Source organism: Oncorhynchus nerka, linkage group LG23 (genome assembly GCF_034236695.1).
Source record: "Oncorhynchus nerka isolate Pitt River linkage group LG23, Oner_Uvic_2.0, whole genome shotgun sequence".
Classification (NCBI taxonomy): domain Eukaryota; kingdom Metazoa; phylum Chordata; class Actinopteri; order Salmoniformes; family Salmonidae; genus Oncorhynchus; species Oncorhynchus nerka.
The window spans coordinates 18,592,150-18,705,299 of NC_088418.1; the positions used below are offsets into that span (position 1 = coordinate 18,592,150).

Here is a 113,150-nt window from a genome sequence, read left to right on the forward strand (position 1 = left end):
AATGAAGCAGCCTACTGTCACCTCGTGTGTAAAAGATCTCGGGCTGCCGGCTTGCTGCGGGCGGTTCTAATAATAAATCAAGATCATCCCAGGGGCCGTAAAAAACCTTCTTGCGGGTTCGGAGATGGCCTTGACTCTGACATATGTGCAATACACAATACACTTGCATCCCAACACACAATACACTTGCATCCCAATACAGATCTAACACTGACTGGAGGAAGAGATTGTCCTGCACAACAGCGGAGAACGATGGGTCAGAAAATTTAGGGCACACAAACTACTGTATTGAATCAGGGAAGGAAGCGGAATCCTACCATCACTATGACAGTAATGGAGTGTTACCGAAACCAACTTGTTAGATTCCGCCAAACGTTGAACAACAAATTGGTGCCTACTGTGGAGTCCCAATCATATCCCTTATCAGTGGCGGCCCACCCATTAGGGCGTTATCCTAAAGGTGCGATAAATGTATACATTTTCCTGTTTCAAAAATATATTGTTCAAAATAAGTGGTTCAGTTACTATTCTGCCAGCAGCAGCTCCGCTGGCACATAGGCCATGCACACATTGCTTGGATTGTTTTGTCAGCTATTTGCTATGGGGGGGACTGCATAAATTATAACAGCACCAAGTAAATGGACAGTCCTGGGGCGCTCAAATGTGCATCGGTTCATTCAGAACGTCTGGGTCTGTTCTAGTCTCCATCCCAATCAGTCTCTCGGCGCCAGACGGTTTACTTCCTCACGTGAGACTAGATCTGCTCTGTCAGGTACAGAGGGCACTAAAGCAAAAAGCTGATTGTCATTAACTTGTAAATGAATAATCCTGAAAGTCATGGGAGCCTGGGACCCGATAAACCGAACAAATACATCCAACAAGAGTCCAAGGACAGATGGTAGGATAAAAAAAGCATGACAGTGACTGGCCAATTTGATTGTTTCCATTCATGGTAATCATCATGTTCTACTGTAGGTGGGGGGCATGTTGTGTGGATTAAAACAGCATAAAATTGTATATATCACAAAGCATGATCAAATTAATTAGCCAGCTACAGTAATTTTGAGAAACATTGAGAAACAGTGTGGATGATTTTTTTTCGTCAAATGAACCAGTCATCTACCTTTTATAAGCAGCTAACTATAGCTAGCTGGTAGCTTGCTAGCTAGTTAACGCCCATCCCAATCTCAAGTCCTTCTAAACTAACATCTGACTAAGTCGGAAATATGAAGTTATTTCAGAATGAAAGTTAACTGGCTAGGGAATCATGCTTTGTGACATTATGTTAACTAGCTATCCCGTTAGATTGTGTTTTCACTTACTGCATCTGCAGTGGCCACCACTGTCCCTTATAACTGGAGCCAGGAATCTTTCCTGATCATGCAACCTGACCAAGGGCCTTAGTTTTTATTTTTTTATTTTATGTTATTTAACCTTTATTTAACTAGGCAAGTCAGAGTTAGAGTGTGGTATAATGCTATTCAGGTCACGTGGCTAGGAAACATTCCTGACCCTTTCTACTTGCTACCTGCACAACACACTGACTGCAGCACAACAGCCTTTGCATCTGAAACCCACATAGAGAGGCTGAGGCTCCCTCCTCCCACTCCAGCCTGCAGCACTCAGCCAGCCTCAGCCTGCAAGCTGCACTGAGACACCCCCCCCCCTCCTCCCCTCTCCCCCCTCCTCATTCTTTCATCAAACCTGCCAACTTCTCTCTCTGTCTCTCTGAAGAAAGCCAGTGGAGTGGGCCCACTGCTCCGCTCTGCTCCGCTCAGATCCTTTCCAATGGAGATATTAGCATTCATGCACTTTGAAAAGACACTTTATATAATTCTGTTATCAAAATGAATCATGCTGTATTTGTAATGTCCCCCCTCCCCCTCCACCACGCCAAAGTATCGCTGTTTTAGCAGAAGGTCAACGGCATCCTCTTGATCTCCTTACCAAAACACTATTTCCTCTTCCTCTTTTCACTGAAGCAGTATCTTCTCTTTTAACCACATGCAGCAGTAGATTATTCCAAACCTCTGGGACTTCTTTATCAACCTGCTAGCCCAGGGGAAGAGAGGAAGATAAGAGAACAACAGAGGGAGGGGAGAGAAAAGAGAGGGAGGGGAGAGGAAAAAGTTGTGGTGCAGAGTGACAAAGAATTACAGCGCTAAAAGAAATCAAGAGAAAGGAGATTAAGGACGTGACCACAGAGCTTGCCTAGATGACTAGGTTGACTCCCCACGGCACAGTGTGTGTGTGTGTGTGTGTGTGTGTGTGTGTGTGTGTGTGTGTGTGTGTGTGTGTGTGTGTGTGTGTGTGTGTGTGTGTGTGTGCACATGCATCTGCATACATGCACTACTGCGTGTGTGTGCAAGTGTAAGTGTGTTCATGTGTGTCTCCTTGATCCTCCAGTTCACTGGGGGCGCCGCCACACTGGACCTGAGCTCATAACCCTTATATCTATGGTTCAGAGTGCACAGTGACAGTCCCACAGCGCACATAAAGCTGAGGGCACTGGACTATAGGCTCATAGAGCTGGGGGTCAGAGAGCCTAACACACAATTTAGTTATCATTACTTCTGCCCTGTGCCTAGCTGGGCCAGACAGATAAAGCTGTGGCTGTCATGACATTTTGTCAGCCGGTTAATGTCATGCAAATGACTGCCGGTCTCACGGTAATTGACCGTTAACTAACATAAACATGATTGACATCTCCAGGCTTCCACACATACAAGCCGCTGCTGCTCGCGTTTGGAACATCTACATTTAAGAAAGTTTAAGAAATCGATTTAAAATACACCATCACAATAAATCCCAAATCTAAAGAAACATTATGACATGAAGAAAATGTATTTCAGGAGAACAGAATAGGAGTTGGCCTACTGTATGTTATCTGGCTATGCACCATGCCATAGGCTGTAGGCTCATTTATTTAGCAGACAAGATATGCTTATAAGTCCCGTGCTATTATTTTATATTATATGATTATATAGTAAGAAGAATATAATTGAACTGAATAAAATAGAAATTATGTTTTTCCCATTCTGGAGAGAGTGTGCAGATGACGTGGCTATGTTGAGCATAAAAGTGATAATTTGAAATAGATCCTATATGCTAGATTTAGAGTTGTTTGGTAACTTTAGTTGTGAACGACACCCAACCCATGTCTTAGAAATCAAAACATATATGGACTGCATGATGTCACTATGGGATTTGAAAAAGTTGCAAAAAAAGTCTGCTCTGTTCCTTCCCTCAGGCTGCACACAAGCTGTTCAACATATTTTCATCCATCAGACTATTCTCAATTCAAGGCAAAACCCCAGACTTAGAAATGACTGGAGAGCTTGCTTCAGTGCAGTCAATGAAGAGCACAACCACATGGAACGATTTATTGGAAGAGGTTGGTTAATAAGTGTGTGGCAAAGCTGGGACTGAGTTTTTAAAAGTTATCCAGTGTGACCACTGATGGATGCCCAATCTTGACAGGAAAAAACATTGGCCTTTTGAAACGGATAAAGTAGCTGAGCTGAACCCAGATCAGAAAATGATTTTCCTGCATTGCATTATTCATCAAGAGGTGCTCTGTAAATGTGTTCTGAAAATGAGCCATGTTGTGGAGACAGTCACTAATGTGGTAAACTTTTTAAGAGCAAAATATTTAAACCACAGGTAGTTGTCTCACTGTTGGAAGAGACAGAGTCGGGTCATGCAGATCTCCCCCTTGGGGAAGGTGCTTAAAAGGGTGTGGGACCTGAAGTCGGAGATTGCTGAGTTTTTGCAAATTAAAGGAAATAGTGCATTTGCTTCGACTGCAAGATAAATAATAGTTGGCTGATATTGCCTTCACCGTGGACATCATGGCCCTCATGAATGAACTGAATTCCAAACTACAAGGGAAGGGACTTTTTTCACATCAGATGTACATCCTTTTCAAAGCCTTCAAGGGAAAATGACTCCTCCTGACCTGCCAAGTAGAAGCCAACAATCTGACCCACCTTCTGACACTACTAGTCTGTTCCCTATCAGATGACCAGCGGGAGAAGTATACATCTCTGCTGAGTGCTTTGAGTGGTGAGTTTTCTCGTTGTTTTGAGGATTTCAAAGTGTTGGGAAATGACATGCTGTGGTTTCCTCTCCTTTCACCGTCAATGTGGATAACGCTCCCACTGACCTGCAACTTGAGCTTATCGATCTTCTGTGTGATGCAGTGATTGGAGAACTATTCAAAACAATGTCACCGACGAGGTTCTATGCAACTCTCGACGAACAAAACTTTCCAAAGATTAGGAGTTATGCTCAGAAGATGTTTGTACTGTTTTGGTCAACCTATGTATGTGAACAGACATTTTCAGTGATGAAATATAACAAGTCAAGGCACAGATCATCTCTCACCTCTCAGCAATCCTGCTCATAGCGACATCAGAAACTATACCTGACTTCACTGCTCTAGTCAATACCCGACAGAGACTTCACTCCTCACACTGATTGAGTAGTTTAAATGTAATGTTGAGCTCTCCTTTTTTCTTGCGTTTTTGTGCATGCCCGTTAACAAGAGTTCTGTCCGTGGTGCTGAATGCACAGTGTACTTTTCCCTCCATGTGGTTCATTGTGTTCATCATGTTTAATAATGAAAATACCTACCAAAAGGAGAACATGGATGTGGTTTATGTCTGTGCATTTTTAAAAAGTAAAATAAGTAGCATATCTGGACATGATTTACAGTCGATATATCTGTCAACACAGTCATACACATGATGTATAATCCTGTAATATGATTCTGGCCCTAGATATATTCTGGCCCTAGATATATCCTAATGTTCCCCTCCATGGGAAGTAATTGCCCAGGCCTGGGTTAGAGAGACAACAGAGCCCTGAGTACCAGGCCATTAGCAACCTGACGGTTATTAGCCAATTGGGTGCTACCAACACATGTCCAGAGTGCATAAAAGAAGATTACCATGACTCAACGGTCATGTGGAATTTGACTGCGGTCATGACTTATGAATGCCGGTGTGGCAATAATACAGTCACCACAACAGCCATGCAGGCTTCTAAACAGCTTCTGCCTTCAAGCGCTAAGACTCCTGAACATCTAGTCAAAGACTAGACGTCCAGACTATTCGCACTGCCCCCTCCCCTCTCCGCACCACTGCCACTCACTCTCTGTTGTCATCTATGCATAGTCACTTTAATTAACTCTACCTACATGTACATACTACCTCAACTAACCGGTGCCCCCGCACATTGACTCTGTACCGGCACCCCCCTGTATATATTATGTGATTCTTTTACTGCTGCTCTTTAATTACTTGTTACTTTTATCTTTTATTCTTATCCGTATTTTTTTAAACTGCACTGTTGGTTAGGGGCTCATAAGTTAGCATTTCACTGTAAGGTTGTATTCGGCGCATGTGACTAATACAATTTTATTTGATTTTAAATGTGCTTGGGATGGTTGTTAGATAAAACAGCTTGGTGATGTGTTGACAGTGAGGATGAGAACTAATGGTTTTTTGAGCCGCAGGGAATGCAAGCTCCAGAGGGTCTCGAAGCTAAGCAATTCCTGTTGAACATTCAAAGTCCCCCCCCCCCACACACACACACACACACTGTCAATGCTGGGTATAACAAACGACTATTAAACAACCTTTTGATTGCTTTTGTTTTTGCGTCTGTGCATGTTTGTGTGTGCGCGTCTTCGAGCCATGAGTCAATCTGTGCTTCCAGGTTTGAAGGCAACTGAATTAATTAATTTGCATCTGTACATCCCTCTCGCTCCCGTCTCTCTCTCTCTCCCCATCTATCTTGTTCTCTCTCTCAGAAATAAAAGTGTTTTTGTGCCTCCTGCCTGTCATTATGCCTGAGTGGGTACATTGGGACAACACTAACTGACGGAATATGTCACAGGCTGTCTGAATACGGCGAGATTGAAACGGCGTCTACCACATTGAGTGCTTAGGTGATTATGCCTTACTGAAATGTATGAAAGGTTATTGCACTAGCTGGTTATATATTCTCCTCAGGCTAATACAAGCAGATAAGCAAGCAGCCAGCAGCACAGCCCTAGAGCTTGTTGTTGTGTCTTTACTTCGTGAGGTGTTTGCTATGTCTCCACACATGGAAGAAATCAACGCCAATACATCCTTATTTAGCAGAGAGGTTTGCACAGCCTGTCTGGGAATCCTAGATCCCCACCTTATTCTAGAACGGAAATAAGGATTTTGGCTTGTCGGCACCTCAAAATCCTCTCACGCTCAAAGTTTTCATCGCTCTGTCTAGACAAACTTAAGCAGTTTTCAGCACCCCAAAACATTTAGATTCCACACCTTGTGTGTGGCTGTCTGCCCTGGGATTCCCTATGGAGAGACAGTGGCACAGCTGTGTGATGCCTAGAGATTCCCTGTGGAGGGCGAGGCAGGGAGCTGCATGTTAAGCCTGCCTAGAGCGCCTCATCTATACTGCTGGCTGCTAATGCTTGAAATGGTGAAAGGATTTATTGGACATTTTAAGAATAGACACTTTAGTTTGTACAGTGCCTTCAGAAAGTATTCATACCTCGACTTATTCCACATTTTGTTGTGTTACAGCCTGAATTCAAAACGGATTAAGATTTTTTTTCTCACCCATCTACACACAATACCACATAATGACAAAGTGAAAACATGTTTTTACAAACGTATTGAAAATGAAATACAGAAATATCTCGTTTACATAAGTACTCACACGCCTGAGTTAGAATCACCTTTGGCAGCGATTACAGCTGTGAGTCTTTCAGGGTAAGTCTAAGGGCTTTGCACACCTGGATTGTACAATATTTGCAAATTATTATTTTTTTTAATTCTTCCAGCCCTGTCAAATTGTTTGTTGAACATTGCTAGACAGCCATTTTCAAGTCTTGCCATAGATTTTCAAGCCAATTTGAAGTCAAAACTGCCACTCAGGAACATTCAATATCGTCTTGGTAAGCAACTCTAGTGTGTATTAGGCCTTGTGTTTTAGGTTATTGTTCTGCTGAAAGGTGAATTTGTCTCCCAGTGTCTGTTGGAAAGCAGCCTGAGCCAGGTTTTCCTCTAGGACTTTGCCAGTGCTTAGCTCTACTCCATTTCTTTCTTTCCTAAAAAAAATCTCCCTTGTCCTTGCTGATGACAAGCATACCCATAACATGATGAAGCAGCCAGCACCATACTTAAAAATATGAAGAGTGGTACTCAGTGATGTGTTGTGTTGGATTTGCCCCAAACGTAACACTTTCACACCGATACAACAGCACAGGCACTCATAGGACCAACGGACATGGTAACAATAACCGACAAGGACAATGGGGAACAGAGGGCACATATATACACACATACTAACCAGGTGGAATGGGAACCAGGTGTGCATAATAAGACAAGACAATCCGGAGTTGGTGGTAATGAATCCAGGGCAGTGACGTAGACCTCTGGAGCTGGTGAATGGAATGAGCAGACGGTGGAAATCCCTGGTCAGCGAAGTGTCCAGGATGTCCACCGCAGGCACCCGGCACCGCTCCTCTGGGCTGTACCCTTCCCGGTCGATGAGGTACTGGAGAAGCCCCTCCGACGCCTCGAATCCAGGACTTCACGGATCTAGTACGCAGGGCCTCCCTCGATGTGCAGAGGAGGAGGTGGGGCGTCACTGGGTCCAGCCTCAGTGAGGGGACCAGGCACCACTGGCCTGAGGAGAGACACATGAAAAGTCAGGTTAATGTGGTAATCAGCAGGGAGTTAAACGGTAGGTTACCTCATTAACCCTCCTCAGGACTTAAAACGTCCCCACAAACCGCGGGGACAGATTTCGGCAGGGCAGGTGGAGGGTCAGGTTCCTTGTGGAGAGCCAGACCCGGTTGCCTGGAGAGAAGACAGGCGCCTCACTGCGGTGGCATTTGGCCTGTTCCTTGTGCCAATGCACAGCCGGCTGGAGACGAGTGTGCTCAGTGTTCCAGGTCTCCTCAGTGCGCCAAAATCACTCATCCACCGCAGGGGCCTCGGGCTGGATCGGATGCCAAGGTGCCAGGGCCGGTTGATACCCCAACACACACTGGAAAGGAGTGAGGTTAGTGGAGAAGTGGCAGAGGGAATTCTGTGCGTACACAGCCCAAGGTAGAAAATCCGCCCACTACCCCGGCCAGTCCTGATAGTAACACCTCTGGAACCTGCCCACTTCCTGATTGACCCTCTCCACCTGCCCATTAGCTTGAGGGCGGTACCCGGAGATGAGACTGACCGTGACCCCCAGGCATTCCATGAATGCTTTCCATATGTGTGAGGTGAACTGAGGGCCACGATCTGACACAATGTTCTCCGGGATCCCGTAATGCCGAAAGACATGCGTAAAAAGAGCCTCCATGGTTTGAATGGCCGACGGGAGCCAAGGCAGAGGAAGGAGGTGACAAGCTTTGGAAAACCGGTCCACAAACTACGAGAACAGTGGTGTTCCCCCGGGAGGGGCGAAGGTCAGTAACAAAGTCCAGCAAGAGGTGAGACCAGGGTCATTGTGGAACTGGCAGGGGAAGGTGTGTGGTTTCTTAAACTGGGCACAGATGGAGCAGGAAGAGACGTAAACCCTGACGTCCCTCTCGAAGGTACGGCCTATCACAGGATGACCCGACACAGGCACCGTGTGCACCCAGGTAAGAAGGCGGTCCCGCACACCCGTGGGCACGTAGGAGCGGTTCTCCGGGCATTGTGCAGGTGCAGGTTCTGAACGGATGGCCTGCCGTATGTCGGCGTCCACGTCCCACACCACTGGCGCGATGTTACAGGATGGAGGGATGATGGGGGTCTCCTCTCCCTCCATCTCCTCTGTGTCATAGAGACAAGACAGGGTGTACGCCTTCACGTTCTTTGAGCCTGGCCTATAAGAAAGCGTGAATTGGAACCTGGCGAAGAATAGAGCCCACCTGGCCTGTCTCGAGTTTAGCCTCTTCGCTGCCCTAATGCACTCCATGTTACGGTGTTCCATCCACACCAGGAAAGGGTTTTTGGACCCCTCCAGCCAGTGCCTCCACGCCTTCCAAGCCTTCTTGACCACCAAGAGTTCCCGGTCCCCTACTTAGTAGTTTCTCTGGGCGGGTCTCAGCTGCTTGGAGTAAAAGGCGCAGGGCCGCAGCTTTGGAGGGGTTCTGGTGCGCTGGTACAGCACTACGCTGACACCTACTTAAGGAGGTATCCACATCGACGATGAAGGGAAGTGAGGGTTCAGAATGTGCCAGCACGGGAGCAGTGTTGAAGTGTGCCTTCAGTGTCTCAAACTCGCTCTACGCCTCCGCCGTCCAACGAAGCCGCTCAGCAGGGAGTTAAAGGAGCACGACCACAGTGCTGAAGCCCTGGACGAACCTCCGGAAATAGTTTGACGAACCCCAGGAATCACTGGACTACTTTCACAGAGTTGGGGATGGGCAATGACCTGACTGCGCCGACGCGCTGCTCCTCCATCTCCACTCCCTCTGTGGATATGAGGTATCCCAAAAAGGACACGGACCGTTGGAAAAACAAACATTTCTCTTGTTTAACGTATAGATCATGCTCCAAAAGTCTTCCCAGCACAGACCTGACTAACGAGACATGCTGGGCTCAGTCAGTAGAATATACCAAAATGTTGTCTACATAAAGCACTACGCCCTGTCCCAGCATGTCCCGAAACCATACGTTAATAAAGGCCTGGAAGACTGAAGGAGCATTAGACAGGCCAAAAGCCATCATGAGGTACACAAATGTGCACCAGATTGTAGGTGCTCCTCATGTCCAGTTTCATGAAGTACTGTGCCCCATGCATTTGTTTGATGATGGTTGGGATGAGGGGTAAAGGATAGCTGAACTTAACAGTGGCTGTATTCAGAGTTCGATAATCAATGCAGGGGCGCAGTCCCTCATCTTTCTTTTAACAAAAAAAGGAGCTTGAGAAGGCTGGTGACGTAGAGGGGCGGATAAAACCCTGCTGGAGGCTCTCTTGTACGTAGGTCTCCATGGCCTCGGTCTCCGCATAGGAGTGGGGATAGACGTGTCCTCTCGGGAGGGCTGTGTCAGACAGCAGGTCAATGGCACAGTGCCAGGGGCGATGAGGAGGCAGGCATGTAGCCTGGGTCTTAGAGAAAACCCGGTGCAGATCCTGGTGTTCCTCCGGTAACTCCATTTGAGAGGCGTGGTCTGGACTTTCCACCGTAGTGGTGTTGACAGACACGCTCGACACCTCCTCTGACAGTCCTGCGACCAACCCAGCAGTCTCCCCTCGGACTAGGAAATAACAAGGTTATGCCAACTCAACCAGGGGAGACCTACAACAATGGGGTGCGTGGGGGTGATCAAAAAGGTGATCTATTCTAAATAAGTGTCATGGGTTAGCAGAAAAACGGGAACAGTGATGTGATGTACGAGCCATGTCTCTATTGGACGATTATCCAGGGCTCAAACCGAAATGGGTGACTGTAGGGGAACCAAAGGAATGCGTAATGCAGTGGCAGCTCTGGAAATTCCCGGCAGCTCCGGAAATCAATCAGAGCTAACGGGAGTGAGGGGCTAGGGGTTTCAGGGAATTTTATGGGAAAAGACACTGGTTGAGTTGACAGAAAAGGAGTGGAGATCTTGCATCCTACCTGGGTTGGAGCAGGGGAATTCCCTGGCTTGTCACCTCCTCGCCTGTTAGTGGATGGAGGGCAGGTCGGAGAGAAATGACCCCTTTCTCCACAATATGAGCAGGTGCCCAGATTCCTCCTTTTCCTACGCTCTGCCTCGGGCAAACGTGCAGAGCCCACCTCCATCCTCTGGCCACTGAGCAGGTGTAGCCATGGGCTCCGGATTCTCTGCAGGTCTTCGTCGGGACCGCAGGAGGTTGTCCAAACGAATCGCCATGCTGATGAGCTGGTTGAGTGACAGGTAGTCATCATGGCAGGCTAACTCCAACTGTACCTCCTCCCTCATTCCGCTGCGGAACGCCAGTAGAACAAGTGCACAATAACACGTAGCATGGAAGGACAATGAGGAACAGAGGGCACATACTAATCAGTGGGAATGGGAACAAGGTGTGCGTAATGAATCCGGGGTTGGTGGTAATGATCCAGTGATGCCTAAAAAGCCGGTGACGTAGACCTCTGGAACTTGTGAACGGAATGAGCAGCAGAACAGGGGGAACTGTCATTTGGGTTAGTATTGAGGAGTAACTACAATGTTGTTGATCCATCCTCAGTTTTCTCCTATCAGAGCCATTAAACTCTGTAACTGTTTTAAAGTCACCATGGTCCTCAAGGTGAAATCCCTGAGCGGTTTCCTTCCTCTCCGGCAACTGAGATAGGAAGGACGCCTGTATCTTTGTATTGACTGGGTGTATTGATACACCATCCAAAGTATAATTAATAACCTCACCGTGCTCAAAGGGATATTCAATGTATGTTAATGTATCTACCAGTAGGTGCCCGTATTTGCGAGGCATTGGAAAACCTCTCTCGTCTATGTGGTTGACTCTGTGTTTGAAATTCACTGCTCGACTGAGGAACCTAACAGATAATTGTATGTCTGGGGAACAGAGATGAGGTAGTCATTCCAAATCATGTTAAACACTATTATTGCACACATTCAATTTATGTGACTTGTTAAGCAAATGTTTAATGCTGAATTTATTTAAGTTTGCCATAACAAATATGTTGAATACTTATTGACTCAAGACATTTAACATTTAAATGTTTTATTCATTTGTAAGAATTTCTAAAAACATAATTCCGTTGTGAAATGATGGGGTATTGTGTGTAGGCCGGTGAAACAATCTCAATTGAATCTATTTTAAATTCAGGCTGTAACACAACAAAATGTGGAAAAAGCCAAGGGATGTGAATAATTTCTGACGCAGCTGTATGTGTGCTTTCCCTCTTTCCCAATTCGACAAGAATTATATCGCCGTTTTATATGTTATTATATGGATTAACATCTACTTTCTTGTAGTTTGAATAGTGCAGAACGGATGGATGGAGCTTTGGGAGTTCTGTCTGTCAACAGACAAGACTTAAGGCAGCAGGGCCGGCAGATAGCTTCTGGTATCAACTGCCCAAAGGGGGGGGGAGAGAAAAGGGATGAATAAAAGACAGGAGACCATGTTAGCCTTCAAGGCTGCAGGAGGTTCAGTCAGCGCTGTTTAGGGCCAATGTGATTCGTCAGGGGTAGGGAGCAGAATCCTTGCTGCTGTTATGTTGGCCCCTCCTGTCTGTCACGTCACCCTGAGAAAGACAATCTCTTTTCATTAGCGCCATTCTCACACTGCCATCTGAGGTGCTCCAACACACACACACATACACACACACACACACACACACAGACACACACACTCACACACACACACACACACACACACACACACACACACACACACACACACACCGGCTTCAGCCGAGACTTGAGGCAATAGGACTCCTGACAGTTGGAGACATGTACACGTATTGTATGTAGACAGATTTGCTCTTCACATACAATATTCATAAGAATACCCATGTTCTCTCCTCTCACATTTTGTCTTTCCCTCGTGCTCTGCTTCACACGCATGCGCACACGTGTAATGAACTGTGGTCTCCCAAAGGAGCAACCAACGTCTTAGACCACTAGACCAAGAGGAAATTGTCCCTTGGGCTGAGGGCAGACACTAGTTTTGGAGGTTTCACGCAGACCATGACCGACTCATGTCTGCTACATGCACACACGCACACTCACGCACGCACGCACGCGCACGCGCACGCGCACACGCACACACACACACACACACACACACACACACACACACACACACACACACACACACACACACACACACACACACACACACCACTCAGAGGAGTGCTTTGCTCCTAGACATACTTATCTGGGCTGATTTTCCATGCTATCAATGTCAACATCACAGCTTGGTGTTCAGAAGGGCAGAGACTGAGCCTGGAGGCTAGGCTAGCACATCCCAGTCCCCTGAGGGGACCCCACAACCCCATACTCAGGATTCATTAGAACCCAGGCTACAGAGTTAGGTCTGTGTATACAAACACTGGTAAAGGCTGGAGTTTCTAGTGCATCCACCACCAACATTAATTGAATTTCACACATGAGCTGCTGCAGACACGACCTGCCTTAATGTAGAGAATACGCTGTCCAGTAAGGTAAACAAGCATCATTGCTGCATGAATGAATGCACACACACACACACACACACACACACACACACACACACACACACACACACACACACACACACACACACACTGTAGATACAGTATACAGTACATGCAGAGACGAGGTGGAGGTGCAGCATTTAATCACGATGATTGGACCTCAATTGCAAAGGTCAGCCAGTTGGCAATTGTCGCTATCATAGCTGCACGTAGGCCACACACAGGAGCTCTCCCTCTCTATCATAGCTGCACGTAGGCCACACACAGGAGCTCTCCCTCTCTATCATAGCTGCACGTAGACCACACACAGGAGCTCTCCCTCTCTATCATAGCTGCACTTAGACCACACAGCTGAGCTCTCCCTCTCTATCGTAGCTGCACGTAGATCACACACAGGAGCTCTCCCTCTCTATCATAGCTGCACGTAGGCCACACACAGGAGCTCTCCCTCTCTATCATAGCTGCACGTAGACCACACAGCTGAGCTCTCCCTCTCTATCGTAGCTGCACGTAGGCCACACACAGGAGCTCTCCCTCTCTATCATAGCTGCACTTAGACCACACAGCTGAGCTCTCCCTCTCTATCGTAGCTGCACGTAGGCCACACACAGGAGCTCTCCCTCTCTATCATAGCTGCACGTAGGCCACACACAGGAGCTCTCCCTCTCTATCATAGCTGCACGTAGACCACACACAGGAGCTCTCCCTCTCTATCATAGCTGCACTTAGACCACACAGCTGAGCTCTCCCTCTCTATCGTAGCTGCACTTAGACCACACAGCTGAGCTCTCCCTCTCTATCGTAGCTGCACTTAGACCACACAGCTGAGCTCTCCCTCTCTATCGTAGCTGCACTTAGACCACACAGCTGAGCTCTCCCTCTCTATCGTAGCTGCACTTAGACCACACAGCTGAGCTCTCCCTCTCTCCTTTTCTCTTCTCTCTCCACACCCTCCCTGTCCTCACGATTCTCTCTCTCGCTCTCTCTCGCTCTCCCCGCTCCACTGAATCATATTCCAAAGCCTGCCACCCCTACCACTCTGCCCAAACAGGCTCCCTCCACTCTGCCCACCTCTTGCCACCCACCACATGACCAACCGGGAACACTGCAGCAGATAATTACGGAGACTTCTGGGCAGACTCCCACTGTGAGCCCAGGTTTCCCAAATAGGCAGGCAGAAAAAGCTGGCAGGGAGGCAGTATGCCAAGACTCTGGAAAGCCAATCTCTGGTCCATGTGGATCCAGGTCTAATGAGTCAATTAGCTTCAGAATTAGCATGATTAATTACCAGAGCAGCTAACCAAGCTGGTAGCACCTTGCAGGCCTGGCTTAGTGTAGAATAGTGAACCCAGAGTAGCGAAGGGAGGTGATAGGTGGGAATGAGGAACGCCCATGGTTGTAAAAAAAACTGTACCCATATTTATTGCAGATTAAGAATTTCAGGATACATGGCTTGTCTCAAACATTTGTCCATAGAAGCAACATTCAAGGAAGTCACAACATCAACTGGTAAGAATCCCACAGTTTCACAGAGACATTATCAGTGTGCCTTCGGCTCAGTCTGGCGTCAAACTTGAACTATAAGAGTCAACACTGGCAGACATTTGATACTGGCAGTCAAACAGGTCAAAAGGTAGAAGATCATTACTTAGTTACAAGAGATAACTGTAGACTCAAACATAGGAAAATAAGTTAGCAAATCATTTCTCATTACAAGTTCCTACTGCAGCTAAGACTAGGCCTAAATGCTAAACAGCATAATTAGGGATTACCCGTTTTCCAGCTCTGAACAGAGCCTAACTCTCCCCCTTACTTAGCAATTTAAAATGTCGCCTAATCAGACCTTTACTCTGTTCCAGCTGTTTGATAGGTGTTATTAACAAGTGTAGCACAGAGGATTTAGCATACCTTAACTTGTCTATACTTCCATCCCCGACTTGCAAGACAACCAATGTCTTCTAAATGCCCATGTCTAGTTGCAGGGGCTTCATTTGAATTTACAAAATGCTCCGTTATTAAATTAAAAGAAACGTTTTGATCCAACTAGTAATCCGACAATGCGTGCTCTGCCATCTTGGCTCTTTCAAATCTTCTCTCATTGATTGAGACAGATAGTTGTCCACCCCGAAGGGCCGCATGTCATGATGACACTCACCTATCTCAATCAATGAGAGAACATTTGAAATAGATAAGATGGCAGCGTACACATTGTTGGATTACTTCATGGAGCAAAACCAGGGCTGGAATACCGAACGGGCATGCAGAGCACGTGCCCTGGGGCCCACAACCTCCAGAGAGCCCCCACCCCCCCCCGTTACAATCTGCAAGCTACAACTTAGCAGGACTAAAGGGAGTCACCCAGGACAGTGAACACCAAGGATGCAACAAACAAACTACTATGGAGTATATCTGATGCCTATATGATCTTATCTCCAATGTGTAAACGGCAACAATAAAATAAAAACACATGGAATCTGATCTTTTGACTCCCGATGTATGCCACCTCTATATGTGGATCTGAATCCTCATACAAACCCCATCCTCCATATGTGACCTCTGTCTGGACACCATTTGGTGTTGCTCTGAAGTGCATTTTATTTCATCTTTTTTCCCCACATGCCGTTACCATGACAACCCCCCAAAATCTAAAGGAAGAGTGACAGGAAGTGAGCATTGCATATGTGTGCTACTTCAGAGGCTATGTCAGTGTGAGTGTTCAAATCTGATGTGGGTCAAATGCATAGCAGCGGGAAGCAGGCGTGCTGAAGGGTGCTGAAGGGGCTGCTGCAAGACATGTGTGAACTAGGCCGTTATTGCTCCTGTTTGTGCGGAGAAAAGATTGTATATAAAAATAAAATCAGTTTTGGGTTCTTAGGGTGGCTGTTTAAATGCAGCCATAAACAGCTACATTAAAAGAACCTGATTAGAGCTACTCAGGGAGATTGAAAACACAGGTGAGCTGAGTGCTAATTATTTATCTCACCACACCTGGCTTAACCTAAGCAATCAATTTGGTAGCAAACAATTAAGGTCGGGGACACCAGAACCAGAGGATAACTATGCATGGCAATGAACATGTGCACTTTGTCAAAACCACATAGATAGATACTTATACGCATTTTAGATTATCGTATTGTTAGAAAGTAAATGTTAAACATATATTAAAATGGTAAAGAGGCCAGGCTCAGGCTGAAAGAAAATGGGTCTGGATGGAAGAGGAATCACAGTGGTACAATCCAGTAGCAGAGCTGTTGAATACTGAGTGGGACATCATCATCACAGAGCCTGTGCCATTGAATGCTCGCTCGCTTGTCAAATATTCGGAGTGCACTGCCTTTCAAATAGCCTGCCTGCCCCAAGTGTAATGCTAATAATGATAGCATCCCTGTCTGAATGGATGGAGAGAGATATGAATATTGCTCTCTCCTGTGAGGACAGCTCATCTCCTCCCCCTGTGCTGTACCGTTCCTTTGACACACACACAGTATCCATCACACGTTAGTGGCAGTATGGAGGTGAAAGGAATTATGGGTCTGACGTGTGACAGAGCCTCCACACACTCACACACCTTAACAGCAACACTTCAAACAACTACACATGCATGCACAAACACACGAAAAAACAAACACACACACACCTGAAACAACACACACACACACCTGAAACACACACACCTGAAACAACACACACACAACACAAACACACACACACACACAACCGAAACAACATACACACACACCTGAAGCAAAACACAAACATGGACCTAAAACTACTTTAAACCTCACCAACTCAAGACATGTTAGTTCTGAATGCAGAACTGAAAAATAAATCCTGCAAAAACATCTTCACAGACATGCATTTTGTCGTGAGAGGATCCCCATGAGGTGTAGTCGATAATTTTCACATGGAATATTATAGTGCTGTAATCTATCTCTCCATCATCCTGGCCTGATTGAGGATTTTTATTTTACCTTTATTTAACTAGGCAAGTCAGTTAAGAACAAATTGTTATTACAAATACGGCCTACCCTGGCCAAACCTGTGTGCCGCCCTATGGGACTTCCAATCACAGCCGGATGTGTTACAGCCTGAATTCAAACCAGGGCCTGTAGTGACACCTCTTGCACTGAGATGCTGCGCCACTCGGGAGCCCAATGTACAGGAAGTAAATGTTTAAGAGGACGTATTTAAGTATTATCAGACATAGATCAAACAATGAATTTGTGAGTGAGGAGCCAACATCACTTCCAAAAGAGAGGACTCCTCCTTCTGCGGCTAAGAATTCCTGCCAACAGTGCTGGAACAGTGGAGCACTACTGTCTGTGTGCGTTTGTCGAGGGGATATAGTGCCCACTACTGGCCCCAAAGAGCAATTCGGGAACAACTGGTTCATACCCATAGGTTTCCAGACTGAGAGAATGGCAAGAGGGTGCACTGTATACCCCTTTTCATGAATTTAATAGGATTGATGTAAGCATTGGTTTCCATCTTTGTTACATCCATGCGAGAAAGAGTGCAAGAGCACAATGTGGGAGAAGGGTGGACAATCGGTGCGCAGACCAAGAGAGAGGTCTGTTGTTGTTGAAAAGTATTGAATGTACACAACAGGATAGTGGTATGTATTCTTGGGTCCACACCAATGCCTCCTACTGAATATCTTCCTTGAGGGAAACCAGTACGCACACATCATAGGGTGACTAGAACTTGAAATGCGTTGATGGTTTGGGCAGAGCATTTCTAATGTCTTCACATCACAGATGTATAAGGAACATTAAGACAATGACAATTAATGTTGAAGAGGAACACTGTCTGATCAGCATATTGTTAGTAAATTGCTTATGAGTCTATCTTGAATGATGGTGGGATTTTGGCATGGCATTTTGGGAAAAACAGACTTTTTCAAAATGGCCTACAGGCCCTTTTTAATAGTTGTGCAATACTTAGGGAATAATGTGTGGTTTGGGATGCAGGCTTGGTTTGAATGGCCCCTGTCCCCCTCTCCGTGGCGGACCCAGCCTCTCCCGACGTTTACGTGATTGTATGCAGTTTCCCAGGGACACAGCACCATCCAATGGCAAATTGATGAAATCATCTTAAAGATCCCCAAAATGGAGTCTGTCTGGCCTGGGTGTACACCACTCCATACAACACGTGCCATCACAGCTCGTGGTCCAGGGACACGCTGGGGCTATGCCTGGTGGCCACCCACTGGGATGTCCAGGGAGTCCAGGACCAGGCCCAAGGATGATGGAGAGGGTGATTAAAACACAAAGAAGCCCTGTTAATACTGGATGAGCGAGAGAGAGAGAGGGAGTGTAAGGTGGAGCGTGGCTCTAAATTGGACCGTATATCTCTGGTGCAGCCCAGTCCTGCGTCACCCCACTGGTGACGGATGAGGGAAGCACTGTAACTTCTTCAGCACGGGCAGTTCCCACTGAAGGAAAATCCCTTGTCCTATATATAGTGAGAGACTAAATACTCATAAAAATGCTGTAGAGCAATCCTTTAAAATCTTCCAGTAATGTCAGCTTTAGGTCATTCAGAGGCAGAGTTGGGGAAGCTACTCTGAAAATGTAGTTTACCAAGCTACCAATTACTTCACACTGGAAGAAGTTAAGCTGCACTAGAGCTGCCCTTAAGAAAAATGCAGTTTAGTTAACTAAAGTTACTTTGAAAAAGTAGTTCACTACCTCTAAATTATCATATCTAAATCTCAAATGTCATAGACTACAAATTGCAAGACAGATCACTATGGAATCAGATGTTAACAGACTGTGCATTGTAGCCTATAACACAGATGCTATGTTTCAAGTGAGAATTAGGCAGGTCTGATGCCGAAAATGAATGAAATTCTTACCCACTTCACCCGTATTTTATTTTTTCTAAAAAAGTAGTGTGTAGTTCCAGTAGTTAGCTACACCACTGCATGGTAAACAAAAGTAATTAACTACTGAAAACACTCCCAATATTGTAATTTAGTTCAATTACCACCAAGCTGCTGCAAAATGTATTTAAATGACCAGTTACTAACTACATGTAGTCTACTCCCCAACACTGTTCAGAGGTTGGAATAAAATGCTAGTCTGGGGCTGGTATAAAAATGCTACTATTTGACACATTTTCTATGTCAAAAGATTCACAGATAAACAGGAAAGCTTTGGAAATCTGACTGACTGAATGGTTGACATTCAGACAATAATATTGGTTTTCTCCAATGTCTGAACATTTTTGGTCGACACCCTGAACAGCAAAGAGTGATGAACACATTTGAAAACATGTTTTATGAGAGAGAAAAAGATGGAGATGCACGTCAAATGAGCCATAAGTTAATTGGAGAATAGTCGGTGAGATCAACAAGAAAACCAGAGAATGAGGCCAGACGGGACAGTTTTGTTTGTTTTTCGTCATTTTGCAGACGCTCTAGTCCGGAGTGACTAGGGTTAAGTGCCTAGCTCGAGGGCACATCAACAGATTGTTCACCTAGTAGGGACGGGGATTCAAACCAGCAGCCTTGAGAGCATGCTTCCTGCTGTTTGACAGTCAGTGTGCCCTGTCTCCCTGATAGGAGTGGTCGAGGCCTCCTCTCACACCAGACAAGGTTGATAATAGGATCTGACATATATGAGACACCAGCTCTGAACTCTCTCCCATCCATCCTGGCTTTATCCATAATTAACAGATCAGAAAAGGTGCTACACGTTCATTCTGGAAACGCAGTGAGACACAGATGAAAGGGTCACGTTATAAAACCTTTCCCCCAAAAAATGCTGTCAAACTATGTGATATTTTATGCAACAGCTCACTGCATATAGATAGAGGAATTAACCAGCAGAAAAATGTACTCTCTGTTTCTACCATCTTACATCCCTTCAGTAGAGTTCTTCCACTATATCTGTTCCACCACCCAACCATAACTTAGTATGGTGCATCCATCTATTCAACGCTATGTATGTAAATACCATACATCTACCCAAAGCACAAGCCATCTAGTCATTCTGAATGGCTCATCCATCTGGCCTAAACAACACAGCACACTGTAGATATTCAGAATATGGCCTATCTATCTACCAATACTACAAATCATCCATCGACGTGGTGTAGTATCCATCTATCCATTGATTCATCCACACCGTGTAGTGGAGGAGCACATCTGTCTGGCACCCTAAATATGGCCCATCTCTGTTACAGACACACAGTGCTCGAGGGTATGAGGGGAACACTCCTCAAAACATTTCTCAGAGTCAATTATACAGGGGGATGCAAATAGGGGTCCTTGGGGTCCGGCCTCATTTTGGAAATAGTTTGTGGTTGGGGAAGATGCAGAGGGCCTTGGTTTTGCTCTGAAATGAATTGTCCTCCTGTGTGAATATGCGAGAGATGTGACGCTGATGACATGTGGGGTGGAACAGTGTGTTGTTCCTCCATGTCAAACCAAGATGAAGATTTCACAGCTTTTCCAATTCATTTCCATGACATTGCTGGAGGAATCCTCTAAATAGGAGGGGGTTCTGAAAGCAGAATTTGGTAACCAGGTAGGTGTTGATTCTACTCCATGTCTGAAGTCCATATATACGATTTGAAGCTAGAAGTTTGAAATGAATTACAAAATGGAATGTACTGTACAGTATGGCCTCCCAACACTGAATTGCACATGAAAAACATGAAAATGCATAATTCAAGGAAAAGTCTGTGGGTGAATTGGAGGGAAAATCATGTTCTGTGCGCTTCACTCCTACTTCGTGCTAGTCCTATTAGCTGCCATGGAAATCAACGTCTCTGCACATTTTCTGAAGGGTTCACATTTACTCCTGCAGATGTATTAAGTTGTTCTGACTATGACCTGCTTTCCTCTGCTCTCCTGCCTGTCTAAATGGCGAGCCTGCCTTGCTAATTGTAATAATATGGCTAATGTCAGTAGTTGTTCTGCTTGTCTGGAGGTCTAGGCTCCCTGCTAATGTCAGTAGTTTTCCTACTGCCTGTCTGAAGGGGTGGTGAGTGAGTGAGTGAGTGAGTGAGTGAGTGAGTGAGTGAGTGAGTGAGTGAGTGAGTGAGTGAGTGAGTGAGTGAGTGAGAGAGAGAGAGAGAGAGAGAGAGAGAGAGAGAGAGAGAGAGAGAGAGAGAGAGAGAGAGTGAGAGAGAGAGAGAGAGAGAGAGAGAGAGAGAGAGAGAGAGAGAGAGAGAGAGAGAGAGAGTATAAAGGGACAGGGGGCATAGCTAGAGAGAGAGGAGGAGAGAGAGAGAGAGAGAGAGAGAGAGAGAGAGGGAGGGAGGGAAAAGGGGAGAGATAAACAGAAGCGCCGGTGCATTCAGAGATGCATCAGAGGATCCGCACCAGGCTGTGGGCATCTTTCCCCATAATGGATTTAATGACACATAAAAACACACACACACACAAACTAAAACACAACTCCAGCCCCACACCTCACACTCAAAAGAAGAGTGGGATTGTGATTTTACACATTAGCATTTGTACAGAACACATGCTATGAAGAGGAGAGAGGTGGGCAGTTAATGTAATCTCTAGGATTAGTCATCCTCTATGTGCTCTTTGATGGGAAAAGACTGGCTATCCTGATGTGTTGTTAACATCGTGGGCCAACACTGCGGGACACAGACCCACACCGTGCACCACAGTCCATGGGCACCAAAGAGCGGGGGTGTCCCCGCCCCTTTTCACGCACACGGATGTTAGATTTGTTAGTGAGCAGAGCAGAGCAGGGTTAAGGTTAGGGGAAATGGGACTGGGAATGGGAATTAATTGTGTGTGTGTGAGAGTGTGTGAGAGAGAGAGAGAGAGAGAGAGAGAGAGAGAGAGAGAGAGAGAGAGAGAGAGAGAGAGAGAGAGAATGTGTCTTTAAGGGTGGATGAGTGAGAGGAGACTGTGTGTCTGTGTATGATTCTGTGATTAAATATTGGAGAGAGAGAGAGAGAGAGAGAGAGAAATATGGAGAGAGAAAAGAGAGAGAAAGAGAGAGAGACAAAATGACTCTTCATTAATTTTTCAACATTTATCTGCACAAGACAAATTCACAAACCTTACTGGGGACGCCAGCACATTACTTATACATTTCCAGGAATAGCGTTGACCAATTTCACAAGATTCAGCTCAGCCCAGTACCCAGCACACTAGTTGGTGAAAGTAATGTGATTCTTATACTCCAGTGCCAGGCTTCAACCCAACACGTGAATACTGAAGTGTGACAATAACAATATATTCCAAGCGGTGGAGGCATGTTTGATGTAGTTGATACCTTTCCACCTATTCCGCTCCAGCTCCATTACCATGAGCCTGTCCTCCCCAATTAAGGTGCCACCAACCTCCTGTGATTCCAAGATATTGTTTTTCTATCCATTTTGTGCTAACTCACTGACTGAGCTGCCTAACAGGTTTCCTAAGATGGCTGCATCTTCTTCACTCAGAAAAACGACAAGCAGAAAGCCATATTCACACCGTCCGGATACGCACAAACATACATAATGCTGTGTTCATAACCAAGCGGGAAGGTGGTAATTAAAAGTGGTGAAGTCGTAAATACCAGCTGGATGCATTCACGTACTTTGAACTCATTGAGAAACGCTAATAGCCAACCAGCTGCGTAAACCAAAAACTAAAGGTACAGCTGTCATTCTTGTAAACAAATTATAGTGTTTAAAAAAACATGTTTTTTTTTGGTAAAAAATAAATGTAACTGCCAAAGACACTGTCAATGAGGTCATTTCCTTAGTAGGGTCCGTCAGAGGTCTGCATGTGGGAGAACTCAGAGCTCAGAGATGATAGACAAGTTTCACACTAGTAATTACCAGTTATAGGGCTGTTCAAGACTATTTTTCCCAGTCGTGTGTGGTAAATATCACCTTCCCACTTGAATGCAGCATAAATAAGGCTACAAATACATACACATACAGAGCCTTCAGAAAGTATTTATACCCCTTGACTTATTCCACCATTTGTTGTTGCTTTTTTCTCACCCTCTTACACACATTACCCTGTAATGAAAAAGTGCAAACATGTTTCTTAAAAAAAAGCTAATTTATTGAAAATGAAATACTGAAATATATTATTTACATGAGTATTCACACCCATTTGCTATGACCCTCAAACCCTCAAAACCCCAAATTGAGCTCAGGTGCATCCAATTTCCTTTGATCATCCTTAAAATGTTGGTACATCTTGATTGAAGTCCATCTGTGGCCAATTCAATGATTTGGACATGTTTTAGAAAGAAACACACCTGTCTATATAAGGTCCAACGGTTGACATTGCAGGTCAGAGCAGAAACTATACCATGAAGTCCAAGGAACCGTCCGTAAATCTCCGAGACATAATTGTGATGAGGCGTATATCTGAGGAAGGGTATAAATCTATTTCTAGAGTGTTGAAAGTTTCCAAGAGCACAGTGGTCTCCATGATTGGGAAACTCTGACTAGAGTTGACCGTCCGACCAAACTGAGCAACAATGCTAGAAGGACCTTGGTCAGGGAGGTGACTAAGAACCCAATGGCAACTCTGACAGAACTACAGAGTTCCTTCGCTGAGATGGGAGAACCTGCCAGCAGTAAAGTTTCTACAGCACTTCACCAAGTTGAGCTTGAGTGGCCAGACGGAAGCCACTCCTGAGAAAAAGGCACATCACAGCATGCCTGAAGTTTGCAAAAAGGCACGTGAAAGACTCTGACATCAAACAAATGTGAATTTGGCCTGAATGCAAAACGCTATGGTTTGGAGAAACCAGGCACCCATCTAACACCATCCCTACCGTGAAGCATGGTGGTGGCAGCATCATGCTATGGGAATGCTTTTCAGTGGCAGGGACTGGAAGACTGGTAAGGATAGAGAGAACAATGAATGGAGCCAAACACAGGTGAATCCTTGATGAGAACCTGCTTCAGAGTGCAAACAACCTTAGGCTGGGGGGCGAAGATTTACGTTCCAACAGTACAATGACCCCAAGCATACAGCCAAAGCAATGCTGGAATGGCTTCATAACAAGAATGTGAAAGTGCTTGAGTTGCCCAGCCAAAGCCCAGACTTCAATCCCATTGAAAATCTGTGAAAGGACTTGAAGATTGCTGAGAAAACCTGCAAGAAAATATTTGAAAAGATTTCCAAAACCAGATGTGCAAAACTGATGCAGACATACCCAAGATGACTCATCGCCGCCAAAGGTGCTTCTGCAAAGTATTGACTCAAGGGTGGAAATCCTTATGTAAATGAGATATTTCTGTATTTCATTTTCAATAAATGTTCAAATATTTCTAAAAACATCTTTTCACTTTGTCATTATGGGGTATTGTGTGTAGATGGGTGAGAAAAAATATATAAATGTAATCCATTTTGAATTCAGGCTGTAACATAACGGAATATGGAATAAGTCAAGTGATATGAATACTTTCTGAAGGCACTTAGGCTGTTAGGCGCCGTTAGGTATCAATTGCTTCATAATACCATTAATCCACATTGTTAATAATACATGGTCACTGCCATAATAATCATTTGAAAGCAAGCAGAAATTTGATCCCAGTGGATGATGTACAGACTTGAAAATTGCTTTTGCAAATGAACGACTCCTTGATGCAGCCTAAAGTAGATACAATACAGTAATCCTATATGTTTCTCAGGAGTAGGCAGAGAGGAAGAGAGGCAGAGAGAGAGAAAGTCAAAGAAAATAGTTAGGTGGAAAGAGAGAAGGGAAAGGAAGAGAGAGAGGTGGGAAGAGAGAGAGAGAAACCAGTGCACGCAGCAGAGAGAAAGAAGCAGAGCTCTGGTGGAAAGAGAAAACATTGATCCCCAATTTAATTGGCTTCACACCACCAGTGTGTCTTATGCCCACAGGCTAATAAATAAACCCTCCAATCTGGCAACCGCTGGCTCTCAGTATGCAGTGTTCCCCATTTATAATACATAATGTTATTTTTTATTTTAAATACAGATCTCTTCTATAAACTAGAAATAGAAATGTGTTTTCAAACTAGCCTTGACTTCTTTGTGCATAAAAATATCAAAGTCTGGTTTTCAAACGTGAAATGTCTCTTAATCTTCTTCATTTGGTTTTCAAAGAAAACCTATTGTAGTATCAATAAAAGGTATTTGATAAAGGCATGGAAGTGAAAACAAGAGCTAGTAACATAAGCATTTCTCTGCACCTGTGATAAAATCTGCTAAATATCTGTACCTGACAAACATTTTTTTATTTGATTTGTGAAGTCTCTACTGTGTAAGTAAGACCTTCAACTGGCAATGTCATTTGTATTTCTCTCTCTCTCTCTCTCTGAATTGTTCTCTCTTTCCCCAAAGGTTGTCATAACAGTTGAGGTTCATGATGTTCTGAGAGAGAACCGAGGTGCTTTTCTACCTTCAGAGTATTCTCATCCTCACCTCTACTGTTAAAATGATTATGCCCTTTCGAAAAGTGCATAAATAAAAATGTTTTCATGTAGGCCTACCAGATCTTGGAATTTTAACAGCAATACTGAGAAAAAATGTCCAGTATTCTGATTTGAAACCCTGTATCCAAGCCATTGGTTGCATCCCAAATGGTACTCCATTCCCTATTTAGTGCACTACGTTTGACCAGGGCCATTGGAACTGGTTAAAAGCAGTGAACTATATGGGGAATAGGGTCCCATTTGTGGCTAATCCATCTTTTAGAATATTCATGAGAGTCATCCCATTCAATCCCTATTTCTTTGGCACACTGATAGCTCAGTAGTTGATATTTGTTAGAAGCGTGTTTCACACATCAAGCTCACAGATAGCAACAGGAGGGAATCAGTGGAGGCCGCTGAGGGAAGGACGGCTCATAGTAATCGCTGGACTGGAGTCACTGAAATGGTATCAACCACATATAAACCACAAGTCCATTGACTAAATTCCAGACATCATTATGAGCTGTCCTCTCCTCACCAGCCTCCACAGGAGGGAATGCTGTGCATGTGTGTCCTCTGCTTAGCCTAATGCCCTAAAATTCAACTCTGGACATCAAAGCTAGTTCCACTGTTTTTTTGTATCCTTCCCCCCTAACCAGGGACTGATTTAGACCTGGGGCACCAGGTGGGTGCAATTAATTATCAGGTAGAACAGAAAACCAACAGGCTCTGGACCTCGTAGGGTCAGAGTTGAATACCACTGGTCTATATATTCTAGTCACCCAAACCCTTCTGGCCTGCTATATTGAACACGGTAATGATAGAAAGAGATATTGACAAAATTTAGAGAGAGGGAACTGTTAGATGTAATAAAAGGCTTCAGTACAAAATGCATTTGCTTGGATCGCCTCCCATCTGTACCAGTCTGATTGGGCTTCATTCACTGCGGTGAAGATGGATAAAAGCACATCTCATTTCCCAGCGCGGAGGACTTGGCCAAGGCCAGCCAAACTGTTTCTTAGAAGCTGTTTCAAAGTGTAAGTCCTGGCCTCTGCACACAATTTAGCGTAATTTAACTTTGATTTAGTTAGTTCAATGGATGGGCTTTGCCAAAACAGAGTCAGATACTGTATGTTCAAATATACTGGATGGAGGGATGCAGTGATATGGACTGGTAAAAAAGGAAGATTGCACATTAGATTGAACCTACTGACTGTGCAGTGCAGTTATAAAACACATGAACTCTGTAGCCAATATATAAACACTATTATAAACTGGATGGTTTGAGCCCTGAATGCTGATTGACTGACAGCCGTGGTATATCAGACCATATACCACAGGTATGACAAATAATATTCATTTTATTATGTTGGTAATCAATTTATAATAGCAATAAGGCACCTTGGGGTTTGTGGTATATGGCCAATATACCACGGCTAAGGGCTGTATCCAGGTACTCTGCGTTGCGTTGTGCATGTGAACAATCCTTAGCCGTGGTATATTGGCCATATACCACACACCTCTGGCCTTATTGCTTAATTATAGTGTACCATAGACTCCACACAGACAGAGCACTGATTACTTGACATTACACATTCACTTGTTAAGAGGCTAACCTATTACCACTATTTTGGGGGCTTTTGTGGGATGTTGTGTCATGGTCCCCTGGAGAATTTTGTCTAGTTACTGGTTTGTCCCGGGAACACCACCTGATGGTTGTGCTTGTCTTTATTTTCTAAAAGGTTACATGGTGGAGAAATGTGGCTGCAACAAAAAAAAGAGGATCTGAAAATCTGTGGAGGCTCCTCAGAGGAGGAAGGAAAGGACCATCCTCCTCAGTGAATTTAGGGGGGGAAATAGTGAAACATTTAAAAAATGATGTTACTGAAACACATGGCTCAAACAGAGAGGAATGCTATGTTAGCTAGCTGGCTATGGCTACCCAACATTGGAACTCTTCCAAGTCAAGTGTGAGTGCTAAACTGCTTGCTGACTGTACAATGTACTGCATGATTATAGCAGGTTTACTAACACGTTAGTTCTATTAGCTACTGTATGTTGACTATGATGTTAGCTAATATGGTGACAACGGTGTAGGCTGTGTGTAGTGGTTAGCAGTTCTGATATGAAGGTTTGGCTTGGGAAGGTTTTTTCACCTGGTCACAGACAGCTTATGTGTTTTCCACAAGAGAAGGGAAATGGTGAGAGGAGGAGAGCGTGTAGATGCGAGAAGGAATTATACAATGACCAAAGTGATCAGAGGTGTTTGTATGTGGCTGCTATGAAAGTGTGTTTGCGTGTGTTCAGGGGTGTATTCATTCTGCCGATTCTGTTGAAAAACGTTTCTTAAACGGAAGCAAACAGAACGAAAGGGGGATAACCATATCTGAATATGTCCAATAGAAACTCTTGTTTACAGCTGTTGGACTAATGATTAAACCCTAGATTAGCTAAATGCAGGCAAGGGTGTACATGGCTGTATTGAATGTGTCACTGTCTGTCATTTTGATTACAATTTGTCTCTCAACCTGTGCACCTTTGTTGTAAACTTGCATTCATAGACTGTAGAAACCCCATTCATAGGTTGTAGCAACCTCATGATGGGTAAAAGGAAATGTTTGTATCATGTAGTAGCCTACACCTACCAATGTTACATTGAGCTGGGTGAATGGAATATGAATGACACTCATTCAATATGCTGTAATAGAAATGAGGCCATGCTCATAAAGACTAAATATATCCTCCTCCCTCATCTTAAACAGCACCGTCCGCCACTGCTGAAGATACGTCAAAACTGAATGAAGACAAGGCCTCAAAGGGATTAACAAAAAAGTGCAAATATGTCATTTAATATGCCATTAATAACACATTTTTAAAAATGCAATTACTTTTGTATTAGCGTATTATTTGTTTGATTATATAACTACAGTTAGAAACTTGAGGAAATAACATGTTGACTAGTCTAGTAGTGACGCAGTAGTGGAACAAGATGTTAATAGTGATTTTGGTAACACTTTATTTGGATAGTCCATCTGTAGAACCTTTACAGACTATCAGTAACATTTAAACGGGGGCCTCCCGAGTGGAGCAGTGGTCTAAAGCACTGCATCGCAGTCCTAGACGCATTACTACAGATCCGGGTTCGCAATCGGGATACCCATGAGGCTACGCACAATTGGCCCAGCATCGTCCAGGTTAGGGGAGGTTTTGGCCGGCTGGGATGTCCTTGTCCCATTGCGCTCTAGCGACTACTTGTGGCAGCTGGGCACATGCACGCTGACTTCGATCACCAGCTGTACGGTGTTTCCGCTGACACATTGGTGCGGCTGGCTTCCGGGTTAAGCGAGCAGTGTGTCAAGTAGCAGTGCAGCTTGGCAGGGTCGTGTTTTGGAGGACGCATTGTGACGGCCCTGAATTTTTCTGAACGGTCTCAGTGCAGCTCCTTCCAATAGGGCGCTTTAGGGCCCTTTAATTCCCAATTAAATAGCCAGCATCAGCTGCGCGAAAGTGGGGTTGTGATGGAGACGTGAATGAGGATGTGTTCAACCCTCAGTTCCGAAGCTTCTCTATTCCGTTTGTTTTGTAGCCTAAGAGAGTTTACCCAGGATCGGATCCACTCTTTGCGTCCCTGGACTACACCTCTCCGTTCTTCGTGGCCTTTCTCCGCTGGAGATCTATTGGCGGATTGGATTGTCTGACTGACCGACTGACTACCACCTTTTTGTATACGGTATTTCATTTGTTTGGATGTGATGTATACTGTGATTTATGTAGTTAGTTGTAGTTGAGGACTTAGTAAGAGTTGACACGCTTTATTAAAGTTCTGTGGTAAAATAATTGTTATATTGATGGTATGTTTAATACTGGGTTTACGCTACACGGAATGAACGGACAAACATTGCGTGACAAAAGTCACTTGAGTTCACTGAACTCCTTTACCGGGCTGGACTCTTTTTAGGCCCGAGGTACAGGACATTTCTGGAGGAACCAGAACTCATTGTGTTATATTATTATATGTGTGTGTAATCATTGATGATGTTAATACAACCCACGCAAAATAATATAGTTGTTTTGGAAGTTCTTTCCAATGTTTTATGGGTTTATGAAAAGTTTATTTCCATCCTGACTTTTACATAAGTCCTTTGTATTGGTGTAGACTTGATGGACCAGATGGGACTCGTTCCCTCCCAAACCAAAAGGAGAAACCAATGTTTTCTCTGGTAGGCACAACCTACCTGGCACCCCTATAAATAATAACCTCAAGTCAAAACCGTTACAGCATGGCTCTCGACTTTCGCTTCTCCCGAGTCCGTACAGGGGTTGCAGCGATGGGACAAAACTGTAACTACCAATTGAGGAGAAAAAGAGGTAAAAAGTCCCACACAAAAAAAAATACATTTAAACAAACTATCTCCTAGCCCTAACCTTAAATTCAATAGAAAGGAGAACCACTTACAATGTAACACACAGCAATTGTATGTTCTTATGGAAAAGTTAATCAAATAGTTACAAGTGACAGAAGTGAGAAACTGTAAAGCAATTCAAATAGCACCCTAAAGTGGTTATGCACTAAGTGGAAAAACCATGTTAATTAACTCATTTAATTTCCATGTAACTTGAAAATGAGACAGAATGTCCACAGTCCATTGATTAGGATAACATTTGAAGGATTGGAAAGGTAAACGTTTTATGATAGCCAGACATTCTTGGTACCCACATAGCCTATGCACCATCTCTCCCTCAGTGACTGTAGACTAATTTGATAACATTTTTAGGAAGGTACATTTTTGTTTTTATTGTTGTCGATTTAATAAATAAAATAAAAATACAAAGTTTGGACACACCTACTCATTCAAGTGTTTTTCTTTATGTCAATATTTACCAGGGTGATTGAGCTTTATGGATAAGAGCCAATTTATGCTTGATCCAAAAATGTGGTAGAGGCGCGGTACGGATAGTGTGACGGAATATTGTGTAGCCTCTGGAGGCACGCAAAGGCTCAATTGAGCATCACTGTGCTTCTCTTAAATTGTGTAACAATGTGGAGGGCTCCATATAGCTTGTATTGACATGACTGGTTGACGGTAGGTGGGGGCGGGAGGTCCTGTATAAACACAAATTCACTTCCTTGACAACAGCTCTGCACAACTAAGCGCAAGCATGAATGATTGCCCTGACGGCTGCAGAGGCCATATCACAGTAAATGCCGCACGGCCAATGCTTAGACGTCGGAATGACCATGCAGAGCCTTTTTTGGTGGTGCACATCTGTCTGTGCCTAGATGATGGTTTTGACTAGATGGGATGCTGCTAATGTCACAAGTGACTTTTCCTAGCATGTTTGGATAATTTACGCAGTAGGTTAGAGAATTAACGTAGCAGGTTAGAATAATTAGGTTAAGGTTAGGACAAGGGTTAAGGTTTGCTAAAATTATAGGTGACGTCTAGAAGGGTTGTTGCTAATGTGAAAGTGACGAGACCCTAGATGATGGTGAGGGCTTGCTACCGCAGCCAGCACGGTAGCCTCAAACAGGTGCAAGGTTAGAAATCAACTCGGCGCCGGATTATAGACGGAATGTAGTTTACAATATTTTGACACTATTTTATACAAAATTATCAATCAATAGCCTGGCTAGCCAATATTTTAGGAATATACTATATAATGACCAGTGGTGGAAGAAGTACCCAATTGTCATACTTGAGTAAAAGTATAGATACGTTAATAGAAAATTACTCAAGTAAAAGTGAGTTACCCAGTAAAATACTACTTGAAGTAAAAGTTTTAAAGTATTTGGTTTTAAATATACTTAAGTATCAAATGGAAATGGAATTGATCAAATGTACTTAAGTATCAAAAGTAAAAGTATAAATAATTTCAAATTACTTATATTAAGCAAACCAGACGGCACCATTTCTTGTTTTTTTAAATGTATGGATAACCAGGGGCACACTCCAACAGTCAGACATTATTTACAAACAAAGCATTTGTGTTTAGTGAGTCCGCCAGATCCGAGGCAGGGATGTACTCTTTACATGTGCTTGAATTTGACAATTTTCCTGACCTTCTAAGCATTCAAAATGTAAGGGGTACTTTAAGGTGTCAGGGGAAATGTATGAAAAATGTACAGTATTTTCTTTGGGAATGTAGTAAAGTAAGTTGTCATTAAAAAAAATAGTAAAGTAAAGTACAGATACCAAAAAAAACTTAAGTAGTACTTGAAAGAATTTTTTTACTTAAGTACTTTACATCACTGATGATGACCATGGGGTCTGTTTCCTCTGGTGTTATGAACTAAGTGTATTTCCAATAGGCCTAGATGAATGCCCTCTTTTTCTTCTCCCAGTAAAATGATAATTAGGTTTAAGATTAGGCTAATTTGTGAAAATAACGGATATAGTGATGTTTTACTTCTTCGCTAAAAGCAATGGTTTATTAGCAATCTACCATGATTAATCAAATAAACATGCCGGAATTATTTTCCGTCTTAAATCAGATAGGCCTACTAATTTCATCAAGTAAATTGTTTTAGGCCTATTAAAATCCGCATATTAGGAATAACTCGAATAGTTTGATCATAATTTCCAGGTAAATCCCTTTTCATTAGAATGCGCTGGTTATATTACTTTACTCGATGCGCAGCCGAATTTAATGACTTCTGACAAGTGTGTGCCTCTCTCCAACACTTGGCTCGTGCGTCCGGTTTGCGTCTTTTGTTGGTGATGGCAAACACTGAAAAGAAGGCGCTTTTCCCCTTTTACCCTCCACCGCTAATCCCGTCAGTGAAATTTGGTCTCATTAATTCTTGTCTTGCTCTGACAGGCATGTATGCACTCCAATTTACCCTCGTCATGGAGGGGGGGGGGCTCTAATCTACTCGTCCGGCGGGGTTTGATCGCAGGCCTGCCTCCTCGGTTCAATGAGACGCTTCATTAAGTTTAATATGAGGAGTGTGCCAACAACTGTCAGGACCTCCTACCACGTGTTGCTGGAGCTCGCCAACTATCCAACTCTGAGACCACTCTACAATATGTGTGTATTATTCATTTACAGATTTTTGAAGAGGCAGTTGCCAGAGTAAGGAAGGCGTGGGTTACCGCAGAGAGAAAATAGGGCCCACATCGCTTTACTGGACAGCGCTAAATCGGATGAGATTATACACATTGCGTTTGTGGCCTGCCTGTCCGTTATCCTACTGTTCATTTAGCTTTTTACATAAATAAGTATAAATACATGTGACCCAAGGTTTTCCTCTCTCTCTTTTGTGAGCATAAGGCTACACCCTTGAATTAAATGATCCAGCCTACAAATCCATTTGTGACTATGTAAATGAAGGCCTATGATTTCTCCCAAAAGTCTACTATTTCATAAAATCTATATTTTCCCATGGTTGCAATTATGAAAACGTTGATTTTGGCATTTGGGGGGGAAGAAGATATTAGCATATAGGATAAATCTTAATAAAACTTCTAGACAACGAGCTCTAAAAAAGTGGCCTGATCGCTCTTCTGCCCAGAGCCCAGCCAAGCCCCATGCGCACAGCGATCACTCAGATGGACCTAATCCACTTTTGATGACCTTGGTTAATAAGACTTCCTGCTGACATTATCAAAGGGATCTAACTCTATTCATTACGCGCACACGACCCTTGCCACGCCCATAGCATCCTCACAAGCTCTGGCGTTTGTCAATAAATTCTCCCCTCACACCAGAAACTTTTTTTAAACCACGGGTCTAGAAGTTCAGTTACGTCTGCACTGTTGAATCTATACCCTAGTCAGGACAATGCAACGCCGCAAAAGTCTATTTGCGCCATACATCTCCAGAAACGCAGACACTGTTGCGGATTTGAAAGTGCATCCTATAGACCTGCCACATGGAGCTCTTGTGCAGACCAGTTGGATAGAGGAGAGAGTAGAGCGCAGGAGCGAATGTGACACGTGCGCTATTGGGGAACTCAGGTTGCCAGGGCTCGGATACATCGAACAGGACAAGAGCACCATCGACAGAGCGCAAAGGCGGCGGCGCATGGCTGCAAACGCCCGGGAGAGGAGGAGGATGCTCGGCCTCAATGTTGCCTTCGACCGGCTCAGGAGCGTTATCCCTAACCTGGAGAGCGACAAGAAGCTGTCCAAATCAGAGACTCTTCAGATGGCGCAGATATACATATCGACGCTCAGCGACTTGTTGCAGGACAGGCCCCCCGTAGCGGAATTCAGCACCACTGAACTTGAGAGCACGGCGAAAGTGGACACGGCCCCAACGGGAAGGCCAACAATGAACTCCACAGAAGACGCAACTGTAAAGCTACCTGGGCCAGGTACATACAATATATGTAGAGACAGTGGAAACGTGATGCGCGCGCCTTTCGAAGAACAGAAGACAGAGCTGCGAGGGTTTATGAACCTGTGGGAGAGAACTAGTGGCACAAAATAACTGATTGTATTTGTGTTGTTTTTATACAAAACATGTTGATTCTTGTTTGAAACCTTATGTAGATTATCTGGCTGAAGTAAAAACATATTTACGCATCAATTTGAGCTTTATCTAAAGGCTTCGGATTCTTTCGCATGTCTGAAAGTTATAGGGGCAGTTTATGCTCTGTAAAAACGGGCAATAGATTAGATTCCAAAACATGATACAAACGTACAGAAGTGTACAAAAATACAAAAAATATCAGACACGGTATACTGAAAGTAGCAATTTTTATTCTAGTTAAAATTATATACAGGTAACCAAAGACATTCTTGAAATTGGTACAAAGATCATGTCCCTGCATTTGGCTTTGTATACCTTTTTAATCTGACTTTCAAATAACTGAGAAATGCTGTATAAAATAAAAAAGGATTGAATTCAGAAAAGTAGTCTACAGTTTCTAATTTCCAATAGGCAATATTTACAAATGTATTTACATTATTCCATTCATTTCCAGATTTGTGAATAAAGCTCTTGTAAACTTTAGAAGTGTTGAAATAGCTTAGAAAGTACTGATGAGGGTGTGTGTCTTAGCACAGCCATGAGAAACAAAACGACACAGAAATACACACCAAATGAGAATAAATGAAACTTTAGAAAATTTAAATCTTAGCCTCAACAACCACAACATCCAAGGTAGGATAAAATTATATTAGTTTTATGGGAAAAATCTATGGGAAACAGCATATGACCAATGCAACAGCTGACACTGTTCTAAAGCCGATAGCAGTCCTAATCTAGCCTGAAATTAACACAACTGAGAGCACCGGTTATGAAACTTAGATGGAGTATGGGTACAGCAACCACTAGAGGCTCAGTTCATGAATAGTCATCTTATCAGTTCTAGTGCTTAATTTAAAACGTTTGAAATGCTACAAATATGGTAGGCTTCCAGTCCCGTTGATTTATTATGTTGAAATTAACAGAGAAAACCTCAATAAAGCAATTGAAACATTGCAGAGAAAAGGGGACTGGTTTTTTATTTATTCAAAGACAGAAGTGTTGCTGGCGAGATTGGAAACCAACCATTTGTGAAGTGTTCTACAGCCTTCAATTGGTAGGTGAAGCACTGTGGTCATTCAGACTAACAGAGGCTCTCCCGTCCAAATTCAAAGACACAAACATCCATACTTTCTACAGCCTTCAATTGGTAGGTGAAGCACTGTGGTCATTCAGACTAACAGAGGCTCTCCCGTCCAAATTCAAAGACACAAACATCCATACTTTCTACAGCCTTCAATTGGTAGGTGAAGCACTGTGGTCATTCAGACTAACAGGCTCTCCCGTCCAAATTCAAAGACACAAACATCCATACTTTCTACAGCCTTCAATTGGTAGGTGAAGCACTGTGGTCATTCAGACTAACCGAGGCTCTCCCGTCCAAATTCAAAGACACAAACACCTATACTTTCCTGTTGGCCATAACTAATAATGATGGGGGTAAGAATAAGCTAAATTATGTAGTTCTCGTACGTTAGTGAACACTACAGATGGGGACCATTTCAGATCTGTCCTTGAAGAGCTAGAATCTCTGATAATATTGACTTGGACAGACCGAGAGGTGAGGGACTGACCAAACTAACAATTCTGTCTCACCCTCACCTCTTTGTGCACCTTGAAAGAGAACTCAAATCTATTCGAACTGGACAAAACACTGGTTGAATAAACGTCGTTGCCACATCATTTCAACAACAACAAAATGTATGTGATGACGATGAATCAACATGGGAAACTGATTGGATTTGCAAAAACTCATCAACGTATTTAATCTATTGTTCATCCAACTTTGAACCTAAATCCAATGACCTAGTGAAATCTTTTTGATTTCACATTAGTTGATAACTCAACCAAATGTAACAGATATCCGTTAACGTCTGTGCCTGGTGGGTTCGACACCCCCCACTCAACTACAAAGAGGTTTTTAGAACACAAAAAAGCAGAACAGTCGTGAAAGCAATACAATGGCATCGGTGCAGCGGGTCAATGGGGCTCTGGAGGCTTTCAGCATTTCAAAGAAGGCTGAGAGCTCTGGCTCCTATTCCAGTTCTGTGGGTCACTGCCCAACTCTTTCTATGGATTCAGAGGGAGGAATTCAGGCACTTCGATGACAATTGAAAGTTGGCAGGGAAAGAGCCATCTTTTACAGCAGACAGAAAACAAAACCCAAAACAAAGGAGGAAGTTATGTCACAGTCTGGCACTTCCAAAAAAACATGTCCAGGCAGATAGCTGTAATAAGGAGGGGAAATATTGATTTGGAATACAAGGAGTTTTTATATAAATGTACAACCTGAATAGCACAAGTGGGGAAATCAATTAAAGAAAAAAAATCATATTGAATGAATATCAATGAGTCAATCATAAATTATATTTTCACGAGGGAACAGAAAAACCCAACATTGAGAACAAAGTCAAGAATTTAACGGGAGTTTTTTATTTATTTACTTCTCTGGTTATTCCAAGCAGACGTCATAATAATAGGAGAGGTGGAATGCTGAAACAGTGCTTCAGGCCTCACGTGTGTGTGTGTGTGGGGAGACCATCACAGTCTGTATAGTGAACGTAGGGATGACAATGATGGGTGGTCGTTATTAGCAGGCTGTGTGGGTGGTCTCTGGAGTAGGGTCCACCCAACTGTCCTGGTCTCTGTGTGAGGCGAGCAGTAAGTCCCCAGTGTGAGCCCTTTCTGCAGAGCCAGGCCTCTAACAGTGCTCTAGATAGTCAATGACCCGAGAGATGGACTTCTGCCCTGCGGTGCCCACATCACACTATGGAGAGAGGAGGGGGGTGAAAGTGAGAGGGTGAGTGAAAGGGAGAGAGCAGAGGTCAGTTACCACACACTGAAGCACTCTCCACACAACATCCCTATTTAAACATAAGGCTACAGGAACCAGAGAGGGATACTACTCATGAGCCTGTACAAGCTCAATGACACAATGAAGAAGCCACAATAAAGACATTTAAAAACAGACATTTTGCCTCCCGAGTGGCACTGCATCGCAGTGCTTGAGGCATCACTACAGACCCGTTACGTCCAGGTTAGGGGAGGGTTTGGCTGGCCGAGATTTCCTTGTCCCATCGCACTCTAGCGGCTCCTTGTGGCAAGCCGGGCACCTGCAAGTCGACTTCGGTCACCAGCTGGATGGCGTTTCCTCCGACACATTGGTGCGGCTGGCTTCCGGGTGAAACAAGCAGTGTGTCAAGAAGCAGTGTGGCTTGGCAGGGTCGTGTTTCGGAGAATACATGGCTCTCGATCTTCGCATCTTCCGAGTGCGTAGGGGAGTTGTAGCAATGGGACAAGACTAACTACAAATTGGATATCACGAAATTGGGGAGAAAAAGGAGTTTTAAAAAAGTTATAAAAACTGACATTTTTTTATGTGAGAGAACTTACTGTAAGATTCATGAAATTGAGGAACTTCTTGAGCATTTCTGTCATTATTGAGAAATCTCCTTTGGGCAGGCTTTCCCTCACAGTAGTCACATTCATCTGAAAGAGAAGACTATGAATCAGCATTGAAACCTTTGTTCTACTCATGTCCAATCTCTGATGATATTCAATCACAACAGGCAGATATAGAATGTCAGCGAACAGTAATTCTAGTGATAAACTAATCTCCATGTCCAAATAATTTCTTCGAGGGAAGACGCACCAGAACCGTAGCCACCATAACCAAGGTTAGGCATGCGCAGTGGATTACATGCTGGGTGTCAACGAATGGTGGTGATACAACATGTAGAATCGTTGAGAAAAGAAAATGGCCATTTTCAATTGTTCTGCCTTATTATTATTCGACCATGCTGGTCATTTATGAACATCTTGGCCATGTTCTGTTATAATCTCCACCCGGCACAGCCAGAAGAGGACTGGCCACCCCACATAGCCTGGTTCCTCTCTAGGTTTCTTCCTAGGTTTTGGCCTTTCTAGGGAGTTTTTCCTAGCCACCGTGCTTCTACACCTGCATTGCTTGCTGTTTGGGGTTTTAGGCTGGGTTTCTGTACAGCACTTTGAGATATCAGCTGATGTACGAAGGGCTATATAAATACATTTGATTTGATGTTCTGTGGTCAGAGGCGCTAGAATGGCCGTTCCACTCAGCCATCCATCTGATGCGGTTCCTCCATTAAAAGCCCTATTCAGTTAGTTTAGGCTAAAACTTAGGAATTCAGTCATTGGAACTTGTCCAGTCCTTCTAGTGTACCCAACTAGTTATTTTGTTTGATATATGTTTTTTTTTTGACAGAGTTAGCGAGTAAAAGTTGGAGGGCGCTGAAAGAACAATGAGCCGGGATTGGACCCATTCTGGCAGCAGTATGTATTCTACAGGCAGTGCCTTGGACCACTAGACCAGCCAGGCCACAGTCATTTTGTTTTAAGACTAAAGTCTTGTTTAAAGTCTGAGGCGTGACCTTTACGAGATAGAACACAGAGCCCTGTCCAGATAAAAGCTACAGCCTGGGACTGGTACAGGTTTATCAGAGAGGGATAACGTCCATGGCACATCAATCACAACCTAACTGCCCTATGGGAGACTCAGCGAGAGAGAGTCCATTACTGCAGATGTACTGAGCTCTCAAGGCATCATTGGATCGCTAATAACATCTTCAAAAGAGAAATAGCCATTAAAGCCAGAATAACATTATCACAGCTTTTATTTTCCTTTTCCACAGTCGGGCCGTGAAACTTTTAAGATGGCAATTTTGAAGGAAACCATTGATGGTCCCTGAGAGAGGCTTTAAAATTAAAATGACACAGATGACGGATGTTTATTGCAGACGTTCGAACGAGCCATCGCAGACGAGTCAACTTGTCTAAATGGTGATGTGGGTATTTGAAGTGAACGTTGGGTACATGAGGAAACGACAGTCTAGTTTAACATGCATAATGGGGTGACCTCGGCACTAGCTATGCTGTACACAATGGATTAGTTCGCCTTACCTACGTTAAGATAAATGGCCAAAATGTCATTCAGAAAGTGTTCAGACCCCTTGACTTTTTCTTTTCCACATTTCGTGACATTACAGCATTATTCTAAAATGGATTATTTCCACCCTCAATCTACACAATACCCCATAATGACAAAACAAAAACCGGTTTTAGAATTTTTGGCTAATGTATTAGAAGAAAAAAAATATCACAAGTATTCAGACCCTTTACTCAGTACTTTGTTTAAGCACCTGGCAGCGATTATAGCATTGTAGCAAGTCTTTTTGGGTATGACGCTACAAGCTTGGCACACCTGTATTTGGGGAGTTGGTCCCATTCTTCTCTGCAAATCCTCTCAGGCTCTGTCAGGTTGGATGGGGAGCATCGCTGCACAGCTATTTTCAGGTCTCTCCAGAGATGTTCAATCGGGTTCAAGTCCAGGACACTCTAGGACCTTGAGACTCGTCCTGAAGCCACTCCTGCGTTGTCTTAGCTGTGTGCTCAGGGTCGTTGTCCTGTTGAAAGGTGAACCTTCGCCTTAGTCTGAGGTCCTGAGCAGTCTCAAGCAGGTTTTCATCAAGGATATCTGTACTTTGCTCCGTTCATCTTTCCCTCAATCCTGACAAGTCTCCCAGTCCCTGCCACTAAAAAATATCCCCACAGCATGATGCCGCCACCACCATGCTTCACTTTAGGGATGGTGCCAGGTTTCCTCCAGACATGACATTTGGCATTCAGGCCAAAGAGTTCAATCTTGGTTTCATTGGACCAGAGAACCTTGTTTCTTATGGTCTGAGTCCTTTAGGTGCCTTTTGGAAAACTCCAAGCGGGCTTGTCATGTGCTTTTTACTGAGGAGTGGCTTCCATCTGGTCACTCTACCATAAAGGCCTGGTTGGTGGAGTGCTGCAGAGATGGTTGTCCTTCTGGAAGGTTCTCCCATCTCCACAAAGGAACTCTGGAGCTCTGTCAGTGACCACCGGGTTCTTGGTCACCTCCCTGACCAAGGCCCTTCTCCCCCGATTGCTCAGTTTAGCCGGGTGGCCAGCTCTAAGAATAGTCTTGGTGGTTCCAAACTTCTTCCATTTAAGAATGATAGAGACCACTATGTTCTTGGGGACCTTTAATGCTGCAGACATGTCTTGGTACCCTTCCCCAGATCTGTGTCCAATCAATAGAATTTATCACTGGTGGACTCCAATCAAGTTGTATAAACATCAGAAGGATGATCACCAGAAACAGGATGCTCAGTCATAGCAAAGGGTCTGAATACTTATGTAATTAAGTTTTGTTTTTAATTTTTTATAAATGTATAAACATTTATACAAACCTGTTTTCAATGTCATTATGGGGTATTGTGTGTAGATTGATGAGGAAAACAAATCATTTAATCCATTTTAGAATAAGGCTCTAAACTTAAAATGTGCAAAAAGGGAAGGGGTCTGAATACTTCCCGAATGTAAACTGTAGCCTAAAGTCCGCATGTCTAATGAACAAGACCAAACTAGGTCTATACAACCCATTATGTGATGTGACCTTGTCTCACTGCTTCAACATGAAGTTGCTGCATCGGTTCAGGGTTAGACAGTTGTGTCGAGAACGGATCAATGATTTCACTGTTATTATCGACATTCGTTATGTTTCTTTATTCATCTCGCCTATTGCTTGTGTTTTTATCATTTAAATGATTTTCTGTAAAGTGTGTTCCCAATTTGAACTGCAATTTAAATAACAGTTTATTTGATTTTGTAAAGCAGCCATGCCACTCAGAGCTGGCAGTGAGTGTCAGGAGTGCAAGGAGAGTGTCCTTACCGGACTCCCCTGACAGAGACAGCCCAGTAGCAGTGCTGTGTAGGAGGCCACTATGCTGTCCTCCATGTGCTTCCCAGCATGCTGAAGAGCTGCAGCAGGAAGGGATGGAGGGAGAAGGGAGAACGTGTCAGTCACCAAAATATTAATAGAATAACCAATACAGCTCATAACCTGTAATCCAAACATGGGTTCCTCTGAATCTCTTTTCAGAGTTACCTAGATGCCATTATGCATCTATTACATTACACTCAGTTATATTTTATTGATTTATTTTGCGTTTATTTAACCAAGTAGGTCATTACCTTTGGTAAGGTCTATCTCCTCGTTCTCTTCCTCTTTCTTGGCCTTCTCTTTCTCGCTGACGGCATTGGCGTTGTTGTTCTCTGAGGCCACCCATTGGATCTCGCCACCAGACTCCTGCCACTCGCCGCTCTGGTCCAGCTTGGGCTTGGGCACATCATTGATGAAGTCATCCGTCTCCGCCTCTGCCGCTATGGCCGCTTGCTCCCGCTGGAGGAAGAGCTGAGGGCACAAACACAAATCGGGTCAGAAAAGGTCACACGTACATGTAAACCAGTAATCAACCCACCCATAAAAAAAATCCAATCAAATGTTATTTGTCACATGCACCAAATACAACAGGTGTAGACTTCACCACAAAATACTTACTTACGAGCACTTTCCCAACAATGCAGAGTTAAAGTTTTAAAAAATATAGAAAAGGGAAATTGTAACAATAATGAGGCTATATACAGTGGGGCAAAAAAGTATTTAGTCAGCCACCAATTGTGCAAGTTCTCCCACATAAAAATATGAGATGCCTGTAATTTTCATCACAGGTACACTTCAACCATGACAGACAAAATGAGAAAAAAAAATCCAGAAAATCACATTGTAGGATTTTTAATGAATTTATTTGCAAATTATGGTGGAAAATAAGTATTTGGTTACCTACAAACAAGCAAGATTTCTGGCTCTCACAGACCTGTAACAACTTCTTTAAGAGGCTCCTCTGTCCTCCATTCATTACCTGTATTAATGGCACCTGTTTGAACTTGTTATCAGTATAAAAGACATCTGTCCACAATCTCAAACAGTCACACTCCAAACTCTACTATGGCCAAGACCAAAGAGCTGTCAAAGGACACCAGAAACAAAATTGTAGACCTGTACCAGGCTGGGAAGACTGAATCTGCAATAGGTAAGCAGCTTGGTTTGAAGAAATCAACTGTGGGAGCAATTATTAGGAAATGGAAGACATAAGACCACTGATAATCTCCCTCGATCTGGGGCTCCATGCAAGATCTCACCCCGTGGGGTCAAAATTATCACAAGAACGGTGAGCAAAAATCCCAGAACCACACAGGGGGACCTAGTGAATGACCTGCAGAGAGCTGGGACCAAAGTAACAAAGCCTACCATCAGTAACACACTACGCCGCCAGGGACTCAAATCCTGCAGTGCCAGACGTGTCCCCCTGCTTAAGCCAGAACATGTCCAGGCCCGTCTGAAGTTTGCTAGAGAGCATTTGGATGATCCAGAAGAAGATTGGGAGAATGTCATATGGTCAGATGAAACAAAAATATTACTTTTTGGTAAAAACTCAACTTGTCGTGTTTGGAGGACAAAGAATGCTGAATTGCATCCAAAGAACACCATACCTACTGTGAAGCATGGGGGTGGAAACATCATGCTTTGGGGCTGTTTTTCTGCAAAGGGACCAGGACGACTGATCCGTGTAAAGGAAAGAATGAATGGGGCCATGTATCGTGAGATTTTGAGTGAAAACCTCCTTCCATCAGCAAGGGCATTGAAGATGAAACGTGGCTGGGTCTTTCAGCATGACAATGATCCCAAACACACCTCCCGGTCAACGAAGGAGTGGCTTCGTAAGAAGCATTTCAAGGTCCTGGAGTGGCCTAGCCTGTCTCCAGATCTCAACCCCATAGAAAATCTTTGGAGGGAGTTGAAAGTCCGTGTTGCCCAGCAACAGCCCCAAAACATCACTGCTCTAGAGGAGATCTGCATAGAGGAATGGGCCAAAATACCAGCAAGTGTGTGAAAACCTTGTGAAGACTTACAGAAAACGTTTGACCTCTGTCATTGCCAACAAAGGGTATATAAACATAGTATTGAGATTAAGTATTTGGTCAATAAAAGTTTTTTCCCACCATAATTTGCAAATAAATTCATAAAAAATCCTACAATGTGATTTTCTGGATTTTTTCCCTTCTCATCTTGTCTGTCATAGTTGAAGTGTACCTATGATGAAAATTACAGGCCTCATCTTTTTAAGTGGGAGAACTTGCACAATTGGTGGCTGACTAAATACTTTTTTTATTTTACCTTTATTTAAAATAAAGGCAAGTCAGTTATTTAACTAGGCAAGTCAGTTAAGAACAAATTCTTATTTTCAATGACGGCCTAGGAACAGTGGGTTAACTGCCTGTTCAGGGGCAGAACGACAGATTTGTACCTTGTCAGCTCTGGGGTTTGAACTTACAACCTTCCGGTTACTAGTCCAATGCTCTAACCACTAGGCTACCCTGCCGCAGCAGTGTAGTATCTGAGCGTGGGTAGAGTTCAGTGAGTGTGCATAGAGCCATTGCAAGAAAGATAAAAAGGGGGTCAAAGCAAATAGTCTATGTAAGGGATAATCAAGGAGGGGCTAGGAGTTCTCTGGAAAATAATGAACGGCGTGGAAGGTGTGTTCCACAACGAGCTAGCGGAGTGGAACTGACCTCCCACAGAGATGCATCATTTTCCAGACAACGCAGAGCCCCAAGCTGATTATCCCTTTTATACCATGGCTATAATTTAACACATTTACTGCTGTTAATGTGGTTTTTTTTGCAGGTAGACAGACGGGTTCAACATCCACTGAAGTAGCTAGCAAGTTTACTAGATAGCGACAGTAGTTGCCTAGACAACCAAAACCAGCAATTTTTGCTATTATGAAAAATCCAATTCAACAATGTTTTCAATTTGACTTTTGCTTTTCAAAAGCATCTCAAACAGAGCATAGCCATTGAATTTTACCATGCAAATAAACCATGTGTTATAGGGAAATAATGCACGCTCTAGAATGCACATCAAGCCAATCAATATTCAACAATGCCATGGTATAAATCCATTTATAAACTGGGTGGTTCGAGCCCTGAAGGCTGATTGGCTTACAGCCGTGGTATATCAGGGGTATAACAAAACAATATTTGCGTATGTAACCAGTGTATAATAGTAATAAGGCACTCTGGATCTTCCTGTGGCGGTCCTCATGAGAGCCAGTTTCATCGTAGCACAGTTGGTTTTGGCGACTGCACTTAAAGACGCTTGAAATGTTCCGGATTGACTGACCATGTCTTAAAGTAATGATGAACCGTCGTTTCGCTTTGCTTATTTGAGCTATTCTTGCCCTAATATGGACTTGGTCTTTTACCAAATAGGGCTATCTATTGTATACCACTCCTACCTTGTCACAACACAACTGATTGGCTCAAATGTATTAAGGAAAGAAATTCCACAAATTAACTTTTAACAATCCCAACTGTTAATTGAAAAGCATTCCAGTTGACTAACGCATGATGCTGGTTGAGAGTGTGCAAAGCTGTCATCAAGGCCAAGGGTGGCTACTTTGAAGAATCTCAAATATAAAATATATTTTGACTTGTTTAACACATTTTTGGTTACTACATAATTCCAAATGTGTTATTTCATAGTTGTCATGTCTTCACTATTATTCTACAATGTAAGAAAACAGTACAAATAAAGAAAAACCCTTGAATGAGTAGGTGTGTCCAAACTTGATTGGTACTGAATATATAACTCCAATAAAATATATTATTCTATATCTATGCCTATGAGATCGCATTATTGCTCATTGAAGTGTATGAGATCTCAATACGACCTATGAGCCCACAAACACCCTTCAGTTCTCTAACCCACCTGCACCAGGGCAGCGATGGCAGTGAGCGATCCTTCTGTCTTGAGCTCCTCTTTGTCAGCCACCAGGACAGAGTTGAAGGGAGCGCCTCCATCCATCGCCATCTCCACCAGGCAGTAGCGGTTCCTGGCACTGTACTCCACCAGGTTGATCAGCAGGCCCAGCCCCTGGAGAATCATCACACGTCAAACTGAAGAAATACACACATACCTACACACACACACACCCCCTACACGCAAACCCACACTACACCCCCCCCCTCACCAGTACTCGGATGTCGAACCTCCTCTCCTGAGGAAGGTACTGTGGGACCCGGAGCACACAGTTCAACGATGTCATCATCATGTCCTCCTGCTCGCCTGTCTTCGTGCTTCCCCATTCTACACAAACGGGGTAGGACACAGTCACTATGGGGCCTCATCAACAGTTATGTGCATAACACATTTTGGAAGCCGAATTTCTTTAGGGGTCAAATTAAAAACCATTAACGCACTTCTGTGAATGAGAGGCGAGTGCTGCCCAGTGCCCAAGATGGTGTGGGTATGCTTATGTCCTCAATAACCATAATCATATACGACCACCACAGTGGCATTGGCACCGTCTGCTCATTCTGTGTCCAGATGATACTGTGTGAGCCACGGAGTGTGTGTGTCTCTATATTCAAGTGTGTGTGTGCGCACGCCTCACCATTGTCGTGGGTGAGGTTTAGCAGCACGCCGATGATGGCCCTCATGCAGTCCTCCACGGCTTTGCCCACATTGCTGTGGCTGGCGTAGGGCAGGGCGGTGCCCGCCAAACACAAGGCGCTGTTCACTCCCATCTCCCGGCTATAGCGCTGGATCATCTCCTCACAGTGCCACAGAGCCCTGTCAATACCCCCACACAGGGAAAATGGATTATTCATTAGTTTATGTACCAAGGACCAAGGAAGCACAACAGTATTGAACCAGAGGTAGTCAGCTATATAGCGCACTTCCATTTACGGCCCCTTACGTCCACTCAAGTTTGAAGATTCTCATATTTCAGCATTGAACTTTTAGCCTTCTGATGTTGTGCTGGGAGATAATAGCCTTAATATTTGATGGGAGGATTGTTTGGCTGACAGACTGGACTGAAAGGGTCTGGAAGACAGCTCTGGAGGGACTTGATACTGAATTAAACACTACCACAACGGCAGTGTGTGTCTGGCAAATAAGCTTCAAAGATTTCTTCAGGGCAACAATTCTTCCTATTGGGTTTCTGTATTATTCAGACAACTCGGGAAAAGCTAGTGCTTGTAAACCAATGAAAAACTAGTGCTTGTAAACCAATGAAAAACTGGTATGAAATTATTTGAATGCAGTAACACACGTTTACATTGTGTCTCTTTACATATATAGTGGGGTCCAAAATGATAGACTACCTTGATTAAGATGAGCCATAATAACTGTATAAAATACACAATTCAAATACTGAGCTATATTACATGCAAAAAAGGGGGAAATTTTGTATACTAATACAATTGCCTAGATAGAGATGAGAGAATTTATAAAAACATTTTTTTTAAAGGTATTGGGTCAAAATTAGACACCCCTACAGATTCTCATCAACTAGTCAAATGTTTTGTATTTGATGTCATATTCCTAGCACCCAATGACTGCATCAAGCTTGTGACTCCACAAACTTGTTGGATGCATTTGCAGTTAGTTTTGGTTGTGTTTCAGATTATTTTGTGCCAAATAGAAATGGTAAATGTCATTTTTGAGTAACTTATTGTAAATAAGAATAGAATGTTTCTAAATCCTACATTCATGTGGATGCTACCATGATTACAGATAATCCTGAACGATTGGTGAATAATGATGAGTGAGCAAGTTAAGAGGGTCAAAGACCATTACCCGCCAGAAACGCTAACCTCTCACCATTACCAATAACGGGAGGGTTAGCATGTCTTGGTGGTATTATCTTTGACCCTCTAATTTCCTCATGCATAATTCTTCACGATTCATTCAGGATTATCCGTAATGGTAGCATTCACATTAAATGTAGAAGAGTTTAGAAACATTCCATTCTTATTTACAATAAAAGTGACTACAAAATGACAATACATGATTTACCATTCATTTTGACAGAGCACAAAATGTATGACTAAAATTAACTGCAAACGCATCCAACAAGTTTGTAGAGTCACAAGATTGATGTATACAATGCATGCTAGGAATATGGCATCAAATCCTAAAAATGTTTGAGAACTTTAAAAAATCTGAGCAATTGTATTAGTCTTAAATAATATACTTCCCAATTTTTGGGAGCATACAATATAGCTCAGTATATTGGGGGTATATACTTATTTTAAATACAGTCATTATTGCTCATCTTTATTAAGGGTGTCAATTTCGGACTCCACTTTAGACATACGCCTACACCATTAGGAAGACAGCATCCCCAACAATACATTTAAAAAAAGACAGTGCGAAGCGGGAGAGAACGAAGGGTGAATTTAACCATAACAAAAGGTTAGCAACAGAGGTGCATGACTGCAGCATGGCTAACCAGCAGCAAAACAGCTTCATGCAAAATAAAAACAATAATGAGATTTGAAATAATGGGGGATCATCCGTTAAGGCAGAGAGGAGAGCAGAGGCAGAGTTCATATATTATTTGGGGGGGGCTGTTAATGAGGGCCTCTGCGCTGCTGTGTACTGCTGTGTGGCTCGACCCCTCCGATTTCTCCCCCCGTAATCGAATTAGCGCGGCCGGCTGAATGCGGCTAATGAAGCTGCTGTGTGCGATGTCAGAGCGGCTCTTTGTTGACCCAGTCAGAGAGACCTCCTGAATGGGGGTGCAAGGATATTTCACCAGGGGTGACGCAGGGGTTAGCAACCTGAGCAGAGCGACCAAGGCCCTGGCTGCAGGCAGCCAACCCTGCCTGGGACAGGGCTAATTCAGTTATAAAGACGGAGAACAGTGGCTGTGGTGGGACGAGGGATGGAGGGGTTGGGGCACTGGAACGATTGGGGTGTGGCTGAACCATACGAGGGGAGAGGCGGGGTATTGAAAGGGAGATGGTAGGTAAGGCAAACGTATACAGGGCGGAGTTAGCTTTACAGACCGGCATAGGAGCAGGACGAGGGGGGAATGCCGTGATTGATAATGTCAAAACAGAACCCAACACACAGCATAATGAAAACTGACATTTCCAATACAGCTGCATACAGACACTTTTGCACATTAATTACTCTTGTAACACAATGTAGTGTTGGTGAGGAGTCCGGTACATTTCTGTAGCCAAAGAAGACTGAATTGTGTGGGTGTTAGTGGCCCACTATATGGCATGCATCCAAAATGGCACCGTATTCTTATAAAGCGCACAACTTTTGACCAGGGCCCCTATGTAGGGAACAGGATGACCCCTCAACCTCATCTATTTATTTTTTATTTTGCCTTTATTTAACTAGGCAAGTCAGTTAAGAACAAATTCTTATTTTCAATGACGGCCTAGGAACAGTGGGTTAACTGCCTTGTTCAGGGGCAGAACGACAGATTTGTACCTTGTCAGCTCGGGGATTTAAACTTGCAACCTTCCGGTTACTAGTCCAACGCTCTAACCACTAGGCTACCCTGCCACCCTCATGACCAGGGCCCCTATGTAGGGAACAGGATGACCCCTCAACCTCATGACCAGGGCCCCTATGTAGGGAACAGAATGACCCCTCAACCTCATGACCAGGGCCCCTATGTAGGGAACAGGATGACCCCTCAACCTCAATGAGATGCTGTCTGGCGATACAGGTGATAAATGCAATACACAGTCTGGAACTTAATGCACAACACACAATGTGTGTGTGTGCGTGCATCCATACAGACCACTTACTTGGCTGAAGAGCAGATAAGCTGGGAGTCCTTATAAGCGATCAGGTAGCCCTGGTTCTCTGGGTTGTGAACAGTTACCTGCACAGAGCAACAACAGAGTTAGAGGAAATACAACACTTTATCTCAAATCAAGTGAACGCATTACTGCACACAGAGCCCCTTCTAGAAGACTCCCACTGGATTCACGGACTGAGTTGATCAATAAGCGCAGGCTTAGTGCCAGGTTTGCGCACACACACACACTAATCTACCCTCAGCAGACCTGCAATCTAAACCTTCACTCTGTACTCTGACTGAGATTGAAACCGAGCACAACTGTAGGCTTAGGAGGCATGAGCAGCTGTTACTAAGATCAATATTTTCCATGGATACTTTATAAATGACATTAAATAAGATCTATGAAGCGCTATGAGCGGGGCCCCGATTAGGAATCCAGCCTTCTGGTGGCCAGAAGTGTTGTTCAAGACATTAGTATGTGTACTCACGCTCTCCAACACCCGTAGACACCTCTCAGCTCCCCACAGTGACGCCATCAGCTTCTCCTCATCATCCTCGTGGCGCAGGTTCTCCACACATTCTTTTACTGCAGAAACAAGGAAAGTCGGTTCAACCACAACCACCTAAGAGTTCGACCAAAACAATGGAAACGCCACGTCCGCCCTTGGAGGATAGATCCAACATCTCATTGCCTGCCATCAAAAGTTGCCTACATTTAGGCTATTCTTTATTAGTGATTTAAAAAAAACATAATATTATTTTGGACGATATCATAGCAATACTGTAACTCAATGTAAAAAAACGAATTGCTAGGTAGCGTTAGCTAGTGCTAGTCGGTTGTGCCTGCACCAAAACACTGGTATTTATCATCCTATAGCTTGTTCTCAATCTTTTAAAATAGTGAGCCAACATGTTTTCAGCACTTTTATTTCCATGACTGACCAAAATGAAATTTCTCCTGCCCTCATCTCTGCAGCATACATAGTGAGCAATATGTTTGGAACATCAAATCGTAGTATCGAATCGCAAAACATATAGAATCGTGTGAATCTCAATACATATCGGCATCGAAGTATGGTAATAATATATTGTGAAGTCCCTGGCAACTCCCGGCTCCATTGTTTATATGTGTATTTCACATTACGTTGGGGTAAAAATCTGACTATAATGCTGGTATGGATGGCTCAGTCTCCATAGCAACAGCTCTGCTTGGGCTGCTCTGCTCAATGAAGAGACAGAAGAGAGCAGTTAACGACTTGTCACACAAAACTCAAGGAACATTTTCTGTGAAATAATCTCCCTCTATATTTCACAAGGTTGAAGCACTTATTGCATCATGTTCTGATCTTAATGAGACATGAAGATATCACTTAACCAGAGCAACTTGAACAGACCCTACCCGGCCCTAACCTGCTGTATAATGTCGGGGTCCGTTGGGTTCGGGGAGCAGAGCTCTAATGTCAACCCCAATACGTTCATGTCATCACCACCAATCAACGATTTCCAGTGGTGTAAAGTACTTAAGTAAAAAATTACTACTTAAGTCGTTTTTTGGGGTACCTGTACTTTATATTTGACAACTTTTACTTCACCAAATTCCTAAAGAAAATAATATACCTTTTACTCCATACATTTTCCCGGACACCCAAAAGTATGTTACATTTTGAATGCTTAGCAGGACAGGAAAATGGTTCAATCCACGCATTTATCAAGAGAATGTCCCTGGTCATCCCTTCTGCCTCTAATCTGGCAGACACACTAAACACACATGCTTTGGTTGTACGTTTTTGGAGTGCGCCCCTGGCTATCCAAAAAAAGAAAATTGCTTAATGTAAGAAATTTGAAATGATTTACAATTTTATTTGATACTTAAGAATATTTAAACCCAAATCATTTCACGCTAGTAATATTGAGTCATTTTCTAATAAAAAGTATCTTTACTTTAAGTATGACAATTGGGTACTTTTTCCACCACTGCCGATGTCTATATCATAGCTATGCCACCAGCTTATCCGAAGAGGAGTAAGCATTTCGCAAAAAATGCTAAATCTGAAAATTACAACTTAGAAATATTATGGAGTGAAAACAGCCAAATTGGATTTTAACCAGACTGTGGGCCTCTAACAACACAAATACAGTGGCTTGCGAAAGTATTCACCCCTTTGCCATTTTTCCGATTTTGTTGCCTAGAATTAAAATAGATTTTTGGGGGTTTGTATCATTTGATTTACACAACGTGCCTACTACTTTGAAGACGCTAAATATTTTTTTATTGTGAAACAAACAAGAAATAAGACACCAACACAGAACTTGAGCGTGCATAACTACTCACACCCGCAAAGTCAATACTGTAGAGCCACCTTTTGCAGCTGAAAATCTCTTGGGGTATGTCTAGCCACTGGGACTTTTGCCCATTCTTCATGGCAAAACTGCTCCAGCCCCTTCAAGTTGGATGGGTTCCGCTGGTTACAGCAATATTTAAGTCATACCACAGATTCTCAATTGGATTGAGGTCTGGGCTTTGACTAGGCCATTCCAAGACATTTCAATGTTGACCCTTAAACCACTTGAGTGATGCTTGAGCAGTATGCTTAGGGCATTGGCCTGCTGAAAGGTGAACGTTCGTCCCAGTCTCAATTCTCTGGAAGACTGAATCAGGTTTACCTCAAGAAATTCCATGTATAAAGCGCCACCCATCATTGCTTAAATTCTGACCAGTTTCCCAGTCCCAGCCAATTAAAAACATCCCCACCGCATGATGCTGCCACCACCATGCTTCACTGTGGGGATGCTATTCTTGGGGTGATGAGGTGTTGGGTTTGCGCCAGACATAGCGTTTTCCATGATGGCCACAAAGCTCAATTTTAGTCTCATCTGACCAGAGTACCTTCTTCCATGTGTTTGGGGAGTCTCCCACATGCTTTTTGGCGAACACCAAATGTGTTTGCTTATTTTCTTCCTTTACGCAATGGCTTTTTTTCTGGCCACTCTGTGGAGTGTACGGCTCAAAGTGGTCTTATGGATAGCTACTCCAATCTCCGCTGTGGAGCTTTGCAGCTCCTTCAGGGTTATCTTTGGTCTGTTGCCTCTCTGAATAATGCCCTCCTTGCCCGGTAAATGAGTTTTTGTGGGTGGCCCTCTCTTGGCAGGTTTGTTGTGGTGCCATATTCTTTAAAAAAAATTTAATAACGTATTTAATGGTGCTCCGTGGGACGTTCAAAGATTCAGATATTTATTTTTATAACCCAACCCTGATATGTACTTCTCCACAACTTTGTCCCTGACCTGTTTGGAGAGCTCCTTGGTCTTCATGGTGCCGCTTGCTTGGTGGTACCACTTGCTTAGTGGTGTTGCAGACCCTGGGGCTTTTCAGAACAGGTGTATATATACTGAGATCATGTGACAGATTGCACACAGGTGGACTTTATTTAACTAATTATGTGACTTCTGAAGGTAGTTGGTTGCACCAGATCTAATTTAGGGGCTTCATAGCAAAGGGGTGAATACATATGCATGCACCACTTTTCCGTTTTTAAATTTAAATTTTAAAACAAGTTACTTTTTCATTTCACCAATGGACTATTTTGTGTATGTCCATTACATGAAATCCAAATAAAAGTCTATTTAAATGATAGATTGTTAGTCAATAAAATAGGAAAAACGCCAAGGGGCACGAATACTTTTCCAATGCACTGTAGTGACAGATTTGATTAATATCCACCTCATTTGACCAGCTTTGTTTTGAATAGGCACCAATCACTGCGTCCTTGTTCTATCCCCCAACAGTCTGTGTTCCATTGATCTCTTATCCCCATCCATTCTGGTATCGCTGAGCCAAAATGTCAACCCAGCTACAACTCCTTTTAAGAACATTGTTTCATTGTGTTATGGAATAGGTTAGGTAGATGGCAGACTACAGCTTACTACCACTTCCACACTCCATTCCCCCTGGTGGCAGCAGCAACCATGTCCAGACGTTGAACCTGGTTGATAAGCACTTTAGGTGCTGCCAATTAGGGTGATCGTGACTAAGTGTCCAAGCTGTGGGTTTGTTTGGTGGCCATTTCATTCAATGTTCAGTCATGCATTGCTCTGATGCCGGAAAATGAAGGAAATTCACATGAGCACCACAATGTCTACTCCACCCATGCTCTACCAAGGTTTCCCAGCACACAGCTTTGACCCAGTACAGTAGCTATGTTAGTCTATTGTACTTCAAACAATGTGTAGGCAGGTTGCGTAAGATAAACGGTCTCAAACCATTGGTCTCTCAAGTCTCCACCGTTCTCTTCTCCGTAGAAGCAAGACGTGCGCACTCGTGTACACACACACACACCACACTCCCCGTCTATAGCCACTCAACAAAGCTCTTTTAGGAGCAATGTAATAAGTGAAAATAAGCACAGACCGTGTGTGCACTGGTGTGTGTTGGGGCTGGGAGCAGGGTGTCAAAACCATACACTAAAGTGAATGGTCAAAATGTCTCCTCCGAGAGGCAAACCCAGGACCTTCAGATCTCGGTGACATTAAATGTTACGCTACAAACCCTGTCATGAACGAGTTATCTTGAAACTATTTCAAAAGGACAGTCTGGTAATGACAGGAAGCTTTCTGTTCATTCACGCAGTACTGAATGAATGTTGATTTCTCTTGCTTGGTAAAAAATAAAAAATAAATTTAAAAAAGTCTAAAAACAGTTGTGTTAAAAACAGTCACACAGCCAACCAGGTTACCATGCATGGCATCATCCTTTGAATACGCAAAGGTCACGCAAGCAAGCAATGTTTGTGTTGTTTAACCTGGGTGCACTCCCACCCCAAGGATACTTTTCACTTAGATGGCAACTTCAGGTTTTAGAGAACACATTGAAAAGTAACTTGACACTGATAGTCAGCGCAACACGTGGATTACAATGACATTAAGAAAATTGCATTGACAGAGGGAGTGTACTGAATCAATGCATAAGGTAAGGGATGTATAACATTAGCTAGCTACATGGCTAAGCAAGCCAAATTGACCAGTGTATGGAGTAACGTTAGCTAACGTAAGATGAACAACACCCAACAACCAGTGTTTTATACATTAGCAGCGTGGCAGTTTCCCAAAGTTTGGTGTTGACTATGAACTTTACATACTTTAGCTAGCTGGGCTTTGTGGAAGAATGTCAAAATACAGCACGCGTTAGAGCCTTGTTGGTTTCTAGCTAGCTAACGTTCCTGGCTCATGTTAGTTGGCTACCTTACTGGCAATATAGCGAATATCCTTGGCTGCTCTTATTTGTGTTTGTGCTTTGATTACATGCAAGTGTCAAGGCCAACAGTTGAAACAGATGACTTCAGCTATGTGAAAAACCTTCCATAGCGAAATAAAGCTAGCTTCCTTTGCTTGTAGCTTGCCTCTCATCCAACTGGTGTTAGCTAGCTAATAGCACTGTTGCTGCGTAACCCAACTGCTTTCGTCCGGTTTTCGAACTCAGTTTCGGCTGAAAAGACCTTAGCATTGTCAGAAATGCCTTAGCATTGTCAGAAATGCTAAACAAAGGTAGCACCTCGTTGGTTCTTAAAGACAGAAATGATCACGTAACGGATAAATTATACATTTAATAAAAACTGTTACACCTACAAACTTAGTCAATCTAAAAAAAATGAAATCCAATGGTAACTTTATGTACGCTACATTCTCATTTTAATTCGAAGTCTAGAATTTGAGCTAAGCGAGCGCAGAAAATACTAAATTGCTCAAAGTCTGATGTGTGGTTGTTGGTAACAGCCAGATTGCTCATGACGAGAGTCACTCCAATTCAATTGATTTGCGAATATTCAACATATGACACAACATTGTGTCATATTAGCTTAGATAGGGAGATTTGAATTTGACATTGAGCTTCAACCAATGCCATATTGAACATTAGTATACTGCCACAGTGATTCCACCATTTGGGATCTCCTTGATTTCCCCACAGGTAGTCATGAGTGAGCTTCAACAGGGCTGTCTGTATCCAGACAAACATAATGAAAAAGTAACACACATAAAATACTAATAACATTCAATACGAATGCATTTCTTGTCATACCAACAATGCATTTTGAATCTAATCGAATTGTCAGCTCCTAGGATCAGGGGAACATCCCTTCGGGGTGTTTAGCCTAGACACAGAACAAACAGTTTCAGGGTAATGTGGTGTAGGTCTAGCTCACCTTTATCCACTATGTGGTCCAGACCTCCCAGAAGCCTTAGCTCCTCTTTAAACCAGTCCCCGGCCCGCTTGGAGGTCAGCGATAACAAGGTCTCCATGGCTAAATGCCCCGTCTGCGTGCGCAAACACAGGGAGTAATGAAAACACATTTACATCACACATACAGGGTATAAAATGGACATTACTGACCGTGATTCAAAGAGGCCAACTATGACAGACAATAACAGGAGGAGAAACAGGAACAAAAATATGACTTCCTTCCTTCCAGTGAAGGAGGGTGCCAGGAGAAGCTAGTTTGCATGCAGGTGGCGTTTGAATCCAACCAAAACAATACTGCCGTCTCTAATTACATTGTCGATAAAAATAAGCTTTCTAACACTATTAAATATTTTAAAGCAAACTGTTGAGCTCAAACGATAAGAGAATCTAATGATTAATTCAACATGGAAGCTAACAGTCAGAAATATAAAGAGTGCTTAAACCAATGAAAATAAGTTGGAGGCATTGAGGTGAATGGTCAGTCTGCTCTCTGAAGAATAGGGGGCTGCATCCCAAATGGGACCCTACTTTTGACCGGAGCCCGATGGGCCCTAATCAAGAGTAGTGCACTACATAGGGATTAGGTTGTCATGTGGGACACAGACTACAACATCAGCAGAGAGGATATTTATAGAGGATGGGAGGGGAAAAAGACAGACATCAAAAGGGCCTGTCATTACGTCAGACGTCCAAATTAATCAGATCAAACTGTTTAAACTCTGCAGTATGCCAGACCCAATTCAAATACATGATTTCCATTGGCTCTACCGCGCAAAACCATAGTGTCAGAGTCGACTGTTCATCCATTTCTACAAGGGGATAGGTCACCATTTTTTTTTTATGTATACATACAGTATCAGTCAAAAGTTTGGACACCTACTCATTCAAGAGTTTTTTTTGTTGTTTTTTACCATTCTCTATATTGTAGAATAATATTGAAGCCATCAAAACTATGAAATAACACATATGGAATAATGTAGTAGCCAAAAAAGTGTTAAATCAAAATATATTTTAGATTGTTCAAAGTAGCCACACTTTGCCTTGATGACAGCTTTGCACTCTCTTGGCATTCTCTCAACCATCTTCACCTGGAATGCTTTTCCAACAGTCTGGATGGAGTTCCCACATATGCTGAGCACTTGTTGGCGGCTTTTCCTTCACTCTGCGATCCAACTCATCTCAATTGGGTTGAGTTTGGGTGGTTGTGGAGGCTAGGTCATCTGACGCAGCACTCCATCACTCTCAATCTTGGTCAAATATCCCTTACACAGCCTGGAGGTGTGCTTTGGGTCATTTTCCTGTTGAAAAACAAATTACATCCAATCTGGTTTGCGCTTAGTGGGACTGGTGTGTTGCTGCAGAATGCTGTGGTAGGCGTGCTGGTTAAGTGTGTCTGGAATTCTACATAAGTCACAGACAGTGTCACCAGCAAAGCACCACCACACCATCACACCCCCTCCATGCTTCACGGTGAGAACCACATGAGGAGATCATCCGTTCACCTACTCTGTATCTCAAAGACAAGGCGGTTGGAACCCAAAAACTCAAATTTGGACTCATCAGAACAAAGGACAGATTTCCACCGGTCCAATGTCCATTGCTTGTGTTTCTTGGTCTAAGCAAGTCTTTTCTTCTTATTGGTGTCCTTTAGTAGTGGTTTCTTAGCAGCAATTCAACCATGAAGGCCTGATTCATGCAGTCTCCTCTGAACAATTCGGCCTGATTGAGTCTCCTCTGAACAGTTGATGTTGAGATGTGTCTGTTACTTTAACTCAGTGAAACACTTATTTGGGCTGCAATTTCTGAGGCTGGTAACTCCAATGAACTTATCCTCTGCAGCACAGGTAACTCTGGGTCTTCCTTTCCTGTAGCAGTCCTCATAAGAGCCTGTTTCATCACAGCGATTGATGGTTTTTGCGACTGCACTTGAAGAAACTTGAAATGTTCCGGATTGACTGACCTTCATGTCCTAACGTAATGATGGATCGACATTTCTCTTTGCTTATTTGAGCTGTTCTTGGCATAATATGGACTTGGTCTTTTACCAAATACACTACCGTTCAAAAGTTTGGGGTCACTTAGAAATGTCCTTGTTTTTGAAAAAAGCACATTTTTGGTCCATTAAAATAGCATCAAATTGATCAGAAATACAGCGTAGATATTGTTAATGTTGTAAATAATGACTATTGTAGATGGAAACGGTTGATTTGTAACCGAATATCTACATAGGCGTACAGAGGCCCATTATCAGCAACCATCAGTCCTGTGTTCAAATAACACATTGTGTTAGCTAATCGAAGTTTAGCATTTTATAATTGATCATTATAAAACCCTTTTACAATTATGTTACCACAGCTGAAAACAGTGGTTTTGAAAGAAGCAATAAAACGGGCCTTCTTTAGACTAGTTGAATATCTGGAGCATCAGCATTTGTGGGTTCGATTACAGGTTCAAAATGGCCAGAAACAAATACCTTTCTTCTGAAACTCATCAGTCTATTCTTGTTCAGAGAAATGAAGGCTATTCCATGCGAGAAATTGCCAAGAAACTGAAGATCTCGTACAACGCTGTGTACTACTCCCTTCACAAAACAGAGCAAACTGGCTCTAACCAGAATAGAAAGAGGTGCACAACTGAGCAAGAGGACAAGTACATTAGAGTGTCTAGTTTGAGAAACAGACACCTCACATGTCCTCAACTGACAGCTTCATTAAACAGTACCAGCAAAACACCAGTCTCAAAGTCAACTCTGAAGAAGTGACTCCGGGATGCTGGCCTTCTAGGCAGAGTACCTCTGACCAGTGTCTGTTCTTTTGCCCATCTTAATCTTTTATTGACCAGTCTGAGATATGGCATTTTCTTTGCAACTCTGCCTAGAAGGCCAGCATCCCGGAGTCGGCTCTTCACGCCTATGTGAATAATCCATTAAAAATCCTTTGTTTCCAGCTACAATAGTCATTTACAATATTAACAATGTCTACACTGTATTTCTGATCAATTTGATGTAATTTTAATGGACGAAAAAAAGAGAGAAAAAAATCTGCTTTCCTTTCAAAAACAAGGACATTTCTAAGTGAGTCCAACCCTACCTTGTCACAAAACAACTGATTGGCTGAAACGCATTAAGGAAAGAAATTCCACAAATGAACTTTTAACAAGGTATACCTCTTAATTGAAAAGCATTCCAGGTGACTAAGCTGGTTGAGAGAATGCCAAGAGTGTGCAAAGCTGTCATCAAGGCAAAGCGTGGCTACTACAAATATATTTTGATTTGTTTAACACTTTTTTGGTTACAACATGATTTAATATATGTTTCTTCATAGTTTTGATGTCTTCGCTATTATTCTATAATGTAGAAAGTAGTAAAAATAAGAGAGATCAAATCCCCGAGCTGACAAGTTAAAAATCTGTCGTTCTACCCCTGAACAAGGCAGTTAACCCACTGTTCCTAGGCGGTCATTGTAAATAAGAATTTGTTCTTAACTGACTTGCTTAGTTAAATAAAAAACAGGACAGAGGGTTGCAGCTAGCCTCCATCCTCTAAGCAAAAACCAGGGTCGTATTCATTAGGGAACCAAATGGAAAAAGAACAGACAAACCGAGAAGGACCACCTGAACCTGTGTTTTCCATTACATAACATTTGTAGTTGCCTATGAATATGACCCAAGGAGGACTATCTCTACGGGAGACCCGTACCGTGATGTTCTCCAGGTCCAGGTGCTTGTTGTGCACCGTGTCGCACAGCTTGCGGATCTTCTCCTTGACCTTTGACATCTCCTTGGTGGTGAGCTGGTCGTCCTTGGCCACTGAGTGGTCCCCATCCAGCTCCAGCAGGCGGATCATCAGGTCTAGACTGGCCCGGTCCAGGTCCATGTTGAGTCTGTCTCGGCTCAGTATGTACATCAAACTAGCTGTGCACAGGGACAGGTTCTAGAGGGGGGAGGACAGAGAAAGGATATGTGAACCTGATATCCTGACTTTTTAAAGTGGTGTCCACTGATCTGACAGAAACCAAGTCAAGTCAGCCACCATCTCTGAAGAGGTAGGGGGCTTTACTTACCGGGTGCTGTGGGGCGTCGTTGAGTGTCTTGAAGACCTGGGCCACCTTCCCCCTGGCCCTCAGATGCATCCTGAAGCTGGGCATGGCACACCTGGTGGCCAGGCTAATGACACTGCAGGAGAGGACAGATAAATACTGTTTTATTGAATTGAACAGAGAGGGAAGGGTCACTGCCTCTGCAAGATCATCAAGCTCTTTACTGCCATGAATCATTACCTTAACCATAATGAAGATGCCAAAGAATGTGACCCTGTATCACCAGTTAGTGGAAACTAGTCTTACCTAAGGCAGCGTGTGTTGAGGGGCTGGCCACTCTTCAGGCCGGTGGCCAGGTACTCGAAGTCGTCGGTGAACTCCTGGTTCTCTCCAAACTCCACCACGTCGTTGAAGTGCTTGACATGCTGGACTACCGTGTATAGCTGGGACAAAGAGTTGTTGGGTTCATCAAATCACATAACGTAGGTACTAGATCGAGCTTAGAGCCCAGTCCTGCTATTCCCAGCATCAGAGCTATGCACCCACCAACCAGCCTGCCTTGTTGGTCAGGAGCCAAGACCACAAACACAAGACACAAAATGAAACTGCAGATGGAATTTAAAGATGTGAGATGCCCATTACACTGCTCCTGCCTATGGAACTGCCCACACTGCAGTTCCTAGAGGGGCTCACACTGCTTAGCATGCAAGACACCGCTGTAATAAGATAAATAACTACAGATGGTTACATTAACCACTGTTTAGCGATTCAGGGATCCTGCAGTACTGTCTTATAGGAGGTATGGAGTAATCGATACACAGCCTCAGAATTCACTGATTCGTTTCAAGAGGCTATTTCTAAATAAGATGAATTACACCTGACCAAACAAGATATGTCTGATCATTATCCTTTCAGTTGAATTGGTGCTTTTGTTTAACTACATTTTCAACATTGTAAACCAGGTCCCATATTCATTAGGTGATCACAAGGATCAGGTCCCCCTGTCCAAATAAAACTTATTCATTATGATCTGGAAGGCAAAACTGATCATAGATCAGCATGTTTAATCCAAGATGATTGCTACATACAGCCCCAGGACAATCGCTTGTGTTCTTATAGGCTGTACTTCATAGATACTGAGTTCCAGACACAACCTGTGTTCGAATACCCATACTGACATACTTAATGAATACACACACACACACACACACACACACTAACTACGTATGAATTAGTTCATTTTAGTATACTGTAAACGAACGGTATCCTTTCAGTTGAGCGTACTAGCGCTACACCGGTCTCCCAGAAGTTGATGCTGTCGCTATGCAACCTCTTGTTAGCATAACAAATGACTAGCTAGACATTTTACAACTTCGGGTGCATTCTTCAATTCAATGCCAGAGTGCGCTCTGGGCGTTAGTAAATTCATCAGTTATTCTGAGCTCTGGTACACTCGAGAGTGCTTTGAAATCGGAGTAGCTAGCCAGAGCGAATTTACGAAAGCACCCAAATGTCCATTGAGAACACACAACTATACCACTTAAGAATGACTGGAATAATCAATAAACGCTGGGTAGTTAGTTAGATAGCATATAGTTAATATACTGGCAAGTTAAATGCATTAGTAGCAAACTAACGTTAGGTAGCTAGCTAAAATGCCGGTACATACTGCTGTAATGATATGCTATGTGGCTAGTAACGATAGCCTAGCTAACAGATTGTTAGCAAACATAACGTGAAGGTAATTTACTTGAAAAGTCATTATTTTATTTGTCAATTATTTACAGCAAAGAATTTGTATCGGCTCTCGTTGGACTTCAGCTGCATATTTTACGCCGTTTTCTGAAGAATTACATTACAGGCCCTAAAAACATGGAAATAGTGTCCACTGTTAGTATACTTCCTATTTTGGCAAATTTAATACGACATCCCGGAATTTTTGGCATTCTAACTATATCCATTCTATGACCAATAAGCATACTACATACTAAATTTACCTCAAATAGTACGGTTAGTATGAGTACTCGAACACAGCTACAGTGATGGGTTGCCAGGTAGAACAGAAGCTCACCTCCTTGTGCTCTTTCCTACATTTCAGTGCAGTGACGATGTCCTGGTAGGGCTCAGTGGGGAACGACACAGACTTGATGACTTTGGGAGGCGGGCATGGCGGCGCCTTGAACAGGCCATCGTCTTTGTGAGAGTTAGTAGAGTCCTTGCTGCCCCCGCTTGACTGGCTAGCCTGGTAGATAGAACGAGAAAGAAATGAGAGAGAGAGAAACAAGAGAGGATAAGGAAGGTGTGTGTGTATGTGTGTGTGAGAGAGAGTGAGAAGGGCAGAAGTAGAGAGTGGGTCAGAGGGAGACAAGCAGAACCACACAGTCACCTGCTCTCAGCTCAGTACACGGCGCTGCTGCTGATTCATGCTGTTGAACACCAGCCAACAGCCTCCTGCCCCTTACATAAGGCCAGATAAGGCCCAGTAAAAACACTCAGTATCACATCACACACAGGCTCCGAGTCTCTTCTAGCAGTTTGAGGGAAGGCAAGGGATGAGGGAGTTAAAAGGACCTGTAATATATGGCTAACATTACGGATAAGGAGGAGCGTTCAGAGCGGTACTAACATCATTGGTAAGACGGAGGAGCGTTCAGAGCCGTCCTAACATTATCGGTAAAGAGCGTTCAGAGCTGTGATGCATTTTTAAAAGGATAATGAATTCCAGGAAATGGCACGGTGCCACACATGCATCTAATGACATATGGAAAATGAATCAGACGCAGGGTGCATCCTAAAATAGCACTATAAAAAGGGAATAGGGTGCCAATTGGGACACAACGTGAAGTAGAGTGGCCTTGAGGTGGTAAACCACAGTGAAGAGGCCAACTGGAGCATCGTTTGTGGTGGAGGGAGGGTGAGAGTGAGGATGGAAAGGGAGTGTCGCATGGAAGTTATGGGTCGAGGGCATGGAAAATTGCATTAGTGTTCACCATGTTGCTGGTACTTGAACAGAGAGAGCAAGAGAGAATGAGACAGAAAATGAGAGTTTGTGGTGCAGTGTTCACCAACTGCAGAAATCTCATACCTCTTGCTAGCTGGATAGGCAGGCTGATGGGAGTGCCAGGTCTAGTATTTGGCATGGGGTTGGTGGGTGACACCCGTAACTAGGGTGGTGATTAGGGGGGGGTTACTCACGGGTGCAGTGGTTGAACGGAGTAAAGGTGGCGGGGGCAGCTCCTCTGGCTCTCTGTTCCAGTGTCTGGCATTGTACACAGCTTTAGTGGGAGACTACAGGTGAAACAGAAAAACATGAGGTAAGTCCATCAGGTTACTTCACATTCCATCACAGTTCAGCCCTTCCTGCTAGAACAGTGTTACTTAGAATACATCAAATGAGAATCATTGATCACCACACACTGCAACAATATGCTGTGTTTAAAAACAACTAAGCTGATTCAAAGTATAGTCAATATCTCCTAATTCGAGGTGATCTCTGATACTAGACGTGATCTCAATATCTTGGAACATAGCACCTCAATTCACTGGTCAAAGTAGAGCAGGGGTTCCCAAACTGTGGTGGCCCGTGACCCCATTTCGATAAACATTTCTTTGTGACCCCACCAAGTGATGTAATTCTTTAATTGGGACTATGCCAGTCTATTACAAATCAGTCTGATGGTACTTCTGACACTATTTTCATCTGAAAGAAATATGGTTTGAAGGGACTGAAATGCATCAGAAAAGGTATTGGGAAGTTCAGAAGATCATCAGGCAATGATGTTGTATGATTTTCTATGTAGAAAACAACATCATTGATTATGTTATTTTTCCCCCAGTCTGATTTAGCACCTGGTCTTGGCCACTCAATTCTAACGGTTTGTGGGCATTGTAGAGGGAAACATTACGCATCAAATCAAATTAAAATTAGTCACATATGCCAAATACAACAGGTGTAGACCTTACATTGAAATGCTTACTTACGAGCCATTAACCAACAGTGCAGTTTCAAAAAAAATACGGATAAGAAAGTATGTACGTGTTCATTAGTGTTTTATCTTTCAAAATATTTTGTAGCATAAATTGTTCAAAAGAGAGCCATATTTGTAGGAAGGAAACAGAAACCGCTGTTCACTATAAACGCATCTAGCGGCTACCGGAGGTGACTGATGTAACCCCGGTTCTATGAACCAAGGACAACTTTTCCCTCGCACCCCCATTTAGAGAGAGACGATAGAGAGAGAATATACAGAGAGCGGATTGGATACAAGACATCAGCCTTTGTTGGTTCCTATAACAAAGAAGCCCCAGGGAGAGAGAGAGAGAGAGAAACTAAATGAATGCCTATTAAACCACCAGAGGCAGTCAGGACTGCTCAAACAGCAGGACTGACTGGAGACACCAGCCAGCGCCGTGTGCATACACACACAGGCATGGGTATGCACACAGTCACACAAACCTCCTCTCTGCTTAAAGGGAGCCTATTGGCTCAGCCTGTTGCTGGGATATTAATAATGAATCAAAGAAAAATGAGAAATAGAACAGACATTGTTGTCTGAGGACAGAGCACTGCAGGAAACAATGAACGGAGACGTTCATTTAGTCACTCTACTCTTAACAATGATCCTAATCAAGAGGACACAGACAGGAAGATTCAACGCCCACCCCGCACCCCACCCCCATGGGAGTGTGAGCTCATGACAAAAGGCATTTTCTGTAAACATGGGCACTTATCGGTCACGCGCGCACACACACACAAACAAACACGAGAAGGTCAGATACAAGGAAATTAACACTTGAGCCCTCCCCAACACTGCCAAATTAAGTCATGTTTGACCAAGGCCCTCTGAGACTAATGCAAGTAAACACAGACACAGACACTTAGCAGAAGACTGAGGAGCTGTCATTTACAGCTGTAGGTGGGGTTCAATTAAACCATTCAACCAGCCATCAGCTGTTGTGCTCCAGGACCACTCAAGACAGTAACAGCAGCCCTGCTCTGGTCTTATGAGAGATGGGCAATTCCATGATAACGGAAATACGCAGAGACTCCGATTTGTCACTTTTAAAAAAAATGTATACCAATCAAAAAACATTTAAATCAAAGTTTAACCATAGAACAAGGACTACTTTTAACAACTTCCACCACTGAATATTTTACAAAAACATTTACAGGAAGAACTGTGCAGATACAAAGTTTGTCAATTGTCCAAAGTAGTCTTTGTGCATGTAGTTGTATGCTTTGTTAAACTGAAATCAATCGTTTTTGTTTGGCATACATTGAAGTGAAAAATCGGAATCCCGGCTTAGTGATTCCGATACCGTGGAACACACCACATGCAAACATACTTGTATGACTCATGACCACACCGTCTCACACACACGCGAATGCCATTAAACCTCAAATGAGCCTCAGATTTAAAAGCTGTCGTTAAAACACCAAAACAAAGCTGTGAAAGAAAATAGAAAAAAATCCACCTAATGTTCCTGCCAGCCATCAGCCAACCCAACCCTGGAAACCAGTTTGTTTTGTTAAAGACAATCACAGAACGTGTGGAGACAGACAGAGGGCATTACTATGTATGACTCCAACATGACAACCTACACCACACAATACTTGTGACCAGGGCCCCTAATGTACTTCATATATAAGGGAATAGGGTGCCACTTGGAATGTACACTACCACCAGCAAGGTATCTGACGAGATTATTGCCTCGTTCTCTGCCGTATTCAGCCCAGTCTTCTACGTCATGCTGTCGGTGAGCCACTGAAGTCATTAAGCCAGAGTGAGAATGATTATGATGAGGAGTGGGGGAATGCTGGGACTTTAAACACCTGTGCATCTCTACCGAGGAGAGAATTGGGCTTGACACTATAAATAACCTGTGGCGCATTCTTAGGGTTCTCTGCAGGATATTTTAACACGGTGATATCCCGAGAACGGCGTAACTGCCATATCCTGCAATATAGAGCAAAAAGGCCTTAAAAAGACAAAAAGATATATATATTATTTGGGGAGAACCCTGATTCTAATTGAATTACTTTTAAACCGTCTGAAATGAGTCACTACCAACCATCATTAACACCCACAACGTTAAACCCCGTGAGGAGAATAGCACTCAAGGTAGGTTAAAAATGTTCTTAGTCTTCCTGCAATCCAATGCTGCTGTTTTAAATCGGGCCAGCACCACCCACCCACCCAACCAACATGCATCCTGTTACCGACGCCTGGCCTGCAGAAATCATTTTCACGGCGCAATGAGCGCACACAAGCTCTCAGGTTCAACTGTTGCATGTATAAAAATGCCCAACATCCATCTTGTGCACAAACATTGGAGCTCAAAGCCAATCCAAGAGAAGGCAGGAGCCATAAGCCTCTCCTTAGGCAACAGGCACACAAACAGGAAGAGAGGTTGGTTCAGCAGAACCAGACACAATAACAGATTGAAAACAGGAATAGGAATCCTAGAAAAATCTATAAAGCAATAATAGCAAGACTTTTAGGAGAGATATGGGCCAAATCACTGCCTGGGGACAACCACCAGGGAGATAGAGAAAAAACAGCCAAGTTAACTAGAGGACAGAGTGAGGAAGATGGACAGACAAAGAGAGTTGAAAAGAGTGTGAGCAAAATGAGAGTCGGTAGATGTATCATATCCATGATTAATGTAGGAGAGCCAACCTGGCTCAGAGTCTAGAAGTGTGCTGTGAACAGAGGGGAGGGAAGGGCAGCCTTGGCTTGTCCATAGGCAGCAGACAGAGCCCTAACCAGCCTGACAGAGAGCTACTCAATAAACACAACACACTCACTGTTCAGCCACATCCACTCATCCAGACTGGAGCAGTGCTAGGTGCCCATATACAGAACTGACATGAATTAGTCAGAGACCACATGATAATGATGGTGGCCATTAAATCAACCTCGAACATCTGACATCAACAGATTGGCATACGGGCAACTCTACGGTAACAGAATGATGCGGAGACGCCGATGTTTCGCTTTAAAACGTACGTCAAACCAAACTCCATGCACACCGAAAATTCGACAAAAACACATTTACTTTAAGCACAGTGCAGATGAAAAGCTTGGTAACAGAATGAAGGCACAAACAGAGAAAACAGTCATTCTGTTACCAAACTTTGCATCTGCACTGTTCTTCCAGTAAATGTGTTTATTTTCAAATTCAGTGGAAATTGTTATAAATTGTCCTTGTGCATAGCATGTTAAACTTTACAATCATTGGTTGTTGTTTGGCATACATTTTAAAGAGACAAATACAGAGGCCTAAAATGTACATACACAAATAATGCATCAAGCACAACTGGTTATGCAGAATGAAAGAGGGAATTGTTGGATTATTATGCAAAACAGCAGCATTTTTTCTGTCATTTGTAAGCAAACCGCATGAGAAGATAGATTGTTATGCATCCAATTCAAATCGTTTTTTTGTAAGGGTTCTTTAGTTACAGGCTATGCCCAAAATGGCACCCTATTACCTACATAGTGCACAACGGGGCCTTGGTCAAAAATAGTGCACTATATAGGGAAGCGTGCGCAATTCAGGACATGTCCATGTAAACGGCATGCGCCAGAGTGCCACTTCACTACCCCTGCAGTTGGGCCAGTCGCAATAGAAAACACTGCCTTTTGATGACTCATGAATAGCCAGGTCCTTTTGGAGGGCTATTGTTTTTCAAATGAGTTCAGCGCTTTTATTATTTTACTTGCATGGAGTACATTACAGGGCTATGTATGAGGAATCTCTGAGCAGAAAACACCTCCAAAGACTTGGAAGGCACCGCGGCACTCTACAGGTTTGTAGTAGCCCGAATGCAAAAACAGATTTATGAGAATACACCTAAAATGTGCAAGTTGCCTTCACAAATAATGACTATATGAACAATTGTATGACCTATAACCTGTACTTAACAACCTCAACACATAAAATGTGTCTGATTTTTCCACAAAATGATTTCACATTCCATTCTAAACATGGCCTTGCTCTTAAAGATCAATAGTGGAGCACTTACAGATGAAGTCCATCTAAGCGAGATTGGAGAACGGGCATTACTGGTTTTCTGGATGAATAAAAAATAAAACAAATGACCGTTGCTAGGTATGCAACTCCAGCTAAATGAGTGGAGTCCCATAGGTGGGGGCGCTTCACACCTATTAGTACCTAGGACCAGAGACCTTCAGTGACAGCTGTCATCGCTCCATTCATCCACATACAAATAATCTAACAAGCCGTTTTGGCCTGGCATCTCAGCAGCTCATACAGAGTGTAGTCTACTCATTCTCTGATGAACGTTCTGGGTCTAGTTCATTGGGCACCAAACAGACTGAAACAGGGAGGGAACTACCTGACCATGTCCAATAAAAAGAGCTTTTTTGTTTTCCGTTGGAAAACATTTCACTGAGATGTGTCGCTGTGGCCTGATGAACACGATCCTGGACTTGAGTGCAGGGAGAGTTGCCATAGAACACTTCTTACCTTTTTGGGGCCACTGAAGATCTTCCTATTGGTCTCCTTGGATTTCTCCAACTGTTTTGCCTGAGGTCTCCTGGGCATCTCTAGGCCCACAGAGGCAGAGTTGTCCTCTGGGAAGTCCATCACATCTACAGGGGACATGCCAAAAGGTGTGTTAGAATAGGACGGGAACATCACAGTTCATTACCAAGTCCATAGAATTACATAAACAGAATCCTATCGTGAATTATAAGATCTGTGACGAAGACATTACTAGCCTAAATCGTTTGAGTATAGTAGATTTACATTTTAGTCATTTAGCAGATGCTCTTATCCAGAGCGACTTACAGGAGCAATTAGGGTTAACTCTCAAGAGTCGATGTTCGTGCCCCGCGGAAATCTAATTAGCGTCATTAAAAAAATCCACATCAAAATCCGTCAGGTTAAGCTAGACGTGTGTTTTTTTATTTATTTTTAACATGGGCTGCGTCTCAATCCTCTGCACTCGCCTGACGTCGGTACAGATGATTTGCCAACTTCTGTCTGTAGCGTCCGAACAGTTTGGGCTACACACTAATCCCTCTATGGAAAGGTGAGTCTCTCACGAACATGTCGGTTGTTCTGCTCTAGGATGCCCACAAGCCTCTGAAGACAAGTCTAAACAGTAGCCAGGTATCAGTTTTAAAAAATGAATGGAAGTATATATGGAGATACTTTAGGCACTAAACTAAGGGGTCAATACATGTAGTAAATAAATAAATGAAGTATTTCCCTCAGATATAAGACAAACACTCCCGGATGAACTTCCTTTTGCTTTTTTTGTGACCGTTTATCCATGTACAAAGCTGTTATTCTATGCATGTCTCTGGGCTAATAGCAGTAAAGGCAAATTCAAGGGTTCAAAATATTTTGACAATTTTGTACACTTACAGCAGCCCTAAAATTCCAAATCAAATCACTAAATGATCGTTGGTAACACAATTCCTTGTTGGCTTAGTAGAAACCCATATGTTAGCTTCAGCAAGGTGTACACTACATGATTTTGGCCACAATTTATACTGAACAAAATATAAAAACGCAACAAAGTTAAGAGTTCATACGGAAATCAGTCAATTGAAATAAATGCATTAGGACCTAATCATTGCATTTCACAACTGGTAATACAGATGTGGATCGATTGGTCACAAATACCTTAAAGGTAGGGGAGTGGATCAGAAAAACAGTATCTGGTGTGACCACCATTTGCCTCATAAATCGAAGCGCGACACATCTCCTTCACATAGAGTTATTCAGGCTGTTGATTGTGGCCTGTGGAATGTTGTCCCACTCCTCTTCAATGGCTGTGCCAAGGTGCTGGACATTAGAGGGAACTGGAACACGCTGCTGAACACGTCAATCCAGATCATTCCAAACATGATCAATGGGTGACATGTCTGGTGAATATGCAAGAAATGGAACTGAGACATCTTCAGCTTCCAGGACTTGTGTACAGCAACATGGGGCTGTGCATTATCATGCTGAACATAACGTGATGGCGGCAGATGAATGATACGACAATGGGCCTCAGGATCTCATCAAGGCATCTTTGTGCATTCAAATTGCCATTGATAAAATGCAATTGTGTTCATTGTCTGTAGCTTATGCCTGCCCATAACACCACACCACCATGGGACAGTCTTGTTCACACTGTTGACATCAGCAAACCGCTGATGCACATAACGCTATAAACATGGTGTGCGGTTGTGAGGCGGGTTGGACATACGGCTAAATTATCTAAAACAAGGTTGGAGGTGGCTTATGGTAAATAAATAAACATTAAATTATCTGGCAGCAGCTCTGGTGGACATTCCTGCAGTCAGCATGCCAATTGCACACTCAAAACATGAGACATCTGTGGCATTGTGTTGTGACAAAACTGCACATTTTAGTAGTCTTGTCCCCAGCACAAGGTGCACCTGTGTAATGAGCATGCTGTTTAATCAGCTTCTTGATATGCCACACCTGTCAGGTGAATGGATTATCTTGGCAAATAAGAAATGCTCACTAACAGAGATGTAAACAAAGTTGTGCACAAAATCAGAGAGAAATCTTTTTGTGCTTAAAGGAACTTTTCAGGGATTTTTAAATTTCAGCCCATGAAACATGGGACCATTTCAACTTTCAAGCGTGAATGTCAGAATGCTTATGCTACTTTACTGCACAGCTAGTAGCTACGTTAAATCTAAGCACATCCTTGTTTTTGTGAGACAACTTGGTATCTTGAATCCTCACAACCAAGTGAAGAATCGTGCAGTGTGATCCGTCTGTGCCACATCGTTTAGTGCGCACCACTACGTTGGCAAGACAACTACAGGAAAGAAGGTTGTTTAACGCGTGAAGCTCAGCGACGTTAGGATTTTGAAAGTTGTGTAGTGTCCACCAGGCTTTAGAAGTGTGTGTGTGTGTGTGTAGAGAAATCCATGTTCTTGAAATTGACCTTGACTGAGTCTGCCCTGTACCGATGCTGGTCTGAGTGTGTGTGTGTGTGTTACTACTGGCCTCGTCTGAGGCCCTGTGCCTGACCTGAGTGGCTGCTGGTCCGACTGTCCAGCTCCTCGCTGGCGGACAGGGGGCTGTCCACCCTCATCTCCATGGCAGCAGCGGAGGCAGCATAAGCTGTCGCTGCAGCCGCGGCAGCCCTCTTAGCCTTCCTCCTCTCTTTGGCCTGGGAGCCCTCGTCTTCGTCGCTATCGCTGCCGCTCATATCGTCAAAACCAAAATACTTGATCTTGTAGTTGGAGCTGCCGGATGCCACAGGGTCGGCACTGGCTTCCTCCTGGGTGGCACCACGGCCCGCTTCGTTTTCCTCAAAGCCAAAAAAGTCCAACTTGGTGTCTTTCTTGGTCTTGCTCTGTGTGGGTCTGAACCTGGTAGAGAGAAGCAGAGAGAGAAGTTAGAACAACCTACACATATCCAATGTCTGAGCAGGTGCGAGATATTGAAGGATGCATGTTTATCAGGAAAAAAAGAAAAATCCAAACACACATTTGAGAGCATAGCCTATACTGCAGTGTGCAGATTATTCCCACAGGGGGAGAGAAACATACCTCATTGTTATGACTCAGTGAAGGGAGCAGAAATAGCCCAAACATCATAATCTAACAACAACAGTGATTATCCCAGTCTAGCGGTAAGTAGGTAGGTAGCAGTAGGTCACCTGGTGGGTTTAGCTGGTGCTGGTTCGGTCTTCTTCCTCAGGCGGCCAGTCTCTCCCTGGTCTGTCAGGGGGGCAGCCACGGCGGCAGCGGGGGTGTATTCCTCCATGACCCTGTCCTGAATGGTGACGTTAAACACCGACAAGCAGGACGGGTGAAGCACTGTGAAGTCTCTCGTCCGCCCGCGGCCCGCCGGCTTGCTGCTGTTCTCTGTATTGTTGGTTTCGAGAGGGCCAGATCCGGGCCCACTACTGAAGGCTGTACTGGTGCTAGTACTACTGGTACTGTCAGAGTCCCCGGCCTGCTTGCCTTTGTTGGGCCGGCGGTATGTCCGGCAGTGGGTGCTGACCCTGAGCAGAGACTGGGAGTAGTCCTGGGACTCGGAGGGCTCGATCGGGATCTCAAAGTCCCCCAGGCCCACAACGTCACTGGGAGTGGGCTCTGTGGAGGTCTTGTCCTGCCTGGCCAGACTGAGACCATAGCCCCATTCACCACTCCACATTGACGAAGGGGTGCTTCTGGGGGCTCTGGGGTGGGGGAGGTGGGCCTCAGACCCATCACTGCGTCCCAGTTGTCGTAAGAGTCCTTGGCCTCGCTCTTTAGGGTGGTGGTCTGCGCAATAGGCTTCTTGTCACTTTCCGAGGCGTTGCAGTACCATGAATAGCTATGTTTTTCCACAGTCACACCCTCGCTGGACCAGCAGGGTCGGCTTGGCTTGGCTGGGGGGGGAAAGGCAATCTATTAACACAGTGTATTAGCACCACATTTTAAAAGTGCAATATGCCGAAATCGCTTGGGCATTTCCTGGTTACTAAAATTCTAATAATAAGACTAATTTCAGTTTGTGACACAAAACAAGTGTTTAGAACCATTGTACCATCTAAAACACTGTGAAATATATATTTGTATTATTTAAAAATAAATATAATTCAGATGTTTGAAGGTGGCGTACAAAAACGAAAGTAAAAGACGCAAAAACTAAACATAAGAGAAGAATAAAAATAGCACACATACGGTGCATTCAGAAAGCATTCAGACCCCTAGACTTTTTCCACATTTTGTTACGTTACAGCCTTATCCTAAAATTGTTTAAAAGAAATACCTACACACAATACCCCATGAAGAAAAAGCAAAAACTGGTTTATAAATCTGCACAAATGAGTTAAAAATAAATTAATGACATATACATAAGTATTCAGACCCTTTGTTGACCCTCAGTACTTTGTTGAAGCACATTTGGCAGCGATTACAGCTGAGTCTTGTGTACGACGCTACAAGCGGGAATTTCACCCATTATTTTCGTTAGATCCTCTAAAGCTCTGTCAGGTTGGATGGGGAGCATCGCTGCACAGCTATTTTCAGGTCTCTCCAGAGATGTTCGATCGGGTTCAAGTCCGGACCACTCTAGGACATTCAGAGACGTCCTGAAGCCACTCCTGCTTCTTGCCTGTGTGCTTAGGGTCGTTGTCCTGTTGGAACCGCTCTGGAGCAGGTTTTCATCAAGGATGTCTCTGTACTTTGCTCCGTTCATCTTTCCCTTGATCCTCACTACTCTCCCCCAATCCCTGCCGCTGAAAAACATCCCCACAGCACGATGCTGCCACCACCATGCATCACCATAGGGATGGTGCTAGGTGTCCTCCAGACGTGATGCTTGGAATTCAGGCCAAGAGTTCAATCTTAGTGTCATCAGACCAGAGAATCTTGTTTCTCATGGTCTGGTAAGAAGGGCGGGGGTGTATGCTTCATGATTAACAACTCATGGTGTAATCGTAACATACAGGAACTCAAGAGCTTTTGTTCATATTTTGATAGAGGTTGATTTTGCTGGGAGTTCATTGCTGAGAGTTGGTATGTTTTGTGAGTTTGTTGCTCAGATAGAGCTTATTTGATGTCCTTTGTTTCTTAGTTTGTTTGTGAAATTGTTTAATATTCTGTTTCATTTGTTCCCAGAGGGGAAGGGGAAGGCACCTAGGGAGTGCTTAGGCAAGAGGCCCGCGGGCATACATATAGCATATATAGCATGTAGCATATTCGCTGTCTAAGCACACTAGGTAAGACCTGGGCGGACCACCCCCTGTATTTTGGTTAGGGCACCAGGTGGTGCTAAATTAGGTAAGTAGTGGGTAGGCAGGTAAGATAGGAGAGGGGGGGCTTTGAGATTTACTTTCTTTGCTTTGGTTCCGTCCAGCCCCTTTTCCCCATATTACCGTGTAAAGGAATAAAGTCCTTGTAAATGGTACCACATTCTGCTTGTTGTCATTTTTACTCGCACCTACAGTCCATACCTTTTTCGCTTCACAGAGAGTTTAGTTGTAGCAGGGTGTTGCGTTCCCTCTTCATAGAGGCGTGCGTAACATGACCTAGACTTCCTCACAATCAAAAGCCACCCATATCTCCCAAGAGAATTCTCGTCGGTTATTGTCACAGCCGTATATATCCCCACTCAAGCCGATACCACGACGGCCCTCAAGGAACTTCACTGGACACCATGCAAACTGGAAGGCAACATTTATTAGAGCTAGGGATTTAACAAAGCAGACGTGAGAACAAGGCCACCTAAAAATCTATCAGCATATTGATTGTAGCACTCTTGCGGGCAACAGGCTGGATCACTGCTACAATAACTTCCGCGATGCATACAAGACCCTATCCCGCCCGCCCATCAGCAATTCTGACCACGACTCCATTTGGCTCCTCCGGTCCTATAGGCAGACACTCAAACAGGATGTACCTGTGATGAGAACTACTCAACGCTGGTGGGACCAATCGGAATCCACACTTCAATGTTGTTTTGATCACACGGACTGGGAAATGTTCCGGGCAGAGAATAATATCTATTTAGACTCTGAGTGAGCTTATAAGGAAGTGCATTGGAGATGTTGTACCCAATGTGACTATTAAAACCACCCCTATCCAGAAACAGTGGATAGATGGCGGCATTTGCGCAAAACCGAACACACAAACCACCGCATTTAGCCATGGAAAGAGGACTGGGAATATGTCTGAATACAAACACTGTAGTTATTCCTTCCACAAGGCAATCAAACAAGCAAAATATCAGTATCAGGACAAAGTGGAGTCGCAATTCAATGGCTCAGACCCGAGACGTATGTGGCAGTGTCTACAGGCAAATATGACTACAAATAGAAAACCAGCCGCATCAATGACACCAACATGACACTTCCAGACAAACTAAACATCGTTGCCCGCTTTGAGGAAAATACAGTGTCCCCGACGCGGTCCGCTACCAAGGAGTGGGCTCTCATTCTCCGACGTGAGTAAGACATTTAAACGTGTTAACCCTCGCAAGGCTGCCATCCCAGACGGCATCCCTAGCCACATCCTCAGAGCATGTGCAGACCAGCTGGCTGGTGTGTTTATGGACATATTCAATCTGTCTCTATCCCAGTCTGCTGTCCCCACATGCTTCAAGATGGCCACCATTGTTCCTGTACCCATGAAGGCAAAGGTAACTGAACTAAATGACCATCGCCCCGTAGCACCCACTTATGTCATGAAGTGTTTTGTGAGACTAAGGATCATATCACCACCACCTTACCTGCCACCCTAGACCCACGTCAATTTGCATACCGCCCCAATAGGTCCACAGATGATGCAATCACCATCACACTGCCCTATCTCATCTGGACAAGAGGAATACCTATCTAATAATACTGTTCATTGACAACAGCTCAGCAATCAACGTCATAGTACCCTCCAAGCTCATCACTAAGCTTGAGGCCCTGGGTCTCAACCCCACCCTGCGCAATTGGGTCCTGGACTTCCTGACGGGCCACCCCAGGTGGTGAAGGCAGAAAACAACATCTCCACTTCGCCGATCCTCAACACTGGGGCCCGACAAGTACTCCCTGTTCACCCATGACTTTGTGGTCATGAACACCTCCAACTCAATCATCATGTTTGCAGACGACAACAGTAGTGGGCTTGATTATCAACAACGAGACAGACTACAGGGAGGAGGTGAGGGCACTCGGAGTGTGATGTCAGGAAAACAACCTCTCACTCAACATCAACAAAACAAATTAGATGATCTTAGACTTCAGGAAACCGCAGAGGCAGCACCCCCCTATCCACATTGACAGCACAGGAGAAGGTGGAAAGTTAAGTTCCTTGGTGTACACATCACGGACAAACTGAAATGGTCCACCCACACAGATAGTGTGGTGAAGGCGCAACATCACCTCTTCAACCTCAGGAGGCTGAAGAAATTTGGCTTGTCACCTAAAACCCTCAAACTTCCACAGATGCACAACTGAGAGCATCCTGTTGATCTGTATCACCGCCTTGTACGGCAACTGCACCGCCCACAACCGCAAAGCTCTCCAGAGGGTGGTGCGGTGTGCACAAAGCATCATTTGGGGAAAAATACCTGCCCTCCATGACACCGACAGCACCCGATGTCACAGGAAGGCCAAAAAGATCATCAAGGAAAATAACCACCCAAGCCACCATCTGTTCACCCCACCAGAAGGAGAAGTCTGTACATGTGCATCAAAGTTGGGACACAGAAGCTGTTTTTCAGTCTCCATCTCAAGGCCATCTGACTGTTACACAGCCACTAACACAGAACGGCTGCTGCCTTCATACAGACTTGAAATCATTGGCCACTTTAAAAAATGGATCACTTGTCACTTTCATAATGCCACTTTAATAATGTTTACATATCCTACATTACTCATATGTATATATTGTACTTTATACCATCTATTACATCTTGCCTATGTTGCTCGGTCATCGCTCATCCATTTATTTACATATTTGTATTTATCCGTTATTTTACCAGGTAAGTTGACTGAGAACACGTTCTCATTTGCAGCAGCGACCTGGGGAATAGTTACAGGGGAGAGGAGGGGGATGAATGAGCCAATTGTAAACTGGGGATTATTAGGTGACTGATGGTTTGAGGGCCAGATTGGGAATTTATATATGTACACATACTTACTCCACCCCTTTACTTAGATTTGTGTGTATTAGGTAGTTGTTGTGGAATTGTTAGATTACTTGTTAACTTCTTCGATATAGGGGGCGCTCTTAATTTTGGGATAAAAAAACGTTCCCGTTTTAAACAAGATATTTTGTCACGAAAAGATGCTCGACTATGCATATAATTGACAGCTTTGGAAAGAAAACACTCTGACGTTTCCAAAACTGCAAAGATATTATCTGTGAGTGCCACAGAACTGATGCTACAGGCGAAACCAAGATGAAATTTCAAACAGGAAATGCCCCAGATTTTGAAAGCGCTGTGTTCCAATGTCTCCTTATATGGCTGTGAATGCGCTAGGAATGAGCCTACACTTTCTGTCGTTTCCCCAAGGTGTCTGCAGCATTGTGACGTATTTGTATGCATATCATTGGAATATTGACCATAAGAGACTACATTTACCAGGTGCCCGCTTGGTGTCCTCCGTCGAAATGATTGCGTAATCTCCAGCTGCGTGCATTTTCCCATTTGCTTCAGAGGAGAAACCAAACTGCCACGAATGATTTATCATCGAATAGATATGTGAAAAACACCTTGAGGATTGATTCTAAACAACGTTTGCCATGTTTGTCGATATTATGGAGTTAATTTGGAAAAAAGTTTGGCGTTGTAATGACTGAATTTTTTTCTTAGCCAAACGTGATGAACAAAACGGAGCGATTTCTCCTACACAAATAATATTTTTGGAAAAACTGAACATTTGCTATCTAACAGAGTCTCCTCATTGAAAACATCCGAAGTTCTTCAAAGGTAAATGATTTTATTTGAATGCGTTTCTTGTTTTTGTGAAAATGTTGCCTGCTGAATGCTAGGCTTAATGCTATGCTAGCTATCAATACTCTTACACAAATGCTTGTGTAGCTATGGTTGAAAAGCATATTTTGAAAATCTGAGATGACAGTGTTGTTAACAAAAGGCTAAGCTTGTGAGTGAATATATTTCTTTCATTTCATTTGCGATTTTCATGAATAGTTAACGTTGCGTTATGGTAATGAGCTTGAGGCTATGATTACGCTCCCGGATACGGGATTGCTCGACGCAAGAAGTTAAATATTACTACACTGTCGGAACTAGAAGCACAAGCATTTTGCTAAACTCGCAATAACATCTGCTAACCATGTGCATGTGACCAATAGAATGTGATTTTATTGGATTTGGGTGCCTTTTGGCAAACTCCAAGCAGGGCTGTCATGTGCCTTTTACTAAGGAGTGGCTTCTGTCTGGCCACTCTACCATAAAGGCCTGGTTGGTGGAATGCTGCACAGATGGTTGTCCGTCTGGAAGGTCCTTGCATCTCCACAGAGAAACACTGGAGCTCTGTCAGAGTGACCATCGGGTTCTTGGTCACCTCCCCGACCAAGGCCCTTCCCTTCTCCCCCGATTGCTCAGTTTGGCCAGGCAGCCAGCTCAAGGTAAAGTCTCGGTGGTTCCAAACTTCTTCCATTTAAAAATTGGAGGCCACTGTGTATTTGGGGACCTTCAATGCTGCAGAAAGGTTTTGGTACCCTCCTCAGATCAGTGCCTTGACACAATCCTGTCTCGGAGATCTACACACAATTCCTTCGACCTCATGACTTGGTTTTTGCTCTGACATGCACTGTCAACTGTGGGACCTTATATAACCAGGAGTGCCTTTCCAAAGCATGTCCAATCTATTGAATTTACCACAGGTGAACTTCAATCAAGTTGTAAAAACATCAAGGATGATCAATGGAAACAGGATGCAACTGAGCTCTATTACGAGTCTCTGAATAGTTATGTAAATAAGGTATCGTTTTTTTAATACATTCAGAAAAAGGTCTAAAACGTGATGACAGTGTGGACATTGACTACACTGGCTCTTGTAATTATTTACGTGCATTTTAAAACCTACTGGGTGGCACAATAATGGCTTTCTAAACAACTATACTGGCAGTTGAGTTCCAATAGGTTGCTACATACCACTTGCATTCAGATTCTGGTATATACCCCTCCCTAAGGAATGTTTAGGCTCGCTGGGCTATATGACTAGGGTAATAGTGCACAGAATATACCTTAGGACTAGGTTCCCCAACTGGCGGCCCGCGGCTGAATCTGGCTGATGATCCTTGCCTTAGTCTCCTCCCTAGGATAATTTTTGACAAGTTCCAAACTAATCCTTCCAAGGCTCGGAATCCCAAAATCAGTCACAGAAGATAGACGGTTCATCACTGACAAGAGCTGACACCTCAGTCCAAAATGTCCATAGAATTCAAAGTTCTTCAACCAAGGGAATTGAAGAGATTCATTCTCCTGCACTTCTGTATACTTTTTAGCCAGTAGTTCTGAAAGTAGCACCCACGAGGCAAAGGTAGTCCTCAAAAATTGCATACGACATTACATATGTGCACCACATGCAAACAAAATGGAAAAGCTGTCTAACAAAAAAAAAATCCCGAAAAGAGATACTTTGGCAATGAGGCCATATATCTACTTCCCCAGATTCAGATGAAAATGTGGATACCAGTGTCCAGTATGAAGAAAGTTAGAGGTAGTTTCACGAGCCAATGCTAACTAGTGTTAATACAATTAATCCCAGCCATTGCGCTAATGCTAGTTAGCAATTGCGCTAGTTAGCAACTTCTTAGTCCTAGCGCAATTATCCACAAGTTAATCTGACTCTGGGGAAGTAGATAAATGGCATTGCCAAAATCCCAATTACCCCTTTAACTGAGCTTGGCATATCAATGAGAAATATCCTATCACAAGAAAGATAGTAAGTAGACATCCTACATCTACATTTTACTTCAAAATAACTTGGGTTGTGTCATTAATTCAGGGTGGTGTGGTTTTTGCTGAGCATGCCAATACATTTGATGAACAGGTTGTTTTGAATTACCCTTCCACCTCTGTAAATCTAAATATTTTTTTAATGGGAATGTTTTTTTTTTTTAGAATCTTTTGCACTAAAAAAATAATCGGACTGAGAAAATGCCTGATTAGATTTCAATCAGAGCCGTAGCAGGCCTGGTTTATTATGCAGTTGGTACTTGAGGGATCGCTGTCTGGACACACTCTGAATGCAAAGACAATCACGCCATTGTCGCTAAAGACTGAGCACCTCGGAGTTAAAAAGTTTTCTAGATCCAACTAAGCTTTTCAATAATTAGCGACATAAAAAAAGGGCCGGAATGCTTTGCTTGATGAATCCTTAAACGAGGTTCAATAAGTATTAACATCAGTCTGACCGCAAGTCCCAGCTGTGAAAAGTTTCCTTTAACCCCGGATCTGCTCATATTGATTTCTCCACAAGACAAACAAGTAGAGAGTTTCTATGGCTGGACAAGTGAACACTGGGCCTTGGAGGATATCCTGGGTTTGTGTAGGAATGTGGCAGTGCTGTTGCTAAATGTGCCAATGAGTAATACTTTCAGTTCAGTTTTCAGACTGACAGAACTTTTACTCATCATGTGACTAGCGCTAACTTGCATGACAAAGGATATGCTTGTGGCTATTGTTCCATACCTGAGCCTGCAACTTCAATGCCTACAGAAATGTGTCAAACAAGCCCATTCTCTAAGTGACTCAAAGCCTAGACAACTTCCAGGGCCACTGATATGAATGACAGAGTCACAGAGGGCATACAGCCATATGGAGGAGTGACAAATGATGTGATAGTGTTTTTGCAGTGGACAAGGGCACACAACAGCAGGCAGCATTGCATTGAAACGGGCCCGAAACTAGAGCAATAAGTTGCTGCCTCTGGCAGTAAATAACATTCAGCGTGTCTGCTTAGCAATGCGGAATACAATCAGAACCACCTGCCATAGAGGAGATGGCCTCCTAAAACGAGGCTGTACCCGTCAAGTGGACCGGTTTCGTATTAGAGAAGAGCATCAACATAATGCAGACTGTAAATTTTGATGGGTTTGCTTCTCCCCAGCGAGTGCTTTGGGTGTAATCCACAAGAGCCACCTGCTAGGCTGACAGTTGGTGCCCATTATTCCAGTCCAGAGGGTAAGCTAAACTCACTCCTGGCAGCCTGTTGAAGCCTGCTCCAAAAAAACACTGCCAGATTAGATGTTTTTCTGTCCAAGATTTGGGCTATCAAAGTTTTCCCAAAGTCAAAAGCTTACAACGATGATTGTAAAGAGTTAAATTGCTGTTCAATTTAAATGACTACTTGTCTGAATCCTAAGGTCAGCTACCAATCTGCTGTCTAAATCAAATGGCTGGATGACATCATATGGTCCGAAATTAACAAGATGAATTGCAAGTGCATCCTAACTTAATTTAGCATTTTCCTTTTGTAGACTCACTAGCACAACTAATTTATTCTTTACAAATCTTTTACTATATTGGATTACTAATATTGGATCACTAAAGACCATCAAAATATTTGGTACTCAGTCCTATAACTACCTTAAAAATATATGTACTTGAAATCAATGACAGGAAATAACCGTTTCAATAATTATAACCGAAGTTGGCTGACACGGCACACAACATTTGATCTTAACAAATGAGTCCGCCACATTGTAAGCAATTTATCCCTTACACCCCCTGGAAGGTCTTCTGGCCCAAGATTTGATTCTACATTGGATTAGTAGTCCTACTTTGCAACACGAGGCTCCTCCTACCTGTTGTGGTGGTGGTGGTGAAGAACCTGGCTGTGTCCTCTGTGACCCTCAATTGGCTTCTGTCACTACCCATGCTAGAGGTAGCTTTACTGGGAACAAGGCTGCTCTGCTGGCTGCTCCTGGACTCCAGGCAGAAGCCTGGCCTCCCTGCCTGAGGCAGCTCTGCTGATGCCGGCTTGGCTGGGGAGGTCTTGGCGTGTGGGAAGCGAGAGGTGACCGTCTTGGACTCATCATCGCTGTCAAAGCCAAAGGGGTCCTCAGAGATCTCATCTGAGAGTTTGGGCCTCTTGGGCTGTTCTGCCACCTCACTCCAATGGCCCGGGCGCTTGGAGCTCACCTTGGCCTTGTATGTCGTCTCGCCCCATTTGGTGCTGAGCGTTGCTCTCTTGTTGGACAGGACCTCATCAAACTTGGATGATGATGATCCATCGCCGCCCTTACGGCTGTAGGTTTTACCAAATCTCGATGTCATTGTGGCATCTGTTTCATATTCTCTGGGATGGACACAAAATATAAAATGCATTAGTTGCCGTCATCATAGGCCATTTCTCATCAACGCAATAACAATATTGTGGTTGAAATGTACTTTTACTGTAATGGAGGGCTAGAAGGGAGCGCTCTTTCCTCTCGTCTAAAACAAATATCCTCATGCTCCAAGGCAGTGATTGGGGACATTGCCCTGTGTAGGGTGCCCTCTTTCAGACGGGACGTTAAACAGGTGTCCTGCCTGTGGTCACTAAAGTGCCCATGGCACTTATGGTAAGAGTAGGGGTGTTAACCCCAGTGTCCTGGCTAAATTCCCAATCTGTCCACCTAATCATCCCCAGCTTCCAATTGTCTCATTCAGCTTCAAATGGGCATAGAATACAACCTTTGTGTCAACTAAGGACCCCTTACACTTCATGTCATTGTGTTGAGACAGCCTGCGGGACCAACAATTGTGTGAATAATAACACACAGCTTTAACTAGGGAATCAAAAGTTTCCAAGTGAGGTATGCTGCATTTTCTAGTTTAAATATGTAGTTGTGCAGTAAAAGTTAGGGAACCCTTGCGTTAGTGGGATCTTTATTATCAGCTTGAGTAAACTGAGACTACTGCCGCGTTAGCATACTAACCGGAACTAGAAAACTCGGAAATGTCCGACTTTCTGAATCGTTGAACGCAGCACGTGTATGACTACAACCAGTTAACAAGTCGCAGTTTCCTCGTTCCGATTAGCACTTTAATGCAGCATCAACTGCTCTGGATGTGGCTAACGCAATGTGTGTACAACTAGCTAACGTTAGCAACAATACACCACAATTAGCTTAGCCACTATACAGTTAGCTAGCTAAATCAATCAGCTGACGTTATTGAAGAAAATATAGGGTGTCTAGCAGCAGTACATAGAAGCAACGTTAACGTCATCTAACTAGCCTCGATAATATCATGATATTGACCTAGGGAGTTGTAGTATTAATTTAGTGTTGATACCAAAACAGACCCATATGGCGAGCTAGCTAGTTGCAACGTTAGCTAGCTAACCAACTTAGCCATTAACGTCGTGTGAGAGTGCGCTGGCTAGCTACAGTTAGCTAAATAACGCCAACGCCATCTGCAAAAAGTTAAACGTCCTGTGCGTTGTTCATTAATATAATGATAGTTGGCTAACACTAACATAATTTAGTCATCACATTATCGTTGTGGCTAGAAAGTGAGGAAAAAACAATTTAGCTAGCTAAGTATAGTAACGAAATAGCTACTTGGCTAGTTAGCTATCAGGTTAGTATCAACAGACGAAACATGATTGACGAACATCCACTTTTCACATTGATTTGAAGGTTTAAAGTAGTTTGAAAATCACTGTATATTTCATAAAACGTAAGTGAATACAACCATACAACAGCCTCACTTACTAGGTGCGCGAAAAGACCGAACCACTCAACAACACTCCGAAGGCGTCCGCTTCCCGCAGCAGATTGGGCCTCCCTTACAATATAAACAAGGCTAAATTGCCTGTAGTAATGAAAGCTAGAGGACAGTCAACAACTACACAAAGTCCTGTGTTTTTTGTGTAACAAAGTTATTTTGATAATGTTGGTTTTACGTCTGATATATTCCCTTTTTGAAGCTATCTCAAACTCAATTGTCTCCTCCTGTGTTACACCGATGGCTTGCATTCGGGTTCCCCCTCCCTTTCGCTTCCAACCGCACTGTCACCTAGCCGCTAGTACACTGTGGTCCAATCAGGAAGCTACATATTTGGATGTGACAGTGAACTAGCGCTGCGAAGCAGTATTCTTCGTTGTGATTGGTTCAAAAGCCGACAAGACCAAACACCTTCGCATTTCATTGGACTGTTGGTGAGAGGCGTCCTCTTTGGGGGGTGTCGAAGCCGTTCATATATCGCTCATTCAGTGGTTGAAGCTCTTGGAATGTAAATAAATGTGCAAACTGAAGGCAAATTGTGTGCTGAAATGAATAATAAATCAATCAATAAAATTGCATTTATATTGTACATCTGACTAGGTGCTGGCCAATATCCCAAAGGAACAATTAGCCAAGAAAAACAAAAGTTGAAGACCTTGAAATAAATAAATTAGGCCCATATCTATGGATTTCACATGAATGGAATACAGTCTGGATGCAGTTTATCACAGTGCCATCCGCTTTGTTACTAAAGCACCTTATACCACCCATCACTGCGACCTGTATGCTTTAGTCGGCTGGCCATCGCTACATATTTGTCGCCAGACCCACATTGTCCATAGCTAATGCTTGCCCATACCCTAACCCCACCACCACCATGGGGCACTCTGTTCAAAATGTTGACATCCGCAAACTGCTCACCCACACAATGCCACACATGTGGTCTGCAGTTGTGAGACTGGTTTGGACATACTGCCAAATTCTCTAATACAACATGGTAGAGAAATTAACATTTAATTCTCTGACAACAGCTCTGGTGTTGTCAGAGCTCTCCCTCAAAACTTGAGATATCTGCAAGTGCTGTTATTGTAAAGTGTAAACGTCTAGGAGCAACAACAGCTCAGCTGCGAAGTGGTAGGCCACACAAGCTCACAGAACGAAATGACAGAGTGCTTCTACATCTGCATTGCTTTCTGTTTGGGGTTTTAGGCTGGGTTTCTGTATAGCACTTTGTGACATCGGCTGGTGTAAAAATGGCTTTATAAATCTGTGGCATTGTGTTGTGTGACAAAACTGCTAATTTTCGAGTGCCTTTTATTGGCCCCAGCACAAGATGCACCTATGTAATGATCATGCTGTTTATTCAGCTTCTTGATATGTCACACCTGTCAGGTGGATGGATTCTCTTGGCAAAGGAGAAAAGCTCACAAACAGGGATGTAAACACATTTGTGCACAAAATTTGACAGAAAATATATTTTTGTGCAAATTAAAAATTTCTGGAATCTTTTATTTCAGCTCATGTTTACATGTTGCGTTTGTATTTTTGCTCAGTGTAAAATGAAAGCCACTGGGATTGTTTGAGTGGTAAGGTGAAAGCAAACGACTGTAGATGAAAGCCGGGGAGGTGCATCTGCGACAGGCGAAAGTTGGACACGAATGTAGTTTTCCAACAGCAAGGCTTAGGTCAACATGGCAATATTGCCATTGTTCATACAAGTTGTTCTTTATAATGTCTAATTAAAAATGTCTCTAACCTGCATATCACACACTCATGAACTGAAATCATACATGTGTTCATTGTACAATCAGACTCAAATATTACATTCATTTGTATATAGGCTTTTAACTGTATGAATTACGTAGGTTCCTGTTTCAGTCATGTCTTTGGTGACATTCAATTGGGTCAAACAAAAACTCCCTAATGACTGATTAACAATAGAGCCTCCGACAATGCAAGCAAGGCTGCAGGCGGAAGTTTGGTGAAGAGCAACTGCAGAAACTTGGAGTCGACTGCAGTCAAAACTTGATGATCTTTGATCACATCATTTCTGTAAAGTTCATGCAGTCATCATGTAAGTCAGACAATTTTTATCCCCATAATGCAACACACGTTGAAAGGCGGTGACCATTTTGAATAACGTGATATGCACAAATGTGCTCAAAATAGGGAAGACCATAGTCCAAGACCCCTAGAGGGCGGCGTTCTTCCTGATGTGGTATACAGCCCCACAGTGGAGGTGTCATAATAACCATATAACCTAGCAGTCAAACAGGGAAATAGTTCCAATTGTTTTTCCACCATTCATTTTTCCCATAGGGGATTTATGAAAGACTTAAAATAAGGGCTGTGTTTCTGTAGGCTTACCCTGGCGTGATGTGTTGATAACCATTTTTACTTTCACCTCCAAAACACATAAATTCCCCTTACCTCAACGTTTTGTCATGCTGACATGAATTGACTAGGTGGATGAGTTCTTTCAAATAATTCACAAATGTTAAAGCTTAAAAATTCTACACAGCACCACTTACGATTGGGAATAATTAGCACTGTGACAACCAACCCTAAAAGACAACCAAGCTGGTCCCCCCTAGCCTGAGCATCTGCTAGTGTGCACTATGGATGGATCCTCACTATCATCTGGTATTCATCTGGGATTAATGCGCTCCCGGCGACCAGTTCATACATAAAGCGCCCTCCATTCAGGCTGCAAAGGCGCTGAGTTCCTCCTTAACTCAATTTCAATCCAATGGCTTGTCGGTGGAAAATAAATTGGGGAAATATGCATACTGTCTTAATAGAACACAATTTTCCACCACCATTTTGGGATTTTCTGACCATTTACAGATGTTGCACACCGCATGAGTCTGTTGTTTACCCCCTGTTGTTTACCCCCCACCATCAGGAAGTAGCATTAGCCCTCCTAGCATGGTGGTGGAAAATAGTGTTTTATTAAGACAGAATGCATATTTTCCACTTTTATTTTCCACTGACAAGTTAACAAACTGACGCCTTCGCAGCCTTCCTTCTTCTTCTTCTTCTTCTATTTGTTGCGGTTTAAACTGGAGTACAACTCCCTTATACTTTGTTGAAAAGACATCCAATTTGTCATTTGCATTACCAGAGCGACTTACCTTTACAAGACATCCAGTGGAACAGCCACTTTACAATACATCTAGGTCTTTTATACTTATCCTATCCTGTAAAAGACATCTAACATCTAACACTACACTTAAAATTCATATAAAATGAAATTAACAAAACAAATGAACACTACTCCACTAATTAAATGTATTTATTCCTACCTCATGCCATCATCCTGAAAGGATGGTACATCACCACTTAACACACCCTGTAACTCTTCTGATGTCAAGTCTCACACACCCAAATGCCTCTCTGCAGCTTCCACCACAACCTCAATTTTCTGGGACTTTCGTTCCATCCCTGCAGTACAGTTGATAACCATTGCTATAAAAGCTAAAAATCCAATCTTACTGAAACTTATATAACGTTTTGGCCTATCCCTCTACACTGAGATATCTCTACTACTCTCACCACTCTTCCCCCTTAACCCATCGTCCTCTACTTTCCCCACTGCCTCGGCATATGACAACTTCTGCACTACTCTACCTGCCTCTCTCACACGGGACATTTCTGATCCCCAGCTCCATGGGCACCCCTACAATTAACACATTCCACTACTTTCCCAAATACTACACATTCCTTTGTCTCATGCCCTTCTGCACACTTTTCACACCTTAGACCCTCCCTCCTACACACTGCTGCCACAGGCCCATAAGCTTGACACCTGTCATGTATTCAGCACATACGCTAGTACAGGATAACTTATATAACCAAACTTCACTTTGTCGGTCAAAGACTCTTCAAAACTCAAAAGAACAGACAATGACTCTTCTGTTTCCCTACTCTCGCCACCCTGTTTGCCTCACATCAAACGACGAGCACCACATACACAGGGAATCTTTCCCTTCAGCTGGTCAACTTTTAAATTTACTACTACCCCAGTTATCACTCCTTCCATTGGTGCCCTTTTCTTGAGAGGAAAACAATGAACTTTTCTTGCCCCCGTTTGTTTTACTCCGAGCGCCTTCTCCCTCTGACCAACAGAAACACAAACAATTATCACTAGACCACTTCTGGTTACCCTCACCGATTCCACATTACCCAATTATTTTTTCACCCACCATGAAACCACAAATGGATCAGCCAAAAGGCAAGAGTCCAATTTTTCCATAAACTTCACTCCTACTGTCACAGACTCATCTTTTTCCTGACACTCTGTGCATACCTCGGTCCCTGATAACTTCACCACACCTACCACTTCCGATACTTCACCCTCATTCACTTTGTCACGTCTTCTACCGAAGTTGGTCCCTCTCCTTGTTCTGGCGGTGTTCGGCGGTCGACGTAATCCGGTCTTCTAGGCATCACCGATCCATTTTTCATGTTCCATTTGTTTTGTCTTGTTTTCACACACACCTGATTTCAATTCCTTAATTACATGTTGTATATTTTCCCTCTGTTTCCCCCATGTCCTTGTCAGGAATTGTTTATTGTAAGTACTTGTACTACTGGTGCGCTACGGGTTTTGTAGCCATGTGTTTGTTGTTTTGTATGCTTTTAGTTTTATATATTAAACTGCTCCGGCTATTCACCAAGTTCTGCTCTCCAGCGTTTGACTTCCCTGCCACCAGTTACGCACCCCTTACAGAATTCCCGACCACTTATGGAGTCAGCAGGAATAGATGCCCCTGGTATAGGGGTCGAGGAGGGCATCCAGGAGTAAGCGAAAGTAATCCACCATCTCGGCGCCATCATGGATCAAGTTATCCAGACCCTGGACCGTTGGGAGAGACAGGGAGGTCCTCCAGCGCCTTCAACAACGCAACCCGCACCTCCACTACTCACTCCCCCTGCAACCGGTCCCAGTGGGATGCGTCTTGCCATTCCCGGGGAGTATGATGGGACGGCAGCACGGTGCCAGGGTTTCCTGTTACAGCTGGACCTATACCTGGGCACCGTTTACCCGGCTCCCTTGGGAAGGGAGAGGGTGACGGCCCTCATCTCATGCCACTCAGGGAGAGCTCTGGAGTGGGCCAAAGCCGTGTGGGGGAGAAGGAGATGCGGCGTTGGAGGACTTCACAGAGTTCACCTGTCTTCGACCACCCGCCCAAGGGTAGAGAGGCGGTGAGCGCCTCTTCCAGCTGAGGCAGGAGACGAGGAGTGCCCAGGAGTTTGCCGTGGAGTATAGGACCCTGGCTGCAGATGCAGGATGGAATGACAGGGCCCTGATCGACCACTACCATTGCAGTCTGCGCGTGGACGTCCGTCGGGAGTTGGCCTGCAGAGACACCACCCTCACGTTGGATCAGCTGGTGGACCTGTCCATCCGGCTGGACAACCTGCTGGCTACCCACGGACGTTAAGATCGGGGTCTGGTGGTTCCATCCCCTCGCACCCCCTCTCCTGAACCTATGGAGCTGGGAGGGGCGGTGCGTAGGGAGACCGGAAGGGGTTCCAGTTCGTGCACCATCTGTGGCTGCAGAGGGCACACTGCCGGTCGGTGCCAGGTTGGTCCCTCTGGGAGTCGAGGCAGCAGGCAGGGCACTCTGGCGTCACCCCAGGTGAGTCTGCACCACTCCTGTCCAGAGTCCTCTGTTGTCCAACTGTTTGTATCTGTTTGTTTTCCTGATTTGTATTTATTTATTTATTTTCCCCGGATTCCCAGCATAAGGCGCTCGTCGATTCAGGCGCAACTGGGAATTTTATTGTCAGAGCGCTCGCTCTTTTTTTTCTTTTTTTTTAGGGGGTGGATCAGCTTAATATTGTGGAAAGAATGTTGCTTCCAATGTAATTGTCTGCATCATTTCCAATCCCCCATTTTTTTTGTAAATATATTTTTCCATACACATGTACCTACACAGTGGGGAGAACAAGTATTTGATACACTGCCGATTTTGCAGTTTTCCTACTTACAAAGCATGTAGTACACTTCAGCATAGGTACACTTCAACTGTGAGAGACGGAATCTAAAACAAAATTCCAGAAAATCACATTGCATGATTTTAAGGCATTAATTTGCATTTTATTGCATGACAAGTATTTGATCACCTACCAACCAGTAAGAATTCCGGCTCTCACAGACCTGTTAGTTTTTCTTTAAGAAGGTCTCCTGTTCTCCACTCATTACCTGTATTAACTGCACGTGTTTGAACTCGTTACCTGTATAAAAGACACCTGTCCACACACTCAATCAAACAGACTCCAACCTCTCCACAATGGCCAAGACCAGAGAGCTGTGTAAGGACATCATGGATAGAATTGTAGACCTGCACAAGGCTGGGATGGGCTACAGGACAATAGGCAAGCAGCTTGGTGAGAAGGCAATACTGTTGGCGCAATTATTAGAAAATGGAAGAAATTCAAGATGACGGTCAATCAGTCAGTCGGTCTGGGGCTTCATGCAAGATCTTACCTCGTAAGATGATCATGAGGAAGGTGAGGGATCAGCCCAGAACTACACGGCAGGAGCTGGTCAATGACCTGAAGTGAGCTGGGACCACAGTCTCAAAGAAAACCATTAGTAACACACTACGCCGTCATGGATTAAAATCCTGCATCACACGCAAGGTCCCCCTGCTCAAGCCAGCGCATGTCCAGGCCCGTCTGAAGTTTGCCAATGACCATCTGGATGATCCAGAGGAGGAATGGGAGAAGGTCATGTGGTCTGATGAGACTCCACTCACCGTGTCTGGAGAAAGAAGAAGGATGAGTACAACCCCAAGAACACCATCCCAACCGTGACGCATGGAGGTAGAAACATTATTCTTTGGGGATGCTTTTCTGCAAAGGGGACAGGACGACTGCACCGTATTGAAGGGAGGATGGATGGGGCCATGTATCGCGAGATCTTGGCCAACAACCTCCTTCCCTCAGTAAGAGCATTGAAGATGGGTCGTGGCTGGGTCTTCCAGCATGACAACGACCCAAAACACACAGCCAGGGCAACTAAGGAGTGGCTCCGTAAGAAGCATCTCAAGGTCCTGGAGTGGCCTAGCCAGTCTCCAGACCTGAACCCAATAGAAAATCTTTGGAGGGAGCTGAAAATCCATATTGCCCAGCGACAGCCCCGAAACCTGAAGGATCTGGAGAAGGTCTGTATGGAGGAGTGGGCCAAAATCCCTGCTGCAGTGTGTGCAAACCTGGTCAAGAACTACAGGAAACGTATGATCTCTGTAATTGCAAACAAAGGTTTCTGTACCAAATATTAAGTTCTGCTTTTCTGATGTAACAAATACTTATGTCATGCAATAAAATGCTAATTAATTTCTTAAAAATCATACAATGTGATTTTCTGGATTTTTGTTTTAGATTCCGTCTCTCACAGTTGAAGTGTACCTATGATAAAAAATTACAGACCTCTACATGCATTGTAAGTAGGAAACACTGCTGATTTTGCAGGTTATCAAATACTTATTCTCCCCACTGTATATACTGTACATACACATACCTATATAGACATACATACTTTAAAAAAAGAATATACCTTTATTATTATTCCTCGCAAACCCTACTGCCGATCCCCCAATTGGAGTAAACTAATAAACACTTCTGCTTCTACCTTCAATTTATGCATCTTATACACATTTTACAGACACAGTCTACTTTACAATAGTTCTCTCTTGTTTGTTCTTAGTCCTTCCTCTATTTCTGATGTCCATCCAGTTTGATTTCTATTTGTAACTATGCTATTTCACAACAGTTCTGAACCTATATACATTTTACAGATCCGGTATGTTTTACATTGTTTATCTTGTTATTAGTCCCACCCTTCAGCTCCATTCAACCCCTCCCATCTGTCTCTCAACATCATCCATTTTGGATTTCTATTTGCCATATATTTTTCAACTGTGCTGTGATGTTTCACAAAATAATTGAAACTTCCTATTCTCATAGCTTCTACAGATTATTTTTAATTTACAAACATTTTTGCTAAAATAATGATTATATTATTGATTGATTATGGCTTTTCAAATCACCCAGTATTGCTATCTGTAGCGTTAGTTCTAGGCAAATGTTGCAATTCATCAGCCATTCCTGGACCTGTGACCAAAAACTAGCTACATATGGACAATACCAAAATAAATGATCTAATGACTCTGCCTCCTCACAGCAGAATCTGCAGAGCTGGGAAGATTGTATCCCCCATACTGTATATATAACATTCTATTAGTTGCAAGAATTTTGTATAGTAATTTAAATTGAAAAATTGTGAATCCGGCGTTGTTGTGAGTATCAATTCATAAACCATGTGCCATGGTAATGGGTACATCGAAAATCTCTTCCCAACTATTTTGCAATTTATATGGCACAGCTGTCAGTTTTTTGGTCCTTAAATGAAATTGGTATATGTTTTTATTTATCATACTTTTCTTTAACCATTTATGTTCTTTAATACAGGGCCATCCTTACTTTTTTCCCCTTCTACTTCCCTCTTCCATTTTTGTGGTAATGCTGCAATTAATTGGTTGTAATTTTGGGTAGAGCAGACATTTCCATATGTCTGTGTTAGCTGCATGTGTGACATAACTCCACCAGTCCTATTTATGATATCATTCACTAAAATTATACATTTTTAAAAAATGTATTCGATAAATTAATTAGTATATTTGAATTTAACCACAATATTTGTTGTACTATTTGTTCCGTCCTTTCAGGTGGATTAAACTGAAATTGCAACCAACTTTCTAAGGATTGTTTAAAAAATAAAGATATTTTGGACATTATTTCCTTTTCAAACAACCGAAAGTGAGCCGGTGTAATCTGAATAAAGGGGAAAAGGCCCTTCCTGAATATAGGATGAGACATTCGTACCAATTGACTAGAGAACCAGTTTGGATTTAAGTATAACTTTTGTATGACTGATGCCTTTAGTGAGAGGTCTAATGCTTTAATATTTAATCATTTCTGCCCACCGAATTCATATTCGTTAAATAAATAGGCCCTTTTAATTTTATCTGGCTTGCCGTTCCAAATAATATTGAATATTTTTTGGTTCATATAATTTAACAAGCAGGTCACTAGGTGTAGGCAAAACCATAAGCAAATAGGTAAACTGTGATATTACTAAAGAGTTAATCAGGGTGATTTTTCCACAAATAGACAGGTATTTTCCTTTCCATGGTAGCAAGATCTTATCGATTTTTGCTAACTTTCTATAAAAATGTATTGGAGTGAGATCATTTCTTTCTTTTGGGATTTGTATACCGAGTATGTCCACATCTCCATCAGACCATTTAATTGGTAAACTACATGGTAATGTAAAATGTGCAATTTTTAGTGATCCAATACGTAATATGGTACATTTATTATAATTTGGTTTTAATCCAGAGAGGATAGCAAAAGTATCTAGATCCTCTAAGAGGCCGTGGAGAGAATCTAATTGTGGTTTTTAAAAAAGCATGAATCATCAGCGTACAATGACACCTTAGTTTTTAAGCCACGGATTTCTAATCCCTTAATATTATTGTTTGATCTAATCTTAGCAGCTAACATTTCAATGGCGATAGTGGACAACCTTGTTTTACTCCTCTAGATAGTTTTAAACTTTCTGAGATGTAGCCATTATTTACTATTTTACACCTAGGGTTACTATACATAACCTTAACCCATTTTATAAGAGATTCCCGAAAATTGAAATGTTCTAGGCATTTATATATAAACTCCAGTCGTACTTTATCAAAGCCTTTTCTAAATCAGCTATGAAAACCAGGCCTGGTGTCCCCAATATTTCATAGTGTTCTATTGTTTCCACTACTTGTCTTATATTATCTCCAATGTATCATCCATGTAAAAAACCTGTCTGATTAGGATGAATAATATCTGACAATACTTTTTTAATTCTATGTGCCAAGCATTTTGCTAGGATTTTTGCACCACAACACTGAAGTGTAAGAGGTCTCCAATTGTTTAAAATGGACTGGATCTTTATATATACCACTTGGGTCCTGTTTCAGTAATAATGATATCAGACCTTCTTGTTGCGGTGTCTGATAATCTACCATTTATATAGGAGTGGTTAAAACAAGCCAATAATGGTCCTTTGAGTATACCAAAAAAGTTTTGTATACTTCCACTGGTATGCCATCCATCCCTGGAGTTTTCCCATCCTTAAAGGCCCCAATTGCCTCAAGCAGTTCCTCCTCTGTAATTTGGCCTTCACATGAGTCTTTCTGTACAGATATTAATTTTACATTATTATTAGGAAAAAAATCCATACAATTAGTTTCAGTTAGTGGAGATGGAGGAGCCTGAAATTAAAACATATTCTTAAAGTACTTCCTCTTTCAAAATATCATTAGGTGAATCATGCGTGACTCCATCATTTGTAACAAGCTTTAATACTTTTTTTTTGTGATAGCATTTCTATATTGAAGATTGAAAAATAATTTGGTGCATTTTTCCCCATATTCCATCCAGTTCGCTTTATTATTATAATATATATATTATAATATATTACACTGGATCTTTCTTGAATAATTTCCTCCATTTCTTTTTGTTTTTCCTCTAACTTATTCTGTGCCTCTATGGTACCGTTTTTATTGCTATCTGACTGTACCGTTAGTCCTTCAATTTCCTTTGTTAATATGGACTCTTTTGATCTAAATTGCTTTTGTTTTATAGATGAGTACTGAATTGCATGGCCTCTAAAGGCACATTCAAGTGTCCCATACAGTAAGGGGATCTGCTGTACCTATGTTATGTCTGAAAAAGTCAATTATAAATTCTTCTGTCCTAGTTCTAAACAATTTAATCTAGTAGGCTTTGATTACATTTCCAATGTCCTCGCCCACGTGGAAATTCTGTAAGAGTAATATATATTATGTGATGATCCGGCCGCATTCTGTCCCCTATCAACATTTTTTAAACTTTTGGTGCCAAAGAGAATGGTATAAGAAAGTAGTCAAGGCGACTAGCCATGTATATCTCACTAGGTCAGGGTATTTAAGTCTCCATATATCCACTAATTCCAATATATCCATGACATTCATGGTTTCCTTAAGTGTCTGAGGGTGATAGTTTGTAGTGTGATTTCCTTTCCGGTCCATAGAGGTATTTAAGACCATATTAAAATCTCTCACCATAATAATAGAGTCTAGTGTTGCTTGTAGAGTTGATAAATTATTATATATATTTTCAAAGAAGCTTGGATCATCATTATTCGGACCGTATAGGTTAATAGGCCATATCTGTTTATTGTCCAATAACATATTTAAAATAATCCATCTACCTTGAGGGTCTGTTTGGACAATTTTCACATTTGGATCAAAACTGTTAATTTAAACCATCACACCTTTTGAATTTCTTTGCCCATGGGAGAAGTATATTTTGCCCCGCCAGTTCTTTTCCACAAAACTTCATCTACAACTGTTGAATGGGCTTCCTGTAAACAATATATTTTATATTCCTTCTCTTTTAGCCAGGTAAATACTGATTGTCTTTTCTTATTATCTGCTAGGCCATTACAATTGTAACTGGCTATACTTATTTCACCACAACTTTCAATTCTTTTTATCAAAATATATGTTTGTAAACGTACCATTAAAAAGTAACATGATGATTGAGTGTCTATATAGCTGTACCATGATCTTTGCATTTCTACTAAGTAAACCTCCAATTGGTCCCTACTATTCCACCCGCTAAAAGCCCTCCTCATCCCGAGTTGGGTTGTCATCCCAATGCCCGGCAGACCACCCTCGACCCCCTGTATCCCATAACCGACTGGGATCCATCCTTTGAAAGGATCACACAATGCCATTTACCGAATTGAAGTAGATTAACTGCCAAATGCATTTCCATCGCCCTCACCTCGATTTGTATTATATATAGCTGTGCATCATCCTCTATTGTCCCTAACATATTTTACTCCTTCGCAACACTTGTGAGATACACACATACACCCACACACCCACACACACTCAACCCATACCCCCACACAACCATAAGCTCACTTACTCAACAATTGCACCACCCCAGAGCCCAACTCAAGATAGGTCTTGATTTACAAATGCACTTGCAGTTGCAGCTGCATGAGAAGGCCTGCAAAACCGCACAAAAAATAGGCAAAATTTGAGAGATTTTATTTACCATTGTCACATCCTAGATGATGGAGGTCAAATGTACACCTTTCCCTGAAACACCCACAATACGGTCACCCGTATTGACCATATACCCAAGCATCTCCATGCAGTCCGACTTTGATTCTGTGCCACTAGGGTCACAATAATATACCCCCTCTCTGAATGTCTGAGTGTGACCCCCTCCCCATGGGTTACTGCAGCTAGTGTTGCCAGCACTGCCACTGCCTGGGTGGGGGAACCCCACCGGAATCCCCACCGGCTAGGTACAAGGTCATCAAGGTTCTCATTAGCAGCTTTGAGAATTTCCTTGTGTAGTATGCTCTACCTTTAGGGGGCTTTGGCTTTGCAGGACCAACCCTGCCAAGCAGGCTCAGAATCTTGAGGGGGCAGTGCTGCTCTTGGTCTCTGACCATCATTTTGGCTGCATACAGACCGCTTACAGCATGCACATAAAACAGTTAGGGACTTCTCCTGAGTCTCTGGGTCATTCAGGTGTGTGTCTAGGGTATAGGGTCATGGACCGTACCATTAAAATACGATCATAAATAAATAATTAGATATAATTTATTTTAAAAATGTAGTTCCCTATGATAGGACAATAACAAATCAAATGTATCATCTATTTTAAAACTGTTCCACCATGATAGGACAATAAATAAATAAGACGTATAATTCATTATAAAAGTATATCCATCATCTGAACAATATTGAAAGCTCTCTCATACCCCGGCCCACAGCAATACATTGGCTCTGGGATATGCAACCATTTCATTACTCACTCACTCAACTTTCCAAATATAACAAATAAAAATAAACACACACCACACCATCCACACATACTGTGCCTTCTGTTTACATAGTTTTTATCTTCACTATGTTGAATTAGTGCTTGTGTGTTCAATTAGTTATATGTGAATATACAGTATATATAGAAAAGCTATATTTGTTTTATTGTATTGTTACAATCCATAACCGGGCTAGAATTGTGTTTATTTTCCTCATCTATGAGAACTTTGTAATTTTTAAAATAACCATGGAGTAGTCTTTGTGTCTCTGAACAACTGGTTATCAATATATAGTTTATCAACGACGAGAGCTACTCGTTTCGCTTTTAATCTATTTTCTTTGAAAATTGGATACAGAACTTCTGCAATTCTGCCGTTCTGCAATTTCCTTCGGAAACTGATCATTCATGCCAATTTTGGTCCTAGCAAGTCTTTTACCCAGGCTTTTAACCAATATTTTATCTTTAAATTAAGCAAATTTGGCAACGATTGGGCGTTCATACCTTTGGCCTCTCTGTCCGAAGCAGTGTACACGTTCAATATGGATTTTGCCGACAACTTGGCGTGGGATCTGAAGCGCTGTAAGGAGGAACTCTCTAACTACAGATTCAGGAACTTCTCCTTCTTTCTCCTGGATACCTGTAAGTACCAGATTCTCTCTCATTGATCTAGTTTGTATGTCCAGTAAGGCTTCCCTCAGAATGGTGTTCTCCTTTTTAATTTAATTCATTTTGGTTTCAATCTTATTGACTGTCCCTTTTAGCTTGTGTGTTTCCTTCTCCAATGTCGCAGCTTTTTCATCACTCATCTCGAGGCTTGCCTTCAACTCTTTTACATCCTTACTAACTAATTCAAGTATACCCCGTTTGTCATTTATTGATTTGAATTAACAGATCGGTTTCGACCTTTACCATTCCCAGTAGTGAAAATATTAAATCGTCTCTGTCTGTAGAAGAGTCACGTTTCCGTTTTGAAATCAGTTCCCCTGTCTTACTCTCCGTCATGTTTGGGTGTTGCTTGTTTTCGTAATATTTGTCGATAAATGTCTCTAGTCTTAAGATTTGTGATGTGTTATTATCCAGATTGAAGGTTATCATCCACCAGATTATGTAGTGCTAATATTTTAGTCTTCCCTGGTTGGATCGTCATGACCCCACCATTTCATGGCAACAGAGGGCTCTTGCAGGGTGGTCGCAAGAGTGCTCAGGGAGGTGTGTAGGGGTTTCCGTTGGTGCTACTACGGTGGAAAGTCCAGACCAGGTCTCCACTGTGCGATCACCCCCAACTATGCCGATTTGGCTCTTGCCTTCTGTAAAAAGAAGGCGACTCAATTACCCCCCATCGATGGGGGCTTTGTGCGATAAATCTCCTGGTGACTCCTGAGAAGTGCAGCGTCTACGCGTATCCTCTGTCACAGGAGGAGACGGTGGCTATGGAGACATATGTCTCCGAATCCCTGCGTCAGGGGTACATTTGGTCCTCCACTTCACCTGTCTCCTCAAGTTTCCTTTTTGTGAAGAAGGATGGAGGTCTGCGCCCGTGCATTGATTATCGAGGTCTCAATCAAATCACAGTGAGGTACAGTTACCCGCTACCTCTTATCGCCATGGCGATTGATTCAATGCACTGGGGTGTGCTTCTTCACAAAACTGGATCTCAGGAGCGCATACCACCTGGTGCGTATCCGGGAGGGAGACGAGTGAAAGACGACGTTTAGTACCACCCCAGGGCATTATGAGTACCTCGTCATGCAGTACGGGTTAATGAATGCTCTATCAGTCTTCCAATCCTTTGTAGATGAGATTTTCAGATACCTGCAGGGTGTAGTGGTGTATATTGATGACATTCTGATATACTCCGCTACACGCGCCGTACATGTGTCTTTGGTGCGCAGGGTACTTGGATGACTGTTGGAGCATGACCTGTACATCAAGGCTGAGAAATGCCTATTCTTTCAGCAAGCCGTCTCCTTCCTAGGGTATCGCATTTCCACATCAGGGGTGGAGATGGAGAGTGAACACATTTCAGCCGTGCGTAATTGGCCGACTCCCACCACGGTAAAGGAGGTGCAGCGATTTTTAGGGTTTGCCAATTACTACCTGAGATGTATCTGGTGTTTTGGTCAGGTGGCTGCTCCCATTACCTCACTGCTGAAGGGGGGTACTGTACGTCTGTAGTGGTCAGTTGAGGCGGGCAGGGCTTTTGGGCAACTAAGGGCTCTGTTTACATCGGCACCCGTGCTGGCCCATCCTGATCCCTCTTTGGCGTTCATAGTGGAGGTAGACACATCCGAGGCTGGGATAGGAGCGGTGCTCTCTCAGCGCTCGGGTACGCCACCGAATCTCCGCCCCTGTGCCTTCTTCTTGAATAAGCTCAGCCCGGCAAAGCAAAACTATGATGTGGGGGACCGGGAGCTGTTGGCTGTCATCAAGGCTTTGAAGACATGGAGACATTGGCTAGAGGGGGCTAAACACCCTTTTCTCATCTGGACTGACCACAGGAATCTGGAGTACATCCGGGCAGCAAGGAGACTGAACCCTCGCCAGGCAAGGTGGGCCATGTTTTCACCTGTTTTGTTTTTACCCTTTCGTACAGACCAGGTTCCCAGAACGTTAAGGCAGACTCACTGTCCCAGCAGTATGACAGAGGAGCGGCCCATGGATCCTACCCCCATACTCCCTGCCTCTTGCTTGGTGGCGCCGGTAGTGTGGGAGCTGGACACAGACATTGAGCGGGCGTCACGTGCAGAGCCCGCTCCCCCTCAGTGTCCAGCTGGGCGTCTGTACATTCCGTCTGCTGTACGCGACCGGCTGATCTATTGGGCCCACATGTCACCCTCCTCTGGTCATCCTGGGATCGGTCGGACGGTACGCTGTCTTAGTGGGAAGTACTGGTGGCCCACTTTGGCTCAGGATGTGAGGGTTTATGTTTCCTTCTGCTCGGTGTGCACCCAGTGTAAGGCTCCTGGGCACCTGCCCAGAGGTAAGTTACAACCCTTACCCATTCCACAACGGCAGTGGTCACACCTGTCGGTGGATTTCATAACCAATCTTCCACCTTCACAGGGTAACACCACGATCCTGGTCGTTATGGATCGTTTATCTAAGTCCTGTCGTCTCCTCCCTTTGCCCGGTCTCCCTACGGCCCTACAGACTGCGGAGGCCCTGTTTACTCACGTCTTCCGGCACTATGGGGTTCCTGAGGATATAGTGTCTGATCGGGCTCCTCAGTTCACGTCGAGGGTCTGGAGGGCGTTCATGGAACGTCTGGGGGTCTCTGTCAGCCTTACCTCAGGTTTTCACCCTGAGAGTTAACCAGGATGTGGGTAGGTTTCTGAGGTTTTACTGCCAGGACCTGCCAGGGGAGTGGGCAGTGTTCGTGCCCTGGTCAGAGATAGCCCAGAACTCACTCCGCCACTCCTCCACTAACCTCTCTCCTTTCCTGTGTGTATTGGGGTATCAGCCGGTTCTGGCTCCTTGGCATCAGAGTCATACGGAGGCTCCTGCGGTGGATGACTGGTTCCGGCGCGCGGAGGAAACATGGGACGCCGCCCTTGTCTATCTTCAGCGTCACCGCAGTAAGGCCCCGATGTTCGCACTGGGGGACCGGGTCTGGCTCTCGACCCGAAACCTGCCCCTCCGCCTGCCCTGCCAGAAGCTGGGTCCACGGTTTGTGGGGCCATTTAAATTCTTGAGGAGAGTGAACGAGGTATGTTATAGGTTACAACTTACCCCAGATTACCGCATTAACTCCTCGTTCCATGTGTCTCTCCTCAGGCCGGTGGTGGCTGGCCCGCTCCAGGAATCTGAGGTGCGAGAGGTTCCTCCGCCCCCTCTGGACATTGAGGGGGCCCCGACGTACTCCGTTCGATCCATCCTGGATTCGAGACGTCGGGCGAGGGGCCTTCAGTACCTCGTGGACTGGGAGGGGTACGGTCCGGAAGAGAGATGCTGGGTTCTGGAGGAGGACGTGTTGAACCCTTCTATGCTGCGGGATTTCCACCGTCTCCTTACGTATCATCCTGCACCTCGCCCTCCGGGTCGTCACCGAGACCGGTGTCGGCACGCTGCTGGAGCCGCGCGTCAAGAGGGGGTACTGTCACGACTTCTGCCGAAGTCGGTTCCTCTCCTTGTTCGGAGGTCGATCACCGGTCTTCTAGCCAACTCCAATCCAGTTTTTATGTTCCATTTGTTTTGTCTTGTTTTCACACACACCTGGTTTCAATTCCCTAATTACATGTTGTATATTTTCCCTCTGTTTCCCCCGATGTCCTTGTCGGGAATTGTTTATTTGTAAGTACTCGTGCTATGTGTTACTGGTGCGCTACGGGTTTTGTACCCATGTGCTATGTGTTACTGGTGCGCTACGGGTTTTGTACCCATGTGCTATGTGTTACTGGTGCGCTACGGGTTTTGTACCCATGTGCTATGTGTTACTGGTGCGCTACGGGTTTTGTACCCATGTGCTATGTGTTACTGGTGCGCTACGGGTTTTGTACCCATGTGCTATGTGTTACTGGTGCGCTACGGGTTTTGTACCCATGTGCTATGTGTTACTGGTGCGCTACGGGTTTTGTACCCATGTGCTATGTGTTACTGGTGCGCTACGGGTTTTGTACCCATGTGTTTGTTGTTTTGTATGCCGTTAGTTTTATATATTAAACTGCTCCAGCTATTCACCAAGTCCTGCTCTCCTGCGTTTGACTTCCCTGCCACCAGTTACGCACCCCTTACACACTTTCATTTCTCCTCCAGTCTTCCGCTCCCTCTTCTTACACTTTCTACCATTCTTCTTTAACAAACCATCTCCATTTTTCCCACCATTTTTATCTGACTCAAGCTCACCCTCTTCAAGCTCAGTCTCTCTCTTAGACCTCCTCTCCTTTTCCCTCCATTCCTCCTCCGTTTTCCAAGTATACATCTCCTTATGATAATACTGCACTACTCCTGACAACCATCTTCTTCTTTCTTTCCCTAGGGAATCCATTTCCTTTTGCAGCCTGAATGGAGGATGCTTTATGTAGGAATCTGTTGCCAGGGGACACAAGTATATTACCGGCTGGGCTGACTGCGTTCACACCTAGAGGAAATACCAAAGACAGTACAGTATGAAGGCAGAAACTGCTTCTCCAATAGAAATCCCAGATCACGCTTGTAGGTGATGTCATGGTGATGCTAACTAGCTGAGCTCATGCGCAGAAACACGTCATCGGGTTTAATGGTTGTCTCATAAACAAACTGCACATGTGCAGGCCTTCAAATCAAAGGCACACCTTCGATATCGAGTAAAGTTGTTTTTGACGAAAATGAAACTGTGTCAGTTTGCTACTTTCACAAGGTTGGAGTAAAAACATGTTCAACTACTTAAGACATGGCTCAAATCTAGGTTGTGCCTTATATTTAGAGAAAATTAACAACTAAAGAATAATTTTTCACTTCTCTCATTGACTTCTTAAACCCCAAACCCACGCCTGGTCTGCTTGGTCTATTTCGCAAGCGTTCCTGGAAGTCTGATGATGTTGCACCTCTGGGTTTAGAAACTCTGTGGTAATAGCACAGATAGAACAAGGAGAAAATTATTTCACACGATGGATAAAGCTGAAGCATCCGGTTGGAATCCTACTCGCCACCAAATACGGCCTGCAGTGGGAGAATATGGAGTGAGACGGAACTGGGCCGATATTCAGCATATTTTCTCATCAATTAATTATTTGATCTCAATACAGTTTTCCGTGTCCAAAACAATAATCTGTTATGAACAGAGTGGATGACATTTTGCAGACTTGACCATTTGCCAAAGTTTCTAAAAAGGTTTTTGTTTAGAAGGAGTGCAAGGGTGAATTGGGTAATTGCACTTCACATAGTAGGTGTTCCCTAACGGAAATATGCAAATACATGCTAGAACGCACCAATACGATCTTGCTAGCTCGTGCTTGGCTCTGCCCACCTCCTTGCTTGTCCTGCCCAACAAGCTTAATGTTCTCCAAATGGAAAGGACAGGCTGTGCTAAATCTTGGGATAGTTATACAATTATTAGAGTATCACAGTATGAGTCATACGTGAGCTGTTGTAACTACTCAAGGGATATGTTCTGTGTTGGACTGTGACATTTTGTTACGTTACAGCCTTATTATAAAATGTATTACGTTTTTTTTCTCTCTCATCAATCTGCACACAGTACCCCATAATAACAAACCAAAAATAGGTTTTTAGAAATGTTTGCTAATTTATTTTAAAAAACAACTCATATCACATTTACATAAGTATTCAGACCATTTACTCAGTACTTTGTTGAAGCACCTTTGTCAGCGATTACAGCCTGGAGTCTTCTTGGGTATGACGCTACAAGCTTGGCACCCTGTATTTGGGGAGTTTCTCCCATTCTTCTCTGCAGATAATTTCAAGCTCTGTCAGGTTGGATGGGGAGCATTGCTGCACAGCTATTTTCAGGTCTCTCCAGAGATGTTCGATCGGGTTCAAAGCCCATGCTCTGGCTGGGCCACTATAAGACATTCAGAGACTTGTCCCAAAGCCACTCGTACCTTGTCTTGGCTGTGTGCTTAGGGTCATTGTCCTGTTGGAAGGTGAAGTAGGGAAGAAGGGAAACTCTGCTTACCCTGGGATTTGCAGCCATTGTGGTTACGGCCATCTTCTGGATGGTAGCAGACTCCAAGCTAGTAGCCTCTCCCCACCCTCTCTGCTCCAACGAGGCCCGGCTTCCACAGGGGGAAGGCCAGAAGTAGACTACCCCGCTGACCTGAACCTTGACCCGATGACCGCGCCGACCAAAAGAGAAGAAAAAGAGGACATGAACGTTATGGGGTTTTCCCCGGGTCAAACACTTTCTTAAAATTAGCTAGTAATATCTCTGCACTACAGAATGGATCAGATTGTTGGGGTTGTGGATTGTTACCAGACAGTGCTGAGACTATGCCGTTACTAGCGATACCCCTAGGTGCTTATGAAATATTGATGTGGACCAAAGCAGGTGACCTTACAAACAGAGCGCTTGATTGGGTGGAGGATAGGGTGTTTAATATGAGAATATTTTATTTTAATAGACCCACCTCTCTGCGCAAGCAACCCATCACCCTGGCCTAATCTCCCCCAGGTTATTTGTGTTATATAGCAAATGGAACCGGTCTCCAGTTGGGGGAAAGTATACTATTATCTGCCTACGAATTGGTCAGGATTCTGCTATGATGCCTATGTTGTTCCTGCTGTGCGTGCTACCCCAGTCCCCAAAATCACCCTTTTCTCATTTGTATAAGGAGAACCCTTGTAGCTGGCCCCACAAAACAGGTTTTCTCTGCATTACTTCAAATGATGGCATGACAACTGTGCTTGATTCCATTTGAGAACTAGCCAATGAAGTAGAAAGATTGGGTAATGTTACTGCCACTGAATTGAAAGCATTAACTGCTGAATTTGTAGCTACACGTACCATGGTCTTACAAAATAGATTGGCTTTGGATATTCTCCAAACGGATAAGGGGGAGGCTTGTGCGGTGGTGGGGACAGAGTGTTGTATTTACATCCCAGATTCCTCCATTGGGGTTGCTAGGTCTATGGCAACTATCAGACAGGTGGTAGCTACTGTAAACAAGTGAGATATTGAGTGGGGTTGGGATCTGTTTGCATGGATGAGAACTAGACCGGGGCACATTGGAACTCTCGTGTTGCAAGGTCTCCTAGGCCTGGTTGGAGTCCTTATGCTATCACTCTGCCTGTTCTCATGCCTGATGACCTTGGTGAGGAGATTGTGTGAAACAGCAGAATCTCTTCCCAAACAGATGGTCATGACCACCGAAGTCAACTTGAATGACCTAACGGATCTCGCCATTGATTCACCCTTTATTGGGAATCCAAATTGCCCTATTGGAGGTGATAGTGCCTACTGCCATCGAAATGACCCCGATCCCTACGAACCTCCCTTTTCCCTAGATTGTTATTATTAAATTACGTTTTCGGAGTTTCATTCAGACCACCCTTTCTGTGTAAAATGCAAATTTCCCATCAACCAGAAGGTTTTCAATTCTGTCGGGACAGCTCAGATACTGTATGTTATGTATGATGATGCCTACGGTTTCCATGGCATCAAAGTGGGAATTGTGGAGGCAGAATTTGGGGTGAGCTGTTGTAACTTCTCAAGGAATATGTTCTGTGTTGGACTGTGATCTTATGCCTTTCATGGACTCCTGGTATGTCTGCAACCTAACACAAGGCCATTGTGTTCCGGAACGGTTGCTTCTATTGAAAGTGTGATTGTATTATTACCTCCCACTGTATAAGGGACATATAACCCTTTATTGTTGGAGTTCTTCCCTGTGAAATCAGAGGTGGGTCTCCCCTGCTACTGCTTGTATTAAGGATGTTTCTATTATATCATTCAATTGTCTCTGTCTTAATCTTTGGATCGAATTTTCCATAGCAATACCCATAAAACCTAGTTGTCAAACAGGGAAATAGTTCCAATCGTTTTCCCACCATTAATTTTTCCCATAATTTGGTATTTTCTTTGATAAAGATGGAATCCGCAGTAGGGGGAAACCGTGCCACTGGCCGCCCCACCACCATTGTTATTGTTTTTGTGGCCGAGCTGAGGAGCATCCAGCAGCATAGTAAAAACACAATGTGCTCTTCTATCGTGCATGCAACAATGTCCGAGGGGGGGGCAAACATTGTGATAACCAACCCCCCCCGATTGTCACAAGTGGACAGAGTGTGTTTGATGGTTTATAACTCTATGTTGGGTCACAAGTGGACAGAGTGTGTTTGATGGTTTATAACTCTATGTTGGGATAAGACAAGAGGATAAAAAATGATCCCCATTTCAACCCAATACCTTGGTCTTTCTCCTAATATTGAAACGAGTCCTGTAAGATATACTGGTGCTGAGAAATACACACAAGAGTAAAACGTGTGACAACCAACCCTGGTCTCCCCTTCCATTCTGTAGGCTTGTTGAAAATGTCTTAACCTGTCCTGGAAAAGTCTAGGTCGCCATCAAATAAGAGAAAGTTTGAAGGCACAGTTTGATGGACCAGTTGCATGAAATTATGCCTCCGATCAGAACACGCTCACCAGATACCTCATAGGAGCATCATTCATCAGAAAAAAATGTAGTCAAAAAGTCAATGTCATTTTTTGAATGTCTGGTTGATGGTCATGTGGGCGGGTACGTTTTCAACGTAAATATTTACTGTTGTAGGTTCCCCATGGAAGCCGCTGACTAAACTCAACTCTAACGATGGCCTTACAGTGTACTGTATTTACAATATTTGCTGTTGTAGAGTCCCGTGCACCTTGCTGACTAAACTGAACTCCACTATGTGCTTCCGTTGATGTGAAGTACATCGTAGAATTTACTTTAATCAGTACTCGGCAACCTTCACCCGGACCGATTTATAACAGTAGATGTTGGTTAACCTTTATTTTATCAGGGAGTCATACAGTAAATATATTCTGTGATTCCGTAGCCTCTTCGATGTGGGAGACCTGGAGCTAAGAGGCTGGCTACATGTAGCCTACATATGAGATTATTGCCTACATCTGATGTGTGAAGTTGTATTGTATCCACGCCCACTGGGTGTATCATGCATGTAACGTTAAATGTAATTTGGTTTGAAATGTGAATTTGGGTATTTGTGCACTTCTATTCTGTTTGATTTGACGAAGATCCCGCTAGTTGGTAATTATGTTATTTTCAAATTAATTGATACACAGCGGTGATTGACTTGGACATAATATCTCTCACTCAATTAATTTCTGGACTGACTGGGGTTTTTGGGCACATAGATTGTGACTTTCAATTGAGAGTAAAATTAAATCATTGACATCTACTGGGAAATGCTTTTTAATGTGGGGCCTAACGTATAGGAATAGACGTAATATATATTGTACAGATTCACTTCTTAACGGCGAAGTGACCATTTCCGCGATAATTTTACTTCTGGGAAACGGATATTAGCCTAGACGTGGTCCCTATGATAATATGGCAGTACAGATCCATTTCAATGGTCAAGGAATCGGACCGTGTGTGCGTAATAATCACCTGTCACTTTTAGAACATCTTGATTCTATTTCGAATGAAAGATTTGGACAGTTTTTTGCCAACAGAGTCACACTTTCCAAAGGGTCCCTTTTCTGTCTTTGGTGTGAGAGGGGATCCCGTGTGGCGACGATGACACATATATTGCCTATGAATGGAGGTGGATGCAGCTCGGGCAACTCTATTGGAAAAATCTTCGGAAACCCTATATTTCATAGGGGTGTGACGTCTGGCTTTCCGCCCGTGTAAGTCAGAAGACATAAAAACACTTAACTCTGTGATTAACCGTTATTAACGACACTTTGCTAAATGCACATTCCCGATCTTGATGTGCATAGATCAATGTTGAAGGCTCCTGTCAAGGCATTCCGAGGCCATTTGTCCCAAAAGAAAATGGTGAGAGACAAGTGGAGTTATACTCCCCAGTACTGATAGTTAGACATTTTTATTTTTACTTCTAGCAGGGTAGTTGAAGGACTAGAACCACGATTATTGCTGTGTCAAATTGAGTAGGTTAGAGATACGTCGTAAATGTCCTAATCCTGACAGGCAACCAATGATTTATAGTAATCGGTCTTTACCTGAGAGCTGCATGAGCTGGTGCATCAAGGGACTATAGGGATAAGATGAGCATGAATGTGTACCAAACATTTCTATCTTAACCATATGGTTATATTTTCTATCTTATCTTGTTATTTTGACTGGTTACTATTTGTGTCCAGCTGTCTGCCTCCTCACATGGCCGTCAAAGGACACAAGCAGGCCACACCAACCGCTGGCAGCTGCGCCACCCCCTTGGCAGTGATCTGCTGGGGCAAGCACAAGCTGAGAGAACCATGAGAGTGGCCCTCAACACATCACTCAGGACCATAAGGACAGGTGTGTGTGTGTGTGTGTGTGCGACCTATGTGCTACAGTTTGACAGAAGTTTATTATCCTAAGATAAAGGTCTTGAAGGGTACAGTATTAACAGTATTAAGATTAGTTGAGGTTGGCAGAGGGCCTTGGTTCTTCAAGAGGTACTCCTCCAATGTTACCACAGAGCTCTAAGCCAGCCGAAATCTGTACGTGGCATGCTGTGTCCACAGTGCCAATGTCAGTGTGACCCAACCAAGAGCCTTGCCTACCAGGAGGGGTGCTAGACCCGATTGATGCCAACCACGCCAACCTGGTGTTGAGAAACTGGCAAATTTATGGGGAGATTGGCACCTGGAGAGATCTGACAGCAGCCGGTTTCCAACTAGACTGGCAGTGCCATCCCAGATACAATTAGGCCTTTGACATCTTCCAGATACGCTGTGTGCATCTGTGAGAGCAGAGGAGAGTCACAGGGGAAAACAATCGCCGATAAACGAAACTATTAGGAATACTTTGTAAAGGTTACATTGGGATGCAAAATGCAGAGTCAAGTTGAACACGAGAGGTTTTTATTCAACACGGATCATTTGGGGGGGGAGGGCGTTTACAGTATCACAACAATTTCAATGCCAATCCATCATTGCACCTCCAAACTTAACGTGAAAGTCTGCCATTGTTACTGTCACAGAGTCGTATGTGTCTACTGTTGAGTCCAAACCCCCCTTGTGTATCACCCCTCTCCTCACCCCTCTCCCGTCTGTTTGTTTTCCAGCTGACTCTCCACAGCCCTGCACTCATGATGAGCCCCCCCTGCCACGGCTTACCCTCCTAGCGAGCACCAGCCTGCCCAGAAGCCCCAGACGCTGGTACGCTGCCAGGCCCGCAAGGGCACACACTGACAACCATAGAGAAGGAGAGACAGAGGGAGGACAGTTGATCGGACATTTGGGGCCTGCTGCCAGCCGCATGCAACCAGTATGGAGCAGGCTGCATGCCACATTGGAACATGATTATCTTTCATTTGGTCTGCTTTTGTGTGGAGCACAATGGCCACCATAAAGGGGGCAGACCCACCTGTAGAGTTGGTGAGATGGTCACGCTGGGAGCGTTTGGGCTGGACGGGAGGGGTGACTTCTGATTGGGACAAAATGGTTGTGTTCTGAAGGGCTCACCTTGTGTTAGTTCGCCTTTTCAAGTTGCTGACAAGAGTTAGATGATTTTCCATGAGTTAGGTGTTTACCATTTGAGTTTTTGATTTGTGTGCTTAGGATGATGTGTTTTTGTGTGTATTTGTTATGTAGTGTGCCAGGTCATCCCAGCAAGGCTACACCAGAGGACCTGTTCTACCTCCTGTCCCGCAGTGTTGTCCATTACAACCAACCAGGTTTTTCTTCGCGCCTGTCCATCTGTTTCTCTCTCTCTTTGTGTCTCTCACTCTCATTCTCTCATTCTCTCTCTCTCTCATTCTCTCTCTCTCTCATTCTCTCTCTCTCTCTCTCTCTCTCTCTCATTCTCTCTCTCTCTCATTCTCTCTCTCTCTCTCTCTCTCTCATTCTCTCTCTCTCATTCTCTCTCTCTCTCTCTCTCTCTCTCTCTCTCACTTTATCTCCCTCTTCTTCTCCCTCTGTATGCCTTTCACTCTTGCTCTCTCGCTCTCTGTCTTTGTCTCTCCCTCTTTCTCCCCCCCTCTTTCTCTCTCTCTCTCTCTCAATTTTCAATTAAATATGCTTTATTGGCATGATGTAACAATGTACTAATTGTCAAAGCTTACTTTGGAGATTTACAATATTAACATAATTAAAATAATAATAATCAATCTTGTCAACGGGACAACAGTAACAACAATAATCAAGGGTCAAACTAACCATACATTGAACAATAACAATAAGTGTAGAGGACATGTTGCAGGTTGGTTGGTCTGTCAGACACTGTCCCTCATCTTATGGCAGGCAGCAATGTAGTGCGCTGCCAACCCACAGCTCTGCGTCCTCCCCCAACAGGACGAGTAGCCTATTCTCACCAGAGAGGTCTTTGAAACCTTGAATAAGGGGTTCAAATTTGGGGAAATGACACTCAATTTAAAACATTTAAAAAAAAACATTTTGTCAGGAAATGCAGCTCTGTCTCTCTCTCTCCGTCTCTCCCTCTTTCTCTGTCTCTCTCTCTTTCCCTCTCTCTCTTTCTCTCTCTCCCTCTTTCTCTCTCTCTCTTTCTCTCTCTCTCCATGAATGCTGTTTCCATTTATTTTCTCCCCTCTCGCTCTTTTTAATAAGGTGAAATATGTAATGTACCATTTTTAAAGTAAAGTAACAAAATGCTTGGAGGGTGCTGTGTCACTGAAAGGTTGGCGACCCCCAGTTAAAAAATGTGCCATGAAAGGTCATGATACCGTAGCAGTGGGAGCTGTCAGCATACGTAACGTCAACAACAACAACAAAAGCAAAAACTTGCCTGGCTCAGTGTGTTGTCTGTTTGTTGTCAGACGTGGTGCTGGAGTGCCTGGGAAGCCAGTGGGAGCTGCACTGCCCTAATCTCACCAAGTCAGGCACCCTAAGCAACCTCTACATGTCAACCAGACAGCAGAGGGCAAGGAGCCTTCAGGACAGAGCAGGTGCGCTTCTTAAATGTGTCTCCCAGAGGCCAGAGTTCTGATCTGATTACAGTATCTCTGCATCTATTACTGACTTTGCTATACTTTTTAGCGTTATCTGTGCTGTGTGCTGGAGATAAGAGTATTACAACCCTAATGTCTCTGCATCCTCTCTCTGGTCTTATGTGTTGTGGGAGACGGACTTCCCAGCTAGCACATTTGGCTCCTTGGAAGTTGTGGAAACGTACATTTTCCGTTTCCCATTGGATCTAGGAACGAATCCATAAGTTTCCTCACCGGAAAAACTGAACTTTTTTTTAAACGTTCTGAGAACTGAAGTGAAAATGTTGTCTGTTCTGTGAATGTTTATTTTAAGTTGCAGGGAGGTTCTGAGAACATTTTACTCTGGTTCCTTTGAAAGTTGTCCTGGGAGGTTTTATTAATGTTCTGAGAATGGAACTTATAGGTTATTTGTAGTTTTTTAATAACTTCCTTAAATCTTTTGTGGACTGTTTCAAGAAGACTTTTAATAACACTGCTAGCTTATTTTGGGGTAACTTTTTTGAACTCCAAGTACAGATATGACACATAGAAATCATTTTCTTTCGGCATTAATTACACAAACGCATGTATTTTTTTTATTGTGACACGGCATCAGTGAGATTCAAACCTATAATCTACTGTCCTCTATCCATGGAGTCCACTGTGTCACCAAATGGAGCTGAACGCATGAAACAAAGAAAGAGGATAGTGTTTTGTTGATGCTGAGAACATAATGTATATGTTTTTAAATAACATTCTTAGATTCTGACCACACCGCCCGCGTCGCGTGCGTCGCAGAATAAATGTACATATACATGTTATTCAATCATTGCACCCACACTGCTCGCGCGCGCCAACAAGTGTCTGTGTTGCCAAGCGCTAAAATAGAAGTCAGTTCTATTTGTGACGCTGAACGCGGTGCAAGTCCCTCTCCCATCTTCTCATTGGTTTATAGAAGCATGTACCCACGTGCCATCTCCTCATTGGTTATACCCACATGGGTAACTGAAAGATGAACTGAGGTCGGTCGGTCAGTTGTGGTAAATCACCTCATTATGAAAGTTAGATGCCATTTGCCGTATAAAGTCCAAAGAAGAAAAAGCCTGGAAGGAGGAGAGATGACTAGAAACTATTCAGTTGACAGTTTTATGTGTGGATTAATTGTCGGAGTAGAGGACCTTGTGCATTTCAGGTAAAATAACAACTCAATGTCTATATCCTAGGACAAATTGACTAGCAACAGCAAGCTAGCGAAATAGGACAAATTAGCTAGCAACTGCAAGCTAGCTAGCTAAATTGCCATAAATGTTTATTGCTTTTCGACCTGTCCCCAAATTAATATAATTTGTTCAGAGTTTGTTTTGATATTTCAACCTGCGTGTCGTGATCGCGTTTGGTGTGGGGGGACAAAATCAATTTGTGCACGATGGCGCATGTGATCGCACGCACGCGCCCGTTGTGGGCATGGTGTTAGAACGTTCTCTGAACGTTACTAACGTTTTCTTGTGATTTTATGGAAAGTTTTCTTATAGTTCTCAGAACAATTTGAGAACATGACTTTAACACTTAGAGTCGGTTTCCGTGCAACACGAAAATCAATTAATATTCATGAATATGTTATTCAATGCATTTCTTTGGGCTAATAGCAATAAGTATTTCGTGTTTTTTTTATTTTTCTCAAAGGTATTTTTATTTGGCATTTTTTATGATAATACAGATAATACAAACAGAACAGGTAGAGGACAGAATACACACAGATCCCCTACCAAATCAAACCCACCCTAACCCCCCTTGCTCCAACAGAATACACACAGATCCCCTACCAGATCAAACCCACCCTAACCCCCCTTGCTCCAACAGAATACACACAGATCCCCTACCAAATCAAACCCACCCTAACCCCCCTTGCTCCAACAGAACACACACAGATCCCCTACCAAATCAAACCCACCCTAACCCCCCTTGCTCCAACAGAACACACACAGATCCCCTACCAAATCAAACCCACCCTAACCCCCTTGCTCCAACAGAACACACACAGATCCCCTACCAAATCAAACCCACCCTAACCCCCTTGCTCCAACAGAACACACACAGATCCCCTACCAAATCAAACCCACCCTAACCCCCTTGCTCCAACAGAACACACACAGATCCCTACCAAATCAAACCCACCTAACCCCCTTGCTCCAACAGAACACACACAGATCCCCTACCAAATCAAACCCACCCTAACCCCCTTGCTCCAACAGAACACACACAGATCCCCTACCAAATCAAACCCACCCTAACCCCCTTGCTCCAACAGAACACACACAGATCCCCTACCAAATCAAACCCACCCTAACCCCCTTGCTCCAACAGAACACACACAGATCCCCTACCAAATCAAACCCACCCTAACCCCCCCTTGCTCCAACAGAACACACACAGATCCCCTACCAAATCAAACCCACCCTAACCCCCTTGCTCCAACAGAACACACACAGATCCCCTACCAAATCAAACCCACCCTAACCCCCTTGCTCCAACAGAATACACACAGATCCCCTACCAAATCAAACCCACCCTAACCCCCCTTGCTCCAACAGAACACACACAGATCCCCTACCAAATCAAACCCACCCTAACCCCCTTGCTCCAACAGAACACACACAGATCCCCTACCAAATCAAACCCACCCTAACCCCCTTGCTCCAACAGAACACACACAGATCCCCTACCAGATCAAACCCACCCTAAACCCCCCATTCTCCAACAGAGCCCCACCCCAATACCAGACTTAAATAATTTAAATATAATTTTTATAATATAATCAAATAACATAAAAAACTCAAATATAATCAAACAAAAATTAAAGAAGAGTAAAAATAGTGATACAAATTCTAACTTGGGTTGGTTTATGTCGTCCATGTCTAACTGGGTCCATGTCTTCTACAAAGGATAGGAAAGGTTGCCAGATATTATCAAATGTAATTGCAGATCCCCTAACGGAGTAGTGCATTTTCTCTAGTTTGAGATGTTGCATAACTTCCTTTATCCAATGGTTAAAAGTAGTAGGAAACCTATCTTTTCACTTAAATAGTATAAGTCTAGCTAGAAGAGTAGTTAGTACATGTCCTGTGGTGCCACTCCGAGTAATGAAAAAAAAAAGCAGATGGTTTATAGGCCTCCACTAAATTAGAAAATGTCTAAAAAATGGATATCCAGAAATCCGTCACTTTTGTCCAAAACATGTGCAATAAAGTAGCAGGAGCCTGCTTACGTCGGTCACACGTGGGATCTATTTCTGATCTAATCTTGGATAATTTTGGCCTTTGACCAATGCAGCCAATTAATACTTTTTAAAAATCTCTGGTAGACAAATAGATGAAGAATGTATTCTCTGAAGTATATTCTGCCAAATTTCATCTGAAAGTTGCTCACCTAAGTCCTCTTCCCATTGGTTTTTAAGAGATTATCAAATACTTTTAAAAATATATATATTTTTGATACTTACAGGGGTCAATAAATCCCAAATCAAATAGCTAAATGATCGTTGGTATGACCTTCTTAAAACAATTCCATATGTTAGCTTAGTAGAAACCCAGCCCCGGGCCCTTAGATCTTGTGAGGAAACTTGTAGGAAATGTTAGAAACATTGTTTCTTAACGTTCTCTGGACTATTTGAGAACATTCTCAATGTCAAATCAGTTGGCAAACGTTCCTAGAACATTACCAAAATTGAAATTAAATGTCACCATGTTTGAACGTTTAGTAAACGGTCTGTTAAGTAATGAAATACCAAGAAAATAACATATTTTTTGTCAAGTTCCTTAAATGTGCTGACAATGTTCCAAAGCCAAGCAACTAACCTGCACCATTCCTAGAACGTTGTGGGAAGGTTGTATGCAAAATATCCATAGGACAACCACGCTCTCTCCAAGCTCTAAGAAACATATGGTTCTCAGAACGTTATGTGCTAGCTGGGTATCCTGCACCATTCCTAGAACATTGTGGGAAGGTTGTATGCAAAATATCCATAGGACAACCACGCTCTCACCAAGCTCTAAGAAACATATGGTTCTCAGAACAAAATGTGCTAGCTGGGTTGGCCCTATTCACAGAAGTTAGTGCCAAATGCTTGTCCTCTGACACCATTTTTAGGAAATTTGTGAGGAATTAACGCCTCTATATAATGTTTTATAGAGACAATCCGGAATTCAGACAGCTGGTTTCCATTAGTCCCTTCCGCAAAGACATACAGTATGTGATTAGATTATTGTGTTCTCCCCCAGCATATAGGTCTCATTTTTCTCATTCAATAAATAAAACCAATAAATTGGTCCTTTCAAGTGTTGTGTAGTTGATGTTTTCTTTATGTTTTCTTTTTTTCACTGCCTTATCATTGCTATATTTGCATCTTAGGTGTATATTTAAGTGTGTCTTTGTGTACAGTTGTGTAAATATCTACAGTTGAAGTCCGAAGTTTATGTACACTTAGGTTGGAGTCATTAAAACTTGTTAACAAACTATAGCTTTTTCATGTCAGTTAGGACATCTACTTTGTGCATGACACAAGTCATTTTTCCAACAATTGTTTACAGACAGATTATTTCACTTATAATTCACTGTATCACAATTCCAGTGGGTCAGAAGTTTACACTAAGTTGACCATGCCTTTTGAAAAAAGGTTGGGAAATTCCAGAAAACGATGTCATG

At 43.4% G+C, this 113,150-nt stretch overlaps 1 protein-coding gene and 1 pseudogene across 1 annotated transcript; one reads left to right on the top strand and one right to left on the bottom strand.

The window, feature by feature from the left end:
• The first annotated feature begins 3,325 nt into the window (after positions 1 to 3,325).
• LOC135563990 (general transcription factor II-I repeat domain-containing protein 2-like) lies at positions 3,326 to 7,068 on the top strand (annotated as a pseudogene).
• Positions 7,069 to 34,201: 27,133 nt separating this feature from the next.
• LOC115106390 (wings apart-like protein homolog) lies at positions 34,202 to 82,244 on the bottom strand. Its single transcript, XM_029629072.2, is given in 21 exon segments — positions 34,202 to 36,755; positions 37,382 to 37,477; positions 40,725 to 40,813; positions 41,027 to 41,246; positions 44,667 to 44,831; positions 44,929 to 45,044; positions 45,352 to 45,530; positions 48,518 to 48,594; positions 49,002 to 49,099; positions 54,711 to 54,822; positions 58,446 to 58,679; positions 58,810 to 58,921; positions 59,092 to 59,228; positions 60,857 to 61,027; positions 61,981 to 62,073; positions 67,279 to 67,403; positions 69,817 to 70,160; positions 70,451 to 70,970; positions 70,973 to 71,167; positions 80,055 to 80,548; positions 81,951 to 82,244. Coding segments are annotated over 20 exon segments (3,621 nt in total). The 5' UTR covers positions 80,527 to 80,548; positions 81,951 to 82,244; the 3' UTR covers positions 34,202 to 36,689.
• Positions 82,245 to 113,150: the final 30,906 nt, after the last annotated feature.